Here is a 144,179-nt window from a genome sequence, read left to right as displayed (position 1 = left end):
GGCAGTCAACTGTAACCTAATTAATATATCAAGAAAAAGTAAATTTCAAATGTTATATGCAATACATTATAATATTTATTACTTACAGTGTGTTATTTATGCAAATCACCTACAGAGATACCACCAATATTAAGCCATTCTTTACAGACTTCACCAGTGTAACAAAAAAGTTTATTACATACATTTTCAGTCAAACATTCAACACAGGAATATTTGATCATGTGATCTGAAAAAGTTTGACAATGTGTCGTGGTTTTAAACCAGTAATTAATAAAAAGGGGAAAAATAATTACTTTTTTTTTTTCTGTGAGATATGGATTAAAACAAGAGCAAACCAGGCATAAAATTTAAAAGGAATAAAGAAAGTTTATTGACAAACTACAATAATAAGAACACCAGAATAAATTTTCAGAAAAACTTTTTCATTTCTTACTGCCCACTATTCTTTTGTTCACATGACAACAGAGACAAAAACTTTAGAATTTTGATGGTTTAAACAGTTCTAATTCCTTCTATAGTCTTTTCATCAGTCTCTGTAGAGAAACAGAAGTTCCTTTCTGTTAATTTATGGAGTTTCTCACAAGAAAACTATTTTTGTTATAGTTTTCCGTTTCCTTGATATCAGCTGCCCAGAGCTGCTGTTATCAAAGCCCACCCCTCCCATCTCACATCACTCTGAAATGTGTTATGGGTCATGAGTTTGAGGATAGCATTTTTAAGGATAAGTTATTCAAAGGCAAAAAGTATTCTTCATCTGTTTTCTGTGAGCTTCACTAGAAAACAGTTTTCTCATTGCCTCTCAAGGCTTCAAAACTCCTAGCACTTCACTATACCACAATTACTCTACTTTTTACTCAAATTTACACTTTGAACACTCTATTCCTCCCCATACTCTGTCATGAATTAAAGGAGTTCTTTTCAAGACTTTATTGTCCATCCCCATAGTTTTAACAGAAAGATATTTCAGCTTAATTAAAGCATCTTCTTAATTCTCTACCTTTCTTGAAGCTTCTTTTCTTTCTTGCCACTAGTAGTTTATAAAGTCTCTTTTCATGTTGATCACTCTCTTTTTCTCTCTCTGGATAGAAAGATTAATCCGCAAGTCTCATCTGGATAAGAAAGAGTTAAAATCTTGCCCAAGCTTTTGTAGATGGTTCGGTGATCTCTGCTGAACAGGAGCTGGAGCCGTCTTCGATGGGAAGTTCCTCATAGCTGCTCTGAAGAGCGTGGTCACTGTCTCTGCTTGCTGCAGGCCCAGAGCCCCTCTCCTTCTTCACTCGGCAGTTTCTGGTGAATTCCATCACGGCAAAACCTGCAGCCAAGCCAGGAACCGGCCCGGCCCGGCTTGGCTCGGAGCAAGCTCCCGCAGGCCTCATCTCCCGGCCGGGAGACGTGGCAGGCCCAGCCCGGCCCCCCCGCGGCCGCATGGCCTGGGCAGGGAACCGGAGGCCAGCTGGAGGTCTGCTACCTTTCACAGCCAAGAAACAAAAAGAACAAGAGAGTTCTGGTTTTTTACTTTAAGGTGGGGTTCACAAGTTGATCCCACTTTTCAATGGCTAAAACTGCTGTCAATTCTCAGCAATGACCGATAATTGGTCATGAGAAAGACTCCAGGCAGTCCCCAGCAACTCCAACTTTCCTTAAAGGTAAAGTAACTCCATGACACAATGTTAAATTGTTACAAAGTCTTGATCCTTGAGCTCCTAACTGCACTATCTTGATGTTTATAACCATAGAGTCACCAAGGCTGGAACAGACCTTCAGGTCACCAAATCTGTCAACCTAGCACCATGTCCACTTCCAAACCATGTCAGATGTCACACCTACATGTTTTTTGAACACTTCCAGTAATGGTAATTCCACTGCTTCCCTGGGAAGCCTGTTCCAATACTTTACAGCCCTTCTAGTGAAGAAACATTTCTTGATACCCAATCTAAATTTCTGCTGGCACGAGTTGAGGTCACTTCCTTTTGTCCTGTCACTGGTTGCCTGCAAGCCAAGGACAGCACCCACCTGGCAATGCCCTGCTTTCATGTAATAACAGAGAGCAATAATGTTAAACCTGAGCCTCCATTTCTCCAGGATAAACATCCCCAGCTCCCTCAGCCCCTTCTCTTATGGCCTGTGTTCCTGATTATTTCCCAGATCTGTTGCCCTTCTCTAGACTTGCTCCAGCATGTCAATGTCTTTCTTTTAGTGTGGGGTCCAAAACTGGACACAGCTCCCAAGGTTTGTCCTTAGGTGCCCAGCAGAGGGGGGTGGTCACTGCCCTGGTCCTGCTGGCCACTCTATTTCTGACCCAAGCCAGGATGCCCTTGGCCACCTCAGCATATGCTAGCTGAAGTTGAGCCACTCTCAGCCAGCACCCTCAGCCCTTTTCCACTGAGCAGCTTCACAGCCCCTCTGCCCCTCACTCAGCCTGTAGTGCTGCCTGGGGTTGCTGTGGCCCAAGACCAGGACACAGCACTTTGCTGTATTGCAAGACACACTGTTGTCCTTGGCCCAGCAAACCAGCCTGTCTAGATCCCTCTGCAGAGCCTTCCTGCCCTCCAGCAGACATTCTTGCCCAACTCAGTGTCATTTGAACATTGACTGAGGGGGCACTCCATCTTGTCATCTGTATTATTGAGATATTGAACAGGGCTGGCTCCAGTATGGAGCCCTCGGGAGCACCACTAGTGCCACCAGCTGGATGCAGCTCCATTCACTTCCACTCTCTGGGCCTGGCCATCCAGCCAGTTTTTAGCTCAGAAAACAGCACACTGTCATGGGGTGACTTTACCTTTAAGATAGTTTTGAGAGTTAAGGAAGTTGAAGCTGCTGGTGACTGATGGGAGTCTTTTTCTCCTGACCAATTATCGGTCATTTCTAAGAACTGACAGCAGTTTTGACCATTGAAAAGTAAGATCAACCTGTGAACACCACCTTAAGACCTAAGCCTGGGAATTTCTTTGTCTCTTTGTTTCCTGGCTGTGAAAGGTAACAGAGATCCAGCTGGCTTCCCATTCCCTGCCCAGCCCATGTGGCCTGGGCGGGGGCTGGGCTGAGGCTGCTGCGGCTCCCGGCCGGGAGATGGGGCCTGCGGGGCTTGCCCCGGGCTCTGGCTGGGCCAGGCCGGTCCCTGGCTCGGCTGCAGTTTTTCCTGTGACTGAATTCACCAGAAACTGCCGAGTAAAGAAAGAAAAAGCTCTTGACCTGTGGCAGGCTGAGACAACGACCACACTCTCCAGAGCAGCCGTGAAGAATCTTCCATCACAGACAACTCCAGCTGCTGCTCCGGCAGAGATCACAGAACCATCTACAAAGCCTGGGCAAGATTTTAACCCTTTCATTACCCAGATGAGACTTGCAGATTAATCCTTTTATCCAGAGAGAGAAAAAGAGAGTAATCAACATGTAAAGAGACTTTATAAGCTATCAGAGACAGTAAAGAAGCTTCAGAAAAAGTAGAGGATAAGGAGATGCTTTATTAGCTGAAATATTTTTCTGTTAAAGCTATAGAGATGGACAATAGGGTCTTGAGAAAAAACTCCTTTAATTCATGACAGAGTATATAGGGAGGAATGGAGTGTTCAAAGTTTGGATTTTGAGCAAAAGGTGGAGTAATTGTGATACAGTGAGGTGGTGGAACAGAGTGAGATAAAGTAATAGTTGAAGATTTGAAGCCTTGAGAGCCAATGAGGAAACTGTTTCCAGAGAAGCTCACAGAGACAGATGAAGAAGACTTTTGCCTTTGAATAACTCATCCTTAAAATGACATCCCTAGACTCATGGCCCATACACACCTCAGAGTGATGTGAAATGGGAGGAGTGAACTCTGATGTTAAGATTTCCAGACAGCTGGCATCAGAAAAATAGAAAAATATAACAGAAATAGTTTTCTCATGAGAAATCCATAAATTAGCAGAAGAAGGCTTCTGTTTCTCTACAAAGGCTGATGAAAAGACTCTAGCAAGAATTAGGACTGTTTTAACCACCAAAATTCTAAAGTTTTTCTGTCTCTATGTTGTCATGTATACAAAAGAATAGTCAGGTAGTGGGGGATAAAAGAGTATTCTGGAAGTTTATTCTAGTGTTTTTATTCTTGTAGTTTGTTAATAAACTTTCTTTATTCCTTTTAAGTTTTAAGCCTGTTTTGCTCTTATCCTAATCCATATCTCACAGCAAGAAATAAGTAATTTTATAGCTACCGCTTTAAAACCACGACACATACCCATCCAAGCCATTGCCTACCTGTGTTCTTCAGAATTCTGTAGAACACTATCAAGGGATTTACTAATATCTGGATTGACATATTCACAGCCTGTCCCTCATCCAACAATTACCTTGTTGTACAAGGACACCAGGTTGGTCAAGCAGGACCTGCCTGATCCTTGGTTGTTCTGTATGTGCCACATGATCACACTCAGGCGATGGGCTCCGTGACCTTCCCCAGCACTGCAGTCATGCTGGCAGCCTCCTTCTGGCCCTCCTTACCACATTTGCCAGCTTCCAGCCACTTGGGACCTCTCCCATTGCGCAGGACTGATGGTAAATGATTAAAAGTGGCTTGACAAGCTCTTCTGCTGCCTCCCCAGTACTCTTGGGTAGATCCCACCTGGCCACATGGACCCATGTGCGTTTAAGTGGCACAGCTGGTTGCTGATTATTCCCTCATGCAGTATGGGGGCTTCATTCTGCTCCCTGTCTCTGCCTTTCAGCTCAGGGGCTGGGTACCTTCCTGACAACTAGTCTTACTTTTAAAGACTTCAGCAAAGAAGGAATTAAGAACCTCAACCTTTTTCTTATCCTTTTTCTCTATGTTTCTGCCATATGCAACAAAAGACAAAGATTCTTTTTGGCCCTCCCTCGAGTTGCTGCTGAATATTTGCAGGAATATTTGAAGTATTTGTAGGAATACTTTTTATTGTCTTTCACACACATTCTCAGATTAAGTTCTAAATGGGCTTTGGACCTTCTAATTGTCTCTTATTAATTTCACAACAGCTTTCTTTTTCCTTTTTTTCTTCCTGAGCTGACTACCTATTTTTCCCCTTTTTCATCTGCCCCTTCTACTTCCTTAATCTTAAATATGAGCAGCTAGATTCTTAACCTGAATAAAATTCATTTACATACATTAAAATTAGATACTCTTGAAACATTACCAAATTTTGTCATTCAATTTATATTGAAACTTCTAGAAATATTTGAGCTAATCTTTTTAATATCTAAACATTTTTCATTTTTTTAAAATATTTCTTAAAAATATATACTTATATAATTTTTTTAATGGAATTAAAAGTTAACAATAAAGTATGATAAATTAAAAGTTAGAAGAGGGAAGAATATTCTTAACTTGGGAATAAATTCAAGACACTGTTCCTAAATTGGGGTTAACTGAAAGGCACATGTATTCTAATTTTTCTTAATAATTTAATTTCAAGATTATTTATATGTCCTCAGTTTTATTACTGAAGTACATTACACTCTAAAACAGACATCTGCTCTGCCTCTCTATTGATCATCCCTCATTAAGCAGGTCTCTTTTGCTACCATGGGCCATTTTTCCAAATACACTGTTAAAACATGTTGTACAAGAAAAGTTTCCAGTTGTAACTGATTAAAATATGAAGATAATTGCTTTTCAATGGGTGAAGTGAACCAAGTTATTAGAATGTACATGTTAATATAAAGATAATTTCTTCTCTTAATTACTATCAAGACTAACACTTGTTTAAGAGAAATCTGACCTCATCCAGTTAGTATTTACCTTTGAAGTCAATAAATCATACTGTCTTTCTCTGAAGAAGTCAATACTTGCTTATTGTGAGCATGATGAATAGTTAAATATAAATTTGTATAAGAATACATTGACAAACACTTGAAGAAAGAATTATGAGAAATGTGATTTGATTCATAAGCGAACATTTCTACCTTGTAACGAGACCTGATTGGATGTTATTTTTTAAAACTTTTACCTATTTTTTGGTTACTGATTTATTCACAAATGATTTATATATTTTTCTATATCAGATATGTTTATTGTTTGCATGATTTTGCTCAAGTTAATTTCAACATATTCTGAACAGTGGGTGAGTGTTTAAAAATTCAATACAAAATATGATTTTCTCATACAAGTGCCTGAGCAGGAAAAGCCTTTTTTTCTTCTGTGAGAGGATTAAATCATGCTATCTATAGATATAAATGACTGTAACTCTAATGTTAGCAGACTTTGTACTTTTGCAGAGTAACCTGGTCAGAACCCACCTCTTGTACAACCAAGTGTAATATGTCATCTGAGATTCTTTGCCCTCTCAGATTTTTGTCAATCCTTTCACAACACAAAACCTGGATAAATTTGTTCAAGAGTTTTTGTTGTTTTTTTATTTTATTTTGTCTAAACAGTGGATATATACCAACAAAAGCAGATTACATGGTATTTACTTAATCTCAACATCTTTATCACCACTATGAAAAAACTCAGTCATTCCTTTTGCAGAGTATGCATCTGTTGGTAGGCACTTGGTGAATCAGATTACATTTTAAGTCTTTACGTTTCATGAGTGCAATACTGCATGCTTAAAAAACATATCTTTGATATTTAATGGTGTCATTTAACACTTGAATGGGCCACAGCCAGGAATAAAATTTACTTCTGTTTGACTAACAGGTTTGATTTTGCCAGGAGTGTGACCAGATAAATAGAAGGTGATTAAAATTAATGAAGCTGTGAAAACCTTGAAAGCCTCAGCTAAACAGAGAATTTTTAAGCCTGGTGAGTTTTCAAGTCTTAAGAGGGCTCAATGAAATTCTTACCAATTTCCTCACACTAGTACATGGAAAGACAAAACAGCTGAGTTCTATTGCCATGCACTTTTACTGTACTGAAGACAACAATCTTTTTCCCCCTCAGGTTTCACACTAAAATGAAACAATCAACTCCCTAGAATGAAATACTGTCAGCTTTCAAGCTGGAGTTTCATCCTGGTAAGTCAACATGCCAGCCAAAAAGCAAGGCTCTTCCACCACAAGAGGCTTGGGTGAATGAGAGATGGAAGATGAGTCTTCCAGCGATTCACTAGTCTTTTACTTCTGTGATTTGATCATCACTGATGTTCACGCATTTAGACTGAGCAGGCCATTAATATTATATTGAATAACAGCTTAATAGAACCTTGAGCTCCACAAAGTCCTTTTGTCTGTTACTGCTACTTTAGCATGATGAAACTTCACTCATGAAGTTTGAGCTCTTACCTGTGTAGGACTCTACTGTCTTCTCTTTATTATGGCATGGGAATGCAAAAACTACCAGGAGAAAGTCCTGAAAAGGAGTAACTGAGTATCTTTTGCTCCCCAAACAACTCAGTTAATCACAATGGCCAAAACTGACTTCATGAAGTATGCAAAGGAATTTTTCTCTTTCTCTGCTTGCTCTCATGAGCCAAGTTGCCAGCTTTGGTCCTGGAGATCTTCCAGAGATGAGTGCACTTTATTCTGTCTATCTTGCGCTTCATATTCACTGGTAAATATTTTACTGTCATCTGCATATTCAGAAATTAAAATGTAAAAACTACCCCTCCCCGAAGTACTTAATTAATGAGGTGATGAAAAATGTTCCTTTTGAGTGGTAGTAAAGTCCAGTGACAATGATCAAGGAAAATTGGACCTTGCTGCCCATTTTAATTTCCTGAATGACCCAATGAAGCATTGATATATTTCATATTATGTAGTAATTTCTAAGTATGTAATGCAAAAATCATGGTGATTTATTTTGTAAAGCAGTCAACAAACTATATGCATCCTACCAAATCTACAAAACAATCCGTCAAAAGCAAGTAGTCCTTTGGAAAGAGATGGATTGTGATTGCCACGAAGATTTCTCTTCTGCTTTTTAGTAGTGACAGGAGTTGGCTGTACTTAAAAGTGTAGCTCTTGTTTTCTGGGTGAAGAAGATTGATGCTAGAAAATCCCCTAATATGTAGATGGACATTTACACATAAATTGCATGGGAGTAAATGAAAATTTCACAGGCTGAAGTCTGATGGCAAACTTGAGAGCCATGTGATCTCATCAAGAGGAGTTTGGCATGCTGAGAGTTACTTCCACTCTATGCTTACTGCACACAGTGGAGTTTAACCATATATGTAAAAAGTGTTACATACTTTGTGTTGGGTTCGTCCTCACTGGCTCTGACTAATCAAATTAATAAGATCCAGCATAACAACACTTTTTTTTCTTAAAAAGAAAATCATGGATTCAGACACTAGGATATGGGCTACATCAAAAAGGAAAAGAGTCAGTATTGAAAGAACTTGGATAAAATTTAGATCTGAACTACAAGTCTAATTCGAGAAGAAAACAGGGTTGATTTTCACCCGATCATTATTGCTGCAGCATCCAGAAAAATAAATCCCAGGTCTGAAAATCCATGTGCAATAATTTTTAAATTATTGGATTTTGTTCCAGTTTGGGATGTTGTGACTCATGCCCTATTTGATCCAATTAATATGGAAATTAAGACTGAGGCTAAAACAAATCATCTCCCACCAACAAACACACTCAGATAAAAAGACCTGAAAATGTATTCTCCCACTGCTTTTATAAAAGCATGCTGTGACTCTTATACAGTGGTCTGAAATTAGTGATACATGCCTAAAGCCCTCAGTAAATAAAGCATTCCAGAAGAAGGTAGGGTGTTGTGGTGTTTCTCATAGTCTTTAGTATTTGTTTTCAAATCACTTTTTTGCATGGAAATTGTATGATCAGGTTTCCAAAACACTGGAACATCCAAGGTCACTAACACAAGGTTCAGGATTACATCTGAGATCCATACTGAAGAATTTCAACAGTAAATTTGCAAAAAAACTATGTTTTTTATTAAAGCTGTATACTAACTAAAAATCAGATACTAAAATTATACAACAGTTTGCAAATGTCTATGTCTTTTTATCTTTTGGGGGATTCCTTGTAATTTGTGTTAGATTTACTATAATTATTTAAGCATATGAATTTTAGAATAAATCATTGAGGTAATATTTGGTTAGAAATGAATTTGCCATTGATTATGAAATCATTCTTTCTTGAGATGAAACTTTAAAGAGATTCATCTGAGAAGCTGAAGAGCTTAGGGAACACAAAGCTCAGCTGACTGATTTTGCATACCTTCATTAGCACAAACTTTTTATTGCCTGCAGAAATCAACATTTTTACATTCAAATCTTCTCCAGCTTAGGGAGAAGCATTATGGTGCTAAATTTGTACATGGAAATATCTCTGGATAACGTTCTGAATTAATGTATCTGAAGGCATTGGAATTTGTTACACTGCATTGCATGGAAGTCTGTAACTCAAAATCAGACTCTGAAGAACAGAAATGGAGACAATAAATGTCTTTCTCAATCTTCCATTAAAAAAATTCAAGGATTTTGAACACATTTTGCACAAGCTGATTAGAAGAATGAATCTTAATGAAGGCTTTATAGAGAAGTTCTTAATTTGCAGCTTACTACTTGTAAGCATATTAGCCTTTTAGGATGAAATTGTTCTAGGAATTTTATTGAGTTTTTGATAAAGAATATTTATAAAAATAGAAAGTGAGTATTCATAAACCACTCTGCTGTTTTTTGCATATCTTTAAAATATTAACATTTCATCTTTTCTTCAACTTCTAAAAATTTGTGTCCTTTTTTATAATAATGCCAATTATCCTGACATGTTTTGTGTGAAAGCAATGAGGGTTCCAGGGTATCAGGAAAAAAAAAAACAACAACCCTCATCTAAAAATACTTTCACAGACACTTTCCTTACCAGATAGGAGATTTTTTTCCAGGCCGACTCTGGCTGTTTTTGACTGAGAGACTCACGCTTATACACAGATGTGTATGATTCTCCTCCTGCTTGAGACCTGATGATCTCGTAAGTGCATGACAGACCGAGGGTTGAAGCATGAAGTCTGTATCCAGGAGAACTCCCACTACACATCCAAGGTTTAACAACTTCAGAGGAAGCTTTGTCAGCAGCTGTAAAACAGGAATTATTGTTGCCTCACGACAGTGTAGGCATCAGCAAGTTACCTTCAGTTCAATTTTGACCCAATAATTCATTTTATGAAACTCCAGACATTAAATGTTTGATTCTGTGACTCAATGTAGTTGTTCTCTCAGAATTTCCATGTGGAAATTTCTCTCCAGGCTTTTAAATGTCTCTTCTAAAATGGTTTCTTTAGACTGAGATTTGCTATTTCAAATAAGGATTTTCCTGGTCTAAAAAAGGGAAATGGAATTTGAAGTAGAAAAGGCTTATAAAGCTAAACTCTAACAGATATATTAAATTATATTTAATTGAACCTAAGTGATCAGGTGTTTTCAGAAGCATTTTTTTTCTAAAAAACCAAACCCAAACCACAGCTATAAAAACATTTACGGTGACTATGTTTTTTCAATAATAAAGAGTTTACATGATGAAATTAACATATCTGAAATGCATCAGATATCACTAATGGGTAGTGACTCAGCAGGCTAGGTAGAACTAGATTAAACTAGATCAAACTATTCTTGTTTAATAAGGCTCTTCTCATGTTTATCTTCACCACAAAGAAAAGCATATGCATGTTTAAGCACTAAAGTCATCCTCTCAGAAGGCCATGAGGTCATTTAAATAGAAGGGACTTGGATATTTTTTTTTTAATGTAATAATACTAAGGATTTAAAAAGTAAAAAATTCAGAATCTTGAAATGTCATTTCTCCTAGTGAGCATTCATAAAGGATTATTTTAACAATACATGTGACAGTTAAAGAAAGGGTATTTCCTTCTATTGAAAGATCATTCGTGAGACATCATTGGAGAAAGAGATTAAATTGATTGCATTGATTGAAATGCAACACAGGAATTTCACCCTAACTCCATCTTTTGAGAAACAATAATAAAATAAATCTTACCACTTGCCAGTGAGTAAAGGCATTCATTCTTCAGTGATTGACCACTGAAAAAGGTCTTTCAGGGGATTTTTCTGCAAAGCACTCTCTTCGTGCATCTTTTCTACAGTGGCCATTTATTTTTCTCTTGGCAAATTAAAATTTTCAATAAACTCATTATTCTCATTTGGACTCTATTTCAAGTCATTGTTTGTTTGGTTTCATTCTTGAAAAGATAGAAGTGTGCCCTGGCACTTAAAAAAAATCATGGAGATTCATTTAAACAGAGTGTCAATATTCCATTGAGAAATTGCAGCCACGAAGAGAAAACCAGTGACAGAAGAGTGTGAACAGCAGGTTGCTCACAGATAAGGGTGAAACCTTAGCCAAGTCCTCCAGAGCTGAGGCACAGCTGGATGCTCTCTCTGACGTGGTCTCAGAGCATCCTGTTGTGCCTCACTGCTGCAGGGACATATGGTGTCTGAATTCCTCATCTTTACAATGTCATATCTCACTCTTAATACTGTCTTGTATAAGAATAGAGAACAGGGCACAGCCAGGGAGCTCCTATAATCTGCCTACCTGGAGTGTTCATCCTTAGAACAACAAAAGCTTGAACACATTGAAAGCCAGGAGTGTTAGAAGGCAGAGGTAAAACCAGAGAATTTATAATGCAATTACTTAAACATGAATGGGTTAAAAAATGTGATGTGTGAAAGCTGTTATGTTTTAAGTGTCAGGGCAGATGCAGCACAAATTTATGCTTGCCACCCTGATGTGAAAACAATCAGAAAATGAACTGCAGAGCAGGATTGCTTTTTAGATTCAATTAAAACATGGGCATATGTGTCTGTATACATTTTTCTCAATTACTTCTACTTTTCTCTTTGGGCAATTCTAGATGCATTGCACTTGGGGAAAAAAGAAAAAAAGAGATAGAGTATTAAATTCAGGTAAATGTCATTCTCTGCAGTAATTGTAGGAAGAACTGTTCCTGAATATCAACATGGAAGATAATTAATATGGTTTTTCCTATTTACTATATTCTGCATTTACTGTGAGGATGCCAATAGCCTGGATTCACTCCCAGAATGTAGGTTTGGGAAAAAAAGTTGTTTCCTAATAGCATTAAAATCATAAACTGCAGAAATTAAGACTTAAAATTTCAAGCCCTGAATGGGTCAAGGGACAGAAAACACCAGCACAGGAGTAGGAAGCATCTTGCATTTGATCTGGTAAAACTGTTGAAAATGGAAGAAAATTGCAGTCACATTCCCTGCAGCATTAAGATGTTTTTTTCAGGAATTGGCATGTCATCTCTAACATGCCAATGTTACTTCTAACTGAAATATACTTTAAAATACACAAATTGATATTAATGAAATAGGGAGAAACAAGACAATTCCTCATCAATCACTCTTTTCCAAACTGGTGAAATCAAATTGGTCACTGGTTAAGGGTAGCCCTCCTAGTATATCAGTGAGGTTCTTGCTTAAGTCACACCCAGGGTGTGGAAACAAGTGCCCTTTCAGCCCCAGAGCCAGAGTTCTTGTCACCTTCCCCACTGAAGCAACAGTGGCATGGAAGATGAGGGCTAATCAAGTTGAAAAGTGGGCTGGTACTGCTCTGTCAGCTCTGGTTTGTCATCTTCTCACTCCCTTAGCCTGCTCTGTACTCCATCAGCCAGAGAAAATATGTGGAGGAAACCAAATAATTGATAAGTCATGATTAATAGTATAGAAATTGCTGGATTTCTTCAACCTGTGTGTCATGAAAATCACTTGCTGTATAAATAAATTGTCAAGAAGAAAGTTGAGGTTCTTCTTACCAGTACTTGTAACACAAAAACCATTTCTTGATTTATGAAGGAAATTCTTCTGCTTACACAATACAGTAACAAAAAACACCTTTCAGACATCCATCTGTAATGCCAGACTCTATGAAAGCTACAAGAGTTCCCAGCTGTTTGACATTGAAAGAAGCAGCTAATTTTCCTAAAATTGTGTCTCACTGCTTGAAGGTATTTGATTTAGAAAAGATGACATCTGCCTTGTTACTACCCAGCTTCTTTAGGATGACCTTCTCTTTCCTTTCAGATGTGTACCAAAGCACTGAGAATAGCATGAAGATAAATCATTGTCTCTCACATCAGACTTTCACCAATCAATGTTGACACCAAATTACCTGGTTTCAAGTAAGACCCTGTGACCTGTATGCTGACATTTAAAATGCTAAAAATCACAAGCCAAGATATCAAAAATGCTAAGTTTAAGAACTACTCAGATGACCCTCTATTATCTAGAATTAATGCCATGGGAATATGATTTTACCTGATGTCTCTTATTACATCCTTTTCAGTCCAAAATATCCATATTTTACTTCTAAGCTGTGCACATTAGGAAGAATAATCTCTCCTTTACTGGTGTCCATAATAGCTCATGAATTTACGACTCCAAATCAGTCTTTACAGAAAGTGGGAAATGTTTGGCTGATACAAATGAATTTATGCACCACTCAGGATGGTGGTTTTCAAACCGTGAAGCTGTGCACAGCCTCTTGATGGTTTAGTCTGAAATTTCTTAATTCCCCAGGCAGTAGGAAGCACAATTAAAATTCCATCCCAGATAATTTGGACAATATAGAGGTTTATCCTTTTTCTTTATTTTAATGAAGAGTTGTCATTAAGAGGATGTTGCAGTAGAAAAACAGGCTTTACTGGTCCCATTTCTGCCTGCTTAATTAGGAAAGCCAGAAAGAATACTTTTAAAATAATATTCTTAAAATAAACCATGACTATACCTTTCAGTTAAGCTTAAGGTTTACTGGAATTTTGAGGCAATTAGTCATTTAATATTGTGATAGAATTTCAAATCAATAGTTGAAATGTCACTAGCAAATAAAGAAAGCCATTTGGAAGAGATACAGGAGCTGTCAGACAAATGTCAATCTATGATAGTGTAAACATTAAATATGCCCAAAAATGAATACAGTGATTACTTCAGGTTTGACAGGTAGGAAGGACGGTTGAATATACTCATGGTAAGCACCATTATATTAACATTTATTCAGACAACATTGCTGCTTGAACTCAACCTGGTGTCTGTACAATCCAACCTCACTCATATACCTTCCCTTTTCCTACTGAAGAAGAAGTACTGCACACATGACCATATATTCCAATCAGGAGAAATGCCCAAAAGAGTTGACATGGAAAGATAAGTAACCTCATAACCACTGATAGAGAATTCAGGGTAATTTATTGTACCCTCATCATATGATGGGATTTATTGGCATTTTTATGATGAGCATATCCTGTGCAGAGCACAGTAGTATTTTTTTCCTAGCTCACAATCTAACCTACAATTTCTTCAGCAAAAAATGAAGTCAAACACTGGTTGTTTAGGTGATTGTTAAAGGTCAGAAGCAGGGGAAAAAAGGTCTTTTCCTGTCAAATGGTGACTATTAATAGCTGTTCTTCATCATACTTTTTACAGTTGTACATCTCCTTATCTGATCTCCAAAACACACTATGAACAGTATGAAAACTTTCCATAGGACATTAGTAATATTTTCCTCAAGGAATCTGAATCTGAGAATGTCTGTTATTGTGCCAAAATATTGTTCATTATCAGCTGATTTAGAAGCTGAGAACAAGCCTTTTTCCTGGCCATTCTTTTTTATTTTATAGATACCATTATCAACAATGTCACTGCACTATTCTAAACATTATAACCTTTGGGTTTCATGAAAAAGGTGCAGGTGAAACCTTAACATTAAATGTGTAACTAAAGATAGAGATCATTATTTTTCCACACACCCCACATATAACTTAATTGATAAGGCTCTTTTTTTTTTTTTTTTTTTTAATGAAACGCCCGTATCCCAGCCTTCTGTTAAGAGAACTGTTTCGTCATTGACTGAATTTTCCCACATATCTTTCTCTGTATGTGACTTGGTCCTGGTAATACAATGTCTCCTAATTACTGTATCATCATGGCATCTCACACAACTATCTTCTAACACAGGGAATATTGCAGTAAAATAAGTGTATGATAGAGTGGGGTAGGCATTTCTATGTTCTCCTGTGATATTAAAACAGAAACATAGTGTATCATTAAAGTTGTGGGGATATGTAGAAGTACTGTATTTCTGTGATGACCAGTCTGTAGCTCATCAAATACTGTAGTGCCAGCTTTGGTGAAAGGTCTGTTGAGATGATTCCAAGTTACTTTCTTGCTCACTGACTTTTCAGGATATGAGACTGTTCTACGACCCATGCAGCCCCCCTGTGCAAATGGGCTGAAATCGTGTTGTCTCCTCTGGGGTTTTCTGTAGGAAATTCATACCACTTCCTCATTTAAGTAGAGGCTACGGGGTCAAACTCATACACGGTAAGTTTTATTTGCAGCTGGTAAGCATAACCCCAGATTGAATTACAAGAACCAGAATATAACCCTGTTTGAATGATGAAAGAGTACTTTGAGATCTGATTTACTTAGGAAATACTGCACCTAACTACTTTCAGTAATTTAGATTGTTTGACGGATATCTCTACCCCCACACAAGTACAACTGCTTTTGCTTATCTGCTGATTTAAGAGAGAGGTCAAATGTTCAGTCTTTCCTTGGAAGGAAATGTGAATTGTTTATGCCTGAGAGGAGGAACTGGGGTTATCTACACATTCTCATTGCTCCATTTGATTCACTGAGGAGAAGTGTTTTTGACTGGGGCAGCAGAAGCACCCAGCTGAAGCACAGAAAAAAAATCAGTTCTCCGGGGGGCAAATTCATGTGAAAGCAACATAAAAGGATGAACTGTTTGTGTGAGAGGAATCAATATTCACATGCAAATGAAGTCCCTGAAGTTTATGAAGCAGTCCCATGTTAAATGACTCACTCTGGAATAATCACATGAAGGTTCAGCTCTAGTTTATTCTGCCACAGGGAGTTTTGAAAGTGTTCTTTACCCCTGAATTTTTTATGACTAAGGGTCTGAGGGAAAAGGGGGGTTTAGGATCACTTATACATGGTAACATGGTTTGTCCCAGAACTGGAAGTCTTTTGCAGTAAAACTCAAGGTTATGTTAAATATTTTGCACCTGCATTTCAAAAAACCTCTTTCAAGTCCTGCTAACACGTATTAGTCTTAAGTCGGTAGAGGGATGTAGATCAATAGTCAAGGAAAATCACAAAGGCTTTTTCAAGGACTTTTGGAAAAGGTTTCTCTGGAGCTTTGGACTCATTTCACAAAAGCTGTCTGCACTACAAGAAGAGGGAATTTTCTTTTGAAAAAAAAAAATATAAGCTAATTATAAGGGATGCACCACGTTGAAAAATATGTGTTATTTGTAGAGCCCTCTGTTTTGAGTTATATTTTTTTGTTTTGGTTTAAGTCTATTAACAAAGAGGGTGGACTCTTGTACTTTCAAAGACAAATGAGACTAGATTATATGGTGCCTTTCATCTCTAGAGCAGTTAGCTGGAGGGAAGCACAAAGTGTTTAGTCTAAAAATGAGTTTAAATGGCTTTATCTAAAATATATACATTGCTGAGTGGACTTTTCTGCTTTTTTCCATTTAAAAAATATTATCTTTTTATAAGGATCTTTATGAATCTGCCTAATCAAAAAAGGAGCACATTTCTCTCATTTTACAAGGAACTTTATAACTTTTAACAGATAAGGAAGTAAGTGAGCACTTTGAAGCAGCTAGTTTAACCATTAAAAATTAAATTTTAAGGTCCCAATCCAACATCTACTGAATGTAATGGAGTCTGGAAATTGACTTCATACCAAAGATTCACAAGCTGAGAAACTTAAAAGGCTCGTTCCTTCCATATTAAGAGTTCATGCCTCTTTCACAGAGTTAAAAGCTGGAGATGATGAAATTGGATTGTCTGACCTCCTGGAAATCTCACCACTGAAAGCTGTCCATTAACATACGCCTTTTGCAGCAGGCTACTTTCTCAGACATTCATATCATTGGGGCAGAAGAGGTCCTTTCCTTCTGCATTCAGATTCCAAATGACATACAGATATGAACTGTAAGGTACAGATACAAAATTGGGAGTGGATAGCTCTGACTAAAGAACTTGGGCTTTGTTCTCATCCACTGTGCAGGTGTGCTCAGTCCTCATGCTCAGAGCCAAACTAAATACATTCAATTGTCTGATGCTGGTGAAGCAATCATTAAAGTATAAGTTATTTACTGGTAAGCAGGGAGTCTCCTGATCCTAAAACTTGCTTTATTCTAACCAGTCCCTCCATGCAAACTTTTAATAATAATTCTGCAATTCATGTCCTTCCAATTGTTACAGGTGGGCAGCTGTATGTTTTTGTGTACATTATAAAGGTTGTATCTCTCCTACTCTTTCATTTCTTACATGAAATAGATATATACTTCATTAATAGCCATTTGTGTCCTCAATGTATTCATTATTTTAATAAGTTAGATATAAATTCCAGATAATGTTGTAAAACTATGCAGGTATTTCCAAAAATGGAAGGGACTTCCCAGTTTCCTCTGGAAAAATTAAGCACGTTTTTTCAATAATTCCCAGAAGCACCATTTACCATAACAAATAATATCTTGCTTTTTTTTCTTTAATTTCCACAGTGCCAGGTTTGGAGCCTTTTGGATTCCTCCTGGAGGAATCTGCTCCTACAGCAAATACAGAAAAATTTTCAAGAAAAACTGGAGCCTGCAGTTCTTCACAGTGAGACAGATCAGTCTTGATAAGCTGAGGAATAAGAAGGATGATTATCCCTGCTTCTATTCACATATATCTATAACATTAAATACTCACAGCTTAAACATTCATGAATGTGTTTTCTCACCAGGAAGTGAGTCTTCTACTGTTTTCTACTAACCATTAACCAGTGGATGATCTGGAAGATTGCACTGCTAGTGGCTGTGGCTGAACAAGGCAGCTAACCCATTTTGGTCTCAAGGATGTGTTTGGGTCTGCTCTTGAAAAGCAGCTCATGGTCACTGAAATATAAAATATATATGTATAGTAATGGACAGGTCAACGTCACTATAGAAAGGTGGCACAGCAGAGGGGCTCAGTTCCTCTGAAGAAATGGTTGCTGAGCAAATGGCATGAGCTGGTGTTCTCCAAGTGGGGACATCCTATCCTGAAACTCCAATTTTCATTCAGCTTGGTTCAGCTTCAGAGTGTGGATTTTGCATTAAAACACTTGCTAAGTAGATCTTGTCAAAGTCTACCATATTACATTTGCAGATGGCATCAGCTGAGTGGTGCTGTTTTCGTTCCTGAGGACAAGATGCCATCCAGAGGGACCTGGGCAAGCTCGAGGAGTGAACCCATGGGAACCTCATGAGCCAAGTGCTCAAGGTGAAGCACAAGGTGCTGCACCTGGGTTTGGACAACCCCCAATGTCAGTCCAGGCTGGGAATGAAGGTTTTGAGAGCACCCCAGGAAGGACTTGGTGGTGGTGGTGGATGAGAGGCTGGACATGACCCAGCCATGAGCACTCACAGCCCAGAGAGCCAAACTGTCCTGGGCTGCATCCAAAGCAGCGTGGGCAGCAGGGGAGGGAGGGGATTGTGCCTCTCTGCTCTGCTCTGGTGAGACCCAGATAAAAAAATAAATTTCTTGTGAAGGTGGTGAGGCACAGAGAAGTTGTGGCTGCCCTATCACTGGAGTGCTCAAGGTCAGATGGGATGGGGATCTGAACTACCTGGTCTAGTGAGAGGTGTTCCTGACACTGTAGGGGCTTTGGAACCATATGGTCTTTGAGGTCCCTTTTAACCCAGCCCATTCTGTGATTCTATGACTCAGGAATAGCACTTCTGAGAATAGACTAGAAAAGAAACTTTGGTTTACTTGTGTAAAAGGGTAAGTAAAAGAATATTAATATACTGTAGTTCTTGTTCCAAGACTTGAAGTAAAATTTTCATTAAATTGAAAGTCTCACTCCAGGACTATTTTTTCATTTTAAGTTAGACTATCACTGAGTGAAAAACTTCATAAATCATCCCAGGAGGAGACATTGGTTAAGTCTTACTTATTTTCTTTTTTCTCTTTTTTTTTTTTTTTTAATTTAATTTCCCCTAAGGAATTATCTAAACTGTGTCATTTCTGCTTTTAACTCCATTGCAGCTCATTCCAACTGAATTAACTTTATGTTCCCTTTTACAAAACTTTTACAAGATAGGAGAAGGATTTTTCTACCCTTCATCTAACCTGAAGTAGAAGTGTGGGATAAGGGATTTTTTTCAAAAGGATGTGTGTTTGATCTTCAGTAACCTGAGATTAAAAGTACTAACTGGATACAAGGCCCAAGGTTACTACCAGAAAAGTGAGAACCATGTCTCCTCTAGCAGTCATTATTCTAAAGAAATCAATTCTCCTTTACAGCTGAAAAATCATGGGAGTTCTGGATCCTCAACAGATGGATGCGTTGCTTCAAACCTCTTGGAAGGTACCTGGAACTTGAAAAATTAGTGGAATGACAAGTTTTCATATTAGCTAACATAACTGTATATTCCCTTTCAGCATGTAGGGAATCAAGTCTGAGGTTCCTGGCTCATTCTGTGGATTCTAGGGGTGGTGAATAGAGGTTGGGTCACTGAGTCTGTCCACTCTGAGTGTCAAAAGCCATACACACACCTTTCCTCCAGTTCCCAGACATATTACCTGTATAAAACTGACCCTTAAGAAGCTGCCACTTTTGAAGTAGACACCTCTAAGCATCTCTTTCTTAAAGATGCAGCTGCTTTAGTGTGGACAATTCTCTTCGTACAAGAAGTGTTTAGGAGTCTAAAGTTTGGCAAATGTCTTGTGCCAATGGACTCCATTTTTTATTTTGTCCTTCCCCTAATTTTGGGTGCAATTTTTGTACTCTTCATTCCTAAAATAATAAAGACAGATCTTTATAACATAATACAAAAAAAAAAAAATGTTGAATAGGGACACAAGTCTTTCCAAACTGTTAAAAAGGGGTAGTTCTCTCATTTTTCTCCATGCTTTTGAGCCAAAGCCTTTATTTTTTATAATACCTGTTCTCCTATTGAGTTGCTATTGCTCAATATATACACAATACACAGTAACTAATGTTTCTCAGTGCCCAGATCAGGGATTATACATTGCTTTTCATTAGAATTTCTACTAACAGTTTATTCCTAGCTTTCAGAGTGTTTTCTAATTATAAGCATGAAACAAAACTCCTCACATAGAACTTTGACACTCCAAGATCATATATAATTCAAAATTTATTGAGGAAAAGTTCTTGGCTTTTTAGTTGCATGTATAAAGCCATTTTTTTTTCTTTTTTTTTTTTTTTTTTAATTTATTTACTGCTCTCTAAAAAGATTACATTTTTTGTTTCTGTAAAGAAGTAGGTTGTTTTTCCTGTCTAGCTTACCTTGGTTACCACAACACTAGGTCTCTTGAGTTCTCTCAGATGCAAGGGTTACTTCAAAAAACATTGTATCTAGTACAGGAAATATTCTGAATGTGTTTTATAGGGCTTCTGGGACCTATATCAAAATTCTAGTATGCCTATTACTTATATTACACAGCTTCTATAGATAATATTTGTAAAAACAAGATATCCTGATAACAGTGAGTGAAAATACTTACTACTTTAACCAAAATCAAAGGGTTTTTTAAATGCTTCACAGATAAACTGCATTGTCTGGGTACCTTTCTGGGTCCTTTAACAAACTGTACAGGATGGAAAGTGTGACAGGAAAAAATCACTATGGGTGGCAAATATACATCTTGTTTAGTTCAAAAGGGATTACATTTAGTTTTAATTCTAGCTGTCTTATGATAGCTATAAAGTGAATACTGGTACATCATCCAGACTAGAAAACTAGTGTGAGCCCATGTGTAGCTGAAGAACCATTAAAATATTCTTACTTAATGTGAATGACTCTTGTTCCCCTGTGAATTTCAGCTGGATCTTCTGAACTTGCCAAATAGATCTACTAATCACTCAAAAAAAAAAAAATTTGAGTTATATTGCTAAGAGAGTTGAATATGAAAAACAGATACTTACAGAAAAATGAAATGTTTCTGTTCCAATTAAAAGCAGAAAACATGCCTGGAAGTAGCTGAATACAAGTAGACAACCCTGTAGGTTTTCTTTTCCTTTTCTTTTTCCTTTCAAAAGTATTTAAACTCAAACACATAAACATAAACACAATTTTCTCTCTTCTGCTACTCTATTAACTCCATTAGAAAACAGATTTTCTTTTTTTTTTGGACCTTGTGAGTAAAAATAACGCACCAAACTATTTCATTCATTCACCTCTTTTTAAATTATTTTTATTGCAACTTGCTCCTAAAAGCGGCAACTAGCTCCGAAAAGGCAGCTATGACCCTCCAGCAGCCACAGAACCCCCAGACTCTACTCCAGAAGCATTTATATAATAGGAAGATGTAGCATCCCACTTAACTCTTTTGTCATGTGGTACTGTCAAGCTTGGAAAAGCAGCTCATTCTTCTAATCTCATCTAATGAAATATTCTCAATTTACTTGTGTTCACTTGTCCCAAATTTGTTTCTTTTCTTTAATCATAAGCTTTATCATCCAGTGAAGAAATTCATTAGGTCTGAAGATATCTCACAATGGAGCACAACACTTTTTAAAAGACTGAAGGATGAAAATTACTTGAAAACAAGCTACTGCTAGGGAATCAGCAGTTATGCATTACAGAACACTTGTCCTCTACATTTATTTTTCCCTCATGAATGACTGAAAAAGGGTAAAGAAATTAGCACAATATATATCAATGATTGTCCACTGTGGTGGGTGAAAAAAATACTTCTCACAAGTTTTTTTTTTTCATTTGCAAACAACTAGAACCTTATTAGCTATATCAGTTATATAAATGTCTGGGCAGGGAAGAAAGTATAGTGCATGCTCAGTACTTATTTGAAATAGCACCTTTTTTTTTTTTTGTCTAGACTGAAATGGCCTCAACTTCTCCTCCTTACTTATTTAGGTTATTTTGATTATTTTTTGATTCTTGACATAATATTCCTAAAACTTGGCTAGACAGAGCTTTAGAAAAGAACACAGGATTTCCAAGAGTTAACTGGGTGAACTTGGTCACTCCCTTGGTCAAAGAGATTCATTTGATTTGTCTGTTTCTGTGACCTTTTGACTTACAGTCATCTGCATTCTGTTCATGCTTTATTTCATTTTCTTTTACTGGAGAGCACTTTGGAATGTTTGTCATGAAAAGAGCTACATAAATATTAATGTATTGATAGTGTTATGGCTTTTTGAGCCTATTTTTCATTTCATGGGTTTTAAGAGCTACAAAATTTACTGACTGTACAGAAAATATAGTATAATGGACTTTCTGAAATGCCCTGAATGAGATAAAATACATGAATTATTAATCCCATGGATATTGCCTATAGACAAAGTTTTCTGTGCCAATCCAAGGTTTTTTTCTACTGTGCAATGTTTGTGACCAGTACACTTTATGCCTCTTGTTTGTATGCAAGCATATGTTCCTAATTATGTTCTAAAAATAGTTACATGGATTTTATATGCACAGTGTAGTCTTCAGGATGCACTTTGAACCTGCAAAAACTTCAGGGAATGTGCAGAGAGACATTCATGTGGGACTGTGTTTCCTATGGGTAGTGCTAGCACGCATCTGCCAACCCAGAAAAGGAGAAGCAACTTCAGATTCTGTATGAGACAAGGAGATTGTGCATTAGGGATATCTTGATTCTTGATTGTCTTTATTTCCTACTCTGGTTTTGGGGGTTTTTTCCACTGCCTCCTGATTCCTTTCCCTCTTTATTTTTTTTTTATTTTTTTTCTGGTAGGTATTCTGCCATCTGGGCTAAACAGCTAAGTTATAAGCTGCAAGTCTCATTTATCACACCATGGGAGGGAAGTCATCAGAATCTGTAAATCTGCAGCAGAGCACCTAATATAGACTAATGAAAACAAATGGAGCTTGAGGTAAAGGCTACTCACAAATCTTAACTCATCCAGCTGTTTTAAAAATCATGAATGTTGAAGATCCCAGAATTTTAGATAGCCTTTATAAGGCAGTGGCCAGATGCAATTGAACCAGATGGAGAATGCGTCAGGTCTGGACTCTTGCCCTTGCTTCTGATTTGTATCTGTTGTCAAGTTAGTATGAACTGTGATAATATTTCCTATTAAAACCAGAAATCTGAGCATTAATGTTCAGTGTTTAAGGTGAATACCCTTTTTTTTTTTCCACTCATTCAGCTCCAGTCAATCGTATCCATGTTCTCATAGCTCACTGTCCCTTGTTTCTTCACCTCTGCTAACTGTCCTCCTGTGCTACGAAACATTTTTCATTTTTACCTTAAAAGCCCCGATACCTCTCCCCTGTATTTTTATGACTGACTAATGTATAAGACACCTAGTGTCCTCATGAATGCTTTTGCAGATACAGAAAAAAGACCAATACTTGATATTCTTCCTACCTTCAACCAAAACCATAGGTAATTCTTATGGATACTTCTTTCTGAATACCAACCCTCAACTTGGAGAAACTTGTGTTGTCAAGTACAAAGAAGTCTTTATTTGAGGACGGCCTGCAGCTGTACACAATCCATCTATCCATCCATCTGAACCTGCATTATATCATCTATCACCACAGTCTGAATATATTGACCTTCAGAACACAGAGTGAGATTCATCTTCTAACTCGAGTGATTGCCAAAGTTATATAGGGATGTGTGTGATCTCAAGTATCTATTTATGTTTTAATGTCTAACAATTCCCTCAGAATTTGTTAGGTAAGTGCATTTTAAAAACCAATCAATAAATAAATATCTCAGGCTCACTTCAAGGGCAGAATGTTTACCTCCCTCTGAGTCATAGTTATGACAATATTGCATATAATCTCAGGCAAACAGCAAAAAGTAGTACAGCAGTATGGGAAACCTGAGAACAACAACTGTACAAATACTTTGCTGTTCCATTTTGTTTTAATTGTTAAAAACAGTACAAGAAAGACTCTAAAACTGAAAGAATCTTCAGGTAATTTGCATACTTAAACAATGCTTCTAATTTAAGCTTGGGCAGAATTAAATTGCTGGGTGTGAAAATTAATTTTATGTTGCTTTTTTCTGTTGTTATGCTGTTCTGCTTTTTCTCACACCCAAAGCTGGAAGGCAGTTACAATCTGCTTTTCAAAACTTCTTTTTGCTGCAACAGGATTTTATTCCTACCAGCAGAAAAAAATTAGGCAGCTATTTAAGTTGTAGAACTATTAATTACCTTTTTTTTTGTGTGTGTGTGAAGACTATTTATGGGGAAAAAAAATAAAGAAAAAACAACCGGGACCTCAGACTACTATACTACTCAGTTTTAAGACACAGATGTTTTGACTACATGTAGAGCATGTGCAAGGGATTACAGCTGGTGATCATTAGTGTTTTCTAATACACTAAAAAAAATTTAGTGTGTTATTCTTTTGTAGGGGGTTTTCCCACCAGATTAGTGGAGGATGAATGGAATGTACATTTTGTGAAGAGAAATAAACAATAAAAATTGTAGCCAGGGCTTTTTTTGCTTTTTGGGTTTGGTTTGGTTTGGTTTAGCTTGGTGGTTTTGTGGGTTTTCTGGGTTGTTTTTTTTGGTTTTTTGTTTGTTTGTTTTGTGGGGGCTTTTTGTTTGTAGGGTTTGTGATTTTTTGCTTTCTTTTGTTTTGTTTTGGTGTTGTTTTTTGGTTTGTTTGGGGTATTTTTTTTGGTTGGTTTGTTTGGTTTTGGGATTTTTGTGTATGAAAGGTATAAGAATCATTACCTTTTGCCCTGACTCATTCATTCCAGAGCAGACAGGAAATATGAAGAGAAGCATTGATCCTTTGCCATAAAAATGTATTTTTAGCAATCTCACACAAGCCACAAACCTTTAGTCCAGATTCTGAAGTGCTTCATAGGTTAATTTGGTGTTTATCTTCTGAGTTAAAGGTAAAAGACAAGTCTCTTAAAATACCCTGGATCTGTGCAATGGTACTGAATCACATTCCCAGGAATTCCCATTTAAAGACAATACTTTGACTTTTTACTGTGATTAATTTTCAGGGAGTGCATGTTGATTTGGTTTTTTTTTCTCTTGTCAGCATTCAGAAAATTCATAATGTCTTCTGAAGCTGGTTAACGCAGGACTTTGTTGAGAAAAGAGATGTCTCTTTTACTATATCTCTCATTTTACTGCTAAATTTTTATGAACTTCCTAATTGATATTACTAGAAACATTTTCATGGAAGTTAGTTGTTAAGTTATGGTGACATTTTTATTCTTACCCATGAACATTCCCTAGGAATATAGTTCAAGCCATTACATCAGTATTTCAGTGACTTTTTTGCACATGTATTAATTCCTTCTCATTTTCCCAGGACACTGAAAGCTCCAGTATGCTCACTTCCTGATCTGGTAGGAGAGTCCATGCAGCTCGTTCTCTCAAAATCAAAATCCACTTGTTCTTTCTTACATTTTGGAAAAGGGTAAAGAATAATTTCACATATTAGAAATTAAAATGTTTCATTGTCAGTTAAAGAAGTATATAAAGTGGTAATAAATATTCACCACCAAGGAGATTACACTTTAAAAAATAAATTAAGTGACTTTTAAGAGTGCTGATACTATAAGCACTTTGTAAAGCACTGGTTAGGCCTCAGATGCAAAAGTTTACAAAATTCAGTAGAGTGAAATTGACTTAAATCTGTTCTGTGTGCAAGTGGAGATACACAAAATGAATGGAGATTGTCCTACAAACTGAGATAAAACAAGTATAGTGTGTTACAGACTAGTAAAAGACAGACCAAAAGGATATGAACATCAGCACATCAGCAACACATGTGAATGAAAACATACTTAAGCCAAATCGTGCAGCTGGAATAAGATCTAATGGGTTTAAAATTATTATGAACATATTTTGGCAGGGAACTTACAGGCTTAGAACCATAGCCACAAAGTCTAGAAAGTTTTGGAACAAGGGTTATTGCAGTGAAAAAGTGGGAAATTGATGAAGTTCATCAGGGGATCCTTGTTGGGGTATGTACCTGCATGGTACAGGAGGCAGATGGCTTCCACTCCCAGGGTCATCTCCACAAGGGGCCTTGTGCGCCCTCATCACTCTTGGGCAGATCTAGTAGGGGAAGGAAGAAGGGGAAGGAGAAAGGGAAGGGGAAAGAAAGAGGAAGGAAGAAAGGGAAGGAGAAAGGGAAGGTGAAAAAAGACGGGAAAGGAGAAAGGAAAGGGGAAGGAAGAAGGGGAGGGGGAAGGGGGAAGGGGAAGGGAGAAGAGAGAGGAGGTAGGGTGAGGAACAGGAGGAGAGGGTACATTGTGTGTTTTAGAGGAACAGACCTCTGCTTGCAACTTGAAGATGTTTTCAGACAGATTTCAAAATATACTTCCAGGGTGTTTAACATTAGCAGAATACTTAAGAGGAACTTATATTTCCTCTGCAATCTGTTTCATCTTAATTTCTAATTCAAGAGGGTCTGACCCCAAATTTCCTTATTTGACCAAAATGGTGATGACCTTCTTACAACTATTTGTCTGAATTATGTTACAATGGTTAAGCAGCTACATTTTTACTTCTGATAAAAACAAAAGAAAGGGGATTTAAACTTTAGTGTGATATGCTTCTGTTCAAAATCTTGAAAATATAGTACAAAAAAAAAAGAGGTTTTTTCTCCTATTAGTTTCTCCTGTGATGCCAGACTTAAATAGGTATGTAGCTGCGTTTGGGCTTCATATAATGTTGCTGTGCTCAGTTAGTACTCCTGAGTAAATTTACAGAAACATCACTCAAAACAGCACATATCAAGGTTTTATTAAGGGTGCCACTGATGAACAGTCTTTCATATTCCTGTATAGTGTCAGTGATTAACAGCTTACAAACATTTGACAGCAATGCACAGCATCCTAGAAAATGATGGCTACAGTATCTGCCAAGAAGGACATTGTATTTGGAAGACTATTTCTCTAAGCTCCTTTTGTTATTTTGTGTCAAAATATGATTTGGTGAAGCCTGATTTCTTGCGAGGTTCAGATCCTTGCTTTCATGCTACATGATGCTGTTGACTCCTTGCACTGCTGCCCATTCTGGCTTTCTTGTCACAGCTGTCTTTGGATCTGTTACAGCAGCACTAGAGTCAGCAAAGCTGACTTCAGTCTTCTCTGCATTTATTAACCATCTTGATGATAAGTTTTGCTAATGAGGAAAGACTAGCAAGACTGTGCAATGTTAAATATATATTATTATTCTAAATAAATAAAGTCATCACTTTCTGATCTTTATCACAAATGCTGAACCTTACAACAATTTCAGCCTCACTTGGACTCCTAAAGGGCAGCATTTGCTTGTGAGACTTTGGTGGGGGGTGGGGGGGTGGGGGGGGGGGGGGAGTAAGAGAGAATAACAAGGAAAAAGGAATTAAAGTGGGGAATTAACAAAAAGTTGGGAAAAATATGATACTTAGCAGCTGAAAGGCAGAGGAGGCTGTCAAGATGATCAAAGGGATGGAGCACCTCCTATGAGGAAAGGCTGAGAGAACTTGAATTGTTCAGCCTGGAGAAGAGAAGGTCTTGGGGTGACCCAATTGCAGCCTTCTATTTCAGTTCTTTTTCAGTAACTAAAAGGAGACACAAGAAAGATGGAGAGGAAAATTTGGCAAGACCCTGCAGTGACAAGGGGGAATGGATTCAAACTGAAAGATGGCAGGGTTAGATTTGATATTAGGAAAAAATTCTTTACTATGATGCATATAAAACACTGAAACAGATTGCCCAGAGAACTTGTATATGACCCATCCCTGGAAGTGTTCAAGCTGTTCAGGCTGCTCCTTCCACCTTGCCTAGAGAAAGGAGACCCTCTCCACAGCAGGGTGGTTGGAACTTGATCTTTAGCATTCTTTCCAACTCAGACCACTCTATGATTCCATGATTCCGTGAAACAAAATAGGATTGCAAAGGTGTGATCAGGATAAAAAAGAAAAGGAATCAGGAGAGAAAATCCACAGACAGAGATGGGGAAACTGTACTGGAGATTAAAGGTAGCAAAAGCCCATCAGTTGTACACAGAGGTGTATTTGACACTTTATTCTGTGTCCTTGGTCACTTATGACAATTGCTTTGTAGAAAGAAACTGGAAAATACTGGGATCTCCTATTATTTTCCTACACAAATTCTGCCAAACTCCTATTACTGGGCACCTATAGGGCAGTGACATGGGGTGACTTTACCTTTAAAAAGCTTCGGGAGCTGGGAGGAAGTTGAAGCTGCTGGTGGCTGATGGGAGTCTTTTCTCCTGACCGGTCATTTCAATGATCGGTCATTTCTAAGAACTGACAGCAGTTTTGACCATTGAAAAGTGAGATCAACTTGTGAACACCACCTTAAGATGTAAAGCCAGAGCTCTCTTGTTCTCTTTGGTTTCCGGCTTCTGACGAGGTAACAAGGCTCTGTCTCAACTTCCCCCCCGGCTCCAGGCCGGACAAGGCTGCAGAGGGCGAGGGGGGGAGAAATGGAGCCGGCCGGCCTGGCTTGGTTTGTAGTTTCTGCTGCTGGACTGAAACCTGACACCATGAACACTTGCAGCTTTCCAAGACTTTAATTCTTTTACTACTTGGATGAGACTTACAGATTACTCCTTTTTCCCAGAGAGACAGAGAGAGAGAGACAATCAACATGAAAAATGACATCATAAAACCATCAAAGACAGTGAGGAAAAGAGTTAAGTTTTAGATGGGGAAGAGAGAATAAGGAGATGCTTTATAAGCTGAAATATTTTTCTGTTAAAGCTATGGAAATGGACAATAGTGTTCTGAAAAAAGACTCCTTTAATTCATGACAGAGTATATTGGGAGGAATGGAGTGTTCAAAGTGTGGATTTTGAGCAAAAGAGAGTAATTGTGATACAATGAGGTGCTGGAAGAGAGGGGGGAGAAGTAATTGTTGAAGATTTGGGGCCATTGTAGAGGCAAAGAGAAAACTATTTCCGGGAAAAGCTCACAGAAGCAGATGAAGAGAACTTTTGCCTTTGAATAACTCATCCTTAAAAATGACATTCCTAGACTCATTGACCCATACACACCTCAGAGTGATGTGAAATGGGAGGAGTGAACTGATGGCAGGATTTCCGGGCAGCTGGCATCAGAAAAATAGAAAGCTATAACAGAAATAGTTTTCTTGTGAGAAACTCCATAGATTAGCAGAAGAAGACTTCTGTTTCTCTACAAAGGCTGATGAAAAGACTCTAACAGGAATTGGGACTGTTTTAAACACCAAAGTTCCAAAGTTTTTTGTCTCTATGTTGTCATGTGAACAAGAGAATGGTTGGGTAGTAGGGGATAAAAGTTTTCTGGAAGTTTGTTCTAGTGTTCTTATTCTTGTAGTTTTGTTAACAAACTTTCTTTATTCCTTTTAAGTTTTAAGCCTGTTTTGCTCTTGTTCTAATCCATATCTCACAGCAAAAAATAAGTAAGTTTTCTAGTAATTTTTTAGTTACTGCTTTAAAGCCACGACATTTATTTGGTGCATTGGCCGGGAAAACAAAATTAGCAAATCTAAACCAATACAGCCAGAAAATGCAAAAGTGCCTTAACACTTTCAGCTCTTGTTTTCCCTTGAGTTGACCCAGAGAGGAATAAATGCCCTGAGATTGAAGCTTTGCCTGAAATGTAACATTATTTCTGGGAACACTTTGCTCAGAATTCTTTCAGACATCTGTGAACAGCCCGCTCTGTACACTGCAATACTTTTGCTTTCTTTTAAATGTGATACTTTTTTGGTAATATTAAATCATTAGATTATTATTGCAGGGTAGGCTTGTTACTGCAGGGTCTGATTTGGAGTTCTCATCAGCCATTACTTAGGAGAGTGCCTACAGCTTGAGAGTTTTCAATGCACTAGAAAATGCTCTTCAGAATTTCAAGATGACATACTACTTTTGGTGGCAACTGATTTTCCCTGTGTGTAAGAAGGGAACTGAGGGACTGAGGGTCTACCCAAACAGAATAATATGCCAGCAGCAATTTGTCTGGATATTTGAGTCTACAGTGATGATACTTAGATAATCATCAAGTTCCTTGTACAGAGAAGTATAGGATGCTATATTTTCAAATGCTTGTTTTTGCCTATTAGAAGTGTCCCTGAAGTGTAACAAGCAGAGCTCAACAGAGGTTTGTTTCATTGACACTACCAATGCTGAACCTGTTGTTAACCATAGAATCAGGTTTTCATCTCAGTCTCTATATATTATTGCATCACTAGTGAATGGTTAGACCTTTTTTTTTTTCAGAGAAGTGTTCCTTTTACGTTTACATTCCTTACAGTTCACATAATGTTCAAGTGCTATTGTTTTTGGAATCTGAGTGTGGTGGAGAGTTATGGGGACTCTGGCGGAGAGACTCTGGAGACAGTGCATGATGCGGGTTCTGAGTTTTGGAGATATTTATTAAATACTCTAAGAAACCTCTTAGCATTACCTCTGCTTTGGTCTACTTGAAAATACTAGACTATGTGTAGAGCACAAATTTTTGGGTATAACCTTTTGTAATGCACTTCCTGTGCGTTATAAGGAAATGACATGAAAGACAGGGCAAAAATGTAACCACAGTGTCTATTCTTGGTTGAGTTAGACCACGTAAAGCACTCCTGATGCAGAAGTAATTTAGGATGGTGGCCAAGGCAATTACATGGTGCAGTTTTGCCTTTCAATAACTGTTCTCAGCTCCAACAAAAATGTCAGTAAAGTTTGTTTTTCTTTCAAAACATAATTTATCTTAGAGGAGCAGATGTACAGAGTTCAGTGTTGGAAGTTGTGACATAGTGGACCCTGCAGACCTCTGTAGCCTTTGGCTCTTCTAAAATCAGTGTCTGACAGATGCTTTTTAAAGAAGCAAAGTGACTGTGTCGCTCAGCAGTCTTGGTTCCAAGAGCAGTTGTAAGACTATCAGCCAGTGAAATAGCCCTCACCCAAGGTCTGCTCTTCTCATTCAACTGCTGGCTGCTATTTAAAATGATCCTTTCTACTGAATTCCTTCTGGAACTGTAAAGCAATATTGAAATATCAAATGTTTTTCTGTGCTGGTAAATGACTATGGAGCATGGTGTGGAATTTTTCCATATTGATATATGTTCAGCTTTTTATCCAATTCCTTTGAAAAAGCAACACTTCTGAACATCATGTGAACATTTTTAGGTAAATGTTTCCCATTTATATATAACTGATATATATATGATATAACTGATCATATTTTAATAGCCTGACCAAATCTTTAAGGTTTTTGACATTGCCTTTAGAAATTCTCTTTACAAAAACTCTCAAAGTAAGGCCTATTGAACTAGGTTAGTTATTTTATTTTTAGAAAAGTGATTGGGATAATAAATATTTTAATAACAAAGGTATTAAAATAAATTTATACTCTGCACTAAAATAATTCTGAGCAACATAATTTCTAACTGCATCCTTTCCAAAACCATCTGAGTCACGTGTCCTAGTTTAGGGCAAATTAGGGAGGAAAACTCCAAATGGGTATTTCCCCAGGGAAATGCCCCCTCCCCACTAACTGGTCCGGGAAAAGGGGAAAAAAAAAACCACCTTGGAGAGAAGTGGAAAAAGCTGTTTATTTAACAGAAATTGAATAATATTAAATAATAAAACCTCTCGCTGGTCGATGGGATGGCAAGTCTAGGAAGAAAAGTCTTTTTCATGTGGTGTAGCTCGGCTCACTCAGGTTCTTATCAGTCTCTCTGGCGCTGGAAAGTGCCGAGGCCCAGGCCCCGGTGGCCCAAAGGTGTGAGCTCCTGGGGTTTGGCTGGGTGTTCAGTCCAGAGCAGGCTTGCACAGATCCAAGAAAAAAGGGAAAAAAGGAAAAAAAAAAACAAAGGTCCAGGGAACTCTTCTGCCTCAGCTAGCTAAAACTAACTAAAAGCCAGAGAGAAGCTCTGTCCTGCTGTCTGTCTGGGCTGCAGACACCACAGTTCAGGATCGGGATGTGTGGGAGTGATGTTTTTCTTTAACACAAACTGCAGCTTCTTCTTCCCCATCTCTTGCTCTCAGAGCCAGTCTTAAAGGTGCAGAACTTAATATATAACATAAACCAGACGATTGGGGATACCAGTATCATAAAGTCACCCCAGGACATCATGGTTTTACATAATTTCCATTTCCTGCTAAATATGTATTCCTCTCAGAATAAATATCTGACAATATATACACATATGCAGAATTCCACACTAGTAGGGAAAGACTTGTGCTTCCTCTTGTGCTTAAGGTGGCCTTAATTTGACCTCTTCCAATTAAATTATGCTTTCTAATACATAATAAGGTATCATACTAGTATAGGGCTGTATATTTAGCAGATGTAAACTGTAATGGCCATAGTGAATTGCCTTGTCCATCTATGCAAGCTGAGGATGCAAATTATTGCAGATAGCTGGGTATCACATGCTTAGGTAAGATGTATGATGAGAGACCATACGAGAGATCTAATTGTGTCACACGCATTAAACCAGCCATTGGATTTAAAAAAAAAAAAAAAATTAATTGGGTAAATTGTAAAGGTAAAATGTATATACTTGCTGGAAATTAAAAAATTAATGTGATGAATTGTATTCAGGGCACTACTAGGTCATATTACAAATTGAACTTCAAGGTTTTGAAACAGGGAAAATTTATGAAGTGGATAACAGTTGCTAAACAACTGCAAACTTTTGTAATGTATCTTCTAATAAATCTGCATAACAGTACAGTAGGGAAATAGATTTTTCTGGATGAATTTAATGAATTTCACAAACGTATGCATTCAGACATACTGTAATACAGAGATATCCCAGGCTGTCTGAACATAGTGCAAGAGGGAATGTGTTATTTTTTCAATTAAAATAATATGCTTTTACTGTTGTTCTGTTATTTAGCTCACTAGCATCTAATAAGCATACACAGTACTCCCAGTGCACCTTATCTTGTTATATTCTGTTTTTTCTCTTCTGCTTCAGTTTATTTAAACAAAATTTCTTAAGCTTGATTTTGTGTCTGTCCACCCATAACACAATTATACAGCAAACAAAGCACTGTGAAAGAATGTAATTTCTTGCAGGTATATGTGTCTGGGGATTTTTTAAGCCTCATCTTCACACAGGTTGTTTTTAAGTTTTCTACTAGAATAGCTCATGTTCCTGAGATGTGAATGAAACTGAAGGGATTGTGCAATCATGGCATTTGGTCAAAATATTTTGTTGCATGAACAATGATGATTTGATGCTCTTCAACACCATAGAATTATTTCAGACTCTATTTAGTTTTCCCCATGCTCCAGTCCTACAACCCTGACATACCCAGACTCCTCTTGCAAATATGTAATGTTTATGTATGTTCATAACCCTATCTGTGAAGATTAAAGCCAAAAATACTGGGGTGATAGGCACCCAAAAAATAAACTGAGACCCAGTTTTAAAATCACAAGCATATACATATGCTTACCTGTGTTAGTCCAGCTTACAGTAAACAAAATGAAGGTCTTTTCTCCTAGCTCCTGCAATTTCTTCCAGCATTTCCTTCTCTAAAGTTAAAGTTAAGTATTCCTGTGAAAGAGTAAGGAAAAGAGGGAACACAGCACACAGTGTAGATCTGAAATCAAGAGAGGAAAATATGTGAAACCAAGGAAAGTGGAAGAATGTTACAGTGTGAACGTACAGGTGGCAATACAAAATACAAATCATAATACATACGTTTAAAGTTTTATATTTGCTTTCTTACTTGTTCGCTAGCTTTTATGTAATCTCAGTGAAACAGAAGACAATATAGAATGCATTGGTATCCTGACAGGTTTTTTGCAATTTTTGAAGCAAATACACATGTTCTGTAGAGCCAAACACTAGAAATGAATACTAGAGTTAGTAAGCAGTAGTTACCCAAGAAGAAGTTGATGGAGGGCCCATTTAAAGGAGGAGGGGGTTGTTCTTAGAGGTGCACTAAATGATCTGAAATAAAAGCCTAGAAAATAATATTGCTCAAGAGTCAAGACACTCAACTTGCAATTACAGCACTGGCAAGAGTCAGGACCTGCTTACCTTTTCACTGTTAAAAGAGTCCTCCTGGATTTTCTCACTTTGGGTAACTCAATACCTAATTATGCACATACATCTCTTCAGAAGTGGCCTAATTTTCCTAGTAGTATGGTCCTATAAACCTGATGTCAACACAATGAAAACAAGATGTGGCCAGCAGTATAACATTGACCGTTCTGTAAATTCAACCACTGGTTTAAAGCAAAGTTGTGAAATGATACTGGAAAGAAGCATCTGTAACTGCTAAGAGTTAGCTGACTCTTTGCTAACTCTAACTGAGGAGTTGTTGCATTTTTCATACCATTAGCATTGAAGGGATGTTGCCAAAGCTGTTTGCAAAGGCCTGTGAAGTTTCTTAAGGTTCTGCATGGACTCCAAAGACCATTTGCTGATTGGATATTTCTTAGCTTTGGGCAATGGTATTAATAATTGTCCTTAAATAATTGGTTTTTCTCAAACCAGTTCTTTTTTGGATAAGACTCAACGCGGATTTATGAGGTTCAGATTCTGGATAGAGTATTGAGTCAGAGTGTTGACCTAGAACTGTTCCCCCTGTCTCACTTCTCCTGAATGCTGGCCTAGGAAGGGTTTTAAGAGCAGGAACCATTTCAGACCTTCAGACTGTCTGAAACTGCTCACTTCATGATTATTGTATTCCATTGCAGAATGTGCTGCCTGAAGTGTCTGGAAGAGAAGTGAGAGTCATTACTCATTGCTAAAGAGTTTCACTATGATTTCTAGCATGAAATCATTATGGAGGTGCCTAAAAACAGGTAACAAAGTTTTTTGTTAAATAGGCAAGGAACTTTGAACAAAATATCCTCCATTTATTATCTTCTTAGTGTTTTTTCAAAATGCAATAATGTAAATGAGGAGCAGCAATCCCACTGAGTATTTGTTCCAATTTTGATGCATACATTTACTGGATTGGAGGAGTATTTAAAGAAAATACCCCCATCTCTCCCCCATCCCCCACCCCAAACACACACAAAGCCATAGAGATGAATTCAGGGAATGTGAAAGAGCATGAGAAATTCCCATTGGAACCATTCCCATTACATTGCATAAATAAAAGAGAAGTTTTGGGGTGTGCTTCCCCTCCTCTATTTTTCAGAGAATGCTAAGTGTGGGGTATGAAGCATTGCTGAGGCAGTCAGCAGCACCTCTTCTTTCCTGATTTCTGCCTTGCTTCCCCTTTATACCCACCAGTTTTCTCTCTCTTGCCTCACTCTTCCACAAAAGATTTCCAGCAGAGAGCAGCTGGTGCCTCATTTTGGCTGCTTGCCCCAGACGCTGGGGGCTTTCACCAGAAATCAATGGCTGCTTATTTTCCCCAGTACTGTGTTTTTTTATGTGTGGACTGACATGGCCTCAGCCATACTGACCCATTCTGCTGAGCTATTTCCATTCAGACGTGCCTCTTTAAAAATAGCGGAAATTAGTTGAGGGCCAGTGTCAAACTGCTTGTCACATCTTGTTTTCAATCTGTTCAAATCAGGTTTATAGTGTCCTATTCAGAAGCCCAGGCTGCTTTTGAATGTACATAATGCATTTCAGGCGTTCCATCAGGCGATAAATGCAGAACTTCACATTGCTATTAAAAAATAATCATAATGATTAGTCTTTTGAATTTTCTGAAGTAACTTATTCGCTCGGAATTTGTTGTCTTAATTGCACTACGTCACTTGCTCATATGTATTCATCTCCATAGGATGTAAACTCACTCCTAGCTGATCTGTCAGTGTAGCAGTTGTACCATGTGAATAAGTTCACCCACTGCTTCAGCAGAAATGAATGAAAGAGTAAGTGAATGAATGAATGGTCAGAAGACTGCCAGATTGGATGCACTAAACCTGAGCGACTTGTATTCTCTTCAGCTTCCAGGAACTTCTGTCAAATATGGTTTTGTTTTATGTCTCCACCTAATATGCAAAAATCTCAAAGAGGCTGAGTATGTCTGCAGTTACACTAGGCATTATGTGTTACTTCAAGAGCAAGAAGAAACTTTTCCAAGGTGCCTTAAAACCTTAAAACTTTGCAGAAAGATGTGTTCTTAATGGCATTTCAGGGCTTCTCTTCTGCGATTTAGGAATATATTTATGGTTTAACACTAAGTTATCTAAGCATGAAAGAAAACCTTATCACAACCTTTAGAACAGACAATTGTTTTAGTTCAACTCATTTGAAAGTCTTCTCACTTGCTAAGGATTTTACCCTTGATGAGTGAAAATGCCTTAAGTGTTTGATGACATTCAGTTGCCAAATAATAAAGCTATTGAAATAACATATGCAAATGCACACTATGTGATTTTCCACTAATTTTTAACAATATGCAGAGGTTTAGAGCTCCAGATACAAGCACAATTCTCTACATGCTCTAAAGCAGCTGCTGGCATGTTCTTGTGAGAACTTTCAAAGGCTTACCCTGGGAATACTTATTTGAATCTCAATATGTGTTTATTCAAATGAACAGACAGCCACAATTTTCTCTTTTCTTTGAAATGAGAAAAAAATCAAATGGGGGTGTCAAAACCCCAGAGAACTTCACTGCAACTGTGCAAGGGAGATTAACAAAAGCCCCCCAAAAGTTCTGTAGTACGCAGCACACACAGCTACTGAAAACTCCTTGTTGAATTCCGATATTCAGTAACTGTCAAGGTCTTAAGCCTGATTGCAAGGGATGAAGCTGTCTCTGTGTCAAAGCCAATAAGGAGCTTCCTCTGCTAAGTGGGCTCCAGCAGTTAACACCAGGAATTGTGTGTTCTTGGACAGAGATCTTGGAGATTTTTGTCTATGGGGACATTAGTGAGGATAGAGACTTCTTGTAAACAGAATTCTTATTCCCTGCACTTGGGCCTATTATCTTTATTTTGGGTGTGTAGGCACTGTGGGAGCCGTGCATTTTGGCATCCTCTTTTCCTTCTTTCTCTAAGGCCACTGCTTTTGTGAGTCTGAAAGCTACCGAGAAAAGATTAGTAGGGAAAGATGCCTTCTCCAGTCCTACAGACTGGCAGGATGATCATAAAGTATGGACTATCTTGTGGGTTAACCCTAACCCAAAAAACAGAAGTAAATGACACACATTTTAGAGGAGGTGGTAAATAATTTCTTAAGTATCTTCTGGTATCAGTTGTTTTCTTATTTCTCAAGTCTTATGAAACAGTGTTATGGTCAAACATTAATCAGTGATCTGACTTAGGTTTTGCAGTTTTTCTCATTCTTCCCGCCTATGGCATTCTGAATTATAGCCTGAACCCATCATGTTCAGTCCATTATTTCAAGTTAACTAGATGTAAAGTCAAGTAATAACATATCACGTCTTTCTAATACAATGATATTTTTGTTCAGAGTTCCAGACCTCTCCATTTTGACCTCCATCTCAATCTTCATGGAGGTTTAAAAAGTGTTTTTTGTCTTTGCACCTTAAAAAATGCATTTTCTTTCTGAAAAGCCTTTGTTTTGTATCAAGAGAGATATGTCAATCACTGCAGTTCTGCAGAAAAGTATATGGGAAATATTTTTAGAGTACGATTTCTTAACTGGCCTGTAGAAAGTGGAATTGAGCTCTCATTCCCAAAGGCTGGTATTAGAGGTTGAATTTTAAATTTTACACATCAAAAATAGTTTTTAAAAGTCCACTTGAAAAAAAATATGTTTTCATTTTATAAGAGTTTATCTTTATTGTTTCTTTGTAAAGGCATTGTTTCACTTTTGCCAACTGTTTCCAAAGCATGATGATGTCTAGATTTTTTGTTCTAGGAAAACCCTGATAAGAATATGGCTTCATTCAGTGATTTTTACAAAATTTTATATAAATATTATTTTTGTTATCAAAGTGAAAAAAACTAGACCAACTAGGCAAGGTTTTATTTCCCTCCTAGGTGACCTTCAAGATAATGCAGAAAGAATTCTGATTGAGAGCAGAGGACAGGGATAAGAAGAAAAGAATATTTGGGCAGAGCAGGAACAAGACTTGAGAGAAAAGACTTAGATGCCAACTATATTATAGCATCTTTTCATTTTGGCAGAAAGTTTACATGGAAAAAAACTTGTAAGAAATAGATACAGCTGTCTAATACTGCAGAAAATTACTTTTTTTCATTTTTTCTTCTAATTAAGAAGGTGAAATAGGATCACAGACTTATGGGAGAAACTATAGAAAACATTGTCTGGAGTTATTTGTTGTTTTGCAATAGAAAATAAAATCTAATTTTTTGTCTAAGACAAAATTATTATTTTCAAAATTTTTAGTAATCCATGTGATTGAGAGGGTTTTGGATCTGTAATTATTACTTTTCAACACTGAATTGTTTTGCTGACTATTTAAAAATGCACTTTTTTGTGCTCTGTACAAATCAGAAAATACAGAAAATCCCATTTTCAACCACAGGAAATGCAAGAATCTTCTGTCATTTTGGCTGTTCGAAACAGCCAAGTTATTCTAATTTCAGCTTTGAATTCTCCTGCTGATGCCAAAACTGAATTTTCACTGCTGGAATTTTGGATGGATCGCCAAGGTTTGAAAGGCACATTAACTCATTAGGCATATTTACACCCTTCTTGTATGAAAAGTCCAACCAGAACTTGCTCTGTCTTAAGAGAAGCCAGCTAAATGCATTTACCAGCATTCAGAGCATCACATGCAGGGAAAGAAACATTATGTCCCTTCTTACAAGACAATAACCTCTCACACGTGGTGAAGGATAAACCCATTCGTAATGAATGGGTAATGAATTAATATTATTAAATATTTAATAATATAATAATATTTATTTATTATGAATTTAATATATTCCCTATATTTAATATAGATATTCAGGATACCTACTAGGCATGTAAAGCAGTAAATAATTTGGACAACTGCATAGGAGCTGAGAAAGAACCAGTGTAGAGACCACGCCTGTGAGTATAGACTGTAAATGAAACATAAGCAGGTGTACATGTTGCAGTTTGGAGCAATAACTTGTTCCTGGAAAATACTGATGTCTAGTGGGGTTTTTTATAGCATACCTGCTTGGTCTTTTTAACATTGTTTTATTATAGTCAGAAGAATGAAACTATTTTACTATATTCAGAAACAGTTTAACAGTTCCAGAGGGTACTGTACACACACTTTTACCCCAAACAATACATCAAAAAGGCACTTCAAACACAAAAGCAAATTGAGTGATGAGAAGTGTATCAAACCAGAATAATTGGCCCTGAAGATCACAATTTAAAAGCGGATGGCAAATTCCCTTGGGTAAAAACAGTGCAGAGCTCTTTCTCTTCACAAAGAGCCATCAGCAGCGATAAGATTTCCAGAACACTGAACAAAAAATGTTTGCATGTTATTTCCTATTATTGTTTTCCGTAAGTAGGAGATAAAGAAACTAGTGTTATGTTTATGATCTTTTAGTAATGAATGATGTCAAATTACCAGGGTATGCATAGAAGAGTCAATTTATCCTCTTTCCAATGACCATTTCAATGTGATCTTGGAGTAAGTTACAGAGCAGTTAATAATATGCCTCAAGCAAAATACTACAGCTATAGGCTGCATTTTAAGGCAACCAACCTCTTCCATCCATATGTCTGTTAATAAGAGCAACTACCTCTTCTTCAGCACCTTGCTTCCCACAATTATGGGACTTTCAGTACATCTGGACTGGAATTTTGAAGACATTGTGCATGTGCTGCATTCTTATGTATATACTTTGTGATTGGAAGTACTTTCATCACAATTAAAATCTGTATTGACACTGTAATAGGATAGCATATGTGCTGCAGATCTACATGCTAGAAAGTCTGGTTATATTACACAGAACGTATACATAATATGCTTTATGATTTCACTTTAGTACAACTTAATTTATAATGATGAAAACACTTTTCCTGCAACAAAAACCATATTTTTTAACTCATAAGCATAAGAACTTGTCCTTATGCTCAGTTTCTGTAGATGTCCTAAAGGCTAGAGATATGTTTTCTATTTCAACCAAATGCTCATAATCTTTAAAAATCATCTGCTTGTATTCAGACTAGGTGGTTTTTTTGGTTGTTTTTTTTTTTTTTTGGGGCAGATACTTTTAATCCATTGTGAAGGTTTTTACAAAGCCAAATACTCAATGAGCACATGTGAAAAATTTTGGGAACGATTGTAGGAGTCAGCAAGAGTCTGATTCTTATTTGGAGTTTCCTCATAGAACATAAATAACCTTCCTCATTCCTATCATACCACATGCACAGAGGATTGACAGAGCAGCAGCAGATTTGAAAACATCCAACATCTTGGTTTTTTAATATTTGTGAAGAGAGATCATATTTCAAGGGAGAGTGGATTTTGAAAAAGTATAGAACACAAAACCAAAAACCAACCAACCAACCAACCAACCAAAATAAGTCCCAAATTGAATATACAAACATTCTAAGGCTGGCCTTGAGAGGTCTAAATTTCAACAATTTCAATCTCTTTTTTCATTCAGGGGGGAATCTTCTAATGACATGTCATCCAAAACTTTTGATGGTCAATGCAATTACTACAGGACTCATAGCAGCTGTTGAGTAATAAATTATGAAGATATTGCCCAATTATTTATATACAGAACTCTGGATGTTCTCCTACGTGATTGGCAGTATGGTTGCTGAGGTTAATGGGACCCCTTAAGCCAGAAGAGAAGCCCATATAACTAGCAAAGGTGATAAATAAGCAGAGTTCAGATGGTTTACATCAGCATTTCTGTAAGGGGTGCATTTGAGGAGACGTCTTTAAGATTCCTGGAACAGCTGCACTCTTGGCCTTGTATTAATGTTGAGCCAAGAAATTTTTCACCAGTAATCACCTGTGCTGTCAATCTTTTTAATATTTCAGACTGTTACACTTTCTTCTGGAATAAAGGAAAAAATTCAGGATCCTATAACAATGTCTATTATAATAACTAATATAAGAATAGCTAATTATTACTAAAAAGTGAAAGGATTAAAATTATTTGGGAGTGTCCTTTCTAGCCAGTGGTGATTTCTAGTTTAAAGAAAAAGCCTACAGTGCCACAATCTTGAGCAGGTATCTGTTTTCCTACAACAATAATCTGAAAGATAAGTCCATTAATTGTAAACTAAGTCTGACTTTAGTACTGAAATTTGTTTCTCTTACTTTCCAATGATATGGGCTGACTCTTGATTCAGTGGCACTTGAAACAATCACATATGTGATTGATGAGCAGTACTTTATGGGCTCTCAACTTGCCAAGGACAAGATTTTAACACAATGCTGTGGTCAGTATTACACCTGGGTGCCTGCAATCTCATGTGCATAGTATACTGTGCTCCTGCTCCAGAGATATTCACTAGTAAAATATTCTGGCTTTTTGTTTGGGGAGGTTTTTTTCCCATTTCTTCCTGACAGCACAGTGACACTGTGTTTTTTCTGCTTGTGCTAACCTTTCAGTCTTCTCTTTTCAGTAATTACACATGCTTCTAGTACAACCACAGTCTATTTCATTGGTCCTATGAATACACTGTAATTTACCTTTCATTTGCCAAATAAATAAAATGCAACTCACACATATCACCAGTACAGAAAAAAGGAAAGGAGAAACTCTGCAGAAGTGTGTCTGCCTGTGAAATGCTTATCACACAAACCAATCTTAATGTGTCATAGTACTATGTTAGTGTACAAGGCACAGCCAGTGCCTTGGTGTGGGATTAAAGCTTGTTTGCAGTAATGACAACACCATGCAAACTGAGTAAACTCTGTTGTTTCAGCTACAACCTTTATTTCACATACATATGTACTACATACACAGCAGTATGCTGTGTTTGGTACCCTGGTGACGACAGCTCCGTTAAGCTGCAAAAACAATTTCAGTGAGTTATATTGTTTGGACAACAGGATTTATTGACCCATCTTTTCAGGCACTGGTTACACTTTGAAAAAAAAAGGTGGTTGGTGCAGTTACTTTGCCATCTGTGGCATCAATAAGAAAATATGGGAGTGATGGTCATGATTCTTACTGACATCTTTTATCCTGGTATCTAATAACAGCTGACAAAGTGGCACCTGTATATGTTCCTTGAATTCTTGAAAGGTTACAGATTCTTAGGTAGCAAAAAAAAAGAAAGACCGCTATGCAAGGTGATTTTGATGTGCAAATTTTGTTTACATGAACTAAGTATTGCAGAAACCATAGTAAGACCTGCATCTAAAAACATTATCAGTAGCAATACCACCAGCAATTCTATTCCTAATGAGTCCAGTCATATCAAAGCTCTGCTAAAGATGAGAAATGAAATACCATCATGTATTTTTCCTCTAGTAGAATTCCTTTGGGTCCCATTCCTATACTATTTGTCAAAACAGCACTTTTCAGCAGCTCCTCTGAGGAAAACAGAATTCCATTTCAGTTCACAAAGTTAGTGTGATATGGTTGGACCAGACTGGGGCCGAGGGGGGAGTGGGGAGTGGGGAGGAAGAAAAAAAAACAAGCAAAGCCCATCAGCCAAACCAAAGAGAAGAACGATGTCTTTGATATTTTGCAGTCCATCAATATTTTCTTGGAAAACAGATCAAAAAAATTCCTTAGTTAACTTTCATGGACTGGAAATTGCACAAAGTTAGTATTTCTGTAACATATCAAAACACGTTATTGTAAATACAGCTACTTCTTTGAATAGTGATTTGAACCCTGGGATAAAAATACCTCTCTTCTGTCTCTTCTCTATTGACCTAGTTGTCTTAATCTACTTCTTTCCTTTTTTTTCTTAAAAGGTTCTCTTTTATTTTTGGTGAAGTAGCAGTTCTTGCATATGAACTGAGTATTATGTTTATTTCTCAGCCTGTCTGTTAAAAGAAAGTTGTGGATTCACCAAGGGCAGCTCCTGCCTGATCAACCTAGTGGCTTTGTATGATGGGATGGTTCCATCAGTAGGTAAGGGAGGGACTACAGATGTCTTTTGTCTGGGCTGCTGTGAACCCTTGGAGATGGTCCCTCACAACATCCTTCTCTCCAAATTGGACAGAGATGGATTTGACATGTGGACTGTTAAATGGGTAAAGAACTTATTGGGTGGTCACATCCAGAGGGTGGTGGTCCATGGCTCAGAGTGCTGATGGACATCAGTGAGAAGTGGTGCCACCAGGGGTCCATAATGGGACCATCAGTGACATACAAAGCAGTATCAATTGCACCCTCAGCAGGTTTACAGATAACAAAAAAAACTGCGTGGTGAGGTTGACACTCCTGAAGGACAGGATGTCACCCAAAAGGACCTGGAAAAGCTCAAGGAAGTGAGCCCATGGGAACCTCATGAGGTCCCTCCCAAGGCCAAGTGCAAGGTACTCAGACAACCCCCAGTCTCAGTCCAGGTTGGGAATGAAGGTTTTGAGAGCACCCCAGGAAGGACTTGGTGGTGGTGGTGGATGAGAGGCTGGACATGACCCAGCCATGAGCACTCACAGCCCAGAGAGCCAAACTGTCCTGGGCTGCATCCAAAGCAGCATGGGCAGCAGGGGAGGGAGGGGATTGTGCCCCTCTGCTCTGCTCTGCTCTGCTCTGCTCTGCTCTGCTCTGCTCTGCTCTGCTCTGCCCTGATCTGCCCTGATCTGCACTGATACATCCAGCTCTGGGGCCCCAATACTGGCACAACATGGACCTGTTGAAATTAATCCAGAGGAGGGAAAAAAAAATATCAGAGCTGTGAAACTCCTTTGCTATGAGGAAAGACTGAGTACACTGGGATGGTTTGGGCTGCTTCCAGTATCTATAGGGAGTCTACAGGAAAGCTGGAGAAGGATTTTTTTGTAAGATCATATTGTTACAGAACAAGGGCAAAATGTATTTAAACTGAAAGAGATAAATTTTAGATTGATTATTAGGAGGAAATTCTTTATGTGAGGATGGTGAAGCACTGGTTTTGAAACACTGGTACTGCCTCTGCCCACAGAAGTGCTGGGTACACCATTGTTACCGCTGAAGATGAATAGATCACACGGACACAGGTCGAGGTGTGGTGAAAGAAAGAGCGAGGTTTATTTTTCCCTCCAGGATTTATAGGCTTCTGACCACGGCCAAGGATTGGATGGTCAGGATAACACTTTCTCACTGCACTGGCCATGAGAGATATCCATCACAAGACGTCTAACAGAAAGAATGTACACATATCTATGTTTACAGTTACTGTCCTGGGAAAGTCTTTAGAAAACTATGTTAGCAAGCTCAGAAGCTGAGTTTTCAGGGCGACACACCATCCCTGAAAGTATTCTAGGCCAGGTTGGACAGGATTTTGATTAACCTGGTCTCGTGAAAGACATCTTTGTTCACAGCAGCAGGGCTGGAACTAGATGAACTATAGGATTCCTTCCAACCCAAAATGTTCTGTGATAGTATGATACTCATCAGATTATCAGCTCTGCCTTGGGCTTTTACCTCAGAATTTCTCCTCTAATTTACAAGTACTATGAATGCTATACAGGAATTTTTGCAATAGCAAACTGCAAGTGAGAAGGAAAGGTATCAATTGTACAAACCCCTGGTTTTAGCACTTTGAACTATGAAATAAAAGTTGAAAGGAGGGTATTTTTCCCTGTGTTTTTTCCCCTAAGCCGTTTATCTTTCCAACATTAAACCATTATGTTAGCTAGAATTGTAAGGAAATAAATTTTTAAAAATCCTTTAATGAGTTCTCATATGGATGGAATCATCTTCCTTCACTTTAGACATCCACATTTGAACTATTTGTTTAGATTCCCCTAAGGGAAATGGAAAGAAATAAACCTTTCTAAAGTATTATTTATCTTATCTATTTCAGGAATCTATTTTAAGATGAGATAAATTATATTCCAGAGATAGCAATTTTTCTCCATTGACTGTAAATAGTAAATAGATTATTAACCTAGAGATCTAGACTTTTAATGCAGAAAAAGTCAATCTAACCTAAATTTAGTGGAGATGAATCCCACCCACTATTTTAGGTCTGTAAACATTCTTGGCAGCTCAGTTTAAGAAAAATAAAACTTTTAGGTGCAATGCATCTCTTTTAAGACAAATATAACACCACTGATACCTTTTTGTTCTCACTTTATCCATGTAGCTGTCACCACAGATAACAAGTTGGTGCTTATGGGTAATGTTTGTAATTCAGCTATATCACAGAATTTGTGCCAAAACTGAAATATAGGGTAATATTGGATATTTGAACATGAAACACTGTGAGACTGAGGTTCACAAATATCAACACATATGACAATGTGAATATAGTCCTCTCTTGTGGCTTCTGACTTTTTGTTACATCCTAGATGAATGATAATACTTAAGGTGGAGGAAAAGTGATGGAGGAGATAAAATCTCTTTTAGGAACAAACCAAATCATGGAGCAAATATGTTAGGATCAGATGCTTAGATTCAAATCCTAGCATGAAAATTCTAGAAGATAGAGGGTTGGAGATCTGCCCTTGATCATGCCACTTACTGACAGAAACAAATTGGAATTGTGTCAGACATAGTATGTGCCAAGTTGATTGTGAGGCATTGAGAAGGACACACAGAAAGACACATCTCATTGCAGTATTTGCCTTGTATGTCATGTTTTGGAATGGCCAAATGTCTGCTCATAGGGAAAACACTGCATGATTGGAAAAAGTGTCATCCTAATAGGCTACATCTGGAAAACAACTTAGGATCATTGCAATAAAATACCAAATTGAGACAGAGAACATTCAGTCACTGAGAAAAAAATCCCTCTACGAAAAATGATTTAAGACAGTAATTCTTGAAAATTTAAAATGTTTGCCTTGATATACAATGGGATATTGCTCACTTCAGTCTTTTCATATTCTGTAGATTATTTCAGTAAAACAAGAGACAATAACTTTGTGGTCTGTAAGCTGAAAATTAAAACCAGATACGCATGTTCAGGCCATCTGCTGAACACTGTTTTTCAAGAGAGAGGGTGAGCATAGGGATTCTAGGGGTGAAAAGACCACTGTAGTAAGTTCATGGATGTAGTCTCCAGTTTATGATGAGGCTTATAGGAACCACTGATACTTTTTTTTTTTTTCCCTGAGCACAGAAAGGTGCATTATGATCAAAACTCACTTGATGTAGAATAAGTGGTAGATTTGTAGTCAAGGTCATTTCACAGGTACCAGAATAACACTGAAGAAGCCGAGCAGGGAAGGGCATCCTTGCTATCTGAGTGCCTTGAAGGATGCTGCTCAACTGGCAAGTGCTCAAGGTCTGCAGGGAGAATGGGTGAGTGTGCAAGTACCCCTCCAGTGTAATTCCACTCCTGTGTCTCCTGAGATAGCCATGCAGCATCACTGCAACGGGAAGACAGGAGTATGGCTGCACTCCATGCTGTTACTTAAAGTGGTTTTTTTTTCCCTGGAGGTTTTTAATCTCTCCTTCACGATTTCTAGTTTACAATGGTGCTAGCTATCATAACTTAAGTATATTCTGGCAGTACTCCAGAGAACAAACACAGAAATGCATGAAAGAAAATGTGTTTCGTGTGCCAGCGGAATTTTGCTTCCACTGAACAAGTGCAGTGGCTGGAAGTCCTTTCTGAGTTGGAAGTTTGCCACAGAAAAGATTTCTATAAACCCCTGTTATGAATAAATACAGAGATTTTGTTCCATGGCATTCAGCACCTTAAATGAAATACAAAACAACAGTTACCTGCACTGTAGAGGACCAGTAACTGAGGCTCACAAAACACAAATCAGTGTTCTGAAGGACAGACTCACCTTCTTCCTACATAATTTTGTGTATTACAATTATTTGCTATGACTAAATCTATGTAATTAGCATAACCCTTAGACACCATTCCTAGAAATGTTAGTAAACAGAATTTTTATCATTTGCTTTTAAATAAAAGAGACATTCTGTGTGAACTTTTTTCATAGACATTTTAACAGCATAAAACTGCATTAGAAAAATGGTTCCTTAGAAGCCTCATACTTCTAATTGTCATGTATGTGAATGTGCAATTATTGTACAAAGAAATGTTACTGAGGTGTTATATATTCCTAACACTGAGAGCAAGTGAAATACACCTTCTTTATTTAGTTCACAGTTATCATCCACCCAGTTATACACAGAATGATACAGATCCACAGCTTTTGGGGGCATTCTGTGGATTTTATTTTTGGATTGCGCACATTTCCTTGAAAGGAATAATTTTGATACCTAGAAAACATATAGGCAGACATACTAAGTCTCAGCTACAAAAAATTTGGGAATCATAAAAATAACCTGAAGGCCTCCTATATTATCAAGGAAGTCATGTGCACATGTCATGACAGCATTTTGTGGACTTATTCTGTGTGCTAGCGCCATAGATCCTTGAAGTGTTAGGGCAGGGGCACAAACAAAAATGCAGGGCTGTGTAGGGACAGTCACTTTGTTGTCCTGACTGTGTGTCCTGGCCTTCAACTGATCTGTAGCTGCAGTATGGGATTTGTCTCTCACTGTCTTGTCAGGCTACATCATTCCAGAGGAATAATAGCAGTTAGTTACTGTGAATGTTCCTCATGTAGGTGTTTTTCTAGGGTCAGATTATTCAGAGCTGAAAAACACATATTACCTAGAGTATTGTCTCTGCACCAAAAGAAGCACTGTCAGCAGGTCAAGGCAGATGATTTTGTCCCTCTGCCTTGATGACACCTCACTTCATGCAATGCTTCATCCAGCTCTGGGTTCCTCAGCACAGGAAGGACATGGATTTGTTGGAGCTTAAAGGAATAAGATGAATGTGCCGTGTCTGTTAGTGGATAGGACCAGGAATTTGTAGGTAAGGAAGCAACCGGAGAAACTCTCGGTTTCAGGAAATGTTACTAATTGACACAGACTTCTGCTCAGCCAAAGCTCAGGAACGTAGCAGCTTGGAGAAGCTGCGGATACACCATCCCTGAAAGCCTTCCAGGCCAGGTTGGGTGGGGTTTTAAGCAACCTGGTCTAGTGGAAGGATGTCCTTGGCCATGGATAATAGGGCTGGAATGAGACAAACATTGAGAACCCCTTCCAACCCAGTTCCTTCTACAATTTGTTGCTTAAGACTGCTTAAGATAACTTCAGATAAGCATCTGAAGATTGGAACTCTCAGATAATATTTCACATGTTTATTTTTTACTCTTAGATGCAGAATCATTGTTTAAAAAGGAAAATTAAGGGTTTGATGTCAATATGTATCTTCAGAACATGAAGGAAATAATCAATTTCTGAATGTATTAAGAATGTAAGTAAAATGTCTGAAAGTCATGAAACAAAAAAGAGAAGCATCTGTTTTCTGGTCCATTAATAAAAATGCATCCATTTTATTGTTTTATATGATAGATTATCTTAATATACCTTAGGCTTTAATTCAGATATCTCCTCAAAGAAAAGGAAGGCTGAATTTGGATGGAGTTTCCAGTAGATCATGCTTGAAAATCGTGACCTAATTGTGTATTCTGTTCCCTCTGTCCATTAATCTACGTCCACAAAGTGGAGCAATACCAACACAGAAGTAAAGACAGCCTCAGCTGAAAATAGTTAGGTTGCTGTTTTTGGGAACATGAGGTTTGGTTTCCTTTTCCTGCTGTATGTGTAGCTGAATGAGGCTGACCTAAGAAATTTACCAACTCTAGGTCTAAGTAGTCTGAAGCTTGGGAATTGGGCATGACCTAAGACTACTGCTATACAAAACTTTATAAATAAGATTGATGCCAAATCTGAGACTGATAGAATACTGGAGATGCTATTGTCATCCAATGGTTTTTCATATGCATGCAGTAGCTGTGTTAGTCTGGAACTTTTGCTTCAAGCCCAAGAAGCAGAAAAGACAATTCCCTTCATGTTCCACATCTAGCCTCAGGCAGGTCTGCAGGCTCACTCTCTCAGCAAGGGAAGTTACCTGTGGAATGGAAATCAAAGTTTTGAGTGCTGTGATTCTGTCATTTCTAGGCTTGAATAACTTCCTTTTTTCCCCTAGATCTTGTTTAGATAACATATAAGTGTAGAAGATCTATGACTATGGACTGTAGTCAGTTTTAGAGGATGACTAGAAATCATCAGTCATAGACATCTACCCACAAATGACACAACTGTCTTGGGAAATGTCTGTATCCCTCCTCTACTCACATGAGGGGCTTGCAAGTCTAACTGATTTTTAGAGATCTAACCTATATGAAATGAACCCCACACTCATTATTATTTAAAGATAGGATTGACAGGCCTAAAATGGCCATTGAGGGTCATGTCTTGAATGACTTAATTAAAAACACAAAAGAAATAATGGAATCAGTTATTGGAACTAATCTAGAGATAATCTGACTGTCATTCTACTGAAGCATAACAGAATATGGTTTTTATAAGACCTCACACATTTACCTTGAGATGCCATCCTTAAGTCATTCCCCTTAGTGTCATTATTATTATTATTTTACTAAGCTCTTAATTGAATTATTACGTCAGTGATATATATGTATTAAAATTAACATATTTTGAACATTTAGAAAAATCTAAACCTGATTTTTTAATATTTTTTATATAATGCACTTGCACTTTCCTCTTGTAATTTCTAGCCAATAGTAATGACATTTTACTGACACCTTTAAAGATGCTTGGTAATCTCCTCTGAAGGCAGAGTAAGAAAGAACTAACTTGTCGTAGCTAAGAGACCAATCAAAGGTTTGTACACAGGAAGATAAAACAATTCTGATGTATTGATTTTTAATTTTTATTATTTCTGCTGTTTGCACATGTCTTTGATTTGATTTATCCCGAAAATGAATCCTGAAGACTGTTGGAGAGAGAGCTTACAGAATAAACAATGATTTAGCACTGTAATATTACTGACCAACAAGCTGACGAGTTTGAAGATTAAGAACTAACAAATTGGTTAAGACCTATTTTAGATAACAGACTTCACTTGGCAGAATCTGGCTAAACTCAGATTTGCATTCAAGCCTTGAGCTGTCTGCTTTATTTCCCTTGTTTCCAGAAATATTTTGCTGTATTTCTTACAGCTTTTAACAATGTTAAAAAATTCTGGCCCTGCTATGTACCTGCTTTAAAAATGGTACTTCTGCTGTTTCTAGACTTCCTACAGCATTTCAACAATGGCATACATCATGCACTAAAATGGTGTTTTCTCTTTTATTTTTTTTCTCTACCAGTTTATGTGAAATCTGAAATTAATTAACTGAAAAATGTGCCATGGTATCACAAATTTTTATTGGATTCCTCTTGCACATTTAAGTGTTGTAATAATTCAGTTTCAGAGTGTTTGTGCTTTGCAAACTTATTTGCAATATAAAGGGCAATTTGATTTTTACTGGTACAGTAGCTTGTGCCTGAAGACCACCCCTGGAGAGGCCCCAAGTGACTTCACACTCCAGTGGGCTCACTGTAAAAGTAACAAAATAGGATGAAGGATGGTGTTCGGGGGAGAAGGGGGGAGGGAGGAAGTGATACTCAATGCTAGCAGTAAGTTTGACAGTACTGAACAATTGAAACAGCCTTTTACTAAATCAAAATGCAGCCCGACTTTTCCTGAATTCTAAAGTATAGACAGAAGAAAGAAAGCAGGGAAGATAAAAAAAGAGAAAAAAGTGTTTTGACTGAAACATAATTGCCTTCTATTTCTGTAGATCACATGACCAAGCTTTCTCTGGTGTGCTCTTTCCTGGAGATTTTAAACCTCAGTGCGTGGTTAGGTTTATTTAAAATAAAATTTTAAAAAAATTATTTGCAGAAATCACCAAACACACAAAAGAATGTTATCCATGTGCCAACCCAGTTGTACCACAGTAGTTTCAGAGATATTAATCCCTCCTCCTACACCACCAGAGATCCCATGCGCTCTCCATCGTCCTTTCTCTGCTTTTAATCATCCTTCAAAGGCTGAAGGAACAGTCTGGTACACGGCTTTTACAGTCCCCAATATAATAATTTCTATGCATTCATCTGTTATGTGCCATTTCTACCTTCACGTATATGCCTATTTTTTCCCTTAGAATTCAGTACCCCAAATGTTTTTTAGTTTGTACTTTAAGATTGGCAGTATGTCTCTGAATCCAGCTCCTTTAGATAAGACAGTTCTAAATATCCTTGCTTTTTCTACTATTTATGACACTAAAATAATGACATATGAACTCTGAATGACACAGTCTTGGTGAGGCAGTTTGTCAGCTGCACTAGCTTCCCATCAAATCAGTTTGGCAATCTTTAGATTTTTTACCCTTGATTTACTAATCTTGCCACTTTCTTAGCTATTGTTTTGGAGCAAAATCACAACTTTTCTATTCCATCAGGAATCATCATTGGTTGTCCGATTTACTCATTAAATTCTCTGAATTTGTGTTCTTTCCCTGTCTCAGGTTCTTATTACACATGAATTAGCTTTCTCAGGAAACCAGTGGTCATATGTGATATTTCAGATTCATACTGCCTGTTCCCCATAGGTATTGTCATGAGATTATTATCAGCTTTTTTTTTTTTTTTTTTTTTTTTTGCATTGGCTTCATGACCTTTGAGGGACAACTTTTAACTTTAGGTGGCATTTGAATAATTGTGGGTGTGCCAGGCTGGTTTCTTTCTTTTGCTCCTGAAATGCAGTCATAATCTGCTACTGAACTACATTAATAATAAACTTGTGGGTTCACTGTGGACAGGTATAAGATTAAAATATCTATGCAGAGCAAAGACTGTGGAGTAAAATGAGAATGGTTTTTCCACATGTGCTGCAAAGGGAAGATGACTTCCCAGTTGAAAAGTGTCTGCTTGGCAACTTCTGAATTTGGTGTATCATAGAAACATGCTTGTGATGCTATCCAGTAGAGGGCAGAGGACATATACTCATATTTTCTTTATGATGTTTCAGTGTATGAATTGTATGACCATTGGCAAAATGTCACCATCAGTTATCCTTTCCTTAGGAAAAAAAGAGAAAGCAGGGAAATGATACAATCAGTGTTTATACATATCTTCCCAGAATTTTCAATAATACTGTTAAAAACCAATCCAAACTAATATTAGTTCTAAAAGCAAAAATAAGTATTTTAGGGGAGAATGGAAAATTTCACTGAGAGCGGGGTTTTTTTTGACATGAGTCTTTCTGATGTAGAATATATTTAAAGATATATCAGGAATATTTAATGGAATAATTTCATTCTTTAATGACATCTTTAAGCTTTAATAGGTTCTATCTTATCATTCAAAATATCAGACTTCTTAAGAATAAGAAAAATAGTTGTTTCAAAAATGTTCAATTATTTTGTATTCATAAAGCAAAAATTCTACGTTAACAATCTCACTGTTACTGGGAAAATCCCAAACATGTAATTTCATCACAGAGAACAAACAGGGGTTAGAATGGAAGAAGTAAATAAAAATCCCACTCTTACATAAACTTCTTCAATTCAAAAGAGCAAAGCACAACACTGGATGGTGCATCCCAGCTTTAAAATATTACAGGATAGCGTATTATGGGATATAGAAGAGGTTTGAGTGCAATACAGGGATTTTTTTTAGCTAAGAAAACACTTTCTCCTATCATAGGAAAAAGCAGTTTTTATAATAGATATGGTTCACAAATCTGCCAAACCTCAGGGGAGGTCACAACACACAAGTAAATGGGCTGTTCCCTGTACAGTCATTTTTCCTATTTATATCCTATCTTCTTCTAATGAAACAGCAGTTCTGCAATTTTTCTTGTATTTGATAGAAATCAAGCATGTTTTCTCAGTTTCATACTTCTAAAATATTTTTGAATGCCTTATTCTGCTTCTTTGGAGCTGTCTAGTGAAGGTCAATAACATATTAAAGTGATTTGAGATCCAAAGATCATTAGTGAGATTTTTTTTCCCATTGTATATATAAATTTGTTTTGACAGTGGGTTTTTGTATTCTTTATTGGATTCTTTATTTTGCAGACTATGGAGACAGTGGTCAGTGTTCAGCTGTGGTTTCCTAGCCTGAAAAGCAGAGGGTAAGTGGAAACATATATGGTTTCCTGGGCTGTCTAGCAGAATGTCAGAAACAAATATACTGAAAAGCAGAGCCTGTAAGAGACCCTCCTGCAGGAGTCTGAAGCACAGCTCCTTCCAGGGCAACCACATCTAAAAGGGATGTTTTCTCCCTTGGCTACTTGATTAGAACTGTGACATCACCCAGCAAAAGTGATGACTGAAGCAGGTGATACTTCAGGACTCCACAAATTATGTTTATCAGAGAGTCTACAGAGCACTTTCTTAAGAAAGCAGTGGGTTTTTATCTAGCTTTGGCAGTGAAATTGGAGTATGACATTTACTCTGTCTCAGTTAATTACATTACTACACCTCCTCCAGTACAGAAAGATACTCTCTCACTGTGCACCTCTGCAAGTTGAGAGCACTGTCCTCACTGACACTGCAAACCCTTCCCACAGATTGTAATGCAGTTGAATTTCCTCTGCATAACTTCCTCTTTTTTTATTAAGTTCCAACAGGATTTAGGAAATTTCTCCATTGCACAAACTTTTCCTTGATATGTTATTAACATTTGCCACTCTCACTGGGTATGCCTGTTATCAAACCCTTATTGCATTTTTGTTTGTTCTTGCTAAAGCCCCTGACTGCTGTTCAATGTTCTACCTCCATCAAGCCTTAGCAAAATCAAATTTTAGGTATTACTCTACATGAAAGAACCAGAATGTAGCCCGTCAGCTAAAATCTCTGTGGTGATGGGGACCCATAATTTTCTCCCCTCTCTGTAGCATTATAGAATGTTTGAATATCTCCTTTCTGACATTATAGAAAGGGCAGAACTATTTAATAATCACTATTTTTTGCCAGTTTACATTTGAAGTTCTGGTTTTAGTTTAGTTATTATTTAGGCTTAGAAGATCGCTTCAACAAGTGAATTTCAAATGCAAAGTGCTATATGACATTTAGCCTGGTAACAAAGGTTACCTCTATCTGCATGCTAATGAACAGTTCTGTTCCAGGACATGCCAAAATAATCAGAAGAGATTTAATGATGTTTTATGCCAACCAAGTGTCAGATATTCTGTTGTATTTAAAAAGAAAATAAAATCTTGGTGGCAGTGGATTATTATTCAATGTGAAACAATATTATTGAAAGTCTCACACTAGAAATATATTGTAGAAAAATTCACCACTTCAGAGGAATCAGTGAAATAGTCTTTGTGAATAAAAATAAAATATATTTTTATTGCAAGACAACAGGCAGTGGACTACTTTAACTGAGACTGCTACAGAGGAGATACATTCCTCAAGGACACCACGAAATCCCATGTGTACTCACAGACTCCACAAGGTAAGACTTTTCACCAGGCCCTTCACAGGAAGCAGTGAAAACCTAGCTCTGGATTCAGAAAAACTATCCCCAGAGAAAAGAAAAAGATAAAAAACCTTTACCAGATTATGAAATATCTTTAGTCTAATTGAACAAAGATTGAAATCTGAGATGTCTGTAGTGCCTCAGTAGCCTTGGAAGAGAGATCAGGTTTTGTTGAAGTGTGCTTATAGCAATAACCCCTTGCATAGCCTTGATCTGGTCCTGTAACACTTTACTGTGAAATAAAGCCATTTTCTTTTTGTTGTTGGCCTCTATCTTCTAATTTCATTTATACTCCAGGTGTGGCTTTCAACTATGCTTGAGTAAATTCTTCAGAGAAGAGAATGATGTCTGACTTTAGGCAATTTTATCAAAGGCACAAGATTTACAATTGCCTTCCCATGGCATGCAGTAAGATAGTGTCCTCAGGCAAAAGTGTCAGATAGTAAAAGAGCATAAGGGTCAGTTATATTTTGTTACAATTACTTTCTTCATTGTTTTCTACTTTCTTTTAAACATATTTGGACTTACATAGTTTTGTTGTATTTAGAATTCTACATGTAATTTTCAGAAGCGACAGTTATACAAGCTCCTGCCATTGTTTCCAATCTACATGAAATGTCTTTTAAAGAAGAGGTGAATGTGTTCAGGGATTTTAAAAGATGGAACACATATAATATGAGACACATCAACTTCATAAACCGTGTAGGACATGGAAAAGTCTAGGCTAGTCATAGGTTTCATGTTTTGGAAGGTTTTGTTTCTAAATAAGAATATTTTATTAAATTGCACAAGAAAATATGAAATAAGTCATGATTTGGGAGGTGAAGTGAAAGTCTTATCAGGGCCTTAATAAAGAGGAGGGTAAGAAATAAAAACGTAGTCATCTGTGAAATGCATAGATAAATGAGGAAAAAAATCATTCCTTTTTGCAGTCTTCCCTTTTGGAATACAAGATTTTTGTTACCATCAGAAAAAATACATAAAATTTTCCAGTACTTAAAGTTTTAATGTTTATATGTGCATGTTTAATGTCTGTGTTATCAGTTCACAGCCGGCAAGTCCAGTAACGAAAGAGAGGCACCATAGACGTGAAACTGGTAAGTATCAAAGAGTTTTGAACTGATTAGGTTTTGATTTGCAGTTCTATGAAAGATTAATTTTTTTAAGGTTTACAGAATTATCAGCATTTTTGAAAATTGTTGCCCTACTAGGTCACATACCTTATGTAACTATGGGGACTCCAAAATTCCTTTGATTGCTAATGAAATGGGTGTGTGAGCATGTGCTTTTTTATGCTTTTTTTATGCACTAATTTATGGGTTATTTGTGACAACTGGTATGGTTGATAGGTAGGGAAGTGATGGTTCAATTTTTATATCTTGTCTGACTAGTTGTGTGATAAAAATCACAGATTTTCTGACTGTTATGTAAGGAGCAACATCTGCTTTGCAAAATTATCAGAAATCCTACAGCTACTCACATACAAATAGAAACCACAGAAAGTCCAACAGTGATTCTTTCGTGGCTAGATTCAAATATGACATGAAGTGACACAATGATCAGCCTTACAAATTCTTAGTTGGTAACTTGATCACCCAGTGATCTGCTACAGAGTGCCATAGAGTAACTGTGGAAGACACACAGTTCTATTATTCAGCTTCATATTTTGAACTACCCACAAGGGGACTTCTATAGCTAAGAAATAAGCTGAAAAGAAGCCAGAATTCAGGGTAGAGAAGATAACTAACTTGATTAAATAAGGGATAGAGATGGTTATGGTCAAGTTTTGCCATTCCAGATTTGCTGCCATTCTGGGGACATACCTATTTGGGCTATTTACCTTCATTCAACAAATGTACATAGATAGCATGATTTGGAGAGAGCAAGTTATCCAAGAAGTCTTTCAAAAAGTAAAGATACAGAAGATGGTGTCAGCTCTTCCTCTTACAAGGCAGTCACTGGACTGCATCCCTTCCCTTTGATAACCCTTCTCCTTGTGAGATACTTTAAGTCATTTCTGCACTCACCATGTGTGAGAACTGAATGTCTCTCCCAAACTGTGTCTTGTGGAGTACATGTTCTCTGGGATCTGGCCTGCTAGAGTACCTCATTTTGTGTCACAAACCTGAACCTTTGACATCCAAGCTTAGGTGTTCCTCACTGAGACATGTTACATTTGGAAAACAAAAAATTTTGCAAACAATAGTCAGAGCTTTCGAGTGAAAGGAGAATTGTGGTGCAATTCCCTCATGTTGCCAGTGAGAGTGTTCATCAGTTGTTATAGCATTTGATCCAGCAATGATCTTGAAATAGATGAGGAAAATGCCAAATATACTTTTTATTGAACTAATCACATGATTGAATTAAGAAAAAGGGAAACTTAGAATACATCTGGATTTTTGTTTGCTCTAAAAGTACTTGTGATATAATCATGAGAATCATCACTTATGCTCATTTTTAAACTCAACAGTGAATTTTATTATTTCTGATTTTTCAAAATTAATATTTCTTTCTCAAGGCCTTTCAAGCACTTGAACTTCACTTTAATATAAAGTTTTGGTACTTTAAACGGTATTATTAAATGTACTTACTAAAACTGCTTCACAGGCTTAGGAGACTCTCCAGAGTGAGAATTTGGAGTTTATATTCATTGCAATCAATTATGACATGTCTAGCTGATTTGTGAAAGTGATAATTAACATGGCCCCACTTAATTAAATCAATAGCATCATGTAATTAAAATAACATGATATGCAAATATTCTCAGTAGCAATTTCATGCATAATCTGCAGGCTTTGAATTATTTGGTAGAATGTGTGCTTATTGATAGAATATGAAATAAACCAAAAGATGTGATAGGTTTATGGTCAGATGCTGATTGCAGGAAAACCTGTACTCACATGGTGTGTTAGTTTACAAACTCACTCTACACTCTGCTCTCTGCACTCAGGATATTGGTATGTATCCCACAGTAGCTTTACTAACCATATATTATCATGAGAGTCATGGGTAAGAGCACAGAGGGAAGCAATACTTTATCCCCAGTACGACAGTATCAACAGCTCACAAGATGTTATTAAGGTAGCAGAATTTTAAAATTCTATATTATAAACCAATAATTTCAGTAAAACATTTGAATTCTTTAAAAATAACCTATTTTATCTGGAAAAAAAGACTCCATACGTGGATGTCTTAGTTCTATGACCTAGGCTTTAACAGGTATGACAAAGCAGTGTAGCTAACCTGAAAATGGCCACGGCTGTAGTCAGTGGCAAGAAGGTGATCGTTTTGTATCACAGTACTAAACAAAAATGGAGGGCATTAAAAAATATCAGTGAGGTCTCCCCTCTGCCCCATAAGAGTTGGGCCTTTGGAATTATCTTGTTAGCTATAGTAATAAAAAGCTGTAGAAAAGAAAATACATTATTAAAATTACTGAATTAAGACAGAGTTTGAAAATAGTGAAAAAAAATTTCAAATTTTAAGGTCATGTTCTGCTGTTACATCAAGAGATATTGTGACTTTAGGCAACATAATTTAATGAATATTATTTTAAAAATCCCCTTATGGATGGCCAGTTCCAAAATCAGCAGCATTTGTGGTCAGTAGTCAGATCCACAGTCATTACACATCACAGACAGAAAATTATTAAAGAAGAAATCATCAGGAAAAAATAATTTATACTTCTAATAAACTCACAAAGGCTAGTACATTTACTTCAATTTTTCTTTTTCTTTTAATGTTCTCTTTGGATTATTTTATTGCTTTATAAAAGTACAAGTAGCATCTGTTTTATGTAGTGTAATAAGGATATTTTTATAGGTTTTAGCAGCTTGTTTTTTATACTTTCCATGATTTAATTTAATGTTGTGATCAACCTTTCTTCCTATATACTGTGATGTCACCCGGCATGCTGCACATTTCCTCTGTATTTACATAATGCCATTAGGAACCAGAGATGAGTCTTTTCAGTGGCAAAGTATAGTCTGAGCAGTCCCACAGGATATGGGGCTTTCTGCTCTCTGCAGTGTAACTTATGTCAAGCCTGAAATGGATTTGTCAGAGGGGTCACCAGTGGTGTAAAGTGGTTTTAATTTCACTCTAGAGTTTAGGCACTATTCTCTGAAGGTAATAAAGTAAAACTTGTAATTTCAACGAGCCGTGTAAAGGTATTGCTTGTGTTGTAATGCACAAACTAACTTGGCCATTATTACTGTTACAACTATTCATGACATGAAAAGCAAAGAGGAAAACTGTACTCCCACATTTGTCATTAATGTATACAATTTAAAAAGCTTCCCCACATATTTCCTTTCAATCTGCAGAAAGCACTGTCACAGACAATATTGTTCAGAAAAGTGGAGCTAAATTGCAATGAGTTTATTAAACTGTGTTTGTATTCTACCTGCTTACAAATCAAAGCTGTCTCATGCTTTGACACTATCTCAATTGCCAGTTAAATACATTAGTAAAGGCATGGACTTCCAGATTTCCTTTCTTTTTTAACATTAGTTTTTTATATTTTTTCAAAAGGACCCCAAATTTGAGCAATACTCTTGATTTTCTGGGGTTTTTTTCTGTGTGTTGTTTTTTTGTTGTTTTTTTTTTTTTTGCCCCAGCTGGCTAAATTACCAATAACAATAGTGGCCATAACTAACTTGATTACTTTAATGCTTGCAAAGGTACCATGTCATGTTTCATCCCTAAGGGATGACAGGAATAGAATGCTCTCAACCAGAATCTAAGCTAACACTATTAATAGCTGTCATGCTCTCAAGGGCTGCTTCTTGCATGGTACATAGTAAGCAGAAGCAGACTTCTGCTTACATTGTTTTACTCTGTTGCTGCTTTAAAAAGTCTTATATTTTTCACCTGCTTCTTGTAAAGAGGGGTAGTGTAGCTCACAGCAAGTTATCCAAAGCGTCTCATAGTGTTGCATGTACACAACGTGAAAGAGGGCTTTCCACAGAAAATAGTTCTGATAATGTCAAGTGGGGAGTTTTTGTGTACTTAAACAGCAAATTATATTAATCCAAATTGTGGAAAGTACCACATTTGCAAGTAAAGTTTTTTTGTTTTTCTTTTTAAATCTCTTCCTGTTTGTTTGGCGTAGAATCTTTCAAGAAGAGAGTTAAAGCTGTAAGCAGTTGCACTCAGAGTATTTGAGTATGAGTAGTTGCAGCCAGATGTATCTCCTGTTGTCTTTCCAGTTGTATGGCTCATGGGATCCCATATGGAATATGAAATTTGCTTCCTCATATTTAACCACAGATACAAACATAATTATCACCCTTTCCAAAGGTGGTCAAGACATAAGGGCACATACACAATTTATAACATGGATCAGTACTATTTCTTTAAAGACTGTAAATGTCAGGAAGCTGTGGTTACTTTTGAAGATTTTGATGTACTTTGAGAGAGGAAAATTTGAATTGAGAGGGGATTGAGCTGGGAAGGGATGGTAAGCATAAAGTTACTTGAGAATGTGCAATGTAGCATCTGAGGTTTTGGATGATCCAATATGTGCTATATAAATAGCTCTGTGTGTGTCTTCTATGGTGAGTGAGTGGAAAATAAACTGCAGCCTACTAGTTTGCAGTAAGCCATTACCAGAGGATGGTGGCAATAATTTCTCAGGTTCCCAGCAGAGGATGACTTGAACAGTGACCTATGAATATGCTTCCAGTGGGATCTTCCTGCAGCTTCCACGTCCCATTTTACTGCTCTTTGAAGTCAGAAAGAACATTAAATAAGGGCAGCAGTAGATAGCATCTGCTTATCTCTTATAAGAGATAGAAGCAGCTTATACCCAGAGCCACTAAGCTGAATTAAAACACTGAGAAGATGGTATCATTTTAAATGTGATTTGTTCAGTGATATAGCATTCAGTAAAACAGTGACTGGAAAAGATACTATGATCTTATTAGAGTGCATGTTATGGGTGGAAAATTCAAACAGATGGCTTTACTGCTGTGTGACAACAGAAAAAAGATAGACCTTTAGTCTAAAAAAAAAAAAAAAATTAGTTTTAAACTTAATTGTTTAAATGGAATAAATTTATATGTGTAATACAAGTGGTAAAACAATTGGATTCCTATTCAAGGCAGTCCTTGGGAAAGATATCAGAAAACCAAATAATGATTTTTTTTTTTTCTTTTTTGTGTTAATTTTAAAATTTTCTTTAAGGAACGTTCAAATATTGACAGAAAGGAATTTTCCCAAAAACGTTCATTTTTGAAGAAAACTCCGTTGACACAGTAATCTCAGATAAATTGCAAGTAGTAAGTGTCTCAGCAGCATAGGTGTATCCAGATGGTTATTCAGCATTTTAGAACCTAGTGACATTTGGAAACTTTTGGTAAATATAAAAGGACGATGGAAAATAAAAACTTTATCAGAATTTTTTTCTTTATGAAATGATATCTTGCTTTGATTTGAAAGGGTGGGTTAAAGTCTCTAGGTTTCTTTTTAGAATAAAACTTCTGCTTAGAGACTTTTAAGTTTTCTACATTAATATCCACTCTAAAGTAAAAGATCACAAAAAAGCACATAGGCATTGTAGAGTTTGCTCAAGATATACTGCATCAGAAGGCACTGGAAACAGGAGTAAATATGGAGATTCAGGGTATTGAGGAGCTCTTGGAGACTGCAATTTCAGCAGTCTCTAGCTCAGATCAGGACTGTACAGTGGTGGGGTCCATCTTTAGCTTTATATTTTCCACAGAGCATGCTCACTTGGAGACCACACAGCAAATGGAGCCCAAATACTCAAAGCAGAGAGGATATGTATGGTTACTTCAATAGCACTCCTGGTTCAAAATAAAACACTAATGCAGATATAACTTCATTTCCGTATCAAGCTGCAAGTTACACAAGGGTAGAACCAGTATTTGAATTCTGGCTGTTGCTCTAACACGAACTTTTTACCTATAAGCAGTACTTATTTTCAGATATCAATGTTTCTGCTTTTCAAAGACATTTTGCATACTCGTTGTTATTTACATATTCAGTTTATCATTTATATTGTGCACTTTATTTTGGCATATGGGTTTATCACCAAAAACCCAAATATTAATATATAATTGCCCATATTAGGGAGCAGAGCTAATTATTTTCTCTATTGTCTAGAGGAAAATACAGAGAATGAAGCATGACAAAGATATGTCAATATGTTACATTTTCTGAGTGCATTTGGTTCAGGGAAAACCTGTGTTCAGATGATTTTTCTTACGTATTTGATTTTGTGCTTGTGTATTGCATAAATATATATTAAATGCATGATAAAAGAAATATTATGCATAAATGGAAGTCTCAGGAGCCACGATTCTGTACTCAACTTCCTTCTGCTGAGAAATCATTCTTTTACAAGTGGATTCTACTGACTGTGATGAAAATAGAGACTGTGATGAATTCATTGTGAGACAAGGTACCTCGCATTGAAGGGTCAGATTGGCTGTCTGTTGTCCTTTATTTTCTCCATGTCTGATTATTTACCTCCAGTCTGCATTCCATGACTGTTCCAGTGATCAGAAGTAGTTCCTCTTACATTTCTAATTCACAGGCTGCTAAGGGAATCTTCTAAGAAAACACTAGATCCAGAAAATACTAGAGTAGTTACTGTCTGTTGTATCAACAACCCTAATTTTAAAATTCTTTCTCTTCCTTTGAGGTAATTTGCATGGAAGTTAGTCATCTCTCACTGTTTTGTAAGCTTTCCTCTCCCTTTTTAAATAGGGACAAGGAGGTATGAATTTGAAACGAAATCTCCTTTGTAAATCTGCCTGATTTCATATATTTAAATTAGATAATTCATTTTAGCATAAATGCATGGGTGGTTTTAAACTTTGCGTATGAAATACACTTGATATGGAAAAATATTTCAGTTTCTGCTGCCATTTTGTATGACGAAGGTTAGCACACACAGTATGTAAAATCTGAATCCCTCTGAGGGAGATCCTTATTTGAATTGTAGATGAGAAATTTCTAAAAGTATAATTAGCTTTGCTTGATACCTTTTTCTCTTCATTTTGTGAAGAAATATCACCCACAAACAAGGACAGACAAAAAAGATGCTTTCTCTTGCCTTCTAAGCAGCTGGGAAGCATTGCCCTGTCATGTTCTCTGATTCATACCTCAGCTATAATTCAGGAAATCCCAAGTGGGTTTTGAGTTGGGAGTGTCTTAACAGGCCAAGCAATATAAAGCAGAAATAATTTAATAACACTTTCTCTAATGGCAGTCACAATAGCACTCCAGGAATGCATTCTAGCAAAAGAAGGTGTTTTCTAAACACATAGGTGTTTTCTCCAGTTTGAAAGAGGATCAGGATGCATCTTTGAGCAGTTGTCCATTAATTCTAGTCATTTGTCATTCTTTTTCCATTGTGTTTTCTTTGAAAGGGCTCTTGAAAATTTAGTGAGAGGACAAAAAGAGATTTCATGGAAAATTTAGAAATCTTCTCAGTGGTCCTCTGAATTGGAATTAAATAAAAGAGAGAATTTAAATAAGACACAAATATGAACTCTAACTGCTGATGGCAATGAGTCCTTTTTATGTTTAAATAAGCATTAATATTATTTTAATTATTACAATAATAACTTCCTGTCTTTAATGGTAAATTATAGATATTGATTTGATATCCACATAACCCGCCTTCTGAAGTACTGACATTAAAAAAAAAAAAAAAAAAAAAAAGGTAGGATTAATATGGTGGGATCTCACCCATCAGAAGAAATGTCAGAAGAAAAGAGATACAGAAATGCATTACCTCATACTGCCTGTGCAGATTTTGGGGTAGTTTGTTTCTTTTTTATTCAACAGATGTTCTACCTTTTTTCCTCAATGGGTGCTACTTCTCATTTGCTAAGACAAAAAGAATTATTAAAAAAAGAAAGAGTGAAAAAGGAACCTTAGAATCCATTCCATCATTTTATTTCTCCACTTGTATTGCTCAGCTCTTAGGAGCTACGCCCTGAAGAAATTGCTCACAACTGTTTGTGTCTCGTCACAATTTCAGGACAATTTTAGCACATTTCTGCACTTTCTAATGACCTATAATTTTGTTTTCATACACTTAACTTCACAGGTTGAACATCTTTGAAGTGATCCTTGAACATGTGTTTAAATTATAAACTTTAGGTGCTGTAAATCGTCATTCAAATCTAAAGCAGTCTTAAAGACAGAGGCTGACAGAAGAGGGTAATTTCACCTTGTGCCTTGCCAAGCAATCTGGGCAGCAGCAGCACTCTCCAAGGGGTGGAATTGCTGCTTCTGTAACAACACAGACAGGCTGGCTCTCGTCTTGTTGATTGGTTTATTTGGCTGAGTTCGTGCTTCTTTGTCTGTATCTTTCTGAATTTAGTTGACAGACTCTTTGACAGTGTGTTTTCTCTGGAAGACAAGTAAAAAATGTACCACTTCACAGGTTTGAGCAAAGAGTCTTTTCCCTACCAACATGTAAAACGTGTTTGATTAGTGTTATTACAGTATTGTGGAAAGCCAGGGTGAAAATGAAACTCTAATTTACCCCTTTTGTTCAAGTACTTTAATTTTTTTTCCCTTTCTCTCTTATTTGTGTATTCCTAGCCCCCTTTCTCCAGTTACATGACATTTTCAGAATATTTTATAGCTTTTGCAGAAACAGTCTTTCAGAAAACCATTTAAACTGACATCTTCAAATTCCTTTAGCATTTTCAAAAGCTCTCTGAAGATGAGGAGTGAGATTTATAAGCCAGTCAGCTTTTCCTTTAGAGTGGATTTTTTTTATTCTGGCCTTTTTTCCCCGTTTCCTTATCCATTTCCTTTTCTCCTTCCATACACTCTGGCAAGACCATGTAGTCCAGATTTTCCCTCCCATCGCCCATGTATTTTTAGAGTGTATTTGTTCAGTTGGTTTCTGGCGTTGAACTCCAGCACCTTACCATACTGAAATTAAGCGTCCTGTGAAAAATTTAAGAAAGCATGAGGAAGCTCGGGCTTGCACCAGGGAAAAAAACACCTGGTGGCTGTGAGGCAGCAGCAAGGAAGAGGATGGGGACTGAGGAAGCCAGAATGTGCATGTGGGGAGAGCATATTTTGCTGCCCTGAAGCACCAAGCAGAGGCAGCAGTTGGTGCAGCCCAGCACTAGTTTTGTGTGATGCACAGTGTTTTCACAGGATCCATTCAAGTCAGCCCTATTGAATTCCCTAAACTCTCCAGAGGCAGTAAGGTACTGAGGTACTTAACCATTCAAGAATGTCTACTTTTTGCCATGCTGGTGTGGTTTTCTAGCACATTCAGTGCCATCTATTTTAAATGTATTGGGCAATCAATTTAAAGTTGTTATTGTAACTGGGGCTTGAGAATTTAATAAGCAAATACCAGAATCCATTCCTTGCTTTTTAATTTTTACTAAGATGTTGTTCAATTTCAGACCTTAAAGCAGTCATGCTCTTCAGATTATTGAATTGAATGAGTCCATAAGTCAGACCAGTTCTTAACAGTATTTTTCTTCACTGATTTATTTGGCTGAATGGTACAGTATCTGCTTGTGGGATAAGCAAAAGGAAATGCAAATCTGAAGTTAGATCGTAAATATAAAGCACTGCAATACCTATCAAATCAATGAGCAGCAGATCACAAGACAGTCTTCCCATTTTTTGTTGTATTGCTCTGTTTTTTGTCAGCATGTATAGGGGAAAAAAACGTCCCCTCATACAATTTTTAAATGGATAAAATGCAATTTTCCATATAGTTTCACATGTCCCTCATTGATTTTATGAGAGAATGTCCAGAGAAGCCAGGACTGCATAACTGAATTATTTTGGTTTCCTTTTCCATTTCCTCTTCCAATTTTTTAAAAAAGCTCTTTCTTTCCCTAGTGTTTTGTTTTTTAATTTAATTCTTACTGAAGAAAAAAATGCTGCTTGATTTGTTTTCTTTTGTATTTTTCATCAAGAAAACCAGCAAAATATTGCAAAATGTGAACAAATTATTTTTTAAATTACTAAAACGTCACTTAGAGACACTTAGGCTAATGCTTGGAAAAAGTAGTCACATTCCCGCTCTTGTTATGCTTACTGCAGTATCACTCTAGAAGGCAATGATTTTCCTGGGCTTGTCTTCAATACCCATCACACTGGAAATACAGAAGGTTAAAGGAAAGTCCCCACAAATAAGGCTGCAGAGAGACCAGAATTGCTATTCTGGAAACCAATCAGCCCTCTGAGAAGGGACGGTTTGAATGACAGAATTCTGAAAATATAAAAAACTCTTTCCTCAATATTTTGCAAAATCTGACCTTAGATTTCAGCAGGTGAACAATTTTTTCACATGTTTTCTTGAAAATTGCATCTTAATATTAAAGGGGCCAGAGGAATTAGCTTTTAAGAGTTGTGTATCATGATTTAATTGAAAATATTTAAAATGTCTTAGGAATTGTTCAGTGGAATAAAAATACATTATTTTTAAACAGGATGCTATTGCTTTCAGATGGAATTGATTTATTTTTCCCTTTATATTTCCATTTTACCACTGGAATAAAACTGGAATAATTTGTGACTCCAGCAGCACTGTAAGTATACCCTATCTTGGGGACCAGCGCTTGGCCTTACTAACTAGAGGTCTCCGTACTATAATAGGAACAGTTTTGTCATCTTGTACATTCCTGATTTTCTTCTGAGAATACCTTATGTGATAGAATCAGCTTTTGCCAAATTCTGGTGTCTCTTAGAAAAAAACGTCACCTATTCTCAGATATAAAAAAAAGCCCATAGACATAAACTGTATGGATATTGCCAACAGGGGTTTTATGTTGTAGTTTTGTTGTTGTTTGCTTGTTTTGTTCTTGGTGGTGGGGGTGGTAGTGGTGGGTTGGTGTTTTTTTTTGTTTGGTTTGGGTTTTTGATTGTTTTTTGTTTGGTTTTGGTTGTTTGTTCATTTGTTAGAGGGCTTTTATTTTGGTTTGGTTTTTTCTGTTGGTTTATAGTTGTTTTTGTTCATTGGGGTTTTTTATTTGTTTTTGTTTGGGTTTTTTTTTCAGATGATGTGATTTTTTGGGGTGTGTGGGGGTTACTCCTGGATACAGAAAGGGCCACTTTAAATCAGGAGAGCACACTTAATGCCCTGTTTGAAGCATCTTTACATAGTTCTGGCCAAAGTCCTTTTTCTGGAGGTATTTTAAAGCCAGGCAACTCTGTTTGACTTTCTTCACTTTGCACTGCTTTTTCCTAACTTTTCCTGGTGGAAAACACAGGTGTCAAGTTCAGCTCAAAACAGGACAATATGATGGTGAAATCATCATGCAGATAAGTAGCAGAAAGGTCAGGTCTTCACTATGATCAGAGTAGGACCCATCTAATCTTCACTTTGTACTGATTTATCCTGTTTCCACTGCCCTGAAAACAAAAGGATCCTGAAAAAGTAAATGAGTAAGCTGCAGAGGTTGTCATTAGGGGATGCATTCCTAATATAAATAGGTGTCCATTTGTGAGTACAAAATAAATTAGAGTTTGCTCTGTTATCTGTATTTATTTTCAGGCAATTTCCTTTCATTTACAGAAATGCACTTGTCTATATTCTGGGGTCAGGTGACTGTGAATTAAATGAGATGTTTTTGTTCTCAGTGAAATGGCAAACATCCACTTGAAAAATTCACTTACCATCCAGAAAAACACTCTTCAGAGTGGTGACCTTTTTTATAAAAGGCAAATTTCTCACCTATCACACAAACTGCCTTACATTGCACAGGGGCTGATACGTGGAAATGTAACTATCTGATTAATTTCAACATTTAACTGTCAAATTCTGTATTTTTTATGTGAAAAAATGTGTTGAAATTTAAAGTTCTTAGGCTTTTGAGTTTCAGTCCTCTAAAAATTCACCTTATAATGTAAATGCTTTTTAAGTAAAAAAAAAAACAACTATAATGCACCATAATTTTAACAAATTAAATTTAATCAGTCATAAATGTAGACAAGAAAATGCATTAAGAGAAGAGAAAATATCTTAAATATCAAATTGAATTTCAAAATAGAAATAAGCACTGCACCATACTTCTCTTGTATTTTTTCTAAGTCATGTTGGAAAACCGTTCTCAATGGCAGCTTTTGTTTACGATATTTTGCTTCGCATCTTACTCATCTCTGTTATGTCTCGAGAGAGAGACTAGAAGAAATACTCAGTAGGGATGTATGAGGAGCACGCCTTCACGTTTTCCACTGTCCACTTTGTTTTGTTAGGGTTTTCCTGTGGAGTGGGCAGATTGAGGAGAAATTATGAGGCAGCATTTACTGAAAACCTTTGGAAACTAAAGCTTCTGATGTGCAATCATTACACTCTCTTGAAAGACTAACCTATTATTTTCATGCAAAGTTTATTTGTTGTTGTTTTTTTTTTTAATTCCTGATTTGTAATTTCTAGTAAATGGAAGACAGTTCTGTTTTGTTGACCTTTTTCATCGGTATGTGGGCTGATGCTTCATTTTCTGACTCACAGATATGATGATACACAGCTGAATGTGAACAGCTAAGAGGATGGGTTTCATTACCTTATAATGAATAAAAGGTTGAATTTTCTACGTCCAGAAAAAAATAATTCAACTAGCAAGCAGCATTTATGGCATAGGAAGAACACAGAAATTATTTATCCAATGTTCATGTGTGCAAATGTGTTCTGTCATACGAGAATACACACACACACATGCATACATTTATTAATCAATAATTATTGGAAAATAAAGTTTTCATGGTTTTACAGGGTTTGTTCAACTTTTAGCTCCTGTGAAAGTCAGAACCCACCTAAATTACAGATGATGGAGGTTCAATTACTCTGGTGCTAGCTTCCTGGTAAAATTCTAAAAATTTCTCCTTCAAATGCATTTTTAGGACTAAACTTGAGTATTTGTAACTTATTCAGAAAATTAGGCTTCAGATAGGTTTTTCTTCTCAAGTCTATTTTAATTTTATAAAGGTAGCATGTATGTAAATGAAACTAATTTCCCTAGCTCCATACTGATGGAACTCATACCTGCCACCTAACTGCTGGAAGCAAATCAACATTTTGGATATGTTGTAGTATATCTGACACCTGAGAACCTAATAGAACCTTTTCAAATAGAGGAACATGTTTACTCTTCCATATTCCTACCTAACATAATAAGTTCCTGAAAGTAAATGTTGTAATTAATGTTCCTTTTGCATATTGCATGTGTAGTAGTAGGCAGTTTTTGTGTACTCTCAGTATCTGCTTTTGCATATTGGTGTCATTAACTTGCAGCTCCTTCAGATGCTGTTACTAAATGTAAAATTCCTAGAAAGAAACTAATCATAACTTTGGAAAATATCATAGGTAAGAGTATGTTCACTGTTAGAAGAAAGACATACAGCTTTCTTACAAGGGAAAGAGGAGGGGCAGGCACAGATCTCTGTGGTGACCAGTGACAGGACCCAAGGAAACAGCCTGAAGTTGTGTCAGGGGACGTTTATGTTGGATATTAGAAGATTTTTCACCCAAAGGGTTGTTAGGCACTGGAACAGGCTCCCCAGGGAAGTACCAGCCTGACAGAGCTCAAGGAGCTCATTTGGAAAGCACTCCCATGGCACACAGTTTGATATTTGGAGTTGATCTGTGCAGGCTCAGGGCCTAGGCTTTGGTGATCCTTGTGCGTCCCTTCCAATTCAGAATAGTCAATGATTCTATGATAAAAAGAAAGAAATGTGTCTTCCTTTTCTCTGCACTGAAATATCACGAAAGCACTAAAAAAATTAAATATTAAAATTAAAAAGGGTGATTAAAATTAGATTTTTCTCTATAAATATCAAAATATCAAAATAATTCCATTATTCCCTCATCATCTCTGCTCATTATGTGTCCATCCATATTTCTTATTTCAGTTTAACTTCCATATTTTACTTGCTGTTGTATGAATCTATCTTAACATTTTCTGTAGTTCATTTGGTTATTTCATCTGAGGAAATGAATATTATTTGTTCTCCAAACTCTTGTCTTTCAGTTTTGTATCTGAAACATCACTCTGCTCTTCCCTACCTTTTTCCCTTACTTGCTGACTTCCTTTCTCTATTTTTTTTTATTCCTTGTGACTATGCTTCCTTGTAAGTAGCACAAGAATTTCAAAAGCACAAGAAGATTTTCATACCTTAGCATTGATTATGATATATAAAAAATTTTTCCTGACACTTTCTGTTCTAATGGCAGGAATTTTTCCATTTGTTTCTATATCTTCTTCCCTCACTCTGCTGAGCTCAGGATACTGTTTCTTAGCCAGTTAATCAGTGACTATCAAGAAGACAAAAGCACTAAACAGTTCTGTGCTGACTACAAAAAAATATTTTTTTCTTTTGCTTTTCTTCCCCTATGTCACGCTTCAGCAGTTTGCAGTTACAAGCTGGATGTCCTGCTGCTACTTGCAGTGTGCCCAGCTTTGCAATTTTTTACCCTTCTGTCCCTTTGTGGCATCTGTGCCAACAGAAAACCTTTTCCCCTTTGCCTGAACTTTGTATCTCCTCTAGTTTTGCTCATACTTTCATCTTGTATTTAAATCTTTTCAAATAGACATTTTCTGGAGGATTGGAAATGTTTAGCATAATATATTCTATTTCACTGAACAGTAGAGAAGTGTAAATCTTCCTTTTCCTAAGGGTAACATATTATGTGGGTTTAGTACCTACTTTTATAGCTTAACTGTCATTCAGACTAAAACCAAGAGTAGTGCAAAGAGATGTTTCCAAAGACAGGTTTTATATCTCCAACTTCTAAAAAGGCAGTAAGAGATAGACCTTCTTCTCCAGACACACATCTTAAAACACTGTTGTTGTCTATGCAATAGGATTTGATGATAATATTAAAAATTAGTTGGACAATGTGCGATTGACTGCACCACGTCAATCAACTGATATATTACACAGTAATTTTAGATTGAAAGTCAGTGATATCTCAAAATGACATCAGGATTTGCATGGTATGTCACAGAGAGCTAAAGTTCATTCGCTTAATAGAGTTACAGAAATATGGTAACATCAACAGCATTGTTGATTGTGGACATAGCAGCTTTTATAGCTCTGCTATTTCCCATTCAGATAAGTTAGAAAACTGATGGAAAATTTATTGCTGTCTGCTGAGTATTACTGTACACAAGAGGTTGGACTACTGTGGCCTTCTTCCTTCTTTGTGGTGTTTGAGAAAAGATTTCATTTCAGTTAAAAGATTTTATTTCAGTTACTTTCATAACAGCGGTGAAAAAAAATTAAGATCTCCATCTAGAAAAAGGCAGTTCACCTTGTTGATAAGAAAAAGATTTTTTTTTGTTTTTAAGGTTGTCTTTGAAGCCCAACATTGCTTATGCAAATTTGCTTTAGCTGTTGTTCTCCATGGCATATATTCATGTCTGCAATAACTAAAGACACATTAATTTACAGTGACGTAACATGAGGGACAGGTTACGTAATGTCATGAGGGACATGAGAAGTATGTGTCTTTTCATTTGTTTCTGTCAAACCCTACTGGGGTAGAGATCGCAAAGATAACCCATATAAAATTTCCCATCAAATGTCAGAGCGTGCACAGTGAGGGAGATAGCACAAGTGTCACAAGGAATTCAGCTGAACAACTCTTTCCACTCACTGTGTTTTTTTCTGTGTGGATCCTCAGGTATGTAATAGCAGGTAAGCTTCTAAAATCAGTTACAGAGAAAAAATCCAGAAGGCTCTGCTGCCAAGAGCTTCCCTGATGAACCATCAGTTTAGGGACTGTGGAGCCCAATGAGAATTGAGATCCTTCCAGAGAACTGCAGTACAGGACCAGCATGAGCAACATTCCATGTAGGGCAGCACAGGAAAACAAAAGTTATGATAAGCTGTCCTAAATGAAGTCTTTGTACCTTGATCAAATTCTGAAATTCCTCAGCATATTTGCAAAGCAGAAGTCAATGTATTTTGTATTTTTATTTTGCAAAAGAACAAAAGTCTGGTGTAGTGGTTTAGATTTACCAATATGAGTTTCCCAGACAACACACCAAATAATGTGGTGGGTTTTAGGGCTAGCACTTACTCATTTCTTGCTGTGAGATATGGATTAGGAGAAGGGCAAAGCAGGATTAAAATTTAAAAGGAATAAAGAAACTTTATTAACAGGACTACAAGAATAAGAAACATGAGGATAAAACCTCTAGAACACGTCCTCCCCCTGCCCAACTTTTTCTTTTCCCAACTGACAACACAGACACAAAACCTGGGATGTTAAAATAGTACCAACTATACAATAGTTTTTCATCAGTTCTTGTAGGGAGAGGAGTTTTCTCTTGTCATGCCATGGAGATTTCTCTACAACAAACAGTTTTCTCATGGCTTTTCATTTCCACGAATAGCAGCTGCCCAGGCAAAAATTCTGTATCATGACATTCCTACCATTTCCGCAGCCCTCCTAGAGGTGTGTCCATGGGCCATGAACTCAAGGGGTATTATTTTAAGGATGAGTTGTTCAAAGGCAAAGGTTGTCTTTATCTGTCTAAGTGATCATCTCTGGGAACAGAGGTTTCCTTCTTTTCTCCCTGGGGGCAAAGGGTCTTCCTCAGCTCTCATCTCTCTCCCTCTGTTCAAGCTTCTCATGGGATCACAGCTACTCCAACATGTGCTTGGTTCCATCAATGGATGCCTCTGCTCACATCTACAGCTTGAATACTTTTCCCTCCATACTTTTCTCATGAACAAAAGAAGGTATTTTCAGTATATCATTGTCCATATCCATGGCTCTACCAAAAGAATATTTCATCCCCCTTCAGCATCTCCTCCTCATCCCTCTTCCATCTGAGGCTTGACTCCTTCTTTTACTGACCTTGATGTTTTCATGTTGTCTTTCTACATGTCATCACACTGTCTGTCCTTCTCTCTCCCTGGAGAGAGGGAGAAGGTCTGCAGGTCTCATCTGTGTAGTGAAAGGGTTAATTCTTGCCCAATGGCCACAGCAGTCACAGTGTTGGATTTCAGGCCACACTGGGCACTTCCCTCCGCCTGGCAGCTGCTGGGAGGGCGGGTGGGGAGGCTGCCTGGAGCCATTGGTGTAGGCTGGGGCAGGGGTTTAGTGTTGGTGAGATGTCAGCAGCCTGGGACCAGGGCTCCACAGCCTCCATTCCCCACCCTGGAGCTGCTGGGGTCCAGCCCGGCACCTCCCAGGCTGCACAGGCCTGGGGGGAACAGGGCCTGCCTCATCAGAGCTCTGTTTCCTTCTGCGTCTGGAAACAAAGAGAGGCAGTTCCCGGGCTTGTGGTTTTTAAAATGTGGCATTCGCAGGGGCAAATCTAGTTTCTAAATGGTGCAAAATGTTGTCAGTTCTCAGAACTGGCCAGCTATTGGCCTGTCTCAGGCACAGAGGAAGCTCCCAGCAGCTTATCTCAAAGAAATCACTTCCATGGGTGGTTCTTACTTTTTTCCCTAAATGTCAATCAATGTAAACTACCACAGCTGGAAAATGAGAAAAGCTAGGATAGCATGGAAACCAGTGACCAGCTTTGTTTGCCTGGCCTGACCATCTCCTGCCCAGTGGCTGTGAGTTCAGCACACGGTTTCTATGGCAAGCCTGTGATCTCCTAATAAGATGGCTATTTTTTCCTGACAGACTAATGTGATAGGTGACCAGACACTGTGAGCAGCTGCAGTGCTCTGGGTCCTGCAGAAAAGCACGAACAAATGAGGAGTTTATGTTACATCCGTTATAATAAGTACATAACGTCCTAATCACAAGAAGGTATAAGCACTACACAGGATAAGAAACTCCATGGTAATTTGATCTTTCTTCCACTGAAGGAATTAAAGTCATAGGATCTGAGAAAAATGTATGTTAGTGGGGACATCTAGATATCAGTCAGCTCATCTTCACACTGAGGCTGATGCTGACCTCAAAGCCTTGGATTGTTTTGTGTTATTTTAAAGTTAAAATAAGTTTGATGAAGGAGGTGACAGCAACAGTGAGGCTGGTAGGAGTGGAAATATTTCTTATGTAAGAACACCAGAAAAAAACAGTAGGGTAGCAGGTATTAAAGCATTCTGCAGTGCTGCTGAATGAGCAACACCTGTCAGATTTGTGTGTAATTCATTACTGACCTCTTTCTCAGATCTTCTCCACAATATAGATACTTGAGGCTTTTGTTGCTTCTTTTTTCTTTCACAGGTGAAGATTTTCTTGTTGCCTGAACTCAGTTTTCTTACATACTAACAGTAAAATGCATTGTCAAGAGTGGTGTCTCACAAATGCAGCTCATCTCCCTCAGCTCTGTGACTTTTTTGTTACAGAAGACTGGTGGTGAAACCTAATAATCACCATTCAGAAAAAAACCTCTGAATTCCATTCAGAACACAGACTCATTAATACAGTTCAGTTACTATATCTCTTGAGCCAAGGCTTGTATTAAGGAATCAAATTGCTCACCAGCAATCCTCTCCTTTATCTGATTTGGCTCCAAGTCTGTTTGTGCCTTCCCAATAACTAAAGCACTATTACTGATATATAAAGTCCTTTAATTATGATGGCTTTGCAGGAGTAACTCAAATTCAATAATAAAAATATTTTCATATATAAAAATTTATGAAGAGGATTAAAAACATGCATTTTCTTCACTGAATGAGCAGAGCTCAGAATATTTTTTAGAAAAAACATTCTTATTGTAATTTGAAGACTTAGATTGGAATATGATGGCTGCTATATATTTTTAACAACCCTATTTTTAAATAATGTAAAAGAAGAGAGGTGCCTATAATGTTTCCAGGCAAAGAATATGGGCAAGTCTACCCTGTAAAGATGTATATAGACTCTGGTTTTCCTGTCTAGTAGCTCCATAGGTGTAGTTTACCTGGATAGGATTAGGACTTGTCAGTTTGTCTAACTTTTTTTCTTCAATACTTTCGGTTAATACTTCTGGAAATCAGAATCTAAATCAATGACGCTCAGTGATAAATGTGTGGCTCTTAAGATTGGAATAACATACAAAATCGTTGCCAAGATATCACTTTGGAATCTCAGATATACCCCTTGGCTTAGACCAAATGTGCTTTTAAGAGATTTTCAGTAAATAGCTTTCCATTCATTCTCCTCACTTCGGTTTCATATAGATTTTAACATGCTGTTTCACTCTGAGAAGTAGCTGTGTCAAAATAATTGTGTTGCTTAGAAGTTTTTTCTTATCCACATCCCAATACACTGTTTTACTACACTGAAAAAAAAAAAAAAAAAAAAAAAAAGATTTTATGCTCATACTGAGAAATTTATCTAGCTTTTATTTTTAGCTCCTTGTTAGCTTTAGCAAAATTGGTAGTGTAGAACCAGAAAAGCATTTCAAGCTCCTCTGTGATACTATCCTCTTCTCTTTCATCCCTGATGCCTGTTGTCCAGACATCAGGGGTTCATGGCCATAGCAAGAGGGAAGAAGATCCGTGGCTAGGAGCCCAGAGATGCTGCCAGCAGCCTTAGTGAGATGGGGACAAGAAGTAACATTCATTATCCATTTGGAAGCTACCCCATGCACACATGAGCTCACTTACTAGATATAAGCTGTATATATATATGTATATATGTAGGCATCTCGTTATTCTTGCCAAGAAAAGGTCAATATTTTTCATGTATGATCAATTAACTTCAGTCTTACAACAGTAAGAGTGGAGGAATGACTTTATGGTACTGCAATACTTTAAAATATTTTAAATAATAGTTTGAATTAGACTCTGAAATACAGTATAACTGGAGTGATACAATTCAATGCTTTTAACAGTACCAGGTTATATCTCTTCAGGTGTAAGGTTATTCTTTTGAATTCCAAGTTGTTTCTGTCTAAGATACTAAAAAAACCTGTTCTCTGAGCAGTGCTAATGAGGCTTTCATCTTCGTGTATTTGCTTCCTTTTTCCCTTAGTACTTCAGTCAATAAAATTACTGCTCTCCATCCCTTCTCTTGAAGGAATTCATAGGAAACGTTGAACCTAGAAAGCTGCCTAAATGTTGGCTGTCCAGTCAGAGCATTTGTTTTGTAGAGCAACTTTACATGGTGGCTGCTGGCTGCTCCCAAACAATCTATGGTTTTTTTAAGTGTTCTCTGGAACACTAATGTGAGGCTCCCCTGCCTTTTTGTTTACGTTTCATAAAGGCAGGAACCTATCACTGCAAATTCTTTCAATTTTGGCTGCAATTTGCAAGCAAATTTAGAGGTATGATAGAAATTATAGATAGTGTGCTGTCACAGGAAAAGAAACTGTCATTTTATTTAATCACTTCCTGTGTTAAGCACAAGTCACCTTACTGTTGGATCGCTTCAGTCACATAAATTATGAATCATGGAAATTGTAAAATTTACTCCATGCTTTTGAATGAAAAGGACAAGTTTATTCACATTTGTTTATTTTGTATTTTTATATTTCTAGCTGGGATTTTCATCCTTTTGCTTGGAGATTTCTTAAACTATTTTCTCAACCAAATGTGATCTCATTTGGTTCACACTCATATACTATTGGAATGTTCATATATATTGTCAAACTTTTTGACAGAGACATATCACTATTTTTCTGGACATTTCCTCTATTTTATAAAATATAAACTGTATCTTTTCTTTTAAAAAGCATTTTTAGTCCACTCTAACCAACCTTCTTTTTCACCCCACACTCCAGATCCGACCCATTGTGATGTCAACATCTTGATAAATTTAGAGTTGCTTATGTCTTATGTCTTTCATATGCCATTGTCCTCAAGAGGAATTCCCCTTTAACCACCACAAAGCTGCAGTATGATCAACCTTTAAATTTGTGTTTTCTTCTCTGTGGTATTCATGCAAAATTTCATGACAGGATGCTGCTACACGGGCAGTCAGACTGATGAACTTTACTTGCCCTGTTTTCTTGCATGCTCCCATCTATTCTACATCCACATATTACCTTTATCTTTTACTAAATCTGCAAGATGCTTATGTCAGAGAGCATCCTTGTTCTTTCTGTGTAACATCTGTCCTGGTTATTTTGTACTCTGACAAAGGAACCTGGGTATTGCAGCAAGGTTGATATTTCTGTATTAAGTGACTATTGCGAACCTTAAAATGTGTACTTTAAAATGTAAAGTATTACTAATAAAAGACAATCATTTTTAAATTTTTTTTAATCAAAATTTTCTAGAAATTTTAAGCTAGCACCCTCTTTGGTATCCATTTATTTTTGTGCTTGGTCCATTGTTTTTACTTGAACATATCTTGAAATGGAGCCACTGTTGTGGGATTAGAAATATTGCATCCATTATAACAGAGTGGCAAAACTGACTCCACAGGTGTACAGCAAAATAACACCTATTAGAAGCTACTTTTTAAAAAGCTGCTTTACCTTTGGTATAGTCCTTTGACTGTAGTTAGACATTATGTAGGATGTTTTTTTGAAGTCTGCTCCATTTCCAGCCACCAACCATCCCCAGTAATGCTGGGGAATGTAAAGGGGAACAAGAGGAAGTCCAGGTCCAGTTTTCCTTTAACCTGGTCTTGCACATATCTGCTCTGTGGCCTCCCAGTAACTATTTGTGAAAGAGTTACACAAAACCCAAGGGTCAGGACTCCTGTTTACTGACAGATTTTTCAATGGAAAGTAATAAGGCTTGCACAGAACCAGATTCTGTATACGAAATGTAACTTCTTTCATCTCCTCCTCCTTCATATTTTGAGTCTTTAAGAATAAGAGTTTTGGAGTTAGGATATTTTTAATATGTGAAGTTCTTTACAAGACACAGTTGGGAGAGATGAGATTTGATTACTAGTTTCTTTAAGCTTTTCTTATTCTAAAAATCTGAAGGGTACTGTGGGCTGTAGTCAGAAAATTAATCTGCAGACTAGTAAACCACCCTCTGCTCCCCAAGCTCCTGATGAGGACCTAGTACTAGAAAAGGGGTTGACCACTACCATGAATTGTGAAAGCAAAGCTGGAAAGAGATTGCTCGTCTCCCTAGACACAAAAATATCTCAATCTTTCATGTATACTTTGCAGAACTGTCATATTCTACTCTGAAAACTATTGTAAACTAAGATAGTGTAAAGAGATTGAATTAAAGAGTTTTACTTAAGAATTCTGAAATTGCTGAAAGACTGCTCTTCTGCTGAAAACAGCTGTAACTGCAAGAATTTGTTTAATATGAGTAACAATCCTGGAAAGGGATGAATGAGGCTTCTGTTATTGAACTAAGTCACTGCACCAAGAACTTGATCTCTACAGATATTTAGAAGCCCTGTAAGCTTTATTTAAAGCTTCATTTACTCTGTGGGTGGTGAAGCACTAGAACAGGGTGCCAAGAGAAGCTGTGGTTGCCCCATCCCAGGCAGTGTTCAAGGCCAGGCTTTCAGTAACCTGGTCTAGTGGAAGGTGTTCCTGCCCGTTGCTGGGGGATTAGAACTAAATGATATTTAAGGTCCTTTGCAGCCCAAGCCATTCTATAATTCCATGATTCCATGTCTAAAGGCTCTGACTTCATCACAGAGATCCAAAGACCCACAGACTTCCACAGCTTTTAGTTCTACCTGCATTTAGTTTAGCAGATGTAAACAAAGTTATAGCATAAGAGTTTGTCAAGCCCTCAAAGAGGCTGCAGTGCAAGCTGAATTTTATAGACACATGTAGTAAGATATTTCAAGTTTATTTGCTGAATTTAGTCTTCTTTCTTGAGAGGATTAAACAGCTGTGAATGTTAGGAATCCTGATTAGAGCAGAAGGGCCAACTCTCTCCCTCAAAATAAATAAAAATAAACCCCAGAGAAATTATTTTCATCCAGTCCCTCTATCAGTGAGAAAAAGAAAATAATAAAACCTTTTCTTATGCAAATTTCTTTATTGGTTTCATATTTTATTTTATTTTATGAGGAACATTTGATTTTATCACCATTTTCTCACTTTTGTTCACATCAACTTTTTGAATTCCCATTAAGTTTTCCAGCTTTTAGGTAATTGGGTAAAAAATATTTTTCTTTTTTCAAAGGGGGCATGAATAGTAGCTGGCTATTATCTTTACTTGGATTTACTTGAATTGAATAATATAACTTTTTTCCGCTTTAGCTTTTAGCAGAGTAGAAAGCTGAAGATCAAAGCATGCAAAAACTTCACAAAGTTTAAAAATCAAATAGGATTTCAACATCAGAACCTGTAAATTTGTTATTATTAATAAAAAATAAATTTGTGGAATGGTACCAAAGCCATATCTAGGATTTTTCACATTTTAACCATTAACTCTTCTCCTAATAGGGGAAAACAATTCCAAACTCTTCCTAATATTACATTTCCAGTAACAATACTAGCAGATTCACATGGAGTATATACAAGATTTGCTCAGATTTTCTGTAGCAAAAGAAAACCCTATAATTTGATGTACAGAATTTTTCAAGTAGAAAAAATCAGACTATGTTCTCTTCAGCATCTGCAAGTATTCACAAAAGCCTCTTGTAGTCTAAGTCTACACTGAGGCCAACATGGGTCTCAATTTCTGCTTCCAAAGCACCTAGTAATTCTTGAGTTTGCATCGAAGCAGAGCAGTAGGCACAGAATAGAGACACTGATGTTAGTTTTATGAAAGCACCAAATTGCAAACAATGAAAGAAGAAAATAGAGTGCTAAAAATTATTCAAAAAATAATATGAAAGGAAAAGCACTATTCTGCCAGTGCATAAATTCATTATACAACTACATTTTAATTTTTTTCACTTCTGTTGTATTATTTTTGAGATGTGAGAATAGCAATTGAGGAAAGTTCGGGGAAGGGTATCAGAGTTATGATCAAAGTTAAACAATAATATCAATAGAAAGAATAACTAAATACACCTTACTCTTCAGCCTGGGGAAGAGATGAGTGAGAAGAAACAGAACAAAAATCTATAAAAAATTATGAGTAGAATGAAAAATCGTAAGGTGTTATTGTTTCCTTTCTTTTCCAATAGAAGGCCTATGGGGCAGGAAGGGAAGTTGAAAAAAAATGAAAGGAGGTAATGCTGCACAGAGTTCCTCAGGACGTTGTATATGCTCAGACTTTATGTAGGCTCAAAAAGACCTGAACAAATTAAGAAAATTGTTACAGGCTATTTAAAAGCAACACTTGTAACTCAGAAAACTCTCAGTCATAGTTTCTACCTGTGGAGATACACAAAGATCATCTGTTCTACAGCTTGTGCTCCGTGATGACGTTATGGTCACAGCTAAATTTTGTTCTTGCTCAGCAGGGTTACTTAAATGTATTACTTACACTGTGTATATAAATATGTACAGGAAAAGATGGACTGTAAAAATAAAAATGCATTTTGTCACTTTTTCATGTGTCTCTTTGAATGTTATCCCATTTAGTAGATTCTTATCTGTAAAACAAACAACAACCAAATAAGACAAACAAACAAACAAACAAACAAAAGAAACCATCACCCTAACCCAACAGAAACACATTTTAATCTTGTACTTTACTGTATGCATTTCAGTATTGAAATCAATTAATCATTTGTGTTAAATAGCATATTTATATGTGCAGTGGTATTATTTGACATAGATATTTTGCACTCTAAAACAGTCATATTCTCTCTCTTTAAAAAGGAGATAGATAATATGAAGCAGTAATAGAAAAACAGTTTACAGATTTCAACAATGTATCTGTCAAGTTATCTGTTTATCTCTAAATTACTTAAGGCTCCTTATGGGACTTTGGACGCGCATTAGAGGTTTTTTGTCTAAAAATGCCAGTCTGTCTCTCTCTCTCTCTCTCTCACACACACACACACACACAATGATCTCCCAAGATCATTGCAAGACCTACAGCATTTGCCAGTATAACCACATATAACTTTCCTCAGTTGAAGCTTCACTTAAAATGCACTCATTCTGTCTGCATTCTTTGGATTTTCCCTTTAACTTTGGGCCAGATGGTGCCAGTGGGAGCCTGTAATGTGAATTTGTTCTCACAAATAAGGAACTTTTGAAGACATTGCCCTTCTGTGAACTGCTGTAATATCAAAGGCTACTGAAGCTTTCTTTTACAGAGGCAAGGCTTGGTTTGCTGGTATTGAATGGGGTGAGAACACAGATTTCTTTTTTCCAGGTCTGAACATAAAGACAGTACTGATTATCACCAGCTTCTGCATAGAAAACACAGCAGTGCAAGGCTTATTTTGTATGACACAGACCACCATGTATTGACACCATTTCACTTAACTTCTCTCCATTATAGTTGCTTTTTTGTGGTTTTTTTCCATCTTGGATACTCAGTGTATAAAATGCATAGTACAAAAGCATGTAAACTCAGCAGATAAGTTGTATTCAACTTTTTTGTTTGCTTTCTTCTATTCTGACTTGCTTAGTAATGCTAGCAAGAAGTTGGTATTTTAAATTGGAGAAATGAACTTCTGTTTTCAAAAGGTGCAATAGTTACTGCTTCAAATATCATAATTAAAGCTATGCTTTAGCACCCTTGCAAAGTGAACAAAAGGAGCTTCCAACATTCAGTGGTACATAGCGGGGAAACTAGAACCACGACAATTATCCCAAAAGAAGATCAAACAAAACAAACAAATTTCCTTTTATCTTGAGTCAAGGATACTCTACTTAGTAGAACTGAAAAGGAGAATTTATCTCTGTGAGACAGCTGAAATTCAGATGTTTTACTTTCTCTAGCAAAGAAAATCTAAGTTCCAAAACATTCCAGACAACAAACATTTTCAGGAAAGGTCAGTTAAGCAATATAAGTATTTTTCATTCTGAAATGGTTCAGATGTATTTTGTATCCACCTAAGCCAGTATCATGGCTTACAGAAAAACCAACACAACTCTCATACTTTAAAAATTGGACTTCTCAACTGCCAGGGACATGTACTTTAGCCAGGAGCATTCTTCTGTGGATAAGCTTGCTGGCATACATCATAAGAAATAGAGTCTAGCCAAGTTGAAGTAGGGTGATGTACCCATACTGTACTACTTCAGTGAGGTTCTAAATCTGCTTAGTAGAAAGCAAAATGAACTTGAATAATCCAGACTGAAATCTGTTGAGGTGCCTAGCCATAATCAGGAAAAATAAGTTTCACAATAAAAAAATTATTTGGCAATATACTTTGCCACTGACTCCTTGATGGATGGGAAAAAGCTGTGTTTTGTTTTAAAAATGTCTTTACTCAAGGTCATATTTTAAATTTTGATGAGTATGTGCCAGGGCCACTCACAGACCAATTTCCAAATCTTTTTTTTTGTTCAGCAACTTGCAAATTACATGCAGTCCTTTTGATCTCGCTTGTTTTTTAGTATAAAGTTACTCTTCTCACATGCATGAGTGTTGACAAATTGGATCCTAAATTATTCTGCAATATTGAACACAATACTTATATATATTAAGACATCCTTTGTAAGGATATAAGCATTAGTTAAATATTTTAATTTGTTTTGAATGTTTTCAGCTGCATCTGTTGACCAAAAAATATATTTTCTTTGGTGAACAGCTTTTTGGGTTTTTTTTTCCTGTGTGTTGCCTTTGTTTCTTTATTCTTCAGGCTGGTGCGTGTAGAAAGTAACCTACAATTAATTCCAAAATTCTCTCTTTCCTAAATTTCAGGTTCTTCAGGAGCCTCAGACTTGCTTTATTTTCAATATTTCATAAGGGCATAATAGGAGCCTCAGACTTCTTTTATTTTCAATATTTCATAAGTGCAGGGTTTTGAGGAAACTGAATAGCAAATAAAATAAAAGGAGAACTATATTTATCTATTCCTTTTGGTGTTCCATATGCATGTATTAACCGTGACTTTTATTAAAACTTTTATTGATTCCTGTGTTTAAAATCACTTATCTTTCCCAAGAGTTTCCAAAGTTCTTTCAAATGTTGTGCTTTTGACAATGTTAAAGAATGAGCAAGGTTTAGAAATTCCAGGAAATCATCTGTTTTGAAATACAATGGACTCTCATCTACATCTGAGCCAAATCCTTTTGAAACTGTGGTGTTGGAAACTGTATTTGTGGTATGGTTTCATGTGTGAAAAACTCACGGTTCTACTCAATCTTATAAAAAACCTGAATTTTTATTCATGTTCCTAGAGTGGTACAGTAATATTATTCTTTTATCATCCTTACTGAACACAAACTGTCAAGTTTTGGAAAAGGAGGGGATATTTGGCTCACTAACAATTTTTCCACAAGATGTTCATATTCTTAAAAGGGCTGAAATTTACCGAGTCCCAGGCCCTGTTGCTGGCCAATAACACAGAGTAGATCACAAAACCTACCCATATCAAGGCTGACATTCTTGTGTATTAAAATCTGCTGCTGTCTGAAATTGTCTTCTTTCAACCAAAGCTACAAAGGAATCTGGACATGGACACAGTATTTAGATACTAGGCACCATTCTGTCACAGAATGTTTTAATGTGGAATGCATACAATTTATTTCCTCTCTCAAATTTCCACAGAAATACACGAAGTTCACCATATAGTCTTCTAATAAGTCTTTCTTCAGTTAAGAATATTGTTTGTATTCCAGCTGAGAAACAGCAGTAATATAAACATTAGTATGGTTTTCCTAGTTAATATGCATGTGTTTATTTCAGATTTCTTTTCCACACCTATGTCCCTTCTCAACTAAAACTAAAAGGAAGACTAGGTCATTTGTGGTGTCTATAGGATGTTTCTATTGCACAACACAATAAAGTGCTAGCTGCACTGGAAAAATTCTTCCATTATGTTAGCTTACTGAGGTAATGGTCATTTTCACCATGCCTAAATAGTCATGTTGTTTTCTAACTCCTCCTGTTTTATGCCTGTGTGTGTACATGCACAGCCCCAAAGAATCATTCCCTTTTGCAACACTGTCCACTGTAACAAAGCTGTTAGAAAGAAGAGAAAAACTGAATCAAGTTCCTGGATTTTTTAACATCCTTTTAATCCTAGTTGCTCTTTCCTTAGTTCTAGCTCCAAGCTGCTCTTTTTTATTTTTATTTTTTTGGCACTGATACCATAGTCAACAAATAGTTTGGCAAAAATCAGAAGATGCATTCTCATACCAGAATAAGGTTTGTGGGGACTTGACCCTAGATGGCCATCAGGTGCCCATCAAAGCTGCTCTTACTCTTCCCTCCTCAGCTGGGCAGGGGACAAAAGATTCAATTAAAGACTTAAGGACAGGTAGATATTACTCTCCAATTACCATCATAGGCAAAACAGACTGGATTAACATGTTAATTAATTTATTTATTTCAAATCAAAACAGAATAGAATAATAAGATATAAACTCAAATCATAAAACATTTTTCTCCAGCCCTTCTCTTCTCCCCAGGAGTAATTTTAGTCACAATTTCTCTCCCTCCTCCTCCCCACCAGCACAAGGTCAGTTCATCACACATTTCTGTGGAGGTAGAGGAGGAAGGATTCCTCACACTTTTTTCCTTCTACAGCATGGGATCCCAGGTATATGAACTCCTCCAATGTGAGACTTTCCCAAGTTCTTCATGAGCTGCTCTAGTGTGGGCCCCTTCCAGGGTGCAGTGCTTCAGGGACATCATGGGTCCCCCAGGGGTCACAGCTCCTGCTGGCAGCCTGCAACACTGTGGGCTTCCCATGGATTCACAACTTCCTTCAGGCACCCCTTTGCTCCTGCAGGGCTTCTCCACAGGCGGATCTCTGCTCCCCCATGGACCTCCAAGGGCTGCAGGGGCACAGCTGCCTCTCCATGGTTGGCACCATGGGTTGCAAGGGAAGCTCTGCTCTGGCACCTCATGCCTCCTTCCTCACTGTCCCTGGTGTCTGCAGGGCCTTTTCTCTCACACCTTCTCTCTCTATTCTCTCACTGCAGTTGCTGTTGGGCAGGGTTTTTCTCTCTGTCCTAAATGTGTCCCCCCAGAGGTGCTGCCACCACTGCTATTGCCATGGACACCAGCAGGTCTGGCTGGCATTGGCTCTGTCAGACACAGGGGAAGCTTTGAGCAGGCTCTCTCAGAAGCCACCCCTGAAGCCCCTTCCTCAGTCACACCCCCTATGCCCTTACGACTACCAAAATTTTTCCAGGCCCAATACAAAGGAAGAGAATATTGTTTTAAATTTGGCTCAGAATGTCATTAAAAAATAATTATTAATGATAAGTGTTTTAAAGTCGTATGCCCTTAACAATTTGCATCCTTGATGCTGGCCAAGTAGGTCCCTAGTCTGCTAATTTTCATTTTTAAAAAGTCTTGCAGAACACTTAGAATTCTAAGAGACTGGAGGAAGGCTAATATATCAATAACTAAAGAAAGGTAAATGGGATGACCTGGATAATTACTTCGTTGTCATTATGACATTGATCTAGGTAAAATAATGGAATTACTTGGGTGGGACACAATTAATAGAGAATTTCATGCATAATTAATACCAATGAATAATTAATATGAAATTTGTGCTATTCAAGAAATTTTGTTGGTTTTTATTTAGTTGGTTTTTAAAGTCAGCAGTACTGTTAGAATTTTCTGTAAAACAATTTTCTCCTGGACCTAACATTATCTTAGATTTTCATCAGTAATGTGGAATAAAATACTATCATTATTCCCACTTTCAGGAAAAAAATGTATTGAGGAATAGGTAAAGATTACCTGATATATAATGGTCTGAATTGTCTTTTTAAATTCCAAATAGGCTGTGTTCCTGTGTGAGCAAGTAAAGTCATCTGAGGGGAAATTACGTGTAGATGTTAGATATTACTGTAGATATATCTAGATATTGCTTAAAAGATTTTAGTCTGGAATTCTGTAAAAAACTCTTGGAACTGTGGTAAATAAATTTCTTATCTCGAGCTCATAATGGGTGGCACAGAGACAATTTGAGACTGCAGAAACAGTGTAATAATTGAGTAATAATCGCATTTTATATTTTGCCTTTGGTATCTGTTTCTACATAAACTATGTATTTCTAGACTATTAGATAATTCCTTGATGTTCCAATTGGAAAAAAAAAATATGTACAAAAAATTAAATTGTTCCTCAGGGATGAAAATAAATAGTGGATTGGACAGTATAGCTTATAATAGAAGAGTCCTTGAGCTGAAGCTGAAAGCTTAGAGGAAATGGCTTGTTCATAATCTAGAATATCAATATGGGAAAGAGGAGCTTCAGAATAGAGTCTTTTCAATAAAGCAGAGAAGGAGAAAATGGCATTCACCAGCTAAAAGCTAAAGCTAGGGAACATCAGCTCCAAATGAAAAGTACACAGTGGCTCTAAATGGCACTTTCTCGTAGCAGTAGCAAATTTTCTATCAGTGGAAAACAGAAATGGAGATTGGCAGCTTTACTAAAAGCTTCTTCTGGTTCAAAGAGGCATTAATTCAGCAGAGTCCTGTTTTGTAGGAGAGGAGGCCAAAAAAGATGGGCACAGTGATCTCATTTAGCTTTATTATCCACATATCTGTTAAGTGCATGCAACTTTAATGCTGCTGCATAATGTAAGAATGCCATCTCTTCACACGCACATTTCTCTTGCTTTGACTATAGGAAAATAAATCCAAAACCTGGTATTTACTCTGTTCATGGGTATCTGAAGGCTGGAAGCTTCATGTGCCCTCCTCCCAAACAGTATTTTTTTCCCTGACTACTTTCTCTTTCCTAGCCAAGGTCATTCAATTTAACTTAAATTAGACTGATACTCGATAGTGTAAATTGAGAATGAAAAAAATTTAGGAATGTATGTTTTCCTCTATGTTGCCATCCTTTGTAAATTAACTTTCTTAATGCTCCTATCCTGATCATCCACTCACCAACTTTTTCCCTAAATTGACTGAAAACTAAGATTTTAGCTATACTGTTTCTGTTGAGGAGACATTGTGAGACATTAAATTACGTCTGGTTGCTTATTTTATGTCTTACCTTTCAGAGTTAATGCTGAGTTGTGTAACTCAGTGTGATAGTCTCATCCTCAAAGGGTTAATAATCATCATTAGTTCCTTTCAGCAATACTTCTAAGACATTTTCAACTTGATTACAGGGGTTAAAATTCCCTGGATTTAGTGAATCTGCTGCAGTAAACAAGGAGTAAACAAGGGTTCTTGAGTGCTCATTCTGTCTCTGAAGAAGAAGGATGGAGAGAAAGGTCTCCTACTGAACAAGGCCATCAGAGCACCTCTGCAAAACCAGAGGGCTCAGGGGAGCTTGACAAGGTCCACAATGAGCTAGGTAGTACAGTGTGGGCAGGGCTGTACTGTGGTGGCTTGCTTGTGCAGCCCTGGAAGATGCAGATATAAGCAAGCTCTGCTCTCAGATATATTTTCTTAGAGATTGTCTGTAATAGAAAGTCCATGGTGCTTTTTGGGATGAATTTCGTGAATCCTCATATCTTCATGCTATAGTTACTGCCTAGAGTGTCAGAAAGCTCTATGGGGAATATGTGAGAGAGCCTGGCCTTAACAGCAGTAACCCAACACATAATATCGCTGTGATCATGCTGGAAAATCTGAGCTGAGGAGACGCCTTGCTCAGCCACCTTGAATTTGCAAGCAAATTTGTTTTATATCTGGTGGAATGACTTCTGCTACCATCTGGCCTGCCCTTCTGCAGCAGGTCATGCTGTTTCTCGCCAGCTAACCATGGCATAACCAATCTACAGACATATATCCTGCAACCCATTGCTGTGGAAAGATGTGTTCTGTGCTGGCACACGGCCCTTACTGCGCTTGGTGATAGTCCTTAACCATCACATCCTGTCCTAAGCAGCTTGAGTAGCTGAGTTTACAAGCCCATGCAAGGCTATTCCATCCATCTGGCCAAAATGGTCTTTAACCAAGCCAAGGACCACCATTTTAATATAAGGGATATGAGAGTTTTTCTCCCTCTGTGCAAAGTGGGCCATGAGGCCCCCGAGCTTTCTTTGGAAAGAGATTCCTGTGCAGCTTGTGGTCATATCCGCAGGAGCGAAAGGAAAACATATCTCATGTCCAATGGAGTGGGAGGCAAAGGGCACTCGCACTTTTTAACTCCATCTTTATGAAGTCCATTCTGATTGCAAATACAAAGCAGTTGAAAGACCCCTTACCTGGCCTGTCTGGAGACAAGACTGAAGTCCCTGTCAGTGGGTTGCTACCACTTGCTGTCTACATGTCAGCTGGCAGGTCTTTTGTTCATTCCTGGTTTCCAAGTATTCAGGTTGTTGCACACCTAACCTGTAACCAACACTCATTCAGGAGCTGTTAGGGCCTGGAGTAAGGGAAACAGCATCACTTCCAAGAGCAGCTACTGCAGCTTCAGTGGGCACTCTGGTGGCCTGGCGCATTGTTCCCAGAGGTACATATTTGCTGGAGGTAACCAAAGCAGTCCCAAAGGCTGGTGGCTCATGCAAGCTATGATGACAGCTTTGAGTAATTATGTCCTGATGAGTTACCCACAGTCTTAAAAAGAGTTTGAAAAATTAAGGAGTAGTAACCTGTATTCCCTCTAGGCTCATCAGTTCTCATGACTGGTGTTGTGGCACTGTGTCCTCCACACAAGAAGGCAGAATGCAAGACTGTTCCTAGAGAATTAGAGAGCTAGTGGAGCTGCATTTAGAAAGGATGAGATCATTACCCCCTCCAAACACCATTTTTTTCGCTTGTCCAGAAAACTTATTGTCCAAAGGCTCACACAGACTTACACAGCACGAGGACTATCATGGCTCTGGGCCAACTTCAGAACGTTTCTAATATATCATTGCTAAAAAATAATTGTAGATTTATCAAAAATCCATCCTCCCTCCGTCCCTCCATCCCTCCGTCCCTCCGTCCCTCTCTACTTATGTCCTAAAATTGCTATTAAAGGAGTTCATTCTAACACATACTCCTTCTGACTTGGAAAATTATTAAAGGAGTTCATGTATAATCCTTACATATATTGTGAAAAAATGGCAAAGTGTATAAGAATCTTCTGACCTTCAGGTAAAACTTTGTGAAAGGCTGTAAAAATATAGCATCAAAAGATCAAGTAAAACAATTTTCTACATTATATTTAAGTATGTTTACACCAGCTGAAAACTTATTTTGGATCCAAAGCTGTTGTCTTTTTAAATTAATAAAAAGTTTTTCTGATTGCTTCTAGTAAATTTAGAGCAGAATTACTTACTTACCTGGCATAAAAATAGTCACTAGATTTAATGATAATAACAGAAGTCTTATGACTCTCAGTTCATTTAAATTCCATGTGCTAAGGCTTACAACTGTAGCATTCCAATATCCTATTGCTATCTGTTCTTAAACAGAGCTAATATTGGCCTCCTGACCTTCCATTTTGATCGGGCTAACCTACCACTTCATTGTCTAGATTTTAAGTTAAAAAAAATAGATGTTATTTCCATTCCTACAAATATATTTGGAGTGAAACAACTGATGAGTCGTTACTACATTTTATAGTACTTGGACAAGTATTTTAGAACACTTCCTATCATCCTGGTTAAATATATTTTATTTCGAAACTGTCATAGCCTCATTTTCTTGGACTTGCATAAACAATGTTAAATAGTGATCCATTTTTGAAAAGGGGATTTTTTGATAATATACTTACTAGCTCTATTTCTTTAAAAATCATAAATTACACAGCAGTCTGTGAATGTGAACCTTGCTCTAAATTAATTTTCTTTAAATATTAATGGAAAAACTGATTGTGATTTCTTTTAACAAAAATGAGTGCTGCTATTTTTAATTACTCAAATACAACATCTAGCCTAAGTAGAAGCTAATGTTTTTCAAAACACTTTAGCATGCATAGGATAATGGTAAATATTATGAGCTAATTATCCTGCAGAAATTTGATATTATTTCATCTTCATTAGAAGAAGCTAATAATGAGAAGAAAAGAAAAAATAAAATGTTAGGAGTCATGTTTGCTCTGCCTTAGGGTCTTGTGATCCCATAAGGTGGTATCACCAGGTGCCTTCAGAGCTATTTCATAAACACCAATTCAGGAAAAATTCAGGAAGTAGAATTAGCACCACTTTTAAGTATTAGCTGAACGGACAAGAGAAATCTTTTCTGTTACTTACCTATCCAATATTTTAAGTAATTATAATTAAAACCAGCAGCATAAAATCACAGATGTTTCTCTGCTAGCTCTAGTACTGATCTTTTTGCATAACAGGGCTGGAATCCAAATTCCACAGCTTTCAGAAAGCCAAAAAATGCATCAAATACTATCCAGAGTACCATATATGTGATGATTTTGTGAATACAAATCCCAGTCAAATGTTAAAATGGATGATAAAGCAGGCCAAGCTTCTCTCCCACTATAGTACAAGAGTATCAGAAAGGAAATTACTAGTTGTCCTAAGAAACACGTATTATCTCTTCCATGGTGTTTGCACATAAGCATGAATGTTTGAAGTCATAATTGGTTTATCATTCAGATGCATATACGCTTTGTATTTCCTTCAGAGTGGAATAACTTCTTGGGTAGAAAATTGATATGTATACCAAATTAATTTGGTAGCTTAATGAATCATGGAATGTAACCACGTGAAAGTTATTGTACAGGCTAAATGGTACAATTTCTGATGCAAATACTAATTTTTATTTTGATACTAATTAATGGTCTTTGGAAAGATAAGAGGTGTAGGCTGTGTTATTTTAAAACCTATAATGTGTTTTGTATTGTGCAGTCAAATTCTCATGTTACCTGAAACTCTCTCATTTCTGAATCTTCAGATAGATTAGATCTCTAACTAGACAAACCCAAACTTAATTTGCAATTGAGAGCAAACATATAATTTTAAGAAGCCAATAAATATTTCCTCTGTTAAAATTTGTGGTGTAATGGCTCATGTGTCATTGCATGTTGCACATCTGCAGTACAAAATGGTAAATTAAATGTAAACTTCATTTATACTAGGTAGAAGCATGGAATTGCAGATATTCACTGGTTAACCAAAATGAGTAGAAATGAAAGACTGCAAATGAAATATTATGGAGGAACTGTAGTCATAGTTTTTCCAAGGGAAGAGAGACAAGGTGTTACTCATAAAATATAATTACATTATTCAAAATTAATTTCTAGGAAAATAACACCTACCCATTCAAAGTCTGGGAGTGAAATGAAGACCCTTTATATAAATGTAAGCCTTTTTTACAAATGTTTGTTTCAATACCTCAAAATTCAAGTTTTTCCAAGCTTGCTACAACCAGATTGACAATGTAGTATGTACGGATGTGGTATGGGAAAGAACAACTGCCTTAGGAACAGCTTTTATGCTATCAGGGTTTGTACTTCCATCTGCTGGGAATGGATTCAAAACCATTTGGCACTGTAAACATGTAGTTGGTAGTAGTTCATGCTGGAATCTGAATTTAGAAGAAATACTAAAATTGCTAATTATGGAGTGATGAAATTAAGGTTTGCAGTAGAAGCAGAAAGCTGATACTCTTTTCTGGTCTTACCAACAAACACAGAAGCAGACATTTAATTTTAACAGTTTGGGTATAGAAATCATACAGAGCCCTGAGTCCTGTTTTACCAGGCATTCCTGTGCTCTTCCTTTGCCTGGCAATATGATCTGTCTTTCACGAACACAGTCTGTGAATGAGATATCAGGTTTGGGTAACCAGGAAATGCTATCAGTCAGCTTCACTGGTTGTCTGGTAGAATCATCTTGGGAAAGCTGGGACTAGAAAAGAACTCTTTTAAGGTCTTTTAATGTTTATTTAATAAAGCTCTTGTATCATTAGCTGCTTATTCTGAGCAATGACAAATCTTTGAGAGAGATGATCAACAAGTTTGTTCTTGATTGTCCCTTGAGAACTCTTTGATTAATGATGTCCTGCTTCAAGTATAAGTGGATTCTATATGTCATGGAGGACCTGCCTAGAGGAGCTTCTTTATCTGAAGAGTTACTTTTTCAAATTTAAATAGCAAATTTTGGTAGTTGCCACCTCAGACACATGAAGACAGCAGTTGTACAAGTAATCCTCTCCTTCAGACTTAAAAAATAATAACAGTCTCTAGGTTTTATTTTGTTCTTCCAGTAATTGCCCTCAAAATTTTCTAGAATTTTCTAAACAAGCCCAACAAAGCTTCAATTGCTGTTTAATCCTTGAGAACATCCTTGAGAGCTCCCAGGGATTTCCTGAGGATTTGTCTCTTGTTTATGAGTTTAGAAACTGTAGTGCTTGGACCAGGAAGATAATCGGTCTCTGTCGCTTTTCCTTTGGTATGAATTACAGCATACAGCATATACTGCATATGTACAAAGCATAGCTGTGAAAAGATGAATGAGCTGCAGGACTCCAGATAAGGACAAATAGCATACCATGGCGTGAGGGCAAACTGTGCTAAAAGCACCTGTGCTTATGCTGACCTAGACTTGATGAATTCAGATTGCACTCAGCAGCCCTGAGTGGTGTCATGCTCAGTATCACATCCGTCATCTTGCCTTTCGACAGCTGTGGTGTGGTTCAGGGCTCTAGCAAGCAGAGCCAGGATAGCAAGCACCTCTCGCATTGCTCAAGAGTAAGTTTTTTGAGTTTTCTAGGAGAGGCCTGACTGGTGCAGTGAGATGCAGAAATATCAGAAAAGGAACCAATGAAAGCAGCATGGCACACAAAAGTAGTCTGCTGCACTCCTGAAAAAGTGAACTGAGGAAGGTTCTTGCAGACTTGCAGGGCAGAGTTCAGTTTCTGTGATGTCAGAAACTTTGCTTCCAAAATCAAAGGAGTATGACAGAAAAGGATGACATTCTTTAAAATACTTAATATACAGGCATCAGATGTAAAATGTTGAAAAGAAATAGTTTATTAATTAATTTTGCTCATTGAAAGTGAATACAGTATTTCAATGAATTATCCAGATGTAAGTCTGCGACACTTAATAAAATAATATTTATAATGTATATAATTAATATTTATCTTGTATTATTCCTTTAGAGGTTTGGTTTTTTTTTCTCTGTGGGGCTAAAATTACCTGTTTGGGATTACTAATATTACCAGCATAAAACAGCTGGGGGAAAGATCATGAATTAAACTCAATGCTTATGCATAAAATTTTGTACACTTGTAATGGGGATGTGATTACTTTCATTTAAAAAACTATGAATTGAATTTTATCTAAATGTTCTCTTCCCCCAGATGCTACAGAAAACTGGTATTGATTTGTCTTGCAGATGGATGGAAGCTGTCACAGCAGCTATGACACCTTGGGAAAATCTACATGGCACATGTAATTAAATCTGACTCAGATATAAGATGAGAAAGCATTATGGTGACACAAAATGTTACCTTCCTAGAAAATCTTTCCTTAAATGATGCATTTGGAAGGACCAAGTGCGGCATGTTTCACCTCATAAATAGATCTCTGGGGCCTTTAAAAATTTTAAGGTCTACCGCTTTGTGAGCAACTCTAATTTTGTTCAAGTCTTAAGTCAGGCAGATTCCTGTATCATACACAAGTATTGAGAAGATGAAAATAAAGAAAATGCTTCAAGAAATTTTCCATTTGGTGAGGTATGTTGAACACAGAGAATGATAGTTTTGTGACAGTATTGTGCAAAATATTGGTTACACTGATGTAAAATCTGACTCAATCAATTTATTAAATGCTTTCTGATTTTCAACTTTACTAGTTTTCTCAGCATAAGGATTTATTTGTTTTGTGGAAAGTTCATTCAAAGATTTTGAAAAACTTAAATGTTATGTTTTATTTTTTTTTATTTATGTTTTAAAATTTAGACATTTTAAAAATGTTATTTCCTTTAACAGTTTACCTTTTTGGATAAAAACTGAATGTTAGAGCAGCTGTAACTTTGGAGTCTTAAAACCTTTCATGAGTTTCAACTTAACAGACTTAACAGTTTCAAGTTTTAGATCAAAGGAAATGTTGTGTTTGAACATTTGCCCCCTTAGCTCTTGAAAACATTTTTTTGCTTCCCAAATAAATAGATTTTTTGTCATTGGGATATAACTTGTCTTCTCAGTTCAGTGAGAAATTATCATTTACTCCCTCAATTTCTTCCTCCATTTAATTATTTGATTAAACTCTCCTCTTTCTTGTTAGATTTTGGCCTTACTGTCACATGTTGGGCCTGCATTTTAGTTAAATCTGGTTCCTACCAAACTGGAAATTTTTTTCCAGTGGACTTTGTGCACTGTGGGAATGAACTGATCAAGACATGCAGTTCTGCTTCAAATTCTCTGACAAACATCCAGGAATCAAATAAGTTTTGTAATAAACGCTCAGGTAACTTATAGACACCTCTACACACTAAGTTACAGAAGATGTAAGTTAAAAAACGTATCAGTCTGAAAACTAAGTAGATCTTACTTGTCTGCAAATGTTGGTCACTAAACTTGACTTTTTCCTAGTGGTATTATATATCTGATTCCTTCAGAAACTTTGAAGATCTTGGTCAGAACTGACTCGATCTTCTCGAGTGGCCCGGCTAGCTCAGTGATGAGGTTTCTCTTCACTCGAGTTTCGAGCCAGCATATGTTTGTGGGGTTCACTGATTTTCTTCAAGAATTCAAGTCTATAGAGCGAGTAAAGGAATCAGGGGGGGACTCTCTCTCTGGTTTGCATTCCACAGTTAATTTCTGTGAAGGGGAATCCAAAGGATGAGAGACCAAGGATTTGGGGTCTGGGGGGTTTCTTTTAACAGGGTTTCTCGGAGGGAGGGAACATCAGAGAGAGAACCAATTATTTTTCTCAGTTAGTACATCTTACAAACTTTCTACAAATCAAGGTTACACACACCAAGATAAGAAATAACAGACACCAACTTTTTCAAATGCCCACAAAGGTGTAGGAGTATTCTCCACAGAGGGGCAGAAGGGGAGAGAGGGGGGGCTTGGTTTCCTGGCAACACAGGGGGGAAAGAAAGGGAAGGTAAGCATGCCCTCCCAGCTTCCATAGCTCAGAGGCATTCTGGGACAGGAAAAACAGAGTTACAAACTTCCGTGTTGGAAAGAAGGGTCTCTCTTCTCCCAACCCCGTGCTTTCCTGGGCTAAAGAAACTTCAAGCAGCTGGAAATGCCAGCACGGTCTTCTCTTTACTCTATCCGGCCTCTCGCCGTGGAGCTGAGGAGAAAAACTTCAGTAACCATGGTAACTTGACGCCAGGTAAACAATTAGGAGAAAGAGAAGCTGGGGGGGGGGGGGAAATCACAACTAAAAGATGAGAAAAAATACTTTTCAAGCTATCAACTACAACAAGAACAAGCACCATATTTTTCTATTGATATTTTTAACCTCACCTGCTTGCCTATATTGTGTATCCTCTAAATTGTCGTCTATTTTATCTATTTGTATTCTGCCACCAACTTGTAACACAATCTTTTCACTTCCATGACTCTGGTATCCATCGAGACTTTATTCAGAATGCCACTTTATTTAGGTATAAGCTGTCATGTTTCATGATAGGGCTGAACCCTAATTAATCAAAAAGGAGAAAACTCTTCTATCATTTCTGTACTAGTGACAGACTTGGAATTTAAAAAAATAGAATCCCAAGTTCCAAATACTTTAGCACATTTGGAAGCAACCTTTGCACGTCCTAAAATACTCAGAATGGTTTGACTTGTCCAAGTGCTTGTAGAATTTTCTAAAATTATCAAATTGTACATGACAGTCAGTCATTTCAAAATATATCTGACCCTCTGAAAGATGAAAAATTATTTACCTATAAAGAAATGTTTGTGAGTTTGTGACATTTCTTCATTTTTTTCCATATGAGAATTTTAAAAGTTTAGCTCAGTATGCATCTGTACCATGCACTGAATCACAGCAATGATATTTGGTACATCAATAATTTTTGTTTTCTTAGTTTTCTTAGAGCATGTGTGCATATTCTACAAATTTTAATTCATAAAAATATGAAAAAAGCAAAAAGTTTTTTTTCATTTTTTCTCCGCTTTATGGAAATAATATTATTTAACAATTTGGGCAATATGTGGCCACTTGCTCTTCCAGTGAAGTATGTGCAAATACCTAAATATATTTCTGTAAGTGATGCAAAAATATTTTGGAGGTTAATATATATCAAAGAAAAAATATACTACCTGTTGTCAATTATTTAAATTGATAAACAGATATCTATGAGATTTTTTGGTAGGTTAATGTCATCTGATTACCCTTCAGGTTAGATATACAAAGTCACTTTGACAAAGCAGTCCAAGACAACTTTAATTTTTCATTGCCAGCTTTCCATGTTAAAATTTTCTGGATTGTTGAGGCATGAAATATTGTCATAATAAACACTGAAATTAGTTTCTCAGAATACAAACATGCAGAATTTCAGCTGGAATCAATGGGCCTTCATTGTCTTCAGTACAAAGTCCTTTTGCTAAAGCCAAGTTTTTTTCTATTAATAATGTTTCAGTATGCATTATTACTCCTTCTGATTATCCCAGTCTCAGTGGTTTCTGGACCTAGAGGCAGATGAGATTACTATTTCAATAACCTCTTGCTATGTGCAGCTTTATTTTTCCACAGACCTGTAGGTTCAATAGTGCATAAACATTAAGAAGATTTTTGCCATTCAAATTGAAAGTAATTAATTTGGTTGCTTGATATATATACTTATGCTGATTTTAAAAATTTATCTCAGCTTCCATTGCTCTGTGAGAAAGCTCTTTGTAAGAAAATAGTGACATATGAAAGAATCATTGCATTTAGCCCTTTGTTGGCATGCTTAACTTGCCTGTCAGTCTGTGATGTGAGTTTAAGTGCATCCAACCATGCCGTTGCATTTGTGCTCCCTCAAGAAGCTCCCGGGACTCCATCTTAACTTTCATTGCATCCAAGGAAGGGCAGGAAAATTGGGAAAGTAGCTTAAGTGCTTGTTCAGGATCACACTGAGGCCAATGTGTGTCTGTGCAGAACACTACAGTCTTCTCCCTTCTCATCCTGTGCCAGGTCACCTAGAGGAGAAGTAACTGCAGAATGCAGCTCCTGATTTGACATGAGGGGGAAGATGGGGGAACCTGTGAGAGCACACATGACCTCTGGCTTCCTTCCACAGTCCTGCTGGCAGCTGCCTGGGGCCTGCAAGGGCAGCATGCTGTGTGTCACTGACACGGAGAGGGGCAGGAAGGACGAGGAAGGCACAGTGTGACTGAGTTTGCTCCTTGGGCAACGAGTAGTGTTTCCTTACACACAGCACCCTTGGCAGCGTACACCACTGTCACAACCCCACAGTGAGCTCCATCAGACCCAGCACTGTAACAGTTGCGTTTATTAACATCTTCTGTTCCTTTGGCTCTTGTTTCATTTTCTGTGCCTAAGCTCACGGTTTTTTCTCCCAAGTGCCTCTTTTTTTTTCCCTTTTCTCCTTGTTTTCTTTTTTTTTTTCTTTTCACTAAGATAAAATAAGTAGCTGTGTCTACTTCTGTTCTGTGCTTCTTTGAACACTAAGTCATTGTGGATGCTGCATCTTGTGCTGTGATTTTAGCAAGGTACAGGCAAAGGGCTTTCATCTGGCATCTCTCAGCAGGTACTTTGGAACTCCTCAGCCAGAGATCTAGCCCGGGGTGTTTTATAGCCAGAAATATGCCTCCTTACTGAGTTGCATTTGCTGACACAGCTCAAAAAATTCACCCGGAAAGAGAGTCCGTGTTATTGCTCGAGACAGTAAAACAGTATTTACTGTGACTGCTGCTTAGATGAGCATGATCATAGCTTGGGGGCCTAGCTTGGGACTAAAATAGTCTGTGCAGCAGGTTCCCATAGTTTGTCCGCTGGACAGTCTTGTAGAAAAAGCAGAATTGCTTTGACAAGAATTGGTGAATAGCTTATGTTTTGATAGGCTGTTTTTAACAATTTTAAAATATTACTAAAGCTGTCTTTAGGAAGTACATACAGGGGGGTTACATACAGGTCAATGCCAGTGGGAATAAATTGGATTACACCATCCTGAACATGAATCTGGAGCTGCATCAGTTTGTTTGGCAGCACCAGCTCAACATCCAGAGCTGTAGCCTGGCCTTGGGTGCTGGGTGACAGGAGAGCCTTGGAAAGTGTGATGCTGCTAAAGTATATAATTCAAAAAACTTATGCACAAGGAAGTAAGATGGGCATTGTAATAAACTCTATTAGGCAGAAGAAAAGAGGGTTGGACTTGAGGCTTCTGGTAACGGTTTCATGTGTTCTGTGCAATTATTATGACATGGAGTTGCGATTCAGGTTCTTTTTTTAACAGATAAGAGACGTTTGTTCTATTCTCAGAACTAATAATATGACTTTCTATTAAAAAACATGTAGAAATAATTTCCAAAATAACAAAAAATGAATTATTTTTATAATAAAATAATGAAAAAGAATAGTATGTGCAAGCCCTTCTTTACTCACTACGCACAGTTTACAGGATAAAATTGAAGACCGTTAAATTCCTCAAAAGCAATGACACACTCCAGTATCAGCTGTTCAGATTCTGCCTGGAATATGTGCTGTTGCTGTTCAGCTTCAGGATATCATAACCAAAGACACTGGAAGGAAACAGATGAACTCCCGCTTGGGATGGAAGCCAAGCTGAATGTTATTCTAAAAAAGTACTTATGTTGTGTCAGGATATCAGGGGAAAATTTTCACCCACCCTTCCTTTTTGGTATGTATGATTACAAACATACAGGGTTTTTGACTGTATAGAGCTCAAGAATAGTGAAAATAAGATTGAATGGCTATGAGTAAGGATCAGGGTAAAAATCTGGGAAAAAAGGCACACTCCTAGTGGGGGACCATCCAACCTGGATGAAAAGGCACATAAAGTATTCTGTCAGTGGCCGGATGAATCTAATGCTTCATGATCACCAGCCCTTGGTCTTGCAGGAGATTTTAACTTCCCAGATATCTGCTGAAAGCTCAGCACAGCAGAGAGAAAGCAGACTAGGAGGCTCCTGGAACCTGTGGAAGAAAACTTTCTGACACAGATGGTAAATAAGCCTGCTGTGGGAAGTGCCCTGCTAGACCTGCTTGTCAACAGAGAATGGCTGGTGGGGAGATGTGGTGTTCAAAAACTATTTGGGGTATAATGACCATGAAATGATAGTTTACAATTGGTGGTGAAGTGAGGAAGGAGGTCAACGAAACCTCTACCTTGGTCTTTCAGAGGGCAGACTTTGGCCTCTTTGGGACATTCATTAAGAGAGTTCACTGGGAAACAACCCTTTATAACAAAAGAGTTTAGGAATGTTCAAGACCCCTTTGGAAGGATATCTTAAAGGTGCAGGAGCAGGCTGTCCCTTATGTGTTGAAACATGAGCTGACATGAAAGAAGACCAGCTTGGCTAAAGAGACAGCTTTTGCTGAAATTCAGGGTAAAAATAATTTGTGACCTTCAGAAGATGGGACAGACAACTCAGAAAGAGTATGAGGATGTCATTAGGTCATATATAGAGAAAACTAGAATGGCAAGAGCCATTCAACCTGGCCAGTCACTGTTTTAACAGATAATAAAAGGTGTTTTTATAAAGTAACAACACAATGCCAGCCAGGGAAATATCCATTCTTTATTGAATGTGGAAGGAAACATTGTCATCAAAGATGAGGGAAAGGCTGAGACACTTCAGTGCCTTCTTTAATCTTAGTCTTAGACAAAAAACTGTTATCCTTAGTGCAACCAATCGCCTGGGCTGGGGTGGGGTGGAGGAGAGTAAAACCCCCGCAGTCCAAGAGGGGATATAGTTAGTGACCTTCTGTGCCACTTGAGCACTCACAAGTCCCTGGGGCCAAATGGGATTTGCTTGAGAATACTTAGGAAACTATCAAAAGAGCTCACCAAGCCATGTTCCATCATCTGTTATCTGTCTTAGTTAATTGTGAGTTTACCCAATGTCATGCCCATCTATAAGAGGCATCAGAATGACAATCTGTGGAACAAGAGGCCTGTCAGCTTGACCTCAGTGCCAGGGGAGGTTATAGAACATATTATCATGAGTGCTATCATGTGGCATGTACAGCACAACCCAGGGACCTGGTCCAGACAGCATGGTTTTAGAAAAGGCTGTTTCTGCCTGACCAGCCTGGTCCCCTTTTATGACCAGGTGACTCAAGCGGTGAACGACGGGAAGTCTGTGAATGAGTCTATGTGGATTTCAGTAAAGACTTTATTACTGTCAGCCAAAGCCTTCTCCGGGAAAACCTTCAGCTTCAACAAGGCCAAGTGCCTGGTCCTGCATTTGGGTCACAACAACCCCATGGAGTACTTCAGGTGGGAGGAGGTGTGGCTGGAAAGCTGCCCAGTGAAAAAAGACCGGTCAACAGTGGCTGAACACATACTGCAGTATGCCCAGGTCACCACATAGGCCACTGGCATCTTGGCTTGGATCAGCAACAGTGAGAACAGCAGGACCAGGGCAGTGATTGTCCCCCTGTACTCAGCACTGGTGGGGCCACACCTCGAGTGTCGTGTCCAGCTCTGGGCCCCGCATAACCAGAAAGACTTGGAGGTGCTGGAGTGTGTCCGGAGAAGGGTGCTCAGGCAGGGTCTGGAGCACAAGTCATGTGAGAAACAGCTGAAGGAGCTGGGGGTGTTTAGCCTGGAGAAAAGGAGGCCCAGGGGAGACCTTGCTGCTCTGTACAACTGCCTGAAAGGAGGCTGTAGCCATATGGTCATTGGTCTCTTCTTCCAGGCAAGCAGTTACAAGACAAGAGAAAATAGCCTCAAGCTGCACCAGGAGAGATTCAGGTCAGATATCAGAAAGAATTTGTTCAGTGAAAGAGTGGTCAGGCTTTGGAACAGGCTGCCCAGGGCAGTGGTGGAATCGCTATCCCTGGAAGTGTTCAAGAAACAACTGGATGTGGCCGACAGCATTATGGTTTAGTTGGCATGGTGGTGTTAAGTCAAAAGTTGGACTCAGTTATCTTGGAGGTCTTTTCCAACCTTAATGATTCTATGATTTAATGATTCTGTGATTTATCATGTTTCTTTCTTCTGCTTTTCTAGCTGAAATTCTACAATGTTTTTCATTAACGTCTTAGAAAGTCACGTAGAGGCAGGCATCAGTTTATGGAGATGGAAGTATGTCTAATTATTTGAATCAAAAGTAGTGAAAAGAGAAAGTCCATGTTCAGTGAAATGTCCCAGTACTGAGAAAGGCAGCATCTCTAGGAAACCTCTCATAAAAACTGCAAAGGGTCATTAGTACAATGACAGACAGTTTGTCCTCTAGGTTTGGAGGTCTAATATTTTGATGACACAGCTGTGAAAAACTATGTCACCAACAGTGTAGTGCTTAAAGAAATTCTTACGTGGGCATATGTACCATCCAGGAGAAGCCTTTTCTACATATTCTTTAAATCAGTTTGCTTAATGGAATAACCTTCAGCTGTGAAGTGCATAAATGCATCAGATACAATAAGCACTACTTCTCCAATAAATTTTTTATTAATATAACTCTGTCTGTTTATGTGTATCAGCAAACTGTTTTAAGAACATTTTTGCTCCAGGGTAATGTTGTGCTGCACAGCCCCCAGGGAACAGCTGGCATGATTCCCGGTACCATTGTAATGGGGGTACAGTGTATCTGCTGTTTTCTGTATGCCTCCCACCGAAATATCGACCGGAATAAACTCTAGCAAAAAAACTTCACTCTTCTCTGTGTTTGCAGGATCAACACGAAAACTATACAGAAGGTAACCAAAAGTTTTATAGTTCTTTAATAATGCCATAAGGTGAAATAGCATTTAAAAATGATGTGTCATGCACAGGGAGGGGAACATTTGGGGAAGCCAAATCTGGGGTATTTAGGTGTTACTTTGTAAAATATATTCAAAGTAATACTACAAATAAAATAGGAAAAATTTTAGACCTAACAAGGAAGAAAAAGTAATGCAAGTTTGGATTTCAAGTATTCAAACAAGACAACTGAGCAGCAAAGAGAATTGGCAGAGGGGGGGATAGTGAACTAAAAATTCTATGGAAAAAGATATCTGTTGAGATCTCCTGGTAGCAGTGTTGTGGAAAATCTAGTGTGACCAAAAAGATGTTTTCTGGCTCTGTTTCCTGCGAAGCATATCCTTCTACTTCCTCCACAGCTACGGAAAAAAACTTGTCTGCTGTGGGACTGCTGCAGTGGTATTACTGTGGAAAGAGCGTAGGAGTCTTTTTATCTATTTATACTCATTTTATGCATGCAGCATTAGAAGAGGTGGTTGGGTAAAGCTCACTGCTTCAAGTTATAGATAAGCACTTAGATGCATCTTTGGGCTCTGAAAGAATGGGATGAGAGGAAATAAAAGTATTGTTGAAGAAGCAATCATCTGTTTTTGTAAAACTAAACTCTGAAATTAAGAATATACATTTAATGATTTATCAACACAGTGTGGCCAGGAAAAAGAAAGAACATATTTAATTACTAGATTAGCTGCATAATAATTCATACATGTACACATTTTCATAAAGTGTTGCAGCAGATTTTTATTATTCCCTAGACCCACTTAGTTCTTTCAGCACAATCGAAATGATTGTAGGTATGATCTGGTACTACATCCAAAATCACCTTATCAGTACCAATTATTTGGCAGAGGATAATTTGTGGAGTAGTAAGTGGTTCTTCACTCAGTCTCAGGAAATCTGTCAAGACCTGCCCATTGCTGAAAAATGGGAGAGAAAAATTGGTGGGATGTGAAAAAGTATGATGACAGAAAAGACTGGACCTCCTAATGTAGTTTACCTAGATCAAAAGTATAGTAGCTATGTGCTCTCCAGGCAATAGTAACTTTAATCAATGGTAACTGGAAAAGGGAAAATTTGTCTCCTGCTTCAAAATAGAAAAGCCACACCTCTCTACTTCTTCCAGTAATTCTTCCAGGAGCAGCTCCTACACTCACTTTAGTACAGTGGGTGGCTCTGTTCAAGTGAACCATTTACTGTGTTACCATTTGTTTTCAACACAGTGAATCATATTCCTGTAAAGCTTGACTAACTTACTATGAAAATATTAGCTGGATATGATTCCATACTGTATAAGCAGCTTACTCCTGTATCTGCCTAGTGCAGCAGTATAATGAAAGTACTGATGGGAAGAGTCCTGTTTCACACAGCATTGTGCTGAGCTAATACAATGACACAGAAACCTGCTAAGACACTGTGAAGCATTAAAATGTGAATATTTAATATTGATATAAAGAATATATGAATGTTAATATTGGCCATTTTAGTTCCTAGATACTGCCTTGGGGCATTGGGAAATAGGGTTATTTTGATTAGTCCAGGACTTGTAGTACATGAGCACATGTGCATTGTCCTGATAAAGTTAAAAAATATGCTTTACCATGTAAACATATTAGGAGTCTAAACTATTGCAAATTACTCATGACTTTGAGGCTTTGATAAAAACTTGTTGACTTTTCTAATTGTTTGAAGAATAATTTGCTCTTTATTTTCTCTATTGGAATTTATTAGCATTATCTAGAACATTTTAAAAGCCTGTAAATCTAAGTTATGAATTGCTTTGCTCTATTTATAGACAGAAGAGCTTTTTTCTTTACGTTAACAAAAACTGAAAGAGCATAGCTTTTGATTAGATGTTAGAAAGAAATTCTTTGCCGTGAGGGGATTGAAACACTGGAACTGGCTGCCCAGGAAGATGGAGGTTTTCCCGTCCCTGTAAGTACTGCAGACCAGGCTGAAGGAGGCTTTGAAGGTCTAGTGGAAGTTGTTTGTGCCTATGGTGCATGGGCTGAAACTAGATGATGTTTAAGATCTGTTCTCAGCCAAACCATCCCATGATCCTGTGATTCTATGAAAAGAGCCAAATAACAGCTCTCCATATCGTAGGGCAGTTCTGAGCCATGATCTGGTGCATGCTTAGCCATCGTTTATCAGATGAAATCTAGTAAGTCTGAAAAGGAATGAAGAAAGCAGTTCTGGATATCTAGGCTTTGTCAAATAGGTACTACATAACAGCCACATAACTTTTCATCATGAAATACCCTGAAAGGATTTTTCTGAAAGGATTAAAAGAGTTAAGGGAAAATTTAATGAATTTCTGAACACGACTGAAAAGTCGTACATGGAATAAAATTCTTTCCTGCAAACTTGCAAAAAGTATTTGCAAATTTGGGACTGAGATTAGCACTGACACCCACTATAGCTGTGTATTACCCACAGGAATAAAGCTTCATCTTTTTCAGGTTTCCAAGGCAGTTTTTAATAGAGGATCTCTGCCTCTATCCAGCTGCCCAGGATTTCTGGTTATTTTGTTGAGAAGCTGTTCTGTGTCAGCTGTGAAATGTTTAAGATGAAGTTAGCTGAAGTGTTGGGCTAGGAAATTGCAAATGCCGTATGGAAATTATATTCATATTATCATGAAATACACAGTATCAGTAATTAAATGCAGAGATCTTATGAAATTGGCATATGAATAGATACACAAAACAGACACATATAGGCATATCAGTTTTATACAAAGTGACTTGAATATGCATATAATTAACATGAGCGCAAAAGAGCTTGCGCTGAAATTAATATAGACACCAGCTACTGAGGATGTTGCATAAATGCAGCTCTTGTTAGTTTAATACTCTGCCAGGCATAAGTGACGCCAAGTCTGATTAACCTCTTGGTACCACTAGGGGAAAAACAGTTAAATAGTAATAATGATTTACAGATACATAGAAAACATTCTTACATTGATGAAAGACACAGAAAACATTGAGGAGAAATTAACAAAAATAAGGTCATCAGCTGGAGTATTCTGGGGCCAAAACAGGCAAGCTGAATTTTAACAAGTTCAAAGGAAGGCCAAAGGTGACAGATATACAAAAGAAGGTGCTGAAATTGGCAATAGAAGAAATATCTGTGTCAGTAAAGGAGAGCATGCCATGGCTTTAAAAGTTAATAGTACATAATAAAGAATATTTGGTAAAAAATAATGGGTATCTACACTGCATTTTAAAGAATATGAGGGAAATGGCATTGTGATACTCTCTTGGTAAAGGGGATTGAATGTTAATAGAGAAACTTGAATGACTTGGAAATGAATTAATGCATATATAAACAGATTTAGCAAGTAACACTGAAAAGAGAGAACTAACATAAATTATTGCAAAGAAGAGACAGTCTTTGGAAAATGTTACATCTACTCATATCATTTTATGAAATACTAAATACATTAAAAAAAAAAAAGTTATATATACCCTTGATGAGTTTTTTTAAAGATTTGTAACATAACATTTTATTTCTGTATAACAAAGTTCAGAGAGAGAAATCCTGCAAAGAAGACCTGTCCTAGTAACAGACTTCTAGGAAATCAAACAGGTATTCTTGAGAAATGTGTCTCATTTATTTCCAAAATTTTTAAGAGACACTTCTCAGCTTGATGAGTCACAGGTCACAGTCAATACCTGTGGAAATACCAAGGGGGCCTAAGGCAGTCTTACTAAAATCTTCTGATTCTACTGATCTCTAATGAGACAGGAATAAATTTAGGAATAAATTTAGGACATATCATTAGATGCCTCTCTTGGGAAAAGTGATGGTGTAATTGAGGGATGCATATCCTCCCTCAGAATCAAAGGACATGGCAATGACATGAAGACACAAGCCAGCAGGAACCATGACAGACGCCTTTTTGAAGACTTGGAGGACAAGCGGAACTTAACTGTTGTGTGTGAATGCATGAAATCCCAATATTATGAGGAAGGGAAAGACACGGGGCAAAAGAAAGAAGTGGTACTGAAATTTTCTGAAGCATCTGCTCAGAGCACCTATGCCTGTAATGATTGCATATTAAAAATCTTATAAACAATAGACACATGGTCCTGTCTCTAAAGTAAGAGACCCAAAACTCTCAGACTGGTTTGAATAAAAAACAGGCTTCAAATGTGATTTTTAAATACAGACATGAAAATTTGAAGACTTTAAAAATTTTTTAATAAAATTTGTGTTGAATTTATTATAAACATTGAAAGAGTCTGAAATGCTTTGCTTTAAAATAAAATATTTAGGTTTTTTACAGCAAAACTCCTACTTTGTTTCAAAACGACATGTAATTCCAAAGATAAAAGGAAAAACAAAACAAAGCAAACTTAAGGATGGGGTAATATTATCAAAACATTTTGGAGTATTACTTATTAGTTTAACTTCTGGGATTCTATGTTCCTTCTTAGCTATGTAAATTGGAAAGCAGTATAGTTTCAGCTTAATTTCAGGGGAGAAGGTCTTAAGCTATGCTGCATTTCATTCCAGCTGAGAATGGCTAAGAACACATTGGTATACCATGATAAAATAACTAAAAATCCATGTTTAGCCCCATGTTATTCCTAATTTCAAAAGGATGTTTGGTAATCAAATTCACCTTAAAATCTTAAACCTAAGAACAATTGTTAAAATCTTGTGCAAAATTCAACAGATACTCTCTGTAGTGTTATATCTATATCATCTATATCTGTGTTTATATCTATCTAAATCTATATCATCTATATCTATCTCTATCTCTATCTAATCTGTATCTATCTATATATCATCTATATCTATATATCTCTCTCTCAATATATATATATCTAATCTATATCTAATCTATATTATATATATCTATCTATATATATATATCTAATCTATATCTAATCTATATTATATCTATCTATCTATATATATATATAGATATATATATATCATGGCATTCCATGTCTTATATATATATAGATATATATATATCATGGCATTCCATGTCTTTTCACAGATTTTTTTCTGATCTAGTGGAGGGAAGGTACAGACATACTCTGAAATTATTAATTAACGAGAACAACACAGCCATGCTGTCATACACAGAAGTGGCACTCAGTTCTGGCTGAGCGTAACTGGGAGACAGAGCACTGGCAAGTGGTTTCCTGCAGCCTGACATTTCCCCAAGTCATAGACTAGTTTGGGTTGGAAGGGACCTTTAAAGGCCATCTAGTCCAACCTCCTGTCCACCCCTGCAATAAGTAGAGTTATCTTCAAGTGGATGTGATTACTCAGAGTCCTGTGCAGCATGCCCCTGAACGCTAGGCTGCCTCTGCAATCATATGGTTATTTCCTTGCCAATTCTGATTTCTTCTGTGATCCAGTGTTTCACTTGGAGAAAAGCTGTTAGCACAGATACAGCTGTGTTTTCTTGTTACTTTGATGCCTTAGGATTTTAGCTTCTATATTTTTCAAATCCTGTACTGCACTAGTGTATAAGTCCAAACCCCATAGAGAGTGTTAGTTAACTATCTTCACATTTTGGTCAGACAAAACAATCCCTCTAGGCCTGAAATCCAATGATACTTTACTGCCTCAGGCCCTGAAAAATATAATCAAAAGTGAGTTGGGGAAGGAAGGGCAGGGAGCAAAACTGCAGGTATATGATTTCACTACCCAAAGCTGTAATTGGAGGATTAACCCCTGATATGTAAATGGACCAAACTTATAATTGTCTGAAAAACTCTTCACCATCACCCATCATGGGTGCAGCCCCTGTTGGAGGCCTCTTACTGCCCAAGGTGTATCTGTTGAAGACCTTTAGTAAGTACCTACTTTTATGGGCTTTATCTTGACTAGCCTCTCCAAGGCATCAACTTTCTGTGATGTCAGTTTCATTATCAGCAGATCTTACATGTAGAAAAAAGGTCATTTCTGCCACCTTAAAGCTGAATGTTGTGAGGGATACAACTGAAAATTCCTACCCTTATACCTGAAAGGTTTTTATTATACATTATACCTAAAAGTCTTATTTCTGCCTTATGCTATTTAACTCACATGGAGAGCTGAGTGACTGTTTCTTCTTGCATAAGAAAGTACCTTGAATGTCCTCAGACCTCTGAAAGAAACTGTGCTGCTCTGAGTTTTGTAGATGTTATATTATATTTGATGGAAAACTGAAATTGCCTGGAATGGATATAAAGCTGTATAAAATGTTTTTCGCTCCTGATGCATTTTATCCTTATTTCCATCCTTCATTGCCCTCCGTCTACTTAGAAGGATCAGTTCAGTACAAGTTATTTTCCTAAGTAAACATTCTCATTAAGTTATTTTTTAGTCTGGTTTTTGGTTTGGTTTGCTTTGTTTTTTAATTTTTATTTGCTTTTCCTTCTGGTGCAGTCAGATGACTTTATCAAGCAGATAGTCTCATGAGAGTGGCAATTCCTTCATCCCATCTTCCCCATCCACTTCACTGAACCTTTCCCTGCTGACACAGTGACAATCTGTAAAACAGGAAATTCTGCCCTACTGGTGCTAGTTTTCACCTGAGAATGAATGAGGTATGTGCATTTGTTCCCTGCTTTTTTCATTTCAGTCCTTAACACCGACAGAGCTAGGTGCAGATGTTCTCTTTAGCACTCACTTCTGGGGTAATTGTTCCACACTTGAAATTTACCCTCACACATCTACTGCTGTAAGGCTTATTTTGGAGTCAGAGATTTCATGGTTATGATTGTTATGGATATTTTCTTTAACTTCATAAGGCAACCAGTCAACTGGTATCAATTAATATTTTGTCTCTGACTTCTATAGATCTATATTGAGTTGCCACAACCACAGAGTTGGCCTAAAAATTTTTTGGCTTGGGGATATGTTCCTCTGAGAATTCCTTAATTAACACCAAATTTTCATCAATCATTTTTCCCCTCTCCTTCTAATTGCTGCTTCTATTGTACATGCAGAGAAGGGACATATCTTTGAATCAAGCGTTGTTCTGAATGATCACCAATGAATGTCTGCCTTTTCACTGGGAAGAGGTATTACAGGTGAAGAAAGATGCTTGGTCTTTCTAAATGTGTTGAAATTTTCACTGAAGCTTTAGTTTCCATGTATGTCTTTTTATTCTCACTTTTCAGTAGCCAAACTCTCCCCCTCAAGTTAAATATTATAAATAAATATGAAGGCAATAGAAATTATGATCTATATCAAAATTGAGAGTAAGGAAGGACTAATCCTTTTTTTTTTTTTACCTCATTACATCTTCATGTTTTAATGTTTTTAACATTTTGAAATCTGAAAAGTTACAAAAAAAAGTAATTTTAACCATTCTCTTCTTGGATATTACATGTGAAAATATTTAAATAACAGCTGCTCAATCACTAAGATTTTTGTTTAGAGATCCAGTTCTGTAGTTTGAAATTTAGATTATCTATGTTTATTAAACAATCATTTAACAATTTCTGTAAGCAAATATTATTTCTGCTTCAGCTGATAAAATGTGCAACACCGAAGAGCTAACATCTCACACATTCACTACTTCTGTCCTGAACAAATGTCCTGTTAATTACACTAATGAATTTTCTATCATTGGTCTTGGTTCATATGATCTGTTCAGTCATAAACAACAGTTTATTCTCCACTTATGTCTGGTATGAGTCAATTTCTTGTGTAAGACACAAGTGCAGCACAATGAGATGAACAAATGTGCTTTAAAAATGGATGATCATCAGCTATGCTAATTAAATTTACTGAAATATTTGTGAGAAATTATGTCAAATTTATGTAGAAATAACTGCTTAGGTGCAATTTAATATTGTTCTGGTCTTTTCCTGTTGATTTGGGTGAATTCATTTGATCTGGCTTTACTGGCAAAATCATCATCTATGCTGCGTTTTTGGAAATGATGCTTCCCATGAACACCCCTTTGCTATTAGATTAACCACTACTTCCAGTACAATTTGCTTTCATGTTCTTGTTGGAAGTGACAGAAATCAGAGATAGAAAAACCTGTTAGGTCATTCCCTTCTTTCCATTTTGCCAGAATAGGATTGTTTCCTGCAGTATACAAGAGAGTTTGCTTGGCAGTGGAGCAGCCACCACCTCATGGTACATCTTGCTGATACATGAAGGGCAGTGCATATAAAAAGCCCATGGGCTTTGTGGAGCTGCAGGCCAGAATTGTAAGTAAGCAGCAAGGTCTGGACTGCAGGAGCAGACAGAAAACTGCCATACAGTAATGGAGAGGAAGCTCAGTGCAAGATGTCAGTCCTCACATTTTTTGATAAAACAACCTTTGCTGAAGAATGCAGATTCGAGAAACAAATTTCACAGAAACATGAACTGCTTGTTGATTTTCCCAAGGTATGCCATCAAGGAAAGGAAGCCTAGAAAAGCCCTCCATGATTCATTTCAGTCGTTACCAAAAAAATAATGGTGTCAACTCAGTTGAAAAAGAAAGCTTCTTTTTACAATTCATGCTTTAAAATAAGTTTGAAACAGGAGTTTAAAATATAAATACTTAAAATATATTGAAGTTTTCAGTTTAACCCAAAACGCTTTTTCAGCTGCTGTTTGTAGAAAGCAGAGTGACCAACTGTTCACATAAGTCTGGCTAAAATGTGATTTCGTAGGGCATGAAACTGGAAAGACTATGATGTGAGGTCTCTCTTCTCCTCCCAGCACTCCCAACGTGGCTGATTTATTGCAGTTTCAATCCACTTGTGGATTTTACAGGCCTCACTCCTATGATTTGTAACCATCACTTTTATCTGTCCTCTACTAGATCTGTCCATGATACTGACAAAATCACAGAAAATGAACTGAGCTTTAGTAAAAAAATTAATATCCTGCTCAAATATGCTCTTCATATTTATCTGATGAATTCTATTTATTTCCTCTATTCTCCCAGATCTCAGCTTTTCCTATCTATGTAATAATTTTCAAATATTTGTACAAGGGTATCGCAGTCTTGCTAGCTAATCATTAAGCAAAGCAGGTAGCCATGTTAATTTTTCAACTTTTCCTCACAGGGTAATTTCTCTCTCTTTCATATTTTCTGTTCAGTTGTCATTTGTTTTTTTTTTTCCACTTTCTTCTTCGTCAGTCTCATTAATGCCTTCATTGGTTTTAGGTTCACCTGTACCTCATAAACTAATGGAAGCTCACCATGGCAGTGATGACCATGTAGGATCATCCTAGCAATGGATATCTCCCTGATAAAACTCAGACTCAGGCATAAAAATTGCAGATGAGCAGTGCTACTTTTTCCTCCATATGCTGAAAGCAGAGGGATGCTGCCAGTCTTGTCTGTGGTTCCTAAGTCAAACCTCCTGCTAGCTCGTATTTTTAAGACTGATCCAGTAAGGTGCTACACTGAGCTTTGAAATGCTTTCCATTTTCCAAATTTATTATCTGTTCTTCTCTGAAGAGAATCTGGAAGCTTTCCATCCCATTCTAGTGTGCCATGGAATATTTCTCTTTGAGGGGAACTGGACATGTTTATCTCAGTTGTTTGAGACCGTAGTACATCCTCTGATGCTTGGGAGCTTAGTATTATCCTGCAGTATTTATCCACAGACATTTCTGGGGCTGTACATCAAAAGAGAAATAAAATCTAAGTGCAACTTTAAAGCTCTGATTTTGACACAATTCACCAAGAATATTTTTCTTCATTTCCTGACACTAATATTTTTCCTTTTACCAAAAAAACTTAAAAAAACACTTGCAATAGCCTAGAACAGTTCTGAAGACTGCAACAAAAACATTTAGGATTTGAAAAGTGGTTTGGGTTTAATTCAGAATAGTAGTTTATCTATTTTTCACAAAAAAAAAAAAGGAGAGAGAGGACAATAGAGACAGAGAAGAAAAAGGAGATCTTACAAGGATTAAAAGGACTTCTGTCATGACTGGGCTTAGGAGACATGTGGGAGATATCACAACTTCACTGCTTATTACATATATAGTTATTTTTGGTATTTTCATATTTATATATATTTTAATACAGCTAAATTTATAGAAAAATAGGCAATGGCTTAAAACAGAAATAGGGGAGGTTTACATCAGATACCAGGAAAAAGTTCTTCACTGTGAAGATGGTGAAGCACTGGCAGAGTAAAAACAGAAATAGGGGAGGTTTACATCAGATACCAGGAAAAAGTTCTTCTCTGTGAAGATGGTGAAGGCTGTCCAGAGATGCTGTGTGTGCCCCACCCCTGGAGGTGTTCAAGGCCAGGTTGGATGGGGCTCTAAGCAACCTGGTCTAGTGGAAGGTGACTCTGCCCAGTGTGCAGGGGCTGGAGCCAGATGTATTTTATGGTCTCTTTCAGACCAAACCATTCTATGATAAAAGCAGGGCAAATGATTTTTTTCTACTCTTGGAATAGAGAACAGAACAAGTTTTCTTCCTAATGCCAGGCAATGAACCAGACACAAGGGTGTGATTTTTATTTTTCCACTCTGTAAATCCTTTGTTTAGGCAGGTGCAGAGGCCCGTGCTTCTTACATTGCCAAAGAGCAGATTTTGCATTATGATTTTTTAATTTTTGGGGGGGGAAGCCAAAGACAAGAAAATAAAACAAAGTTAATCTTGCAAGACTAGCAGAGTTGAGGCATTTGATGAAGAAAGCAATGACTGATTGAATCAGAGACATTAATATCTCCCTCTCAACAGTGTTAGGCACTTACTGTTTTGGCATGTGTAGTGGCTCCAGGAGGGAACACTTGGTGGTTACAAGAGCTGTGCTAACATTGATCATACCATACACCAGATTGTCTGGCTGTGACCTATTTAATTTTAAATTGTTGTGTGTGTTATGCCAATCTTTTGAAGTAAAAAAAAAAAATGCTCATGATGGGTTGCTGGCTATTAACTTGAAGCACTGTCCAAGTCTAATTGATTTGTGATCATGATATATATTGACAGCTGACAAAAATTCATAACAGCCCACTTGTTGAGGCTTGTTGTCTTCCCTTAGGTTGTTCAGTGCCGTGACATACTGTAGTTGATCCATCACAGGGCTGTGTTCCTCTCCCATTGTGGGCAGAAGGAAAATAAAACATAGGCAAAGTATATCTTAGGCAGCTGACAGAAACCTCCCAGCAGCAAGGCTGGAGTCCCAGTCTCCTTCCAGCTCTTTCCAGTGACGACCCAACCACTCTTAAGATCATACTCACCACACAATTAAAGCTTATCGATTCACCCAGAGAAAGAACACTGGCAGAGTTCTACAGAAATTATTTTGAAACTACTCCAGTTGAAGAGAGAATGAGATTCAGATCTTCTGCCTAAATTCCTTTTTCAGGGGCAAGGCTTGTACCGGAAAGATAGGTGAAATTAGCAAAGAGATTGTCTAAAGGAAAAGGATCAGAGGGGCAGCTTCACTTCTGTCTACCTATAGCTGTCTCTGATAAATACCCCTTGGGTTATAAAAGAAAAGCAAGGTATTAAAAAAAAGTACAGAATTATGCCTTATGGGCAGAGTGACTTCTCCCTTGTCCTTCAGTTCAAGGCACAAACCACCAGTGGATGCAATATTTAAGGATCAGACCTCCTGATGGCAATCCCTAGTGGCTAGTGGCAGATTCTCTTCCTGGTGTATAGCACAATCTACACATTGTAGATTAAGGATCTGTGGGCGTCAACATGCACAACATGTGTTTTGGAATGGGTGTGAAAACCCTAGAAGCTAAAGACTCATACATTTAAGACACAACCCTTTTGTGGATTTAGCTTCTTGAAACGTTGAATACGAGAAAGAAATAAATTCAGGCAACTACAGCCATTTCATTAATATTTGATAAATTCTTTACAATACACTGGACAACAAATGGGTGCCACCCTTAAATCTCCACATTGCAGGAGTGTGCTTTTAGCTGTCATTCTGCTTTAATTAGAAATAAAGGCACATCTGTCACATAGAACCATCATGGGGAAATTCACAGCAGGGACAGGTCACAAATAGTTTGTCAGTGCTAAATTGATGGCCAGTCCACAGGAAATTAGTTGACTTATTGCATAAGCATAAGTTCCAACAAGCTACAGATACCCTGAATTAGTTAACTAAGTACCTGTTACCTTGCTGTTTTTCTGAAAAATTTTGAATGCTGCCACTTTTCCTCCTCTTAGTGGCTTCAGAATCTATAGGGATCCTTCAAAAATGCACACCACCAAGAAAATGCATATGGGATGAAAGAAGAAGCTTCACTGTTGTCTCATGTATCAAAATACAGGGGGTTTATGTGTTTAAAATATTGCATTTGTAGCATTTTGCAACATATTTATTCTGGCTAAAGACTGGATTTGCAGTCTCCTTGAGTTATTGTGTAGTTCTTTATTTTTTCATATGGAACACAGAAGATGTATTCTCAACTATGAATAATGTTTCTAGGATAAATAGTTTCCAGAGACAGCCCATTCCAATATTACAGACTTCTATGACTGCTACATCGGAAACATCATCAGAAGTAGTCAACCAGACACAAATCTAATTGCCATAGCTGAAGATAAATGTAATTTAAAATGTGACACAGATGTATCCAGATCATAGATGCTAGAATATATTTCTGCAATCTTCTGGTAGTTTAGCAGTCATGCACTAAAATCACTGCTAGAATTAGAAAAGACAAACTCTTTTCAGCAGTTTTCCTGAATTTCAGTCGCAATTTCTACAGAGTGCAGGGAAGGGAAACATTTTAATTAATTCCCTGATACGTAGAAACATAGGTCCAAGATAAAACAAGTGTACAGAATGTATTGCAAAAAACAACCCTCTGCTGGCCTGTGAATGTTTCTGGTTTTCAGCAACTGTAAGACCCAGAAATGTAGGACAGAAGAGAGCTCCAAGAGGTCATATAGCTTGTGTCTGTGCTCTGAGATAGGATTAGATACACATGTGCGGGTTCTTGCCTAATCTGTTTCTGAAAACACTAAATGTGTGTTTTTACACAGCTGCATTAGATAAGTTTTGTGGCATAAATTACCCTTACAGTTATAAAGCTTTCTGCAATATCTAGGCTCAATCTTCTTTGCTCTCAATTAAGCTGATTATCAGTTGTCCTAGACCCATAGTAATATCACTCTAAATATAGCTTTAAACTTAACCCACTTTAAAATTTCACACAAAGCAAGTATCACAGACAGAAACATTTTTTCCAATGCATTCCCCAAGCTAATCAGCAACTGAGATAAAAATGAGTCAGATGCAGTTTGTTGTGTGACAAGAAAATAATTCAATAAATAAGGCTTTGTAATATACTATCTGTGTTTTTTTTCTTCCCACCAGAAAAAAATTACTTTGTTCCCTTTTTCTTGAGGAAATATAGTTTGAGGAACTGCCTTAAATACCTGATTTGTGTTCCCTTGTATTTAATTTTTGGAAGAAAATAAAGAAACTGAAGCTCATTTCATACAACCTTCAGAAGTTATGGATAAATGCTGTTAAAATTCATTTAGGGAGCAAACTAAAAAGAGAAACAGAGTGTCTGAAACATGGAAGTCAAATATGGGTATTATTGTAACTTGTGCTACACCAAAAATATTAACTATTTTAAGTAGTAAAATAATGTAATATCAAACAGCACTGGAATGCTGGAGTGGGTGTTGACCAAGCAGAGCCTTTTATACAGAGGCAGCCAACTTCACCTACTTATAATATTCCATGTTGTCTGAAGAGAAATCCTTCCATATAGTATTTACTGTCTTGAACACATCTGTGTGTAAGGATATGGACTGTATTTTGGCACACTGCCCTATTTTAGAAAAGTTTGTGAGGTGACATGGTGGCTGCTCTGCAGGACACAATGGTTTTATGCATGTGACTATGACTCTTGTAATAATGTGCAAGTAATGTCTTCTTGGTGGGATTTACCGGTGACATGAGATTTATAGCTCGGAACAGATGTTCCTTGTTCCTTAATAGCTGCAGAAGCGTTAGGTTTACTGGTAATATATTAAAATTATATACATATACTATGGAATTAGACCCATTATTATTAGAAATGTACATTGGTTGATGATATCTGTATTTCTAAATGTTGGGGCAATTGAAAGACAGTATCAGTTTAGAAACTTCCCCCTGGAAATATTTTCAGAAATAAAATCAAAAAAATACCAAACAAAACAAACAAAAAACCTTACAACCAAAGCTTAAGATAATTTCCTTTATCCCCCTTGCTCTTGGTCTGAAAGCTATTAGTCTTACATCCATCATGAAAAAGACTAAGATGAAGTAGTTAGTTCCTGCACGTTAATTATTTGTTTCTCTGTCTCATCATAAAAATATAATATCGTATAAATTATCGTATAAATACATATAATTATATTTAATACATATAATTATATTTAAAACAGGAAAGTGATATTTCTCTCCAATTTTTCAGAAAACAAACAAGTTTAGGATAAAACTTGACAGTAAAACACAGTGAATATAGTGACCCTTGATGGCATTTTAATAGGGCAAACTTGTAGGTTGCATTATGTTGATGCAGCCGCTCCAGTGCTATTTAATGTTACACTTTTTTAATAGTGAGCTGAAGGCTAATATGGGTTACAGTAACATCTATATTCTGCTTCCATGTTAAGGGCATTCAATTTTCCTTTTTAGTTTGTTCTCTAGGTGAAATTTAATATAACCAATCTAAAAATTCTGAAGGTTGTATAGAAATGCACACTGGTTTCTTTACATTAATTTCCTCCAAAAATTAAATGCACAGTTTAACACTTTCTTCCCACAAGGAGAAACTGGTAGCAGACAGAATGAGACATTGTCCTATGATGACTTTTTGGTGGTTCCTCCATATTCTTTAGTTTGATTTAAATTCTCTCTTCTATTACAGAAAAACAAAAGAAAAAAAAAAAACGAAAGGTGAAATCTTTTCTGTAACTTGAAGGTTTCCTCTGCACTGTCTTGTAGTGATAAATTCTGCACTGTGAGATAAAGGAATTGCTTTTAAAAAAACCACGCAAGCAGGCCTTGGTAATGTCATCTTTATGCTCTTAAAAGAGGGAGCAAATTTACCTCTGCATGTAAGGTGGTGTTTCTCAGACTGGTAGGTCTGCTCCATGTTTCAGGAAAAAATTTTAAATGAGTTCAAAACTTCTCCCATCCAAGTAATTTCGCTTAACACATGCTAAGATCACTACTGACTTAAGCTTACATGATGAAGCTGAAAGAATAGCTTTGTTTCACTTTCAGCAAGTTTGTGGGGCAGATTTCTCTGCTGTAAAACTACCCACCAGAGATGGCACCCACCATGCAGCGAGCCCAGCCTCCACCAGCACTGAAGTGGAGCCAGGCTTGGCTCAGCCAGCAGGTATTGTGCAGTGCTGTGCAGAAGCTGGAGAAGGTGCCACTGACACCTATCCCATTAATATTTGCAATTAATATTACAGAAAGCCTTGGTCACAGTAAAATAACACTTTGAAAAAACATGTAGTGCGACAGTAGCTCTTGACAGAAGTAGGAGACAGACTTGTTCTGTCATCCAGGTCTGTCCCTGCCCGGTCTGGGTACATGGGCAGCAGAGGCTGTGTCCGGCTTCACCTCTGTTCTAGCACAGCTAAGAGCAGTGAGCTACCTGAGGAAGGACCACAAGCTTTATTTCCAGCTGTGCATGGAGATGTGTTTGAGCACAGCAGCATGTAACTGTCTTGGGGGTAAGTGTCCCAGAGATATGGTGAGTGCCCTTTCCCTTGTACTTTATCACTTACAGAATCAAGATGTGGTACTTAAAGTTTAAATTGTGTCTCAAAATTAAGTGGTGGAACAATCTCATCATTCTGCATGGCTAGGGAACTTTCAAGATGTTTCAGGAAAGGTGCTGAACTTGATTAGGACTTGAGATTTATAGCACTGTTGGTATATTCATTTATTTTTCCCCTGACTTGTGCATTTAAAAAGAGACTATAGACATGAAACACAACCTTGGTTCAGATTTTTTTTTTTTTTAATTACTTTATGTTCCAGAGTCCTTACTGTTGGAAGGTGTACTGAAGTTTCTAAATGTTGTTAGCTAATATTTTTATATTTGCTGGCATATTTGTTGACTCTGCAGGAAGTTCCTGAGAGTTCAATCTTTTATTTTGAGAGTCAAATTTTGTCCTTTTTACCCCTAGATTGCTATTCAGTGTAGGTGCTTAAGCTGTTTTGAGCTTTCCTTCCAGACTGCAGAAGAGAAAAGTTTTTTCCATTTTAACAATTGTTCCTGTTAGGTGCCTTAGTGGAAGGCAGTCTGAAGCTTGTTTGTACTCTGACCCTCGTATTTGACTGACAGGCTGATTCTGAGCTATCTCTGTATAATTTATGTGTGCTCAAATCCAAGTATTTCAAGGAAATAAACACAAAATACTTACATGTATGCATACTCACTTCAAATTCAAAGAGGAATAAATCTGATTTAGGTATTTTAGTAGATGTTTCTTTCCTTCCACAGTTCTGTTCTTGCCATCTCAGGCACTATTGATTCTGAGTTGCTTCATTTTATGTCTTCATTTATACTAATTCTCTGATATTACATAAGGACTAACAAATATCCTGATGATTATTTTATACTGCTTACAGAGATAACTCACATGGCTCTCTTCATGAGTTAATTATCCACTGTCTGTTAGATTAAGTACAATATAAGGTATTGCAGGTGTGATTTTATGCAATCTTTTCTGGAATTTCGGGAGAAGGAAGGGTGAGGGTGGTTTTTGTCTGTTTGTTTGGGTTTGAGATTTTTTGTGAGGTCTTTGTTAATGTATTGCATTTTTATTTTAAAAAATCTGTAAACAATGTTGCCGTAATTACGTCTAAAGGAAAAATTCTGTTTCTTTTTTCCAGAAAGAGCAATTTTGGCATTTCCAAAGAATGGTTCCACTAGATCATCCTGAAAGTAAAGTTCACCTGAAAAAGGGAATTGGATTAGATCACTGACACAAAATGGGAACTTCACAAGACTGCATAGAGAAGATTATTCCAATTTGTCGAGTTTGAGGTCCACTGATACAGTGGTTGACAACAACTCTTCCTTATGGGGAGCAGTAGATGGTTTAAAGAAAGAGTGAGCAGCAAAATATCCTGCTGTAAATGACAGAGAGCAGGATGGGTAGGGCTGCCATCCCTTCCAGTTCAGCTTCTATGCCACGAGCAGAATGTTTGGAGACCTTTTTTTAAAACCATGACTGTCAGCTAATCATCAAACCTGCTTCCCATGCACCCTTTTCCACTGAAATAACCATAAGCAACTGGAAATGTAACTGCAAGGCACTCACTGGCCAACATCCCAGGTGCCTCTGCCATCTGCCTGGAATTCAACCCAATGGACACAAGAGGCTAGCTAGAAAAGAGATTAGTGTCCTGCATTCTGTGTTGCTTGTCATATTACTAACAAACAGTCCTACAATTCTGAAAATGGTAGGAGTGGTCCACAGTAAAAGAATCCACAGCCAGACCTAAACTTTTCCAAATTTAGTGATGTTCCAAAGTGTGAGTTTGATTTAGAGCCAGATGAAATTAACATAAATTTAGTAATAACCATAAAGGCTAACTGAAGATCTATTCATGCTAGTAGCAGTAGCCCTTCTACTAGAGCATCAAAATTCATTAATTCCTGAATACAAAATAGTATGATTATTTCTATTCTGTGGTGTTGTATCACTCATTATTCACAAAGCCCCTAATAGTCAGATGCCTATAAGTATTCCAGGTTTTGTGCTTAGGCTAGCTCTAAGTACTTTGTGATTGATCAAAATTCAAATAAGAGATGATATGTTGTTTTTCAGAGTATCTCAAATTTGAAGAATAAACAGTAGAATGTAACTTACTTATGCTCAAAAATAGACCATGGTGAGTAGTTATTTTCTCAAAAAAATTCTGAATATTTCCAGGAAATACAATTGTAAGATCTTCATGGGTGCCTAGGGTGTGAGTCGCTAACTGTAAAGTGTGCATCCTGCCTAGTAAACATAAATTCTGATAAAGAGATTAATGCTTCCTTTTTCTGTGTTGTTACCAGATTAGATTGCAAAGATTCAGATTAAATTATTTTAAAGTTTCAGCAGTTATTTTTTTTCTAACCTGCCATAAAGCAAATTTTATGAGAAAGTTTAGATGTTAAAGATGATCTGTCCATAGAACAAGTCTTAAAGTCAAAAAAAGAAGGCAACATGGTGGGCAAAGTTATTTTGCAAAACACTGACCAGCAGTAGTCTTACACAGCACATTTTGCTGCAATAAGAGCATGAGACTAGGTAAAACTTCCTGTTTGCCTTGAATTTTTCAGCATTGCTGTCAAAGAGAGAAGGTGTAATATTTTACATGGTTTATGTATAACATCTGTACGAGGAATGAGATCTTTATTTATGTACATTAAGACAATCCCTAACTTTCCCTATCAATTTAAAGGCCTCAAATTCACTTACACACTGGATTAGAAATGTTTTCAGGAGCTAAAATATCTGCAGTTTTACTGAAAATAGTTGAATGCCATGGTTTTTTCAGGTTAAAGAAATTAACCTGAAAATTTTTATTTTTATGTCTTCATATCTGTGACTTAAACACTTCTTTGATATTTTTTCCCATGGTCTCTAATTGTTGTATCTTAACTACAATATTTTCACATATATAACCTGAAAAATTGCCTTGCTCATGGGGTTTTGCTGCTTAAATACATACTGCCCCCATGTTCTGCTTAGGGCTGATGTATTCCTCTCTTTTTCTCTTTGAAAACAGAGTTCCAGTAGTATAATCCTGGCAAGAATTTTGGTTATATGGATTGTCTTTCTCAGAGTGTTCAATTTGCTTGGCCTCATACTTATTAAAATTGCAGGGATTTTTTTTAAGTGTGCAGTGCACATTACTGCATACTGCATGTGAGAAGGGCACTGCTTTGGCTGTGAACACTCATACCTGCAGATATAAACATAATGCAGTCACCTTTTTCCATGGCACTTCTCAAAGAATTAATAAATTCATCTATGTGGAAAAGATCGTGTGAAGATTAATTTCTTTTGTTCCCTTTGTCCTTGTTTTTTCTTTAATCTGTCAGCCGCAAAAAATAGCCTGATGTGTGGGTTGGTGGTTTGCCTAATGTTACCTAGCTGGTCTTGGGAAATTTCATTGAAAAATTCTGCTTTCTCTGAGTATTACATGGAGTATACTGGTATTTCCTGTCTTCTGGAAGCTTTGATAGCCATGAAAGGATCACTTGAGTTTTAGCACTGACAAGCAGAGGATGAGAACCTGCTCAAACAATGTTTTATGACGTTGATGGTGATGATGTACAGCCTCAAGGATTTGGTTTTAGCTGAAACAGCTATAAAATATTTTTATCATCTGTGTGCTGTTATTTGGCTGATCATAGATGAAGTTCATGCCAGTTGCATCTTGGCAATCTACCTAGAAATTACAGTTGCCTGTGGATTCAGTGTGTGAGGACCAAAATTTTACTTTGAAAACGTTTTCTAAAAGTAATTGAGAAAGGAGATTACTATCGGAACATAACTTTCTATCTTGAAAGTCTAATTCTAATCAAAAGACAGCATCTTCCATTTTGAAAGTAGAAAGGCTAGCGAACTGATCTCTGATTTGCATCAGCAGCTACATGTACGTTAGACAACATCAGTATGGTATAATTCCCTGATTTTGTGAGAAAGAAACAAACATGGCAAAATTTTCAGAAGGTTATAATGAAAAGATTGAGGCAAAGTTCAGTTCACCATTGAAAGCATTCATTATGGTAGGTAAATATTTCTCTTAAACATAAATTCTAGCATCAGCTTCAGTGTCAGACATAGCCTTAAAATCACTGATGTACAGAAAACTGTTTCTTCCTGGTTTTAATTATACTGTGTTCTGTTAGGCAAATTTCCTTTCATTAATACCTTATCCTTTATAAAATGAATTCAACACTTCCAGAAAGAGAGTTTTTTTCTGAAACATAATTAATTCTTAATTTCAGTGAGGACTGGATGACCACAACTGACTGCCTTGAGTTCAGCCTAAAACTGAATCTGGTAATGTTAGCCAGCAAGTGGATGAAATTACATGGATATTGACCTTCCTTTTTTATGAGGGCATATTTGTTTTGTGGAAAGGGAGAGCAATCTCAAAGTATCCGGTATTTCTTTTGATTTCTTTGGTGTTTCTATATTGCCAGGTAAGTCTAAGATTTTATTGTGTCTTACAGATCTAACTAGTGAGAATTCTGATTTAACACTTTCCCAAGCAGACAGTTTAAAAACCCTCCATCTATTACTGCTGTAGAGCTGCCTAGAAACTCTCAAGGCTTCAAAGCTAGGGCAGACCAAAGAGAATTCTTTTCTTGTGTCCAACTCTCTAGTTGCTGTTAAGTCAGTTTAGGATTTAATACGTTTCTGATCTGCATCCCTACAGCTCTTTCTGGTAATAACTCTCTCTTTCCAGTGAAATAGGATTTGGCTTTCAGTTTAGTGGGCAGAATTAGCAGGAACAAGATGCTTTCTGTTGAGAGAGTCCTTGAACATTGGATTCAGTGCAGCTGGAGATCCATCTGAGCCAGTCTTGACTCCAGTAGGGTAGGATAAAAGGCTATTTTTGTTCTGCCTTTCCCCATGTTGGATTGCAGGCAGCAACTATTTTGGACATGGCCTTGTTTTGTTCCATTTTGAAATGAGCTGCTACTCTATAGGGGCAGATACTGAAGTTCTATGTGTAGTACAAAAATGGTGAAAGACATCACAAAAAAAGGAACAGGAAGATAAAAATTAATTTGCAGGACTTTGTTTAGTTTTGCTACATTTGGCGACTTATTTGTAACATTGGTAAGGAATGCATGATGCATTCATATACCAGTGAGCATTAAGCTTTCATCAATATGGTTTGTAAAAGGTTGATACTTAAAACCAGACTAAATTCTTCAGATGTAAATAAAAATCAGGACCCTCTTTTTTGATAGCTGTCCTAGTGTTGGCAATTGTTAAATGTGTATTTTTAACTGTGACAGGTACAGAATTTATGAGGAGATTCAGCTGGTCATTGCAAGATCATTTTGGGAGTGTTTTTCTAGTTTATCTCCATATCAGAGAATGATGAAGGTTTGAGTGGAAGCATGATGGAAAGAGAATGATGTGGAAAGAGAAGATTGAAACAATCAATCAAAGAGAGGGTGCAATCAAAGCAAGGAGCATTTAGAAACAAAGTTAGGGAGTACTACAGAAAGACATAGATGGAAAGTGGGGAAGGGAAAAGTTATTAGATGAAGAGAGATGACGTAGATTATGCAAAAGGCCCTGGGTTTTTTGTGTGTTCTTGGGCCCAAAAATCTCTTGCCAGCTTTGATTGTCATCAATAAAACTGCTTCCTCACAATTACCATATGTATCTGGAAGCTAGCCACACTCCTTGTTTAACCACAGTACATGGTTTGGAAATTTCATTTAAATGTCAAAACTGTCTGTTTGAATTGAATTGGTTTCTATTTAACTGTTTGCTTTTATCTAAGTCAACTTGCAGCACCAAAATAACTGAGGATTTTCCTAACTTTTAACATCTTCCTCTCCATTTCTTACTTTCTGCAGTGTCCAAATGCCTTTTGGTTTTGCTGTGTGACTGTCTCACACACACGCACACACTAATAAAAGATGAGGGAAGGGAATCTGGAATTTTGTGCTGCTACAAATTGGCCTGAACTCTGTGTTTAAAGTTTAATGGTGTAGCTCTGAACTATCACATGTACCAGGGCAGTGGCCCATAAAATGCTCTCTCCAGTCCTCTCTTTGGATCATCTAACTCTGTTGCTTCTGATTACCAAGATGTCCTAATGGATGGTTGGAACTGTCTCATCCTTTGGTCTTGTAACCATTTTCTTAGATATAAAGGGTGGATCAAGTGGGTTGTTTCCTTTTTTGTGATTCTAAAAACAATACAAAAACAAAGAAAAAATCCCTTCATGTAATTGACACTTTACCCACTCAGTCAAATTTTGAATGAGTTTGTTAGCCATTCTTCAGCAGACATTAAATAATCTGTATGAGTCTTACTGGAAGACTTTTCAGTTCATTATCTATTAATAACTGAAAAAAACAGCTGGTGCCAAAGCTACACCATATGGCAGATCTCCACTGACACAAGTGCTTATGGTGGTAAAATAATTAATGAAAAATGGAAGAATTAGTTGATGATACGTAGCATAGAGGAGAGACTTTGAGGGATGACTGTATAGATCACATGAACAATTCTGACCTGCCTGTTCAATACATGGGCAAGGTCTTTCATTTTTGCTTATCCTAATGGATGACTGTAGTTTGGAGCAGTAGCAGTTGGGCACGTGGTTCTGGCTAACATCTTGTCTGCAAAGTAACCTGATCACTCTTTTTTGGTCTTGCATACACAATTTTGCATAATTTAGGAATGCACAGTAATATAACACAGCCTTTTTCGTTCATTTTTTACCACCTTCCTGTTAGAAATGTCTTGCATCAAACTGTGACTTGCTTATTTTAGTATCTAACCTTCTTTTCTGCTTGTTCCATTATCTTTCATCATCTGAGTTTTTACTGTTTCATCTCTCCCATTGTGTCCTCTTCAGCTTTTTGCTCTTCCTTTCAACTCACAGTATAAAACGTGATGCCTTAATATTAAGCCTCCTTAAAGCATACAGGAAACATGAATGGTTTATTTAATTTTCCTTCTCTACTTGTCTCTGAACCCCTACCATCCGTAGTTCTTCCCTTGCCTGTATTCTTTTCCACCATTTTTCTCAAATCTCAGAGGCAGCACTTTTATCTTCCTTCCTTGACATGTCAAGTGTCTGCCAGACCTGTCCTTACCCCTTGCTGGCCTTTCCATATTTCCTTACTTCTGTAATGTGAATGCAGTTAGTTCCTTTACTGGTCCTCGTCATTATTGTTCTCCCTCTCCCCCAAAAGTCTTCACTGCCACTTCTCAGTTCTCCTTCCTAATCTTATCTGATTGTACCTTCCTATTGTCTAGCTCTTCTTTCCTGCTGACTATCCAAAGCAATTTATCTCTCAGGCACATTGTTACAAATAATAATTTTATTCCTATAAATATCACTGAATGCTCATTTCCATGGTGTATGTGAATATGAATATCTCAGGATCTTTGAAGCCCTGGGTCAATTATTCCAACTTCCTTTTCATTACTCTTCACAAACACAGTTTTTGCCCATATGTGTCCATCTTGAATGCAGCTGCAGGGAATGTTATTCTGCCCATTATTGTCTGCTTTCCTCTTTGTCCAGCATGATGAGTTTGGTCCTTGGTTTCAGAGCCTTTCAAGAGAAATCAGTAGTCATGGTTCAACCATTTCTTGGCATACTTTCAGTAGCAGTGAGTTGTTACCTAGAAGCAAGCACCTTCTTGCATTTTTTCCCCCGTGATAGTTTTCTTAATTTTCCTCTGTAAAACTGTCTTTTGATGTAATACTTGCACACCACTTGATAATTGTTATCTGTGCCACTCATTTCTGCATACTGAAATCATGTTATCACAGCACCCACTCCTGTCCTTATCTGTCTTATATTATTTATATGATATGTACCATTTTAGTTCTTCACCCACATCATGAAGCACTTTTTTTAAAAACTTCCTCTATGGAGATTTTGGGATTTGTTTTCGGTAGAATGAAAACAAATGTGTTTGTCCTTAGGTCTGTAACTATGACCTGTGTTTTGCTGCATCTTCAATAAAAACTTCCAGAACTGTCTGATTGTACAACTTTTGCGATAGGAATATACAATTCATTGTTTTCTTCTGAATTATGGCATTTTTAGATATTCTTTTTACTTTCTAGCTTAAGTATTTGCTATATATATATTTGGTTTTGCATTTATAAATATTTGCTTTATATACAAGTTTTCCTTTTTACATAAGTTTATACCAGATTTGTTTGGAACTTCTTATAAATTTATTTTCTTTCTTTTTTTCATTTCATTCAAGTTAGCATGTCCAATGCTATGGTTTTCTATATAATTCTATCATCTAGCTGATCAATATAATTCAGAATAAGATATTTTGAATGCATTAAGTTTATTGTGTGAATGGTCCACTGTTCATTTTTATCATTTTTGTCTATCTGTCTATGGTCACATAACTTTTTGTCTAAACAACTTATAGACACATTCTTCCATAAGAAGTCTGTAATATCATCTTTTGTGTCATTCTCTAGAAGGAACTGTCCCTCTGAAATCTATACCTTTATGATATAACTGCATGGTTAAGTATTTGTAGTCTTTGAAGTGAACCCCTGGTCTCTTTTACTCACCCCAAGCAGTCTCTCAGCACCCTTCTTCTTATGAGGCAGACATAAGTTAAATTGCATTTTTTTTTTTTTGGTTGAACTTATTTCTCCACCTTCCAGCATCTTACTCCCTTGGTATCACAGCTCTGAACAGACCTCACTTGCCAGAGTTTTAAGGGTGGTGAATCCCCTCAGCTACATGCAGCAGCTCCCCAGGATGCAGTAGTGTACTCCACCCTTCCATGTCCATCCAGCATCTCCTTGACAGATTCCCTTAATTGGGAAGGAATGCTCATCTAGAAACTTCCTACTGTTAAAAATTATGTGGAAGGGTTTTTTTTTTCCATTTGATTCTCCCAATATACATGACTGTCTAGATTTATTTCTTACTCTAAGTGTTAGTCTAAAGTTAGTGGATGTTTGTGTAATCCTCTGTGTTCTCATGACAGTTCCCAGCACTTTATTTTTATTTTGTTGCTTTTCCTCCTTCTCAGCTGTGCAGTAAATTGCAGTTGAACCTCAGGTATATATTTTAATGCAAGATTCCACCTGAATCCAGTTCCATAATTCAAGATGGTGTAGCAGCTCTATATCCTTTTTACAGAGCTTCACTTAGCCCTCACTAAGGGCACTTAAAGCAGGAGAGTTCCTGTTTTCTTGTACCATATTTGTATATAGTTTTAAATCTTTATTTTGTTTTAGCAATAGCTTACCCACTGCTTTACTTAGTTTTCCCCAGTTTCAAAGAATTTTCAATTCAAGAGGGAAAAAGATGAAGTCATACCAGGAATGAGACTGCCTGGTTTTTTTGTTAGGGGCACTGCATTTCCAGGTGGAAAAAGCTCTTTGGAAAGATCTTCTTTCCAGTTTCTTATAAAGTCATTTACATGCCATAACAAAATGTGAATTTAGGCACCTTCAGGTATCTAAGACATCAGTAGGGTCCTATGACATGACACAGGACTACCTTAAGCCCTGTCTGGAACAGCAGCAAAAGCCCAAAAGGAAATATTAAAATGGTGCTAGAGACCACGTGTAGGCAGCTGAACTGTTCCCTTAATATACACCAGTTCCTTCTGTGCCCCCTTTACAGAGCTGCACGTTTTATCAAGAATTTGAATTTTAATGGAAAATGCTGAGACAGAGGTTAACTGCATCAAAGGAAACATCACGTTTCCTGCAACTCAGGCTGGAGATGCATGAGGAACACCAAGGAGAGGCATTTCCTATTCTTGGGTGTAACAGACCTTCTATAGGCCTATTGTCCCAAATGTGAAATGTACAAGTGTTTGTAGATTCAAACACAATCCTTTTTCAAGGCATTTAACCACTATTTTGTCTCTGAGGCTGTGAATGTCTTTTTCATGGTCTGTATTTGAATGTGTCATGGTTTAACCCCAGATGGAAACTCAGCTTCACACAGATGCTCACTCATTCACCACCAGTGGGATAGGGGACAGAATTGGAAGGGTAGAAGTGTGAGAAAACTCATGGCCTGAGGTATGGACAGTTTAGGAGGTAAAGCACAAGCAAAGGGAAATCAGGAATTTATTCACCACTTGCATAGGCAGGCAAATATTCAGCCACCTACAGGAAGGCCAGGGTTCATCACACATACTGGTGACTTAGGAAGGCAAAACATCACTCCTAATATTCCCTGTTTCCTCCTTCTTCCCCCAGCTTTATATGCTGAGCACAACCACAGGGTCTGCAATATCCCCTTGGTCAGATGGGGTCAGCTGTCTGAGCCCTGTCCGCTCCCAGCTCCTTGTGCAGTGCTGGGGTGGCTGAGGAGCAGAAAAGATTTGTCTCTGTGCAAACCCTGATCAGCATTAGGAAAATATCCCTGAGTTATCAACACTGTTTCCAGCACAAGCCCAAAACACAGCCCTGTACTTGTGAAGAAAATTAACTCTATCCCAGACAAATTCAACACACACTGTCATTAATCTTTACAGTCCACTAAATTCCAGGAATGTCCATAGCATTTAGAATAAAATAGATATTTGTTTATGGTTTGGTGTGGCTTTTGTGTTTTGCACACATATGATGTGCAAAACTACTGCAAAGTAACCATGCATGTGTTTGTGAGTTGGTACAGGATCACTTGTGATCACTAAAACATGAGTCACAAGAATCTCAAGGCAATTTATATCTAGCATATATTTGGAGAATGTGGATGGGATGCCTGATTTATCTCTAATGGAAACCTGGTTGTATACTGAATGTTCTTTGGCAGCTCCTTTTATCAGACTAGTCTACTTTCTTGCAAAAGCATCCAAAAATATTAACATTTCTAGCAGAAATTTACCAGAATATAAATTATCCTCTTATTCTGAGCCAGGAAACATCTCATGTAGTCAAAAGCTTTTGTCCACATTTCCTGTTTTCTTGAGTGAACTGTCATATGTCTGCTTGCTCAGTCATCCCTGTACCTTATTTCATATACCCTTTCATTTCACATTAAACTTCTCCATCCACATCAAAATTACAGTTAAAAAAAATATTTTGCTATCAACCATTTTACTTCTTTATTGCAACTATTTTTTATCAGACTCTAATACTAGATTTGAACAACAGTCTTAACATTTGTCCATGGCAAGGAGAAGTATGGTAGGAATTTCTTATTCCAAAGAATACAAGTGTAAGTGGATGATTAGGCTACTGTTGCTAGAAGTAAACATAAACAGAATTAATTCAGAGACTAAGCAAGATCAAAAAATAAACCGTCCCACAAGATTGAACTACTTGAAAATTCTTCAGTGGTAATTATATATTAGATCTCTTAAATCATATATACAACGTCCCTCTTTTTCCTCTTCCCCTCTCTTCCCAGATGCAAGTGGTATGATTTTTTTTCTTCTGATAAGGAATAGAAGGATGTTAGGAGAAAGATAAACACTGAAATATTTTATATCTCCTGTATTTGAAAATGCCAGTCTTTCTTAAGACCTCTGACCCAGTCTCAACTGATAACAAATGCTTTAGTTGTCAAAAAGCAGTATAACTTACTATTCCACCTTAAAAGTTACTCTAATTTTCTTCAAGTTACATAGAATTAAGAAACATCAAATAAGGAATACACAGTCTGCAGACCTCTTAAGGTATAACAGAATTAGTAAATAGAAAAAGGGCTGAATGTTCTTTCTACATATTTGTAACATATAGGGAACTTTGATGCAACTTTCTCTGTAGGTAGTAAAGTTTCTTCTCTGTTCAGGGAGAAGGAAACATAGCAGAATGAGCACTAGGAAACTAATTATTAGTTATTATTAGTTATTATTTGGGTGTATTTCCCAAATTGTTTCAAAATTTAGAATTCTTGAAAGGCAGTTTGAGTTATTCAAAACTAATTTCACAATGCTTGAATAGTGGTGATTTCAGAGGCCAGGTAGAGTGAAATTCGGTTCTACAAGTACACAGCATGCAGACTTAATACCCTACTGTATGCAAATTCAAGGGAATTATGGTCTTTACAGTCATTTAGACTGTATAAGTATCTTATCATAATAAAAAGTAGTATGAGGTGTATGGATAACACAGCTCTGGTCAACATTGATGAGAGGATGTCTTCCTAGTTGTCATGCTGAACTTGTGTCCTCATGCTTTCTGGAGGCAGCTTGCCCATTGTCCATGTCCTGGCTTTCCAGGATTCCTTGGGGTTTTTTTTCTCATTTTATCATTTAAAGAACTAAGAACATTTGCCAGCTTTTGCAACTGGCACCAGTTTTTCGTAGAGTGTTCTGTTAGTCAAGCACACACTTTTTCCACAGCATCAATCTTGAAAGTACTTTAGTTCAAATGTCATCTCTTTAAAGAATATGGCAGCTGATCACATGAAGCCAAGATTTACGTAGTTCATGACTATGAAAGAATACCATCCAGGTTTGGAATTCACTTCTGGTTTTCATCTGTGTAACACTGGTGTTATTACTGTGCACTTTATCATGACAGTTGCTTCTGTATTATTCCAGCTACATCAATAATTCTGGGTCATTCAGGTTAATATGCCATGTGCTGTATGTGATAAGTCTGAATATAACTTCCTCTACTGTGCAGAAGTGCACAAAAATGTATCCAGTTATCCTATTCTCCATCAATATTACTAATAATTTTAGGTGATTCAGCTGCAACATTTGTGGCAGATTAATCTTTTCATTTTAGCCCTGCTATTCTTTATACTGTATTCTCAGAGTGTGTGGGGGGTACTGAAGAACACCTCTTTGCCTCCATTCACAGGTACAGTAGACCTCCTGTTCAGTTTTGCAGTCATGCTCATTAGATTCCTCTGCTGTAGCAATTATCTGTTCTTCCTCACCTGAATTCTGGCTGGTATGTTTAGGAAAAGTTTGAAAGCCAGAAGAAGCATGCATTTCTCTGTACCTCCTTTTAGAGAATGTGACAAAAGTCATCTTGAGCAAGTATGGAAATGAAATAGGTATAAGAAAGAGCTTGAAACAGGGATAGAGAAAATCTGAAAGTGAGTTGCAAGCTTGATTTGGACAAGTTATGGTTGAGAAGTGAGAGTGAGAGTGAGAAAGAGGGACAAATATGCATAGTTTGGGGGTCATGTCACTTCCCTTCCCAGTGAACATCATCAGAAAGAGTAACTAGATCACAGTGTAAGTACTGTTTGTGTTGTATGGCTTCACTGAAAAAAAAACTAAAAAAAACCCTAAAAAAACCTACAAAACAAACGACAACAAAAACCACACAGTTTTTTCTCATATTTTCTCACATATTCTCAAAAGACCATAAAGAATTCACATACAGTTTTCAACTCTATCACTGTAAGATATCTAATACATTTTCAAATTATTTGTGGTAGTTTTCATGCTAATCATGTTGCCTGAAGTTCTTTGAGAATAACTTTATATATTGTTTAGCTGCTTCTTCACATAATGTATAGTTTAACAAAAATGCATCTGAAGATGAAATATTTGTCTTTGGAAAACTTGACAAGTCTGAGCTAGAACAGTGGGTAAGTAACAACAAGAAATTTTTTAGGACTACCATTTAAAAATGAAAATATGATAAGTTTTATCAATTCATGATATTTAATTTTGGGAGAAAATATTCCCATGGTTCAGTCAATAGTCCATGTAAAATCAGATATATATGTAAAAATCAGACATATATGTCTGCAAACTGGTCAAAATAAGGAAAATATTACTGTAACTTTCATGGGACAGAGACTTCTTGCAGCTCAGCTTTCTGAGATTTAAATGCATGAGAAAAATGTTAAAAATGGGATACAGAGAAATACATATGCAAGATCATAACATACTTTGCAATTTTCTCCACTGGTATGCCTCACATTATAGTCTTTATCAATGATCAACATTTCACTGAACTTCCTTTCTTGTGCATTACTTCCATGCCAACATGAAGTCAGAACACAGTTTAAATAACAGTTGGAAACACTAGCTGGAAAGTACTTTCAATTTATTAAATCTCATCATTTGGATGATACAAGACTACAAACTGTATAACACCGATGAATTTGAAATGATTTTCAGCAAATAATGATTTTAGTATTTTTATTTTCTTTTTTTTTTCTTTTTAAAAAAACAGATTGCTATAGACAAATAACTAATATGCATTAGCTGTCTAAGTTTAAGGTCATAACAGAGATGAGGCATGAATAATTTTAAATTTTTTTGCTATCACTCTTTCTAGGTGAGGTTAGCAGTAAAATTTGACTTCACTTACCTACATCATGGACAAAAATTTAATTGCCATTAGGATTTGACAGAAATTTCTCTAATGTATCCAGTTACCTCACTGTAAAAAAAGATTTTTTGACAGTGAAAACATAGCCTACGTCTACATAGTAAGACAGATGGGGCTAGTTGTGTGAGTGAACAGGATTTGGTTCCGTATGGCTCTCCATCAGAGAAGCCACAAGCAGAATGGAGCAAAATAGCAGGAGGCAGCTGAAAAATATGAGGGACATTTGGAACAGAAAATATTAGTATCAATAAAAAAGCAGGTTTATATGCTAATATTAATTTTGGAAAATTTTCTGCCAGCAGATGCATCTTGCTAAGAACAGTTTATTGCAATAACAGATGTATATAATTGTACCCTGAGAAAATGGCATTGGCTGACATCAATCCCATATGCTTTTTGTTTCAAGGTAAAAAAAATAAGGTAGTTATGCTCTAACCATTCTGCCAACATTAGTTCATTTACAATGCGGAGCTGTCTCTTTTTAATCTAAAAGTTATAACCTGAAATGTTACCTGATTTAAATTTCAAATTCACAGGTCAGTATAAACTTTTATAGTGGTGAACAGATGTTCATATGAGCTGTACTTAGCTGCAGAGCACCTTAAAACAAAAACATGTCAATGGAATATCAAAATTAAATCTCCATCAGAAATGGCAGAGGGCTAAGTCTTTGAAAAGTTTTGGTGTTTGCTGTTAGTTTTGCTGTAATCCCTTGTTCTTTGTCCCCCTGGCTTCACTTGAAATACGGACTACTGCTGATTGCTTTAGAAATTTATATTCATGTTAAAATAATTTCAAGACTGAGAGGTAAAGTAAGATTGCAACGTTCATGTATGTACATCTGAATAAATAGTGTCATGCTCAAAAGTAAAAAAAAAACTTTTACCTGTTAAGTTGTCACTACTGCTATATCTGAACTTGATTAAATGCCACATGGAAGTTCATTATGATTGTAAGAATTCAGCAAAGAGAAGTTAATTGTCAGTTTCACACTTTTGAGGGACACATTCATTACTTAGTAAACAAGAAAAAAGTTCAGAAATTATGACAGAAGTTATCAAAAAAGTTAGCTGTAATTTGGAATTTAAAAACCAAGCCTTTATCTACAATTATTTGTGTCCAAATTAGACACAAATTCCCTTTTGATTGCTATAGATGTTTAGATTGCTATACTCCTAGGTAACTCCATAAGTGATCAGCATTTGCAGTGGGGAGCAGCAGATCAAAATCACATCCTCAGAGTTCAATTCATTCATTTGACTGCAGGTCTCATAATTATCAAAGCCGTGAATAATTTCAGAGCTTGGTCTGAAGTATTTTGGTTTTTTTCTACCTCTCACAGATATATATAGGCTCAGAGTGACAAGGCACATCAAAGTCATTGTGTATATTCTAACAGGTCGTAAAATCAGTCAGTCTGAGCAACACGTTTGTGTGCCAAGAATGACTTGGTGCCTGAGCATTCTTCATTTAAAGAGAAAACTCTGTCTATTGCAGAGTCTTGAGCACAGATTCACAAACCACTCACAGCACAGGCTGCTTTAGAGAGGAGCAGGCTGATGCCCAAGTCAGCAGCATGGTCAGTACCCTCCTGCCTTCACCTGTTCATATAGGGCAGGAAAACAGCACAAGGAGCATAGAGGGTTCAGTGAATAAAAGAAGGAATAGAAAGGGATTTCTCAGGCTAATGGAAGTGCATGCACATTGCAGAGCTGTCTGAAAACAGCACTCTTGCTCCATCTGGAAGGTTTCCAAGAACAAGCTTGGATATTTATTTTTTTTTTGGAACAAGAATATTCCAGCATATGAAGCATCTTGACAATGCTCTCCTCCTAATGGAAAACATTCAAGTATTTCTGACTGAACATTCCTCTTAAATTCTGCTCAGTCCAAATCAACATGTGCTTTTGGGTGGCCACAGCCAGATGAAGGTCAGTGGTCAAAGAGGCTGGGCTCACATTCCCACTTCAGAGAAAGGAGACTTCCAGCTCCAGTTTAGCAGAACCTATGAGAACATCTCACAGTGTCTTTCCTGGCTCCAAAGCAGTACTTTTATATTCTTGGTAAAATCTTGTCATTTGTTATACCTTATTTTTATGTATTTTGGTAGGGTTGCAGACCTCCTTATTTTTTCATTTACAAGTTCGCTTAAATTTTTGGAATACAGATAGCATATTCTTACAGTGAGACACTGCATCATCACTGCTTAATCCCTTTGGCTCACTACAGCTTGCTGCCTTTTATGTTGTTTTTCATCCTATTGCATGGGAATAAATTCTAAAATTTTATTTGATACTATGTGTACCAGAGATATTGCTCTGTAAACACTGGGAGGGATTGAAAGAAGCAGTGGGTAAGGATGCTAATGATAGGGCATGACTCCAGTTACTCTGCTGGCACCTTGCTGTGATCTGGATCATCCCTTAGATTATCCCCTCATTTGTTACCTTCCTGGGTTTAGCTGGGATAGACTTAATTTTCTTCCTAGTAGCTGGTACAGTGCTCTGTTTTGGATTCAGTGTGAGAATAATGTTGATAACACATAGATGTTTAGGTTGTTGCTGAGCAGGGCTTACCTTAAGTCTAGGACTTTTCTGTGTTTTATGATCCAACAGTGAGGAAGTGCACTCTGGCCCCTGCCCAAAGCACCAGATTAGTCGTATCAGACCTTTTGAGCATTACAATATCCCACTTTTCCTTGGACTTCTTGAGGCAGAAGAATTTTAGCATACAGCCTTTGTTTTCTTGCTTCCTCTTCCCTAAGTGCCTTCCTGAAAACTTAGGGTTCCCATTTCTCATTAGGATGAAACATTCTGGGGAAACAGCCAAGGTGTATTTTCTAACTGTATGATAAGTTTATTTAACATTATCCCCCAGAATTTACAGCCTGTGTTTTACCGTGTGCCTGCTCAGGAGGATGAAGCTGTCATCTGCACGACATACAACCAATAACCTGAGGAAAGAAGATGAACAAGAATTGATACCAGCAACTTTCCCAGTTTCCTTTTCTGTCCTGCCACATGGCCTGTTGCACAAATTAAAAGCTCTGAGGGACCAGTCTCAGTTACAGTAGCCTGCCAATTATACCCTTTTTATCTTAGAGGTGGTTGGGACAGAGCAAGTCAAACCACTTGCTGAAATCAACTCTGTCTCCCTATCTTCAGTGATCCTTGTGTTTGTGTTTGCGTCTCTAGGGCCACACTTACATTATCATGAGGCTCCTCTCTAACAAAATATTAAGCCAAATTTAGTTTGGACACAGAAATCCTTACTTGGACTTGAGCATTCCTGCCTTGTGTTCATGTTTGCCATGTCTGTCCCCAGCTGATGGAGCATTATTTCATAACACTGAAAGGAGAGCACATCTGGCTATAACAGGCATAGCATTGCCTGGTCTCCAGTACCATATGATGGACAAGGCAAAGTTTTTTCTGATGCCATTTCACAGGGAGACAAACCTCTGAAAACAGAGGTTTTGCAGTACCTTTACATGCTGCCTTATGTGGAGGAGTCTCCCTATTAGAAGTTGAGCTTGCAGACTTTTTCACATATTTCTCACACTTTTTCTGCAAAAGGAAAAGTGAAGGACATATATCCTCCTTTTCCCAACACATTGCTTGTAGAAATGCAGAACAACTAATAATACCTAACGTGTTAATAGCAGGCTGAAACCTAGTTCTCTATTCATAAAAGGCCTTAATCAACATGTCAGACGTGTCAGGAACTGAGTCTGTGTAGCCTTCTTTCTACAATCCTCCCCCATGTAAGGAGCAGCCCTTTCTCATGCAAATAGCCCCCACAGCCTATTCGGTTTCTGAATGAGTAATGCCATTCAGAACAGGCCCCGTTTCCTCTCACAGGAATCATGGCTCCTATGCCCAGATAAACTTTTACCATTTTCATGAGCAAAAGGCACACTTTTCAAAATATCCTGTGCCAGTGCTGCAAACATTGCCACTATAACGAAGGATATAATTATACATGCTCATTGACAGCTATTAATCCTATTAATCTCAGACTCTGCTCTCTTCAAAAACAAAACAAAGACCCCAACCAAAACCAAACTCCATTGAAATGCAAAACGGGTTATACATGAGTGTAGAGTTTTGAAAATTTATCATATCTAGAGAAATAGTCTAACTTCACTGAAGCTTGTGTGAGTGATTATAAATCAGATATAAGTTGTAAAACAGAGCTTGTGAATGTATGGGAAGGTAAACCCTGATCATTTGCTGTGCAATAAGATGAAATATTAGCCAGATAATCAAATCATAAAACAATGACTCTATTTTTCTAGATGATTTCAGGAAAGGAAATATAAAACAATTTTGGTTTTTTAACCAGATTGTCGAATTTTATATTTTAAATAGTTTTCTTTTCAGTCAGTTGGCAAAAGAGCAATACCAAAAAAAAAAATAAATAAAAAGGAAGCTGAATTGGTGCTTTCTTCCCCATGCAAGTTATGGCAGCGATTTAGACAGAATGACTGATGCTAGCTGGGTAAGATGCAGAATAATTAGCAAAACCTTCCTGGGTCAGGCCCACAGAGATCACAGGGTTCAAGGGAAAAAAGGCTATTTTCTAATCAAGATGTAGCATTCACTCCTGATCTTATTGAAGATGAGGAGTGTTTGCAGCCAGCTTCAACAGTACTTGTATTTCATGCCAACCTTGCCATCTTTTAAAGTAAACCTTTGAACTGAATTTAAAGTTAAATTAGCAGCCGAGCGATTATTTAGTTCATTTAAAATGCCAGCTTAATTAAACTGTCATCCCAATGATGGAAAGTAACTGAATGGTTTACTAGAGCACCAGCACTTGAAGAAACTACCAACCCAAGTAAGTCAGCCCATGATTGTGCTGCAGAAGTGTTACCATCACATCTTTGCCCTGCTGCCTGCACTTCTGGCACAGGGAGTAATGGACATGAACCTGGTGTGTTCAAGAGGTACTGGACTAAGTGCAGCTATTCATGACTGAAATACACTGTTATGAAGGTGTCTTATGCTGCTTTCCACTTACAGCTTAACAGAGCTCTGTGAGAGTATTTCCAGCCTGCTTATGAATTAATTGCATGCAGACACATGCATCAATTCACGTATTCAGCAAGTGGCAGCTTAGAGTGAGGATCATTTGTTAAAGTGCAATTTGTGTTAATCTGCAGTGGTATTAGCTGAGAGAGGCAATACAGGCAGGAAAGCATGCTATTTTTTTTTTTCAAGTAATAATTAAGCTTTTCAAATAAGTATTTTAAAATCACTAGAAAAAAAGAAGATATAATATTTTCCACAAAGGATATAGTTCAGATATCTGACATGATTGTTAGATAAAATGCAAGAAGTATATAGAACTCGAGCCTGTAATAATGAAATTTTGGATCCACTGAATTTACACTGCATGTTAGCTAAGGTTTTAAATTTTCTTCTGTTCCTCAACACACACACACAAGATTTCTCAGGAATCAATTATTTCTGTAGGTTTTTGTTGCTGCTGATGATGCTCTTTTTGAGTCTTGTACATTTTAATTATATTTTTCAGACATTTTGACCTTTGTTTAATATTTTCTAAATGGAATGCAGGGCAAAGTTCAACAATACTGTATTCATAGTATTAATATGGGAGGGAAAATTCAACATATTTGTAGTAACATGATTTTAGGTTTCAGATTTTTTTTAAGACCTGTAATCACAGATCTCAAAGGGATTTAATATTCTAGCAGTAAAATAGATATACATGATTCAATGTATATCATCTTAATCACTACTGAGATTTATGGTCCTGTGGAACAAAACAATGGTTAACAGTAACAGTGAATGACTAGAGGAATTTTTTTTATTTTCCTTTTACTATGCCATATAAAGTATGGTGTGATATAAAAATAGTCTTAGTGCTGTAGCTTCCTTCAAAATGCAATGACAACTTTCTAAAGAAGATTTTGGCCACCTGAGGCCACAGAATAATTTAGGACCCAATCTTAAATCCACTGCAAGGAAACAAAAAACCTTTGGCTTGAGTTAGTAAAAGTACAGAACTGCAAGAGAAGCAGTATGGGACTGATCCTGATTGTACCCCAGCCTTTTTTCAGTAGCTCTTGAATGTAAGTGAGAGATCAGTACATAGAATGAGGAGTGAGAACATCAGGATGCTGGGAAGTCAGTCGTGCCTCTGTGTTTGTGTCACTTGGCACTGGAAATCAACAGATCCTGACAGTCACCTCCTGCCTGCTCCTTGCCATACTTGTGGCAGGATTTGTTGAGTCCAAACACACAGAAAGGAGGAGAAGAATAGCACAGGGGAAAACATTGTTCCTGTAGAGCTCCTACTTTGCACTGGAACATAAGAAAATTTAGCTGAGCAGGGAGAGTTAGGACTTTCAGCAGCTTTTGGTGAAGAAACCTACCAAGACAACAGCAAAGATGAAGACAACAAAAAATATTCTATTCAAAGTTTAGGAAAGATGCTAAAAAAGTGTAGAAGGCAATCGTTTAAATGCCTGCTTTAGCAGCGTGAAACATAAATGGCATTTGTTAGTGATTTTACAGAAAAGAAATGCTGAGGATCACATCTTGATCACATTTATTCTAGGAAAATTCAAATTACTTTTGGAGGAATAAAACCAGTTCTTTTCCAGGGAAATGTTCCATGGTTCCTCAACAACTGAGGATTTCAGTAAGTATAGTTTCACTTCAGTAGAGTTTAGAGTCATCCTTTGTATTTTGCAGAGCAAATACATGATATTTTAAGAACCTTATTTTTTCTCAGTTTCTATAAAATGATTAAAAAACAGTGAGAAACCACTACATGCATAAACAGAAACAGGATCTAACCTTGTGTTTTCCAGACATTTCCAGCATATATACTTTAAAAACATTAAAATACACTCATGAGATGAAAATTTGCCAACTCTCTTCTTGTAAGGTTCCCTAAACTCCAATTGAAATCAAAGGGGCATGTGCTTAAAGACTTTCCAGGAGACATTTTCTGGAATTAGTCATAATGAAAATGAATTAATTTTGGTCTATTTCCCAGTATTTCCCTAGAGTCACAGTTCTTATATTTTCCTCCCAGCTGTAGTCTGGGTGATATTTGGAGCCTGGAGTTTTTGAGTTACATGGTTTTGTAGTCAGTAATGCCTATTTCTGCTTTTCACAACCTCCTACTTTGCCAGTTTGGTCCTAAAGGAGAAAAAAAAAAACTATGTCACAACACTAGAATGTTTTCAAGAGACTGTGTGCATATGCATGCATGTAAATCACGCTGAAAGAGAACAGCTGATGCTTTAAAGTAAACGTTTTAACCTCTGTGTATCAGCTATAAGGCAGTAAATCTAATTCATTAACAAAAATAGAGCAACCCTAGAACAAATGATGTAGGAACAGTACTGCCACCTTGCTGGAGGAAGAAAATAATGTGATTTCAATTTCCCAACATTGTTTGGATAGCCTACAATTATCAGAATTAAGAATGATAATAGCCTAGTAATTAACAGTAATTTCTTTTATCACTGTGTGAATGGCATCACAGAAGCAACAATGACCTATAATTTTTTTCATGACTTCTAAAGTTATTGGCACCATATTTTTAATTACTCTTAGTCACCTAAAGTATTTTAGAACAGTTCCTAAGATGATGTTAAAGTACCCAGATCAATCTGTTTTCTTGATGAACTGATTAAAAGGTTAAAAAAAATTAATCATGATTTGACAAGCATGGTGCGCTGAAGAGGTGACTAGAACTACTACCTGCCACTTGATAGCTTTTGGTAATATAAGTGCATGCAAAGAGATTGTTGTTTTTTTTTAAGAAAAGTTGTTATTGCTTTTGACTGCTCATTTATAATTAAAGTTGTGTTAAAAAAACAAAATAGCAGAGTTGTAGAAGAAAATACAAAGCAATTACATCTGTTGTTTGACCCATCTATTAATTGCTATTACCATCAATATTTTATATGCCTCCTCAACATCAGGGGGGGAAATGAAGTCTTAGAGGTTCAGAGAGAAGCTAGTGGCAGTTTCAGTTTGATCCTGGGTTTCTCTTTCCTCCTCTGCCATCCCTATTCTGATTGTAAATGCTATTCCACACAGCTGCTTGCAGAACAGTGACCTGAGAGCAGCTTGGCCATAGCAGGCGTCAGAATCTGCTCCTAAAAGTGGGTGACAAGGCTGTGCTGGCTTCTTCCCAAGGGAGCTATCGAGGGGCAGCAGGCATACCAGGAGCTGGGGGATCACACACCTCTGCATGGTCCCTTTGGGAGCCATGGAGAAGTGATAAATGTCACTGTATTCCTAAATCCAGAAAAGAGAAAACTCTGAGATTGGCTGAAACTGCCTTTCCCTTCTCCTATGCCTGTCTTTTGTTCACAGTAGGACTCCCAAGGCCATGTGGCTGTTGCCACTTAAACAGACTACCATTTTGAAACGTTTACCCAGTTTCTAAATGAAGACAACCTTCTGTAGAACTGTTTTAATACTTTAGGAAAAGGTAATCAATTACGAAGTGTTTGTATTCTCCTAGAAACAGATCATGCTGCCAATTATTTTGAAAGGAAATTTTGCTTAAAATGAAGCTGATGGGGAGAGAAGAGCAAAAAGTGTCACATGAGCTCATCTGCATGAGTTTAATAAAATACTCAATACAGATATTTGTGTATGAACATGCTGTGGAAGGAAATAGTGGCAAAAAGAAGATAAAGGTCTAAGACGTTCTGTTTTCATTCTTAAAAGGTTCCAGTTTCATGACTTTGTCATCTTCTTGACTTTGCATGTATCAAACCCAATTCTTTCCTTCTCCCCACTTGCATCCTCTGTTCCCCCTTCCACTTCTTTTTGCTGAGCTTTTTAAATTGAACATTCGCATATTGCTCAGTACTTACCCATGAATGCATGAACAGTTCCCCAGGTTGTCTCCAGCCTTCCAGGCTGAAGGGCTGTGGTTTAAACAGGTATCTTGGAGACTGTGTGGCTCCAAGAGGCCCACACTGTACTGGTGTCAGTGAGCATTAATATTTAATTTAGTGTAAACGCAGTGACGTTTACAATATCCTATGCCAATAAAAGCTATTATGGTTGCTCTTCAGCTGCCATGCTTTGGGTAATGACATGGAGGGATTTGGTGCCTGTAAAGTTTAAGTGTTTGTGCTTTAGCTGGACTTAGCAGTGCTATGCCTGTGATTAACTATGTGTGCATTGGTTGACTTCAAGCAGCCTCTATTGAGCACATCTACAGCCTGTCTTTGTTCAAACTCCTTAAAGGTTCCTATGAGCACCTTAAATAACAGAAATCATTAAAAACTCTGTAACACAGGCCTACTCCATAGCTGCTCCTTCCCAAGACAGTTCCACTTTATGAACTACAGCTCTGTACTTTATATTTGGACTTCCCAAACTTTTAAGATACAGACCATCTTTTACTACAAGTTATCAACACTTCATCTCTGCTAATGACCACATGGATCAGACCATCCATTTAGAAATGGTAAAACATTTTTAAGAGTTCGGGATTTTTAAAAGAGAAAATTACTATTTATACACATTTTTAAAACCCATATAATTGTATTAAATTAAAATGAGAATGCGCTAAAAGTATGTGTTCCCCAGATCTCAAATAACTTTAAATACTGTTCTTTAAGCCTTGTGAAGCAACTCTTACCTAATTTTATCTACAATGAGTGTTGGTTTTCTAGGAAAAATTCTTTCCAGGAAGGAAAAGGTTGAGAGGTTTGGTCTCAGGTCTTATCTACAACAATGGAGCTGTACATCGCCCTCTGTCTCTGAGGCTGCCAGGAGGAGTTACCCATGAGTGGGAGGCATTCACCACGGAACCCTAAATCACCAAAGTAGCAGCTTCCGACTCCTGTGTCCTAAGCAATTTCTGGAAAAAACCTGTTCCTGGCAATGCACTGTGCTGCATGGGCCCAGCAAGGCTGATTGCTGGTGCCATACATTAGCAGAGCCATTGTACTTCCCTCATTCATGCTGCCTTCGTAGCAGACCCTGAATCAAGAGGTCACAGCACTAAGTGAACTGTGAATCCTTCTTTTTGCTTTGAGTGTCTCTTCACATTTGGTGAACAGACTATCCCGGATGTGCGCTTTGTCTCATCCCAGATAATCATACTTCCAGAGAAGCCAAAAAAATTACATCAGCGAGACGGGAACCAGGGTATTTGCACGATGTGTGTGAACTTGTTTTACTTGCTCCATAAGTGGTTCAGATCATACCACAAACATGCCTGTGGATGATTCTTTTATTTACTTTTGCTTATAGCACTTCTAGTATTTTACATTGCTACAGTAACAGCTATGAGAAAAATGTTGCACAGTTAGTTATTGTCTCTCTTCATGGAGAATTTATGTAGTCCTTGAGCTGTTGAGGCTTTTTTTTAATATACAAAATATTTTGCATGTTAAGTCACCAAAGCACAATGTGAGAACATATGAGAATCACTCTCTAAGAATGAAAATACACATTGTTATGTAACAAATAAGTATAGGGAGGTGAAATGGGAGTCTTGCTAAACTTCACAGGCAGGGTTAGCTGAGTTTTTTTATCTACCATATCTTATACATTTCCTTTCATAGACTTTCATACTTCCCTTTCCTGAGTTTACTTAATGCAATTGAAAACACAAATTAGAGGAAAAACAACTCTGCTATTTGGACATGGTGATAATGAATCTCCACATTGCAGTATCATATTAAGTGTATTGATTACTACTACTACCCATTCACTGTAATGTCACACAATGGCTATTACAGTTATTGCAACTCTAAGTCTAATTATATGTTCTTTGACTCTCTAAATAAAATCAAATTTTTGTGGAAGTTTCCTATTATAATAACTCCCAGAATTTAAATTCTGTACTTTTTGGTCAAAGGACACTTTCTCTTTTATTTCAGATAATAGTAAGCACGTAGTTCTTACTCCTGAAAATAAACTTTATTTGAGAAATACAAAGCCTTTATGAAGTCTCTGTTGTCATACACCTAGTATGAAACTTGCTACATTTGAACAATAAATTTCAGAGGAGAAGTCAAATGAAAGTAAGTATGATAGGTAATTAAAATGTTAAATTTAGCTTACAGCTTCTGCATTTCTGTAAATGAGCTGTGACATGTATGTGCCTCAGTTTCTTGGTCTGTAGTGAAAAAGTCAAAAATAAGAATTAATATATGCCTCATGAGAGAGTTGAAGGGCCTACATTTACAGAAGGTCAAAGCAGCAATCCAAAACTCAGTCTGACCTTGTGTTTTGTCCAGCATGGATTCTAAGTTGTGAGAAAAAAAAGAAAAAACCCAAAAGTTCTGTACCTACAGTACACTGAAATGAGTTTCAGGTTCATTAGAAGTTAGTCCAAGATTTCTCAAAAAATGGCCACTTGCTTGCTTGGTAAATCTTTCAGAATTCATAAGGCAGAGGAGTAGCTGAGAGTAAAAAAGATAAAGGTTAAAATCTCAGAATTTTACCTGCTTAATGTTGATCACAAACACAAGAAACATTCATAACAAAGTGGAAAGCTGTCTTTCAAATTTCAGGTCATCTGTTGTGCTGTTTCAGCATACATCATATGCCCTTGGACCTCAGGAAATAAAAAAAAAAATCAATTTCATAATTATTTTGATTGGATTATGAGTTCACATGTGCATTTTACTAACATTGCCTAATATAAAATGGTAGTTATATATTTCAGTGAAACACTGGAGAGAAATTCTACCTATTTCAAATTTCCATTGATCCAAGCATGCCTATGCTTAAGCTTTTTCTCATTCATGTCTCTCTCTCTTCACTCTTAGATGTTAAAATGCATCAGGAAAAGAAAGCACAAGAGATGGTCTCAGCTCTTCTGGGTGAAATGACTTATATACTATGTAGAGTCATCCATTTATTTACATACAAGACTTCACATTTATGTTAACTTCATAAAGACTGAATTTCTCCACCTTGGCAAACACAAGACAAAGAGATAAACCTATGTTTTCCTTAACCAGAACATCTGCAGCTGTTACCTGAAATTACAAAATTGTGTTTAATAGTTATATAGTTATATATATAATAGTTATTTGGAGATTTTTTCTGGATATGGGTCATCTAATTGATTCCAGACCCCTGACTCTCTGAGGGTAGGTAAACTAAGGAGGGAAACAGCATGGGTTTCTTATAGAAATCTTCAGCCATCAAAGTCCTACTGACTGTGGTTAAGCTGCATGCTTCCAGAAGATCACTGATTTTTGGGGCTACATAGCTGAAAAGAACCCTCATTTCCTTCTACAGGGTTGGATCTAGATCCCATATGCAGTATCTGTCTGCTGCAAAACAGTAACTTGGTAACACTTGGAAGGACCTAAGACCTAAGCTTGATCATAAAAATTTGCAAATCAAGGGGGTTTTTGCAGGAAACCAGAGGCTGGTCAGAATTTCCTGTGTATAGATAGTAGTAAGAATATCAGGCTGCTGTTGACAGAATCACAGAATAATGGAACCAATTAGGTCAGAAAACTCCTCTGAGTTCATTGAGTCTAACCCATAGCCCAACACCACCCTGTCAACCAGATCATGGTGCTGAGTGCCACATCCAGTCTTTCCTTAAACATCTCCAGGAACTGTGACTCCACCACCACCACCCTGGGGAACCCATTCCAATATTTAATCATCCTTTCTGTGAAAAAATTCCTCCTCATGTCCAACCTAAACCTCCCTGGGCATAGCTTAAAACTGTGTGCTCTCACGTTGTGAGAGTCCTTGAGGGGGTATTCCTTTCATGTGTATTGCAGAAGTGAAGAAACAGATAATTTGAAGAAACAGACAGACTTTTGGTTGACCCCTGGTAACATTCCAGCAGCACACATTCCTAATCTGAGCCCTGGTATAGACTAGACATCAAAAACCATAACAGAGGAACATGTCTCTTCAGAATGTGTTGATCTTCATAGACTACAGCTTTACATAGTAATGTGCAAGAAGAAGCTGAAACTAGAATTTCAGCTGCTAAACTTAAGTAGAAGTTTGAGAGAATGTTTGGAAGAAGACTGGAATAGGGATGACATCAACAGAAACAACTAAGTGTAAATTTTATACAGTCTTAGTTGAGTCATTTACAAATATTTTTACTTAGTTTGAACTTTGATTAAACTTCTAGGCAGTGAAAATTTATAAGAGGGTCCTCTTTTATCAAAGAAAAGAGGAGAAATCAAAAGTATGTCATATATAGTTACTCTGCCTTTTCTAGACCCTGGACCCCTCATGCTTTGATACATACCCTGAAGGTATTTCAACCTTGATAAAACTCAGGCATGTTTCAGAGAAATCCTGAGGTAATTCCACATCCTGGCCACCCTGCAACAATGCAAACAAGAGCAAAGCCTTTGCATTTGCAGAGATTTGTGTGCATTTCTGTGCTTGCAACTTTCCTGAGAACTA

The sequence above is a fragment of the Poecile atricapillus genome, chromosome Z (genome assembly GCF_030490865.1).
Source record: "Poecile atricapillus isolate bPoeAtr1 chromosome Z, bPoeAtr1.hap1, whole genome shotgun sequence".
Classification (NCBI taxonomy): domain Eukaryota; kingdom Metazoa; phylum Chordata; class Aves; order Passeriformes; family Paridae; genus Poecile; species Poecile atricapillus.
The sequence above is the reverse complement of the archived record's forward strand: the minus strand, read 5'-3'. Positions refer to the sequence as shown.